This window comes from Salmo salar, unplaced genomic scaffold (assembly GCF_905237065.1).
Source record: "Salmo salar unplaced genomic scaffold, Ssal_v3.1, whole genome shotgun sequence".
Classification (NCBI taxonomy): Eukaryota; Metazoa; Chordata; class Actinopteri; order Salmoniformes; family Salmonidae; genus Salmo; species Salmo salar.
The window spans coordinates 186,668-330,846 of NW_025547485.1; the positions used below are offsets into that span (position 1 = coordinate 186,668).

At 43.7% G+C, this 144,179-nt stretch overlaps 2 protein-coding genes, 1 long non-coding RNA gene and 3 pseudogenes across 5 annotated transcripts; 4 read left to right on the forward strand and 2 right to left on the reverse strand.

The window, feature by feature from the left end:
- Positions 1-9,524: 9,524 nt before the first annotated feature.
- LOC123731902 (prickle-like protein 1) lies at positions 9,525-33,579 on the forward strand (annotated as a pseudogene).
- Positions 33,580-35,838: 2,259 nt separating this feature from the next.
- On the reverse strand, positions 35,839-70,969 carry LOC123724014 (periphilin-1-like). The gene is made up of 8 exons (XM_045711295.1): positions 70,952-70,969; positions 65,369-65,587; positions 61,816-61,892; positions 58,486-58,623; positions 52,629-52,762; positions 49,411-49,472; positions 43,721-43,852; positions 35,839-36,651 (listed from the first exon to the last, which is right to left on the reverse strand). The coding sequence occupies exons 3-8, from the start codon at positions 61,824-61,826 to the stop codon at positions 36,448-36,450; spliced, it is 681 nt and encodes a 226-aa protein (XP_045567251.1). The 5' UTR covers positions 61,827-61,892; positions 65,369-65,587; positions 70,952-70,969; the 3' UTR covers positions 35,839-36,447.
- Positions 70,970-70,974: 5 nt separating this feature from the next.
- LOC123731904 (uncharacterized) lies at positions 70,975-72,694 on the reverse strand. Its single transcript, XR_006762903.1, has 4 exons — positions 72,578-72,694; positions 72,196-72,325; positions 71,534-71,604; positions 70,975-71,015 (listed from the first exon to the last, which is right to left on the reverse strand). It is a non-coding gene; the product is annotated as an uncharacterized lncRNA (long non-coding RNA).
- On the forward strand, positions 72,266-74,964 carry LOC106593547 (zinc finger CCHC-type and RNA-binding motif-containing protein 1). The gene is made up of 8 exons (XM_014184894.2): positions 72,266-72,439; positions 72,595-72,708; positions 73,037-73,065; positions 73,317-73,428; positions 73,520-73,627; positions 73,745-73,854; positions 74,057-74,129; positions 74,265-74,964. The coding sequence occupies exons 2-8, from the start codon at positions 72,625-72,627 to the stop codon at positions 74,412-74,414; spliced, it is 666 nt and encodes a 221-aa protein (XP_014040369.1). The 5' UTR covers positions 72,266-72,439; positions 72,595-72,624; the 3' UTR covers positions 74,415-74,964.
- A 940-nt stretch (positions 74,965-75,904) lies between these two features.
- On the forward strand, positions 75,905-103,308 carry LOC123731903 (YY1-associated factor 2-like; annotated as a pseudogene). The gene is made up of 4 exons (XR_006762902.1): positions 75,905-76,077; positions 76,453-76,578; positions 92,338-92,493; positions 100,942-103,308. The product of XR_006762902.1 is annotated as a YY1-associated factor 2-like (transcript).
- LOC123723926 (glucoside xylosyltransferase 1-like) lies at positions 103,158-113,200 on the forward strand (annotated as a pseudogene). The gene is made up of 8 exons (XR_006762901.1): positions 103,158-103,445; positions 104,687-104,822; positions 106,140-106,326; positions 107,567-107,698; positions 107,928-108,177; positions 108,382-108,505; positions 110,126-110,298; positions 112,261-113,200. The product of XR_006762901.1 is annotated as a glucoside xylosyltransferase 1-like (transcript).
- Positions 113,201-144,179: the final 30,979 nt, after the last annotated feature.

Consider the following 144,179-nt stretch of genomic DNA (forward strand, 5'->3'; position numbering starts at 1 on the left):
TTTATTGGGTTTTATTGTTGTATTGGGTTTTGTTTAGTTGTATTGGGTTTTATTAAGTTGTATTGGGTTTTATTAAGTTGTATTGGGTTGTATTAGTTGAATTGGGTTTTGTTAAGTTGTATTGGGTTTTATTAAGTTGTACTGGGTTTTATTAAGTTGTATTGGGTTCTGTTAGTTGTATTGGGTTTTATGAAGTTGTATTGTTTTTAAAGTTGTATTGGGTTTTGTTAGGTTGTATTGGGGTTTTGTTGTTGTATTGGGATTAATTACGTTGTGTTGGGTTTTATTAGTTGTATTGGGTTATGTTTAGTTGTATTGGGTTTTATTAAGTTGTATTGGGTTTTGTAAAGTTTTATTGGGTTTTATTAAGTTGTATTGGGTTTTGTTTAGTTGTATTGGGTTTTATTAAGTTGTATTGGGTTTTATTAAGTTGTATTGGGTTGTATTAAGTTGAATTGGGTTTTGTTAAGTTGTATTGGGTTTTATTAAGTTGTACTGGGTTTTATTAAGTTGTATTGGGTTTTATTGTGGTTTCTGTTGACGTGGAGGTGTTGACAGGGACTGTGTCCACCGTTGACAGGGACTATTAAGTCTTGGCACACAGCTCTCTGCTTTACGATCAGAGGTGTGTGCTTTGAGTCTTCTGTTAGCACTGAACTGGGGAGGTGTGCTGTGTGGTGTGTGTGTGTGTGTGGGGCGTGTGTGTGTGTGTGTGAGATGTGATAGGGCTTGATATGAAATGGTGTGTGTGTGTGTGTGTGTGTGTGCTTGTGTGCGTGCGTGCGTGCGTGCATGCGTGTATGTGTGTGTGTGTGTGTGTGTGTGTGTGTTGTGTGTGTGTGTGTGTGTGAACTGTGTGAACTCCTGAGGAGGACCTTGACAATGCAGGGAAAGTGAATGACAAGTCAATCTGCATTCCAATGGAGGAGGAAGACCCAGACAGGGCTAAATAGTAGGATCACTAGCCAGGGGACAGGTTAGGTTAGGAGGCTGAGGAGGCTGTTATGGTTACAGTCAGACAGGGGACAGGTTAGGTTAGGGGGGCTGAGGAGGCTGTTATGGTTACAGTCAGACAGGGGACAGGTTAGGTTAGGGGGCTGAGGGAGGCTGTTATGGTTACAGTCAGACAGGGGACAGGTTAGGTTAGGGGGCTGAGGAGGCTGTTATGGTTACAGTCAGACAGGGGACAGGTTAGGTTAGGGGGCTGAGGAGGCTGTTATGGTTACAGTCAGACAGGGGACAGGTTAGGTTAGGGGGCTGAGGAGGCTGTTATGGTTACAGTCAGACAGGGGACAGGTTAGGTTAGGGGCTGAGGAGGCTGTTATGGTTACAGTCAGACAGGGGACAGGTTAGGTTAGGGGCTGAGGAGGCTGTTATGGTTACAGTCGGACAGGGGACAGGTTAGGTTAGGGGCTGAGGAGGCTGTTATGGTTACAGTCAGACAGGGACAGGTTAGGTTAGGGGGGCTGAGGAGGCTGTTATGGTTACAGTCCGACAGGGGACAGGTTAGGTTAGGGGGGCTGAGGAGGCTGTTATGGTTACAGTCAGACAGGGGACAGGTTAGGTTAGGAGGCTGAGGAGGCTATTATGGTTACAGTCAGACAGGGGACAGGTTAGGTTAGGGGGCTGAGGAGGCTGTTATGGTTACAGTCAGACAGGGGACAGGTTAGGTTAGGGGGCTGAGGAGGCTGTTATGGTTACAGTCAGACAGGGGACAGGTTAGGTTAGGGGGGCTGAGGGAGGCTGTTATGGTTACAGTCAGACAGGGGACAGGTTAGGTTAGGGGGCTGAGGAGGCTGTTATGGTTACAGTCAGACAGGGGACAGGTTAGGTTAGGGGGCTGAGGAGGCTGTTATGGTTACAGTCAGACAGGGGACAGGTTAGGTTAGGGGGCTCTTGGTTCTTAGTGTGTTTGTCTGGGCATGTTGAGCAGTGGTTTAGTTGTGCAGTGGTTCTGTGGGTTCTAGAATAGTTCAACTAGAAGTGAATTTTGGGTCATTCCAGATGTGACAAAGTCCAGATGAAATCTAGAGGGATGAAATCTAGAGGGGTGAAATCTATAGGGGGTATGCTAGGACATGTTGATTGTATAGAGGAGGATTGTAGTTCATGTTTTAGTTTGATAGTTCTATTGACCATTTTATCTCATCAAACTGAACTACAGAACATAATAATCTATATTTTATCTCACCAAACTGAACTACAGAACATAATAATCTATATTTTATCTCATCAAACTGAACTACAAAACATAATAATCTATATTTTATCTCACCAAACTGAACTACAGAACATAATAATTTATATTTTATCTCAGCAAACTGAACTACAGAACATAATAATCTATATTTTATCTCACCAAACTGAACTACAGAACATAATAATCTATATTTTATCTCACCAAACTGAACTACAGAACATAATAATCTATATTTTATCTCACCAAACTGAACTACAGAACATAATAATCTATATTTTATCTCACCAAACTGAACTACAGAACATAATAATCTATATTTTATCTCACCAAACTGAACTACAGAACATAATAATCTATATTCTATCTCACCAAACTGAACTACAGAACATAATAATCTATATTTTATCTCACCAAACTGAACTACAGAACATAATAATCTATATTTTATCTCACCAAACTGAACTACAGAACATAATAATCTATATTTTATCTCATCAAACTGAACTACAGAACATAATAATCTACATTTTCAGTGCAAAGGTTCTTGTATTAATAGGATGATGTTATATCCTAAGACATTAGGAGGGTGGGTGATTGGATGTGGTGGGTGATTGGATGTGGAATCACTAGTCACTTTAATAATGTTTACATGCTGCTTTACTCATTTCATATGTATATACTGTATTCTATTCTACTGTATTTTAGTCAATGCCACTCCGACATTGCTCGTCCAAATATTTATATATTTCTTAATTCCATTCTTTTACTTTAGATGTGTGTGTATTGTTGTGAATTGTTAGATATTACTGTACTGTTGGAGCTAGGAACAGAAGCATTTCACTACACCTGCAATAACATTTTCTAAATATGTGTATGTGACCAATAAAATGTGATTTGATTTGTCCTGTTTTACACATGTACCAGTGTGTATTAAAACGTGTTAATTAGAGATGTGTTTTATTCCAACACCCCTGAGACACCCTCTGAGAGCGGGGTCACGGCCAGTGTCCTGACTGATGAGCCATGGGACTTTATCCCCTATCTATCCTTAGTAGTGATCTGACCTGTGTGATGTGCAGAACACTGGTAGCTAAACGTCTCATTAGGAGCTAACTCCGGCTATCTCTACTGTGCTAATTCAAACACTTAACAACATGGTCGTCCATCTGAGCACATCAATGACCACATTAACACATCATCCCTCCTCTAATACACAGCTCTGATAGACACCAACAGTATGTGAATGATGTTATCCGGCACAGGAAAATAGACACCTCTTTGAATACAGGAAAATACACATGTCTGGGATAACACATCTTTGACTTGTAAACCTGTTTTGTCTAGGGGAGTCGAGGGACACTGCTTTCTGTTTTGTCTAGGGGAGTCGAGGGACACTGCTTTCTGTTTTATCTAGGGTAGTCGAGGGACACTGCTTTCTGTTTTGTCTAGGAGAGTCGAGGGACACTGCTTTCTGTTTTGTCTAGGAGAGTCGAGGGACACAGCTTTCTGTTTTGTCTAGGAGAGTCGAGGGACACTGCTTTCTGTTTTGTCTAGGGGAGTCGAGGACACTGCTTTCTGTTTTATCTAGGGTAGTCGAGGGACACAGCTTTCTGTTTTGTCTAGGGGAGTCGAGGGACACTGCTTTCTGTTTTGTCTAGGAGAGTCGAGGGACACTGCTTTCTGTTTTGTCTAGGGGGAGTCGAGGGACACTGCTTTCTGTTTTGTCTAGGAGAGTCGAGGGACACAGCTTTCTGTTTTGTCTAGGAGAGTCGAGGGACACTGCTTTCTGTTTTGTCTAGGGGAGTCGAGGGACACTGCTTTCTGTTTTGTCTAGGGGAGTCGAGGGACACTGCTTTCTGTTTTGTCTAGGGGAGTCGAGGGACACTGCTTTCTGTTTTGTCTAGGGGAGTCGAGGGACACTGCTTTCTGTTTTGTCTAGGGGAGTCGAGAGGACACAGCTTTCTGTTTTGTCTAGGGGAGTCGAGGGACACTGCTTTCTGTTTTGTCTAGGGTAGTCGAGGGACACTGCTTTCTGTTTTGTCTAGGAGAGTCGAGGGACACTGCTTTCTGTTTTGTCTAGGAGAGTCGAGGGACACAGCTTTCTGTTTTGTCTAGGAGAGTCGAGGGACACTGCTTTCTGTTTTGTCTAGGGAGTCGAGGGACACTGCTTTCTGTTTTATCTAGGGTAGTCGAGGACACAGCTTTCTGTTTTGTCTAGGGGAGTCGAGGGACACTGCTTTCTGTTTTGTCTAGGAGAGTCGAGGGACACTGCTTTCTGTTTTGTCTAGCGGAGTCGAGGGACACTGCTTTCTGTTTTGTCTAGGAGAGTCGAGGGACACAGCTTTCTGTTTTGTCTAGGAGAGTCGAGGGACACTGCTTTCTGTTTTGTCTAGGGGAGTCGAGGGACACTGCTTTCTGTTTTGTCTAGGGGAGTCGAGGGACACTGCTTTCTGTTTTGTCTAGGGGAGTCGAGGGACACTGCTTTCTGTTTTGTCTAGGGGAGTCGAGGGACAATGCTTTCTGTTTTGTCTAGGGGAGTCGAGGGACACAGCTTTCTGTTTTGTCTAGGGGAGTCGAGGGACACTGCTTTCTGTTTTGTCTAGGGGAGTCTAGGGACACTGCTTTCTGTTTTGTCTAGGGGAGTCGAGGGACACAGCTTTCTGTTTTGTCTAGGAGAGTCGAGGGACACAGCTTTCTGTTTTGTCTAGGGGAGTCGAGGGACACTGCTTTCTGTTTTGTCTAGGGGAGTCGAGGGACACAGCTTTCTGTTTTGTTTAGGAGAGTCGAGGGACACAGCTTTCTGTTTTGTCTAGGAGAGTCGAGGGACACTGCTTTCTGTTTTGTCTAGGGAGTCGAGGGACACAGCTTTCTGTTTTGTCTAGGGGAGTCGAGGACACAGCTTTCTGTTTTGTCTAGAGGAGTCGAGGGACACAGCTTTCTGTTTTGTCTAGGGAGTCGAGGGACACTGCTTTCTGTTTTGTCTAGGGGAGTTAAGGGACACAGCGTTCTGTTTTGTCTAGAGGAGTCGAGGGACACAGCTTTCTGTTTTGTCTAGGGGAGTGAGGGACACTGCTTTCTGTTTTGTCTAGGGGAGTCAAGGGACACTGCTTTCTGTTTTGTCTAGGAGTCGAGGGACACTGCTTTCTGTTTTGTCTAGGGGAGTTAAGGGACACAGGGCACTGTTTTGTCTAGGAGGCGAGGGACACTGCTTTCTGTTTTGTCTAGGAGGCGAGAGACACAGCTTTCTGTTTTGGGACTGTAGGTATATTAGTTTGGAATCTGACTGGGTCTCAGGTTTACTGACCATAGCCCTGACTGGTTAGAAGTTAGACTGGGTTGTGAATGGAGAGAGGCAATAGGGAGATGGCTGGATTGGATGACAGCGTGAGTGTGTGTTTGTGTCTGACAGTGGTATGTGTGACAGTGCCAAAGGTTACTGCATAAACCCTTCATTAGCTACATTGACTCGAAAGGCTGCGGACATCTGAATACCAGCCAAGGCATCATTCACTCAGAGCATGTCCGATGGCCTGGCACGGTGCTGAAATATCTCCATTATCCCCACAATGGCCACCCAGGGGAAGGCCAATGGGGTTTACAATGGGAAGGAAGGAAACTGGCAGGAAATACACCCTAGGTGTTTCGCTACATTACTTCCTCCTCTTGACTGAGAAAGCACTGAGGTATGTTTGGTTCTTCACTGTTTCACAGTGTGGATTGGGACCGACGGTTCTGCTATTCTGGACTGGAGGAAGCAGGAAAGGCTGGGATGGTGGGACATACACACACACCCTGTCCCAGGAAGCAGAGCAGACGACAAGGTCAACTGCCTCTTCTGTTTCTGAAGGGCTTTCTCTGAACAACCCCACGGTGGCTTCTGGCCACAAGCCCAGCCTACATCTGAATGGATAATATCTCCTTTATTGTCTGAAAGAAAGAGCCTCTATTCCTGGGAGTATTTGTTTCATCTTCAGGCATTTTGTGACCCTGTCATTGTCTATATTGTGAGAGGAAAAGTGGCTTTGGGGCTTTTTTGTTGGTGTCTTGGTCCAAAAAGTGACTCTTTGGTTCGGCCATTTTGATATGTTGGTCAAGCTAGGATTTGTTTTCTTACCTACCTTACTTTAACGTTTCCACCAGGAGTTTTACATGTTGATCCAGATAAATATCTTCCACTCAAAGCATGGTATTCTCTGAGCTAAGTTAAAGTGGCTTTTAGTTTGCTGTGCCAAGACCCTGGAAACCTGGAGAGTCTTTTCGCCTCTCGCTGAAAGGTATGCCAGAATTGCTCTTTGCTCTCTCTCTCACTGTCTCTGTATCTCTCTCCTTTTCTCTCTTTTCCTCCCTCCCTCCCTCACGAATCCTAAATCATAGTTATTCCTCATGTGTACCTGGTAATTTGGCATGTGACAAACTGTTTTGCTCCATTCTCCATAGACTGTGGCAGGGCGTCCTGGGGGAGGGTCCTTTGTCCCAGGCACAAAGATGGAAACACATTTGTCATTCAGCTCTTAAATGAAGCCATCAACCGCTCATGATGAGAAATGGTGTAGACCTGGTGCAAATAAAGCAAGGAAATGTCTCTCGCTTGTTTATGGACGGTCAAAATGTTGATCTCCGACCAGTAAACAACGTTCTGTCCTATATGGAATTGCGTTGAGGTTCTGGAACACATACATTTGTATCATTTAGCAGATGCTCGTTTCCAGAGCAACTGGGGATAAGTGAATTGCTCAAGCGCACGTCAACTGATTTGTCTCCTAGTTGATTGGGGATTCAAACCAGCGACCTTTCGGTAACTGGCCCAATGTGCTTAACCACTAGGCTGTCTGGTGGGAGTTCACTGCTGATGTGAAGTGTTCTGGGATCAATTGAGATGAGAGGTGACTCCTCAGTGACACTCATTCAGGCTGGGAGTAGGGGAGCTCAGTTTGGGGTTGTCTGTGGTGACATCCATATGAATAGATGAGGACATCCCTCTTCAGTTTGGGGTTGTCTGTGGTGACATCCATAGCAATAGATGAGGACATGCCTCTTCAGTTTGGGGTTGTCTGTGGTGACCTCCATATGAATAGATGAGGACATCCCTCTTCAGTTTGGGGTTGTCTGTGGTGACATCCATATGAATAGATGAGGACACACCTCTTCAGTTTGGGGTTGTCTGTGGTGATGTCCATATGAATAGATGAGGACACACCTCTTCAGTTTGGGGTTGTCTGTGGTGACATCCATATGAATAGATGAGGACATCCCTCTTCAGTTTGGGGTTGTCTGTGGTGACATCCATATGAATAGATGAGGACATCCCTCTTCAGTTTGGGGTTGTCTGTGGTGACATCCATATGAATGGATGAGGACATCTCTCTTCAGTTTGGGGTTGTCTGTGGTGATGTCCATATGAATAGATGAGGACACACCTCTTCAGTTTGGGGTTGTCTGTGGTGACATCCATATGAATAGATGAGGACATCCCTCTTCAGTTTGGGGTTGTCTGTGGTGACATCCATATGAATAGATGAGGACATCCCTCTTCAGTTTGGGGTTGTCTGTGGTGACATCCATATGAATAGATGAGGACATCCCTCTTCAGTTTGGGGTTGTCTGTGGTGACATCCATATGAATAGATGAGGACATCCCTCTTCAGTTTGGGGTTGTCTGTGGTGACATCCATATGAATAGATGAGGACACACCTCTTCAGTTTGGGGTTGTCTGTGGTGATGTCCATATGAATAGATGAGGACACACCTCTTCAGTTTGGGGTTGTCTGTGGTGACATCCATATGAATAGATGAGGACTCACCTCTTCAGTTTGGGGTTGTCTGTGGTGATGTCCATATGAATAGATGAGGACTCACCTCTTCAGTTTGGGGTTGTCTGTGGTGACATCCATATGAATAGATGAGGACTCTCACCATCTCAGCCTCTGCAGAATAAGTCATGGGAATATTTCATATGCTGATAAAAGATAGAAGTTCAAAGATAGATAAACGTAAAATATACAAAGATATGACGTAGATAGGAGATGGCTACAGTTTGTATCACTGTTTACGTGTCACTAGCCACTTTAATAATTACAATTGGATGTAAAAAATGTATCACTAGTCACTTTAAACAATGCCACTTTATATAATGTTTACATACCCTACATTACTCATCTCATATGTATATACTGTACTCTATATCATCTACTGCATCTTGCCATCTTGATGTAATGTATCACTAGCCACTTTATATAATGTTTACATACCCTACATTACTCATCTCATATGTATATACTGTACTCTATACCATCTACTGCATCTTGCCTATGCCGTTCGGCCATCGCTCATCCATATATTTATATGTACATATTCTTATTCATTCCTTTACACTTGTGTGTAAAGGGTAGTTGTTGTGAAATTGTTAGATTACTTGTTAGATATTACTGCATGGTCGGAACTAGAAGCACAAGCATTTCGCTACACTCACATTAACATCTGCTAACCTTGTGTATGTGACCAATAAAATCTGATTTGATTTGAAGACACTTCCAAAAGACACTTCCAAAACACTCAGCTTGCTTCCTGCAATAATTCTGAGGTCATCTATTTATTTAGCTGGAAGCAATAATGAAACAATATTTGATAAATAGCTCTTCCATTATTTCACATAATGGTTAGTGTTCTGTGTACTTGAGGTTTAAAGCTGGAACACCAGGACATCAGACTTCAACAAATGGTGCAACCGATTGAACCACAGATGTTTTCTCAACAGAGAGCCTCTGACATAACCCTGGATCTGTTCTCTGGTGAGGAGAAACCACTTGGTGATAGCAGAGGTTTGGAGAGAGAGAGAGAGAGGAGAGAGAGAGAGAGAGAGAGAGAGAGAGAGAGAGAGAGAAGCAGAGCGTTTGTGTCTGTAAGTTGTTGCCCACTTGAGAATGAGAACGTGTACGGCTGTGCAGCGATTGGGACGCCGGTCAGTGTGTGGAAATGTTGTGGACAGTCATCTGGTCAGAGGGATGTTAGAGAGAAGGAAGGTGAGGGGAAAGGAGGAGGGGAGAGGAGGAGGGGGTGAGGGGAAAGGTCAGGGGAGAGGGGTGAGGGGAACGGTGGGGAGCTTGGCTGTGGCTGTTGATTCTTGAAGTGTATTTAAAGTGCAGTGGGAGGGCTGGAGAGAGGGAGAAGGAGGAGGGGGAGGAGGAGGAGGAGGATGAGGGAGGGGGAGGAAGGAGGGGATGAGGAGGAGGGAGATGAGGAGGAGGGGTGGAGGGGGGAGGGAGGAGGGAGGGGAGGGAGGAGGGGGCGGGGGAGGGGCTGGCCTGAGTGCCAGAGCAGGGTGAGTACAGCTCACACACACACTCACTCAGACACTGGAGACAGAAACATCACCTCCATGTGTATATGTACTTTGTGAAACCTTTTCATTTTGGAACTAGACCAATTGATTATCCTTGGTCTAACACTGAGACAGCTTGGATAGACCAACGTTGGAGGAAATTGGAGGACCCTGTGGATAGATTAGACTCTGTGGGAGTAGTGTTGTGGGCATGCAGCCGGACCTCTAGCGCTGTTGCTGAGGCTGGGAGAGTCATCTTGTGACTGAGGGGTTTGAGAAGAGAGGAGAGGACCAATGCTTTTCATAGAGGTAAGAGTTGTGCCTCGGGCTCCTTCAGATGCAACAGAGAGCAATTCATACTTTTGGAAAGTGATTTAAAACCATTACAATGTAGAGGGAGTGGAAGCTCTGTGAATGTAGAGTTATAATTACTGGGTAGATTCAGATTTGTTATGGGTAGAGCTAACTGCTGTGAACGGATGAACGATGTGTTGGCAGAGTGAGAATGGTTAGGCTTCGTTCAGAAGTATGTGGAACGGGATGCGTGTGAGTGGTTGTTTGACGTCAACGGAGGGGAGGTGAGACAGATGAGGCTCTATATCGCTGTGTCTCTCTCTCTCCTCCCTGCCCGCTCCCACTGTCAGTGTTGTCAGCTGCCAGTATATGTATCAACAGCGAGGCAGGATGTGTATGTGCAGGTGGTCTCACTCAAACCGTGTTAGTCCCCTGTGCCACCCTATCCCTAGCCCTGACACCTATTTGGCCCTGGAATAACACTCTACATCAAGACAGGTTTTGAGGGACGACCTCTGCCTTTAGAGTCCCCTTTCCAACCATAATGATCTAGCTACATACTACATAGGGTTAGGGTTAGATATACTCCTATCTTTAGGGTTATGGTTAGAGAAACTCCTACATATGTGTGATTATATTAAGATCCTACATCTGTAGGAGTCAGTGACTCTTGTCTGCTTGACTGTTTTCACTATTTGCTCTGATTGTGTTTCTATTGTGTTCTGCCTATATGCAGGGATTCATCATATTCTTCAGTGTAAATCACTACAGCTGTAAATGCTATCTGGTAGTAATAACAAAAACATCTCCGTACACTGTATTTGATATGCCAGGATATTGCCATATGAAATCTGTTATAGGCATTCATTTTTAAACTAATGTAATAATTTGCATTAGATAAATAAAATATTATTTGCAGTCATTACGTAACATAATATTGAACTCAAAACACTAAAGAATAAGCAAAACATTTCAGCATTCACAATAAACTTAAAATGGAGATGACTGTGCAATGAATCTCACACTCATATTTTCTGTTCTCGTAAGTACCAATACTTTATATTTGGAGAACAATTTCATAGTCCTTGTACCTCCTGCCATCTATTGCTTAGGTTACTTGTGCAACCAATGCAAGTAAGCAGCTGTTTGACTGGTGTCGTCCGTCTTCTGACCGGGTGTTCCGTTCAAGGATTCAGACGGTGTCAGTGTCCTGCTAGTTTGTGTTGTTGTAGATGTTTTTCCCCTCTTACGTTTTCTGTCGCTTTTTTTTACCACCAAGCATTTCTGCGTGGAGGTCATCTTAGCCCAGAGACTGTATACATTTAAACTGCCATGTTATGTTATGATCAGGTAATTATTTTACTACAAAGCCTGACCTTCAGATGTTTCCCAAATGGCACCCTATTCCCATAGGGCTCTGGTCAAAAGTAGTGCACTATATAGGGTGCCATTTGAGATGCTACCCTTCATATGTTTATTTTATTGAAACTTTATTTAACTAGGCAAGTCAGTTAAGAACAAATTATTATTTACAGCCTACCAATGCTGGGCCAAATTGTGCACTGCCCTATGGGACTCCCAATCACTGCCAGTTGTGATACAGCCTGGAATCAAACCAGGGTCTGTAGTGTCTCTAGCACTGAGATGCAGTGCCTCAGACCACTGCGCCACTCAGAGGCCTTTAGTATGTGTCAGTATAGGAACAACAGGGCCATACCCTCCAGCTGGAGTGTGTTTACATAGTGTCGATGTTGGGACTTTTTAAATGCCTTTTTCAAAAACAAAAAAAGAAATGTCTTTCCCTCCGGTCGTCTCTCTTTGGCTTGGGTTTAAAGGAGCAGAGCAGGGTAGTAAGTTAGACGTTTTGTTTTTGATGAAGACACATTGTGTTATTGCCAACGGGTGACAAGGTGTAATGGGACTACCTGTGTATGTTGGCTCAGGAATCTGCTGGGGCTTTTTCCTGACTTTCCTTACTTGACTTTCTAAAAGCAGAGGTTGGGGTAAAGAGGATGGGGGATGGTGGGGTTAGGAATAAATTCACAGGAGAATTTCTTAGATTCTTTCACAGGGAAATCTTCTCTTGGTGTGGTCAGAACTGGGCTACACAAAATGTGTTATTTTTATCCCTTGTAATTAAATGTTTGGAGGACAACATATTTCACGTCTAGACGCTGTGCTAGCAGGCTATTCCCAGAAATCCATCACAGTTTTCTCTTGAGGACATGACCTAGACAATTATTGTAATGACAAGCCTTTAGCAAATGGCTCTCTATCTGTCCGTCCATCTCGTGACTCGGTTGCTTGGCCGTTGGATAATGTCTCAAGGGTACTTAGGGAAAGTGTTTTACCTCACGCAAGGAAAGGCATTGAGCACCTACTGTAGCAAGAAAGGGCATCTAAAATTGGGCTACTTTTTAGTGGATTGGGCAGGATATTGGCTCTGATTGAGCGGGAAAGAGTCAATAGAATCTGGCAACCATAGAAATCCATATAAAACATACAGTTATTGAATTATAGAACATATTGGGGTGGCAGGTTGCCTAGTGGTTAGAGCATTGGACCAGTAACCAAAAAGTTGCTGGATTGAATCCCTGAGGTGACAAGGTAAAATCTGTCGTTCTGCCCCTGAACAAGGCAGTTAACCCACTGTTCCCCGGTAGGCTGTCATTGTAAATAAGAATGTGTTCTTAACTGACTGGCCTAATTAAATATATATATATCTGTGCTGTCAACACTGAGTACTAATAATACCACAGAGACCTCAGGTTGTGTTAGATTAGAAGAACTAATGAGGGATATCTTTATCTGGTCCTACTTGGTAAAAACGCTGGCATAGCCACTAGGTTGTGTTCTGTGGGTGAAATGAGCACAGTTCCAGTTTTACAGCTTGAGCTTTTAGAACCCTTTTTGCATTTGTTGGTTAGAAGCTGCAGGGCTTGTTGTAACTGTATTCAATTTCAAACAAACTTTCCCCATTCATTTCTCCACAGTGATGTTGACTGGCTGAGTCAGAATGAGCATCTCTGTTTGAATGGGCTTTAGACTGGGATTAACTAATGTGAAGGCATTTAAATTACATCTCAGAATACATTAGTTGACATTAGTTTAGAGGATTTGATTTTGTGTAAATATTTTCCACAACTAGCAGGTTATTGACATGTTTTTGTTAAACTTCAAAATAAAAGAAATGAGACAGAAAGGTATTAGGCCTACATACTCAGACTCTCGGGACATTTGGTCTCTCTTGTGACAGTCCTTGTGAAGTACCTAATCTTTTAGAAGAAGGTCCCTGCTTGTGACTCAAGAGTGAACTTCCATTAAGTTTAGAGGGCGTCTGTGAAATTCAAACTTTCTCCCCAAACAAGGGTGCTTTTCTCAGGCTATTCTGGTCTTCATTTGCACGTCAAAGGAGCTCAAACAAAACAGAAGTGGGGTTTTTAACACCTCTAAGGCTTAAACCACGTTATCTGACAGCGACATAGTGTACATCCCAAATGGCACCCTATTCCCTATTTAGTGCACTACTTTTGACCAGGGCACATAGAGCCCCTTAGAGCTCTGATCAAAAGTAGTGCACTATATAGGGAATAGGGTGGCATTTGCGATGCAGATGGAGAGAGGGCTCTGAAGTAGGTGAACAGAGATAAGAGAGAAGAGAGTCTGAAGTGATAAACGTCTCTTGCTGTAAACCGCCACCTCCTTCTTATCAGGTCCTTTAAAATGCCTGCTTTGAAAGGTACCTAAAATGGCTGAGATTTTGTGAAAGAGTGATGTGTGCCTTAGACAATCACAGACACAAAGCCGTGTCATATAAGGAGATATCATGTCCTCGTACACGTGTACTGTGGTGTCGCCATGGACACAAGCCCCCTGTCTCCAATACAACCTCAACCTATGACCCAGCAGTGTTTCACTGTGACCAGTACAACAGGTCTCTGAATGTACTGCTCTGTGTCAGTCCCACAAGCCCCCTGTCCCCAATACAACCTCAACCTATGACCCAGCAGTGTTTCACTGTGACCAGTACAACAGGTCTCTGAATGTACTGCTCTGTGTCAGTCCCACAAGCCCCCTGTCCCCAATACAACCTCAACCTATGAACCAGCAGTGTTTCACTGTGACCAGTACAACAGGTCTCTGAATGTACCGCTCTGTGTCAGTCCCACAAGCCCCCTGTCCCCAATACAACCTCAACCTATGACCCAGCAGTGTTTCACTGTGACCAGTACAACAGGTCTCTGAATGTACTGCTCTGTGTCAGTCCCACAAGCCTCCTGTCCTTGAACAACCTGTAAACCACAGACCTAGTATAGGTATTAAATACTCAGCATTTTTTACACATGTACAGCTTTGGATGTGCCCGGTACAAAAGGTCTCTGATGTACAGTTCAGTGTCATGTGATGTTAGGGGATTTAATCAGGATTATAAAAGCAGATTCATTTAACAGTCAGGCTGTACTCCACTAACCTATCTAATATACTGCACAGGCTTAACTCTACAGTAAGGGCTGTGAGCATCCATCCAGCACACTGTTAAACCCTACTGACCCTACATTCAGGCCAGCAGTGTTGCTGAGTTGTAGGTATATGATCTGGTACAGTGGTACTTCATGTAGGGATTCAACTCTAGGATTATATTGGCACACTACATGATATAGGCACACTACAACCTGTCATCTACTGTAACTACAACCTGTCATCTACTGTAACTACAATCTGTCATCTACTGTAACTACAACCTGTCATCTACTGTAACTACAATCTGTCATCTACTGTAACTACAACCTGTCATCTACTGTAACTACAACCTGCCATCTACTGTAACTACAGTCTGTCATCTACTGTAACTACAACCTGTCATCCACTGTAACTACAACCTGTCATCTACTGTAACTCACAACCTGTCATCTACTGTAACTACAACCTGCCATCTACTGTAACTACAATCTGTCATCTACTGTAACTACAACCTGTCATCTACTGTAACTACAACCTGTCATCTACTGTAACTACAATCTGTCATCTACTGTAACTACAACCTGTCATCTACTGTAACTACAATCTGTCATCTACTGTAACTACAACCTGTCATCTACTGTAACTACAACCTGTCATCTACTGTAACTACAATCTGTCATCTACTGTAACTACAATCTGTCATCTACTGTAACTACAACCTGTCATCTACTGTAACTACAACCTGTCATCTACTGTAACTACAACCTGTCATCTACTGTAACTACAACCTGTCATCTACTGTAACTACAATCTGTCATCTACTGTAACTACAATCTGTCATCTACTGTAACTACAACCTGTCATCTACTGTAACTACAACCTGTCATCTACTGTAACTACAATCTGCCATTCAGATACTGATGTTTCTTTATTTAACCTTTATTTAACTAGGCAAGTCAGTTAAGAACAAATTCTTATTTACAATGACAGCCTACCAGGGAACTGTGGGTTAACTTCCTTGTTCATGGGCAGAACAACAGATTTTTACCTTGTCAGCTCGGGGATTCGATCCAGCAACCTTTCAGTTACTGGCCCAATGCTCTAACCACTAGGATCTAGGCTACCTGCCGCTCTGTTTCTATACGAGAGCAGACCAGTGTTTACAAAGTGTTTTCAGGAAAGCAGAAACAGACAACAACGTTTGATATAGAGATGTCTCTCCCGATATATAAAGCCTGAAGAACCACTGACTGAATGAGGAATTATTATAAACATTGAATTTGGGGACATTTGATAACACTTTCTCTCCTTTTGTGTCTCCCTCGGGCAGCGCCCGCGTGTGATGAACCTGGAGCGGCCTGTGGGTGTGGGTGTCCGGGGCCTGGATATGGAGCAGCGGACGGGGGGGAAGCTGGGGAAACTGACCCTGGGCTTCCAGAGGAGCTCTACGTCAGACGATGACTCAGGTTGTGCCCTGGAGGAATACGCCTGGGTACCGCCTGGACTCAGACCTGAACAGGTGAGCAGCACGGCATCATCTTCATCATCATCATCATCATCATCATATCCTCATTTGTCTGTTGAATAGTCAACCACAAGCTTTCTCCAGTAACTACGGTCACTAACAACGACCACCTCAATGGCATCACATAAAATCAGTAAATGAATGCATGTGTATATGTGTTTGGTGCCTGCTAAATCAAGATGACAATCAACAGCATCATCACCTTCAGTCAAATTAGATGGACATACATGACTGTAAATATAACGTGATGGAGATACATGACTGTAAATATAACATGATGGAGATACATGACTGTAAATATAACATGATGGAGATACATGACTGTAAATATAACGTGATGGAGATACATGACTGTAAATATAACGTGATGGAGATACATGACTGTAAATATAACATGATGGAGATACATGACTGAAATATAACATGATGGAGATACATGACTGTAAATATAACATGATGGAGATACATGACTGTAAATATAACATGATGGAGATACATGACTGTAAATATAACATGATGGAGATACATGACTGTAAATATAACATGATGGAGATACATGACTGTAAATATAACATGATGGAGATACATGACTGTAACTATAACATGATGGAGATACATGACTGTAAATATAACATGATGGAGATACATGACTGTAACATGATGGAGATACATGATTGTAAATATAACATGATGGAGATACATGACTGTAACATGATGGAGATACATGACTGTAACTATAACATGATGGAGATACATGACTGTAACTATAACATGATGGAGATACATGACTGTAACATGATGGAGATACATGACTGTAAATATAACATGATGGAGATACATGACTGTAAATATAACATGATGGAGATACATGACTGTAACATGATGGAGATACATGACTGTAAATATAACATGATGGAGATACATGACTGTAACTTTTAACATGATGGAGATACATGACTGTAAATATAACATGATGGAGATACATGACTGTAACATGATGGAGATACATGACTGTAAATATAACATGATGGAGTTACATGACTGTAAATATAACATGATGGAGATACATGACTGTAAATATAACGTGATGGAGAAACATGACTGTAAATATAACATGATGGAGATACATGACTGTAACATGACGGAGATACATGACTGTAAATATAACATGATGGAGATACATGACTGTAAATATAACATGATGGAGATACATGACTGTAACATGATGGAGATACATGACTGTAAATATAACATGATGGAGATACATGACTGTAACTTTAACATGATGGAGATACATGACTGTAAATATAACATGATGGAGATACATGACTGTAACATGACGGAGATACATGACTGTAAATATAACATGATGGAGATACATGACTGTAAATATAACATGATGGAGATACATGACTGTAACATGATGGAGATACATGACTGTAAATATAACATGATGGAGTTACATGACTGTAAATATAACATGATGGAGATACATGACTGTAAATATAACGTGATGGAGATACATGACTGTAAATATAACATGATGGAGATACATGACTGTAACATGATGGAGATACATGACTGTAAATATAACATGATGGAGATACATGACTGTAAATATAACATGATGGAGATACATGACTGTAACTATAACATGATGGAGATACATGACTGTAAATATAACGTGATGGAGATACATGACTGTAAATATAACATGATGGAGATACATGACTGTAAATATAACGTGATGGAGATACATGACTGTAACTTTAACATGATGGAGATACATGACTGTAACTATAACATGATGGAGATACATGACTGTAAATATAACATGATGGAGATACATGACTGTAACATGATGGAGATACATGACTGTAAATATAACATGATGGAGATACATGACTGTAAATATAACATGATGGAGATACATGACTGTAACTATAACATGATGGAGATACATGACTGTAAATATAACATGATGAGATACATGACTGTAAATATAACATGATGGAGATACATGACTGTAAATAACGTGATGGAGATACATGACTGTAACTATAACATGATGGAGATACATGACTGTAAATATAACGTGATGGAGATACATGACTGTAAATATAACATGATGGAGATACATGACTGTAAATATAACGTGATGGAGATACATGACTGTAACTATAACATGATGGAGATACATGACTGTAAATATAACATGATGGAGATACATGACTGTAAATATAACGTGATGGAGATACATGACTGTAAATATAACGTGATGGAGATACATGACTGTAAATATAACATGATGGAGATACATGACTGTAAATATAACATGATGGAGATACATGACTGTAAATATAACATGATGGAGATACATGACTGTAACTATAACATGATGGAGATACATGACTGTAACATGATGGAGATACATGACTGTAAATATAACATGATGGAGATACATGACTGTAACATGATGGAGATACATGACTGTAAATATAACATGATGGAGATACATGACTGTAACTATAACATGATGGAGATACATGACTGTAACATGATGGAGATACATGATTGTAAATATAACATGATGGAGATACATGACTGTAAATATAACATGATGGAGATACATGACTGTAACTATAACATGATGGAGATACATGACTGTAAATATAACATGATGGAGATACATGACTGTAAATATAACATGATGGAGATACATGACTGTAACATGATGGAGATACATGACTGTAAATATAACATGATGGAGATACATGACTGTAACTATAACATGATGGAGATACATGACTGTAACATGATGGAGATACATGACTGTAAATATAACATGATGGAGATACATGACTGTAAATATAACATGATGGAGATACATGACTGTAACTATAACATGATGGAGATACATGACTGTAAATATAACATGATGGACAATAGACAATACTGTATTGTCATCCATTGGGTTGAGTTGGATGGGTCCAGAGTTTTGGCTCGAGGTGGAAACAGAACATCTGGTAGGGCTGGTGTGACACTGGGATAGGCATCACACACACACACACACACACACACACACACACACACACACACACACACACACACACACACACACACACACACACACACACACACACACACACACACACACACACACACACACACACACACACACACACACACACACTTAAAGCCAAGTGACAGGATGTTGCCATCTTCCTGAGGTGAGGTTGAGATGCAGCGTTGAGTGTAGAACACAAGGGGCCAGTTCACCAAACCTCTGGACCTGGAACAGTTCATGACTCTCCTCCTGGGGAGAGGTAGCGGGAAGCTGTTCGTGACAGATCACATCACAGTGACCATTGGTTGTAACCCATATCTGAATGTCACAAAACACAGCAGGCAAACTGAATGTCCATCCACATAGATAGGCTAATAGTAGACCCCGACCTGCAGGAGGAATCAATCCACTCCTAATGTTAACTGTTGCAGATCAGGAGGAATCAATCCACTCCTAATGTTAACTGTTGCAGATCAGGAGGAATCAATCCACTCCTAATGTTAACTGTTGCAGATCAGGAGGAATCAATCCACTCCTAATGTTAACTGTTGCAGATCAGGAGGAATCAATCCACTCCTAATGTTAACTGTTGCAGATCAGGAGGAATCAATCCACTCCTAATGTTAACTGTTGCAGATCAGGAGGAATCAATCCACTCCTAATGTTAACTGTTGCAGATCAGGAGGAATCAATCCACTCCTAATGTTAACTGTTGCAGATCAGGAGGAATGCTGACATAAAAGGGCTTTATAAATCCATTTGATTTGATTTGTAAATCCCCTTGGTGGTGAGATGTAGAGTCACATTATTTGATTTGATTTGTAAATCCCCTTGGTGGTGAGATGTAGAGTCACATTATTTGATTTGATTTGTAAATCCCTTGGTGGTGAGATGTAGAGTCACATCATTTGATTTGATTTGTAAATCCCTTGGTGGTGAGATGTAGAGTCACATTATTTGATTTGATTTGTAAATCCCCTTGGTGGTGAGATGTAGAGTCACATTATTTGATTTGATTTGTAAATCCCCTTGGTGGTGAGATGTAGAGTCACATTATTTGATTTGATTTGTAAATCCCCTTGGTGGTGAGATGTAGAGTCACATTATTTGATTTGATTTGTAAATCCCTTGGTGGTGAGATGTAGAGTCACATTATTTGATTTGATTTGTAAATCCCTTGGTGGTGAGATGTAGAGTCACATTATTTGATTTGATTTGTAAATCCCTTGGTGGTGAGATGTAGAGTCACATTATTTGTCAGTTTCACAAACTGTGGACGTTACAGCACACAGAGAATAGCAGCAATAGGACTTTTCTCCAAACCTACTGAGTCTCCTGACAGATTTTATATCTCTCTCTGCCCCGATATTCTAACAACCCCTCACAGGCATAGAATTCCTGTGACACACACAGAACCACCCCTCCCACACCACCACACACACACACACACACACACACACACACACACACACACACACACACACACACACACACACACACACACACAGAACCCCCCTCAACACGCACACACTGCCTTCCACTGAGATCAGACTGAACACAGAAGTGAAGCCATCCGAGACAAATCCTCAAACAAGCTGCAGCCAGACTTCAGGCTTTAATGTTTAATGTCTGGAGTCTATAAATACAGACGTACTGACATGCCATTCGCCCCTCCCTGCAGAGTGCCTGTGATCTCCTGGAAATGTCCGTCTGGAGGAGTCGGGAGAAAGTAGGATAGAGTCAACACTGATCTATATGAATTAAGACAAATAATAATCATGGTAATACAGGTCATCATGTCAATGTTTTTCAGTGTTTTCCAAAAATGACAGTTCTGTTTCAGAGTGAGTCAGTCTAGGGCTAGGCTATACATCCCATGGTTTACAGTTCTGTTTCAGAGTGAGTGAGTCTAGGGCTAGGCTATACATCCCATGGTTTACAGTTCTGTTTCAGAGTGAGTGAGTCTAGGGCTAGGCTATACATCCCATGGTTTACAGTTCTGTTTCAGAGTGAGTCAGTCTAGGGCTAGGCTATACATCCCATGGTTTACAGTTCTGTTTCAGAGTGAGTCAGTCTAGGGCTAGGCTATACATCCCATGGTTTACAGTTCTGTTTCAGAGTGAGTGAGTCTAGGGCTAGGCTATACATCCCATGGTTTACAGTTCTGTTTCAGAGTGAGTCAGTCTAGGGCTAGGCTATACATCCCATGGTTTACAGTTCTGTTTCAGAGTGAGTGAGTCTAGGGCTAGGCTATACATCCCATGGTTTACAGTTCTGTTTCAGAGTGAGTGAGTCTAGGGCTAGGTTATACACCCCATGGTTTACAGTTCTGTTTCAGAGTGAGTCAGTCTAGGGCTAGGCTATACATCCCATGGTTTACAGTTCTGTTTCAGAGTGAGTCAGTCTAGGGCTAGGCTATACATCCCATGGTTTACAGTTCTGTTTCAGAGTGAGTGAGTCTAGGGCTAGGCTATACATCCCATGGTTTACAGTTCTGTTTCAGAGTGAGTCAGTCTAGGGCTAGGCTATACATCCCATGGTTTACAGTTCTGTTTCAGAGTGAGTCAGTCTAGGGCTAGGCTATACATCCCATGGTTTACAGTTCTGTTTCAGAGTGAGTGAGTCTAGGGCTAGGTTATACATCCCATGGTTTACAGTTCTGTTTCAGAGTGAGTCAGTCTAGGGCTAGGCTATACATCCCATGGTTTACAGTTCTGTTTCAGAGTGAGTCAGTCTAGGGCTAGGCTATACATCCCATGGTTTACAGTTCTGTTTCAGAGTGAGTCAGTCTAGGGCTAGGCTATACATCCCATGGTTTACAGTTCTGTTTCAGAGTGAGTCAGTCTAGGGCTAGGCTATACATCCCATGGTTTACAGTTCTGTTTCAGAGTGAGTCAGTCTAGGGCTAGGCTATACATCCCATGGTTTACAGTTCTGTTTCAGAGTGAGTGAGTCTAGGGCTAGGCTATACATCCCATGGTTTACAGTTCTGTTTCAGAGTGAGTGAGTCTAGGGCTAGGCTATACATCCCATGGTTTACAGTTCTGTTTCAGAGTGAGTGAGTCTAGGGCTAGGCTATACATCCCATGGTTTACAGTTCTGTTTCAGAGTGAGTGAGTCTAGGGCTAGGCTATACATCCCATGGTTTACAGTTCTGTTTCAGAGTGAGTCAGTCTAGGGCTAGGCTATACATCCCATGGTTTACAGTTCTGTTTCAGAGTGAGTGAGTCTAGGGCTAGGCTATACATCCCATGGTTTACAGTTCTGTTTCAGAGTGAGTGAGTCTAGGGCTAGGCTATACATCCCATGGTTTACAGTTCTGTTTCAGAGTGAGTCAGTCTAGGGCTAGGCTATACATCCCATGGTTTACAGTTCTGTTTCAGAGTGAGTGAGTCTAGGGCTAGGCTATACATCCCATGGTTTACAGTTCTGTTTCAGAGTGAGTCAGTCTAGGGCTAGGCTATACATCCCATGGTTTACAGTTCTGTTTCAGAGTGAGTGAGTCTAGGGCTAGGCTATACATCCCATGGTTTACAGTTCTGTTTCAGAGTGAGTGAGTCTAGGGCTAGGCTATACATCCCATGGTTTACAGTTCTGTTTCAGAGTGAGTGAGTCTAGGGCTAGGCTATACATCCCATGGTTTACAGTTCTGTTTCAGAGTGAGTCAGTCTAGGGCTAGGCTATACATCCCATGGTTTACAGTTCTGTTTCAGAGTGAGTGAGTCTAGGGCTAGGCTATACATCCCATGGTTTACAGTTCTGTTTCAGAGTGAGTGAGTCTAGGGCTAGGCTATACATCCCATGGTTTACAGTTCTGTTTCAGAGTGAGTGAGTCTAGGGCTAGGCTATACATCCCATGGTTTACAGTTCTGTTTCAGAGTGAGTGAGTCTAGGGCTAGGCTATACATCCCATGGTTTAGGGGTTCATAGTTCTATTTTTGGGTACTACCGTCATATTACCCCATGTTTTTGCTGGAATGTTGTTGAAATATATTTGTCTCAGTTGCTTCCTTCTATTTTCTCTGACTGTTAAAACCAGTCTACTATTAAGTCCCAATGTGGCATAAACTATACACTCTTACAAAAAAGGTTCCAAAACGGTTCTAGAGCTGTCCCCATAGGGAGAACCCTTTTTGGTTCCAGGTAAGTTCCATCCTTTGAAGAACCTTTTTCAGTTCCCGGTATAACCTTTTTGAGTTCCATGTAGAAGAGGGTTCTACATGGAACTCAAAAGGGTTCTACCTGGAACCAAAAAGAGTTCTTCAAAGGATCATCCTACGGGGACAGCCGAAGAAACCAAGGTGCTGTCTAGAACCTAAAAGGGTTCTAAGAGTGTACAAGCTATTATAAATATATGTTCACATCCTGTTTCAGTTAGTGCACTAACATGCAAACTCAGCAGATCGTTACTGTGGCCTGTTAGCCTGTGGGGCTAGAGTGGTTGAGAGTGTTTTATGCCTCCTTCCTAGTGATACTGACTGTGTGGCCGTAGCATCATTAAGACTGGCTGCTTTCTTTACAGTTCAGCTCTGACTGCAAACAGGTCTGGCCTCTGACTCCAGGCTATGTGGCACTTTCCCAAAGCTCTCTCTCTCTTTCCCAAAAGCTCTTCTCTCTCTCTCTCTCTCTCTCTCTCTCTCTCTCTTCTATCTCTCCCCCACCCTCTCATTAACCATGAGCACACATGGAAGTAATGAAGGTCTGAAATCAACAGGAGGCCTCCCAAGCCAAATACCTTGTTTTTGTAACCTTACTCCCCCACCCAGTCCCCCTTGTTTCCCAGCCCTTCACTCTCTACACCTCTAGAATGTGTGGAGGCCTCATAGATAGTCATGAACTCATGGTGGAGAGATGGAAACATTAATCAAGAACATGTAGTTGGTTGGTGGGATAACTATTGTAAAAATGGTCAATCAGTCAACAGAAGCACCAGTCTTGTATGAACTGTGACCTGAGTGATTTTCCACTGACTGACTGTGACTGACTGACTGACCCTGGCCATTGTTGGCATATCATGGTGGATCTGTCCCGAACAAAGCTCTTTAAGCAGCTGGGATTGTGCTCTTGTCATGGAGCCCAGTGGGGTATTTATGATGCAGGGCAGTACAGATCCTGGAGGTATGCCTGGCCTTTTTAGGGTGAGCATCACCCTCCAACTGAACTACTAAACCATTAAGACCAACCAGGAACCTGTGTGATTGAAGGTGGATTTGCAGAATGACAGAACTAAGACTGTTTTAACCATTCCTCCCATCCCTCTGTCCCTGCGTTCCCAGGTACAGCAGTATTTCTCCTGTCTTCCAGAGGACAAGGTCCCCTACGTCAACAGTCCTGGAGAGAAACACAGGATCAGACAGCTGCTCTACCAGCTGCCGCCTCATGACAATGAGGTAAGAACTGAACCCAGGACAGAGAGTTAATCTACTGGGTCTGCTCTACCAGCTGTCCCCTCATGACAATGAGGTAAGAACTGAACCCAGGACAGAGAGTTAATCTACTGGGTCTGCTCTACCAGCTGTCCCCTCATGACAATGAGGTAAGAACTGAACCCAGGACAGAGAGTTAATCTACTGGGTCTGAACCCTCATGACAATGAGGTAAGAACTGAACCCAGGACAGAGAGTTAATCTACTGGGTCTGCTCTACCAGCTGCCCCCTCATGACAATGAGGTAAGAACTGAACCCAGGACAGAGAGTTAATCTACTGGGTCTGTATTCAAATAGTCATGGTTAACCCAGAACTCAGCTGCTCGATTAGGTTCTGGGTCCATACGTGTTAAGAGAAGGAATTAAGAGATGCTAGAACGAGGAACGGAACCGGAACGAGGAGCTTGACCCTCTCTCTGTGCAAGTTCACGGGCTGAATGTCCCCTCCCCTTCCAAATTCGAAAGATGCTAACACCTGGAAAATGGTGATTTGTGTGAATCACCTGCGAAACACCTACTGCTGCTGGTTATCCCACAGATCACATTCCAATTCCAACAGATGCTACGGTACCACTTCAATTTACATACATCTGTCCATGAGAGATTAGTATTCACAAACCTGATCCTAGACACTCTTTGTGAATACAGGCCCTGGTCCCAGATCTGAATGTGCTTCACCCAGACAGTGATAGTCAGCGGAGATGACTTTAACCACACAGATCTGGGATCAGGCCAGGTTAATGCTGACTAAAGAATGTCACCTCGTCACAGTGGAGGTATTCTAGTAAAGACAAACCACTCACATCGCCCACTACAATCGCCATAGTAACATATGGTGCATTACTGCATTTAAACACAACCGGATCCTTGTTCTGTCTTTCTAGATTGTAAACCAGCACTCCTTGGACCACATTGTAACCCACCCCTTTAGTCAGCACAGTTTACACTGGGAGATCTGCCCAGGGGCTATGTGGGGCTATCACAGAGGGCTCTGCTCCAGTCCTGTAGGTGGGCAGGAGTTTGTTCCATGGAACAATAAAGCGTCTGACTGAGTGACTTTATGATGTTTGCTGCCAGGCTCAGAGCAGAGCGGCATTCTGCATCAGGGGAGAAGGGGAGATTCCAGGCATAGCTGTGGTTTACAAGGCCTCCTTAAAGTAGGGCACACACACAGCCACACGGGCGCGGGAGCACACACGCACACACACACACACACACACACACACACACACACACACACACACACACACACACACACACACACACACACACACACACACACACACACACACACACACACACACACACACACACACACACACACACACACACACACACCGGAGAACGTTTAGAGAGCGACGCTCCGAGGGATCTCGTTGTGTACCAGCGTTGTTTGCTGTTGTTAGGGAACCACAAGGCCCATTGTTGGTTGTTAGTCTTCCGCTCGTTTTTATTTATCTGTGTGGTAATTGTCTGCTCTAAACATCAGGCTTGATGTGTGTACATTCATGCCATCCTTGGGGTGAGCCTCGAGGGGAACAACATGTGTTCTTCCATAACATAACCATAAAATACATCTGTGGTGGAAGCAGTGAGGGTTTTCAATGTGAAGGTTTTATCTGTTGGATAAAAACTGAGTTGGTGTTTTCTCTCTCTCTCTCTCTCTCTCTCTCTCTCTCTCCTCTCTCTCTCTCTCTCTCTCTCTCTCTCTCTCTCTCTCTCTCTCTCTCTCTCTCTCTCTCTCTCTCTCTCTCTCTCCTCTCTCTCTCTCTCTCTCTCTCTCTCTCTCTCCTCCCCCCTCCCTCCCTCCTCTTCCCCCTGCCAGGTGCGGTATTGCCACTCTCTCAGTGAGGAGGAGAAGAGGGAGCTCCACATGTTCAGTGTCCAGAGAAAGAGAGGCTCTGGGGAGAGGAACCCCCAGGATGCTCCCTCGAGCCCTGCAACACACCCTCTGTGAACATGTACGTTCACATACACACACACACACGTTCGCACACATGCGCACCCACCCACACTGCGAGAACAAACTGTATTGCTATCTTATAAAACATTTCGATACAAGTCTGGGGAGCGAGTAATAAAATCTCTCCCAAATTACGTTAAAACCAGTAAATATGTCTCTCCCTTCCTCATTACATGTCAATCCCATAAAGAGCTGCTTCTCCCTCCTGAAGCTCTTCCTGCTAGGCAGAGCAGCAATCCCATAAAGAGCTGCTTCTCCCTCCTGAAGCTCTTCCTGCTAGGCAGAGCAGCAATCCCATAAAGAGCTGCTTCTCCCTCCTGAAGCTCTTCCTGCTAGGCAGAGCAGCAATCCCATAAAGAGCTGCTTCTCCCCTCCTGAAGCTCTTCCTGCTAGGCAGAGCAGCAATCCTATAAAGAGCTGCTTCTCCCTCCTGAAGCTCTTCCTGCTAGGCAGAGCAGCAATCCTATAAAGAGCTGCTTCTCCCTCCTGAAGCTCTCCCTGCTAGGCAGAGCAGGAAACGACAACAAGCTAACGACACTGGGCAATACGCTAGTTGTTTATTTAAAGACTTACCGACCCCCTTTGGCCTCGCTCTGTTCTATTCTAAATGTGCGTCCCAAATGGCATCCTATTCACTACATAGTGTACTACTTTTGACCAGGGCCCAGAGGAAGTAGTGCACAATGTAGGGAATAGGGTGCCATTTGGGACGAAGCCTAAAGCGCCAGTGATAATGTGAGGATTTAATCAAGGGCAGAGTCTGTCTCATTAACAACTAACCCACTCAGAGGGAGCAGAGAGGAGGAAGTGTGGACATTAGGAGCTCATGCTCAACCCGAGCGTGGAAGTTATTCCAGCAAAATCAATGGGCCCAATTTCCTGCAGTCAAAAATAAATGTTAACAGGGTGTTGCGTTCATTTCAACTGTACCACTGGTCAGTAGGCAGCAATTAACCCAGTGCTCTACAGACTACAATAAACACTCTCTCTTTCTCGCTCTCTCTCTCTCTCTCTCTTTCTCTTTCTCTCTCTCTCTCTTTCTCTCTCTCTCTCTCTCTCTCAATTCAATTCAAAGGGCTTTTTTGGCATGGGAAACACATGTTTATATTGCCAAAGCTTGTGAATAGAATTGATTACAGTTTGGCTTGTTGAAAGCCTTCAAATCCTGTTTAAAAAGACTTAGTGATGTACAATAGATTTTGTTCCAGCTTGTGAAATGTAATAGTCATAGTTTGGCATGTTAAAGGGCCTTAAAAATGGATTTAAAAGGCACATACCACAAGTCCTTTCTGATCACTGTGGACTAGTGACCACATCCTATTAGACTAGTGACCACATCCTATTAGACTAGTGACCACATCCTATTAGACTAGTGACCACATCCTATTAGACTAGTGACCACATCCTATTAGACTAGTGACCACATCCTATTAGACTAGTGACCACATCCTATTAGACTAGTGACCACATCCTATTAGACTAGTGACCACATTCTATTAGACTAGTGACCACATCCTATTAGACTAGTGACCACATTCTATGAGACTAGTGACCACATCCTATTAGACTAGTGACCACATCCTATTAGACTAGTGACCACATCCTATTAGACTAGTGACCACATTCTATTAGACTAGTGACCACATCCTATTAGACTAGTGACCACATCCTATTAGACTAGTGACCACATTCTATGAGACTAGTGACCACATCCTATTAGACTAGTGACCACATCCTATTAGACTAGTGACCACATCCTATTAGACTAGTGACCACATCCTATGAGACTAGTGACCACATCCTATTAGACTAGTGACCACATCCTATTAGACTAGTGACCACATCCTATTAGACTAGTGACCACATCCTATTAAACTAGTGATCACATCCTATTAGACTAGTGACCACATCCTATGAGACTAGTGACCACATCCTATGAGACTAGTGACCACATCCTATGAGACTAGTGACCACATCCTATTAGACTAGTGACCACATCCTATGAGACTAGTGACCACATCCTATTAGACTAGTGACCACATCCTATGAGACTAGTGACCACATCCTATGAGACTAGTGACCGCATCCTATTAGACTAGTGACCGCATCCTATTAGACTAGTGACCGCATCCTATTAGACTAGTGACAACATCCTATTAGACTAGTGACCACATCCTATTAGACTAGTGACAACATCCTATTAGACTAGTGACCACATCCTATTAGACTAGTGACCACATCCTATTAGACTAGTGACCACATCCTATTAGACTAGTGACCACATCCTATTAGACTAGTGACCACATCCTATGAGACTAGTGACCACATCCTATGAGACTAGTGACTGGCATGTTGTAAAGGCATGGCTGGTTTGAGTGACTGAATACTGGCATGTTGTTATACCACCCGTACAGACAGAGAGACAGAGAGAGAGACATAGACAGAGAGAGAGATAGAAAGAGAGAGAGAGACATAGACATAGACAGAGAGAGACATAGACAGAGCGAGAGATAGAAATAGAGAGAGAGAGAGAGACACAAAGTGGCGTGGCTTTGCCTATAGCTGTAGTTTTGATTGCCGTACCTTCAGGGGACACACGACACCCCGGTTTCCAAGGCCGATGGTGGCTTGGTAATAATGGACAACAGCTGTGAGCGGTGTCCTGTGGCCCTAGTGCTCAGACCTGGGTTCAAATAGTATTTGAGATCATTTCAAATACTTTAGCCTGGCTTGATTGAGCTAGCCTAGCGCAATGGGACCACTGCCCATCTGTCACTCTAGGCTGGTTAAAGCAAGCAATTAAAGTATTTGAAAGACTTGTAATAGTATTTGAACCCAGGTCTGGCAGTGGTTATTTAAAGACTGATGACTGTATGTTCAGACATGCTCTGGTGAGCTGGAGGGATGAGGCTATAGTATAGTGTTTGGTTTTACTTAAACATGTACAGAACAAAACAACACAGACACAAGGACACAAACACCATAACAATTTGCTCATTCCTTGGTGTTTTATGTGGACTGAAACATCACTTGACATGACTCAGGGATCCGTTCTGTTTTGCTGGTAACTTAATTAAGCAATACATTAAGCAACGCGCTTGTTGATATCTTTTGCACGTCACATGGTCCCAGATCAGTTTGTGCTGTCTTGCCAACTCTTAGGATCGTTGTCACATGACTGGCACAGACAGATCTGGGAACAGGCTATGTATACCCTGCTTCTTCAACGATACCCCATCCTTCTCCATATGAACATGATGTGATGTTGTTTCATCCCCAGTGTGGTGAGGGCATCAGTGGAGGAGAGATGGCCATCTTTGCATCGCGGGCGGGTCCGGGGCCGTGCTGGCATCCAGCATGCTTTGCGTGCGCCACGTGTCAGGAGCTGCTGGTAGACCTTATCTACTTCCACCAGGACGGAAAGATCCACTGTGGACGACACCACGCTGAGCTGCTGAAACCACGATGCTCAGCCTGTGATGAGGTGAGATCACTGTGTGTGTGATCAATAACCTGTGATGAGGTGAGATCACTGTGTGTGTGATCAATAACCTGTGATGAGATCACTGTGTGTGTGTGTGTGTGTGTGTGTGTGTGAGATCAATAACCTGTGATGAGGTGAGATCACTGTGTGTGTGTGTGTGTGTGTGTGATCAATAACCTGTGATGAGGTTAACTCATTGCAAACATGAAACATTGAAGTGTTGGCTTGAAACAATGGCAGACTTTTTTTCAACATACAGTACAGTAGTTAGGCTTTAGTCAGTCTGCTCATTAAACACTGGAGATAGACAGTAGCCTACTGAAGCGATGTGACCAATAAGCTTACTGCACAATTAGGAACTGAAGTTGAGTTCATCTTGTGTTTGTCTGTTTCCTAATTATTCTATAAGTAGCAGAGTATTTAAACATGTTTATCCCCCCTCAGATAATTTTTTCTGATGAGTGCACGGAGGCCGAGGGGCGTCACTGGCACATGAAGCACTTTGCCTGTTTCGAGTGTGAGACGGTGCTCGGCGGTCAGCGATACATCATGAAAGATGGCCGCCCCTACTGCTGCGGCTGCTTCGAGTCTCTGTACGCGGAGTACTGTGAAGCCTGCGGGGAGAATATAGGTGAGTCAATATCTCTGGTTCATATGTGGTCAATCTATGCCTGATTACTGGAATAAATAAAGAGTTGTTGACATAATGTGTAGCCTGTTGCTGAAGCCTTTTAGAGATGTCGCTCTACATTCACCACCTCTCCCTCTCTTCCCTCCATTCATCTCTCCCTCCCTTCTTGCCTCCACCAGGAGTGGACCACGCCCAGATGACCTACGAGGGTGTCCACTGGCACGCTACAGACACGTGTTTCTGCTGTGCCCAGTGTAAGAGCTCCCTGCTGGGCTGTCCCTTCCTGCCCAAGCAGGGCCGTATCTACTGCTCCAAGGCCTGCAGCCTGGGAGAGGACGTCTCACGCCTCAGACTCCTCCGACTCGGTCTTCCAGTCCGCCGGCTCTCGTGAATCCCGCCAGAGCCACATGGGTAAGAGTAGCCAGCCGGTGGCTGAACAGTGGAGGCAGTCCCAGCTCTTCAACCCGGTTGCAGTGGCTGACTATAACAAGACTCCTAGTCTATATGGAGATAGAGAGGACAGAGATATGGATATTGTGGGGCAAAAGCTGTCCCACATGGGCATCACTGAGGTGCACACCTGGAGGGACCGAGAGGACGCTCCGGAGGATCCAGAGGAGTGGGCCGAACACGAGGACTACATGACACAGCTCCTGCTGAAGTTCGGGGACCGCGCCGGGGTGTTCCAGACGCAGCCTTCAGAGGAACCCAGTACCAGTAGGTCAGCCGAACCCTGGCTGAAGCCTGAGACTAAACCCGCCTCCACCTCCACCAGTCCCACGAACCAGAGCCACAGTCACCTGCCTGAGATGTACTGGGCCCAGTCCCAGGATGGGCTGGTCAGTAAGAAGCACCTGCCTGAGATGTACTGGGCACAGTCCCAAGACGGGCTTGGGGACTCGGCTTACGGAAGCCACCCGGGCCCTGCTAGTGCCAGAAAGATCCATGATCTGGATCTGGACCAGGGGCTGATGGACCAGAGGGTTAGCGCTGGGGAGCAGGGTTATGGATGCTGGACCCCAGGCAGTGGTGTGAAGACTCTCTGGAGTGTATCACAGACGAGCTGAGGAAGACTGAGCACAGTGTCGGAGACTCCATGGACTCTCTAGCCCTCTCTAACATCACTGGTAAGAGTTAATATCACATGCGCTTCTTTGTTTACTGTAAAACAGTGTTTGGTGAACTTCTGGTGAAAGTAGTCTGGTAAAGGTCGTCGGCGATCAGTTCTTAATTCCAGTGTAATAATGGAGATGTAAATGGAACAGGAAAAGATAGTATAAAAAGCCATGAAACAAAATAGCTACAGTAATTAGATACAGTAAAGAACTCTTGTTTTCCTGCTTCTTTCTCGAGTAACACAACTTTATATTGTCCTGTCCTCCCAGGTGCGTCAGCGGATGGAGACAGTAAGGAGGGTCAGATCCTCTACTCCCTCCACAACCTGCTGGACCCAGAAGATTGTGAGAAGATGAGCATCATGGGCACCCTCAACTCCTCCATGCTCCACCGCAGCGCCAACTCTCTCGATCACCAGGAGGGGGCAGCAGACCAGGAAGAAGAGGAGGTGTTGAGGGGGGTGCAGAGGGTACAGGGGCCGGTGTCTTTGCCCCTCCCACCCCTCCCTCCTAAACAGGAGGTGCCACCACCTCACCTTCAGCTGCCAGTGTTGAGGAGGAGCAGGTCCCAGTCCACACGGCCACCTGGCCAGCAGATGGTCAAGTTCTCTGAGGACACGGTGGATAACGGGTCTTACCAGAACCTGGCGGTGCGTCAGCCTCCTCAGAGTGAGAGGACGCGTCGGAGGGTGTACCACCACGAGGACCCCGAAAGGCCACGCCGGCACCACCACAGCCGCCACCACAACCGCAGAGCCCGCTCGGACAACGCTCTTAACCTGCTGCCTAAGGAACGGGTGCAGAGGCCCTACGAGGGACATGGTCTGAGTTCCCTTCAGGAACACCACGCGGCCCTCTTCAACCAACCTGGCCCTGGTGCTCACAGGCCGCCACCCTATCCCCACACCACTTCGGACTACTCCCTCCAGGCTCGGGGCGACCGGGATCGTGACCGCTTCTTAGGCGGCCTATACGCTGACGAGGAAGACTGGTGCTCCACCTGCTCCTCTTCTTCCTCAGACTCTGAGGAGGAAGGTTACTTCCTGGGGCAGCTCATTCCCCAGCCCAGGGTTACTAGCAGGTATCAATACTACACTGAGGACTTCCCAACACGCGTTACGGCCATGTCGCCCAACGACTCACGGACTAAATCCAGAAAGAAGGGTCACAGAGGAAAGAACTGCATCATTTCATAATCTAGATGTACATTCTCTGTTTTACTTCCAGCAGTAATCATTTGTGGACAGGTGAGACCAGTTCTTTGTAGTTTGACTTGCTGGACAAAACATTGTCCATATTATTGGACTTCTTATTATGGGTCATGTCTAACACTCAAACCATGCCAGGAGACCTAAAAAAAGACATTTTCTTTTCCTTTTATAAAATTCACCAAAAAACACATTTGTTTTTTTTTACAACATTGTATGATGAACCATTGGAAGTATTCCAGCAATACCATTGTGTGCATTAAATGGCAATTAATGCACTATTGTTATTGCTGACAGGGAGAGGAATAGTTAGTAAAGTAGACTTCTAGAGAGAAACCAACATAATTATTTAATAGTACAAAATATGAATGTATATATATTAAGTTAAAATGTTAATACTGGTATTTTTATATCCCCAAGTTTTAACTGAGATTTTTCTGGTTTTGATGTAAACAAAGTTGGCGTAGGGAGGCAGGACAAGCTGTTGTCGTAGTAACAAGCAGAGCTATTTTGCACGCATCACTTGTCAATCAATCAAGGCTTTACAAAAACAAACCAACTGTTGCCAGGATACAAACCATGTGCTTACTCAAATCAAAGTGCCATAATATCTGGTTTCTGGTAGGCTAACAATTAACATGAAGTTGCTCTTAAACCTCTCAACATCAATGTAAAGTGATACCCTGAGTCTTTCCTGTATTCCAATGTTTATTCTCTAACACGCTTGTCCCTCAGGGTGTAAAATACAATGTAAAAGCAACCTGTGGAGATTCATTTACATTAGAGGTCTTCTCCATACATGCCCTTTATACAGCGCAGGTCATTATACCATGAATACTTAACTGTTGTGATGTAAAGAAGCTTTAAATAAATATTCTTACCCAATGTTTCAGAAAATGTTTGTTTCTCGTATATACTAGAATAATTGATTTGATAGCATTTTTGGACAAAGTAAATATTAAAATATACAATGCAAATAACTTGGTGTTCAAGCAGTGCACCTAAACCAAACACTGACCCACAAAGTACCATCGGAGGCACCAAACCTGATATGTGAATGGTAGATACTACATTGTCTACAAACCAATTACATAATAAAAACATCTTTATTATTGTTATACTCAAAAATCATTTAAATCACAAATCAAAGACGAGTCAGTTCCACATACAGAAAGTTGAGTTGAGCATCTGACGTTTAGAAAGTGTTCTTTCTTCTCCCTCTTCCCCCCCCAGAGAAAATTAGCACTGGTGGTGAATACAATAATCTGTCAAAAAACACAAAATGTAAATCACACATAGCAGGCCAGTGCCATACTGGCTGAAGTAGGTCATAGTCAGATTAACACATTTTCCATACAAACGAAAAGAGAGAACGTGTATATTCTCAGACCATACAAGACTTTACACAAGTAGCACAATCCTACTCCCAGGCAGTAGCACCAAAAGTCTTGCTTCAGCTGCTGCAATCTCAAATCAAATGTACCTAGCAGGAAGAGTTCATAAAACAAGACTTTGCTTTTTAACTGGATCCTTACAGTACCAGTCAAAAGTTTGGACACACCTACTCATCCCAGGGATTTTCTTTATTTTTGCTATTTTCTACATTGTAGAATAATAGCGAAGACATCAAAACTATGAAATAACACATGAAATCATGTATTAAATCAATATATATTTTATATTTGCAATTCTTCAAAGTAGCCACCCTTTGCCTTGATGACAGCTTTGCACACTCTTGGCATTCTCTCAACCAGCTTCATGAGGTAGTCACCTGGACTGCATTTCAATTAACAGATGTGCCTTTGTTAAAAGTACATTTGTGTAATTTCTTTCCTTAATGCGTTTGAGCCAATCATTTGTGTTGTGACAAGGTAGGGGTGGTATACAGAAGATACATTTACATTTTAGTCATTTAGCAGACGCTCTTATCCAGAGCGACTTACAGTAGTGAATGCATACATTTCATTTCATGCATTTAAAAAATATAAATTGTACTGGCCCCCGTGGGAATCGAACCCACAACCCTGGCGTTGCACACACCATGCTGGCGTTGCAAACACCATGCTCTACCAACTGAGCCACAGGGAAGCCTGTGCATGTGACAAGATAGACCTATTTGGTAAAATACCAAGTACATACTATGCCGAGAACAGCTCAAATAAGCAAAGAGAAACGACAGTCAGTCAATCCGGAAAACGTCAAGAACTTTTAAAGTTTGTTCAAGTGCAGTCGCAAAAACCATCAAGCACTATGATGAAACTGGCTCTAATTAGGACCACCACAGGACAGGAAGACCCAGAGGTACCTCTGCTGCAGAGGATAAGTTCATTAGAGTTACCAGCCTAAGAAATTGCAGCCCAAATAAATGCTGCACAGTGTTCAAGTAACAGACACATCTCAACATCAACTGTTCAGAGCAGACTGCATGAAAGCAGGCCTTTATGGTCGAATTGCTGCAAAGAAACCACTACTAAAAGACACCAATAAGAAGAAGAGACTTGCTTGTGCCAAGAAACACGAGCAATGGACATGAGACCGGTGGAAATCCTTCCTTTGGTCTGATGAGTCCATTTTTGCTTTTTGGTTCCAACCGCGGTGTCTTTGAGATGCAAAATAGGTGAACGGATGATCTCCGCATGTGTGGTTCCCACCGTGAAGCATGGAGGAGGTGGTGTGGGGGTGCTTTGCTGGTGACACGGTCTGTGATTTAAAAAAAAAATTATAGGCACACTTAACCAGCATGGCTACCACAGCATTCTGAAGCGATACGCCATCCCATCTGGTTAGTGCTTAGTGGGACTATCATTTGTTTTTCAACAGGACAATAACCCAACACACCTCCAGGCTGTGTAAGGGCTATTTGACCAAGAAGGAGAGTGATGGAGTGCTGCATCAGATGACCTGACCTCCACAATCACCCGACCCTCAATCCAATTGAGATGGTTTGGGATGAGTACGACCGCAGAGTGAAGGAAAAGCAGCCAACAAGTGATCAGCATATGTGGGAACTCCTTCAAGACTGTTGGAAAAGCATTCCAGGTGAAGAGAATGCCAAGAGTGTGCAAAGATGTCATCAAGGCAAAGGGTGGTTACTTTGAAGTATCTCAAATATAAAATATATTTGTATTTGTTTAACACTTTTTGGTTGCTACATGATTTGTTATTTCATAGTTTTGATGTCTTCACTATTATTCTACAATGCAGAAAATAGTAAAAATAAAGAAAAACCCTTGACTGGTACTGTACTTGCAGAGCATTGTTTGTGGTACCAGTGGATAATGACCTATAACACACATCATCATTAGATTACCAGTTCAGTAAAAAACACTGATGACCGTTCCCTATGGTTACACTGGTTAACAACAGTTTTAAAATCACTAAATCCCAGATGAACTATTAGCCTAAATTGACATACCAGTTCTACTAGTTAAGGACATTGTAGAACCAATACCCTCATCGGGTGGTGAGGAAGTAGCTGAACAGGACTTTGAACACTGTTTTTGACAACATTGACTAATTACTGCTGGACATTATCAGTACATATGGGTTACCTGGGTGTGGTGCATGTCTGGCCTGAAACCCAGAAAGATGGGAAAACATGGGGCCAATACCGCTCAAGATATCCATAGTCTTAACACATGGCAGACCCCTGGGAGTCCTGCCCTCACTGTATGCCCAAACTGGAGGCCCAACAAAAAGACTGGACCTGATTGGCTCCCTTACAGTAAGATGGGACGCGATTGGCTGTCTGTCTCAGATGGAGGGTTCCGGTTGCTGTACGACCTCAATCACCTGATCCAGATCGGAGATGAAGTGCTTGAGGTCGTCAAGGCAACGCTCCCTGATCTCTCCCAGGTTCTCTCGGAGTGGAATCTGCAGCTGCTTCTCCAGACTGGCGTCCTTAGCAACCAGCATCTTCACTACCATGCCAAACGTCTCACAGTCCTGCCGGTACACCTGGAAAACACCACATCATCAGAAACAGGAGCCAATAACACTTCATTTTGGTCAATTAGCAGATGCTCTTATCCACAAGGAATTTCAGTCAGAGCAATCTAATACAACATGATCAACAAGTAATGAACATCAACTACAGAACTAGAACAAATGAACAGTACTAGCTCTTCAGAGACTAGGAACATCAGCACCCTCCTTGGAATATGAGGGTCTGGTTTTAGAAACTATTTCCTGATGAGCCCAGAGCAAGCTCACGTCTACATGCTCGTTCAATAGCCCTGCTAAAGGAGAAGAGAACACTGGTGTGAACAACACACACTTCATTGTGTTAACACATAGACCCAGTTCTCCTGTCAGCACACAAGCCTTCTTATTGGCTAGCCTGGCCCCAGAGCCAATAAACACCCAGTAAAGTAGAGGAGTTGAGGCTCTAGGGCTTGTAACAGGTGTGAGGGGAACAATGAGAGGAGAGGTGTTAAAACCTTGATGAGAGCTGCTGACCCACACCTAGTCTTCAATGGCTCACACAGACCAAACAGCAAATATACTGCTGATGTCATACAAGGTCAGACCTAGTACACAGTCTAATGATTTGATCAGAGGAGGATTGGTCTAGCTTATCAAAAATTAATTCAATCCAACAGCAACATTTTGATTACAAGAGCTAAATAAAAGGTCTTAAATCTGTAATCTTTCCCATCACGATAAATCACAAATTGAAACATGCACTGACAAGGAAAGATTGAAATAACAGAGGGAAAACACCAAGAGAAGACACTGTTGAACTGTCATTGAGATGAAAAACAGTCCACCCCATTGCCCCAGGGTGACACCTGGAAAAGGTTCTCACCATAAACATGCAGAAGGAGAGAGAAAAGTGGCCTGTTTACAATTGTGACCTTCTACAGACCAACATGGGAGCAGAGAATACATGCAGGCAAGATCATTATGGACATTCCAACATGGTCCACTCACTAGCCCTTGGTTACCACACCCTGACAGCTCTCCACTGCATACTTTGAGCTGTCTCAGACAGCACGGGGCTGTGCCGTCCAGAATAGTTTAGCTTCCAGCTACAGTCCGTTTCCCAGGGCCTCAGTCTCTGAGTCTGCAGCTATAAGAGGTGAGTCACTGTCAGGCCTTTAGGACAGTAACACAGACCTGTCACTATCTTCCCTTTCTCCCCTACCCACCCTCTTATCTTGCTCTCTTTTTCTGTCTCCCTCTCAATTCAATTCAAGGCCTTTATTGGCATGGGAAACATGTTTACATTGCCAAAGCAAGCGAAATAGATAATAAACAAAAGTGGAATAAACAAAAAATGTACAGTAAACATTACACTCACAAAAGTTCCAAAAGACATAAAATGTCATATTATGTGCAAATAGTTAAAGTACTAGGAAAATAAATAAACATAAATATGGGTTGTATTTACAAGGGTGTTTGTTCTTCACTTGTTGCCATTTTCTTGTGGAAACGGGTCACAAATCTTGCTGCTGTGATGTCACACTGTGGTATTTCACCCAGTAGATATGGGAGTTGATTTAAAAAAATAAATAAATAATAATAATTAAATTCTTTGTGGATCTGTGTAATCATCTCTCTCCCCTACTGGATCCTGTCCTGTGTGAACAGTGAGGTGAACTATCACTAATCTTCTCTCCCTACTGGATCCTGTCCTGTGTGAACAGTGAGGTGAACTATCACTAATCTTCTCTCCCCTACTGGATCCTGTCCTGTGTGAACAGTGAGGTGAACTATCACTAATCTTCTCTCCCTACTGGATCCTGTCCTGTGTGAACAGTGAGGTGAACTATCACTAATCTTCTCTCCCTACTGGATCCTGTCCTGTGTGAACAGTGAGGTGAACTATCACTAATCTTCTCTCCCCTACTGGATCCTGTCCTGTGTGAACAGTGAGGTGAACTATCACTAATCTTCTCTCCCTACTGGATCCTGTCCTGTGTGAACAGTGAGGTGAACTATCACTAATCTTCTCTCCCTACTGGATCCTGTCCTGTGTGAACAGTGAGGTGAACTATCACTAATCTTCTCTCCCTACTGGATCCTGTCCTGTGTGAACAGTGAGGTGAACTATCACTAATCTTCTCTCCCTACTGGATCCTGTCCTGTGTGAACAGTGAGGTGAACTATCACTAATCTTCTCTCCCTACTGGATCCTGTCCTGTGTGAACAGTGAGGTGAACTATCACTTATCTTCTCTCCCTACTGGATCCTGTCCTGTGTGAACAGTGAGGTGAACTATCACTAATCTTCTCTCCCTACTGGATCCTGTCCTGTGTGAACAGTGAGGTGAACTATCACTAATCTTCTCTCCCTACTGGATCCTGTCCTGTGTGAACAGTGAGGTGAACTATCACTAATCTTCTCTCCCTACTGGATCCTGTCCTGTGTGAACAGTGAGGTGAACTATCACTAATCTTCTCTCCCTACTGGATCCTGTCCTGTGTGAACAGTGAGGTGAACTATCACTAATCTTCTCTCCCTACTGGATCCTGTCCTGTGTGAACAGTGAGGTGAACTATCACTAATCTTCTCTCCCCTACTGGATCCTGTCCTGTGTGAACAGTGAGGTGAACTATCACTAATCTTCTCTCCCTACTGGATCCTGTCCTGTGTGAACAGTGAGGTGAACTATCCCTAATCTTCTCTTAGTGCTACACTGGGTTCAAATGCCTTCGATTTCATTTTTCTAGATGTAGATCTTTTACTGCTCTAGTGATGTAAGTATTGTTTGGATAACCTTATTAACTATTTATTATGGATTGATTTAGCATTTTATTTGTTTCACTCTTGATGTGATGTGCACTGCAGAGAACACCGGAAGAAGAATTATCACAGCAAAGTATTATAATGTTTGTTTATGTGACAATTATTCATAAGGGACGGGTTTCCAACTGGCGATTTGACAGTTAAATAAAATGTCATTCATTCACTCAGTAATGCTCATTAGACCAAGCAGAAAGTCATCAGGACACAAGGTTGAGCTTAGGTCAAATATAGATTTAGTCCAATTTAAACTAGATGATTAATTATCTGGATTCTCGGGCTCGATACGCCAGGCCGATACAGGAAGCTAACAGGCCTGGGGGAGTGAGTGGGTGCGTGCTGGAGTTGAAGACGAACCACAGCTGAGTTTGGCTGGGCAGGAATGTGAAGGTTGGGGTGGGGGGGCCAGATGAGGACATCTAAGCCGGGTTACAGTCAGGCAGCATCCCAAATGGCACCCTATCCAGTGCACTACTTTAGACCAGGACTCATAGGGCCATGTAGGGAACAGGGTGCCATTTGGGACACAGCCTCAGTCCTCCACCTAACCCAACCCCATTAACAGTTGCTACTGTACTGCTAGGCATTTTCATTTCCAGGCTATTTTTAGCCAATCACAATGTTGCTGGTTGTGGACTAGAGCCAGGCTATGTAAGGTAGGCAGAGGCCATGATAATGAAATCACATGAAACCTCTAATGGCTATGATATCATATGTATGTTAATCAAGAGCCCTACCCATTCACACACATACATAAATGACTGTGTTAATCAGCACTGCATTGTGTTAAGGCTGTATTGTTAGTTCTATAGTAACTGAGATGGTCAGGCAACATAGTGACTGTATTTCCAACCTCAACTCCTTAGTTACTACACCATGAGCGGTTTAGATTCATAGGTAGGCTATACCGAATGTGTACGGAATTAAGTTGTTAATAACAGGAGGAACCAATAAGTCCAAAGCAGGAAGTGCAATGTTCCAACTCCTAACAACGCTTACAATGCATTTCATAGATCACACTGTACTTTCACATACTTCCTGTGTGACCCTTGATCCCACTACCCAATCAGGGAGGAAGTTGCTCTTGACCACTGGAGGTGTGGGTGGGTGTGGGTTTGGGTCCTGTTGTTGAGCCTATGGCTTTGAGCATGGAGGCGTCGACTGGTGGGAGTGCAGGGTCTGATCTCAGGGTTGTGGATCAGAGAGATACTGCATACCGGAAGGACAGGGAGGGGACCCAGCCGGGACACGGAGACAGGGGCCACAGCCCCTCTCTGATTAGAGCCTGGGGGCTGAGGAGGAGGAGAGGCCACACAGTGTGGCTCTGGAGCTTAAAGGGTTGCTATTGAATCAAAACATGCTACCAGCTTTCCAGGTTATGAGGGGTATGGCCTACCTCAAACCAGTGTTCCAAATGGCACCCTATTCCCTACATAGCTCCCTGGTCTAAAGTAGTGCACTATAAAGGGAATAGGGCCCTAGTCTGGTGCCACATTCCAGACGATGATGAATAGGCCCTATAGAAGCTGGATGCCACCCATGCCTTTCTGCCTTTTAACCACTCCATGGAAGTGAGCTAAGCTGGTAGCTCTGCCAAAGTCAGCGCCATTCATATGCCTCATCTTCCTCCTCCTCTACAGTGAGAAGACCATGGAGGTGGAATTTAGTCCAATTTCACTTTGCTACACAAACACAGTAGGCTATATGGGATGACAGGTGATATGTGAAAAGCGTAGAGGGAGCCAGTGTAGGCTAAGTGTACAATGGATGAGATGGCTAGACCAGATTGTGGAGGGAAAATAAACATCTCGCTCTCTCTGTGTGTGTGTGTGTGTGTGTGTGTGGTTGGCATCTGGTTGACACTTGTTGAGCGGCTAACCATTACTGCAGTGGAGAGCCCCACTTTACAGACCTTTCTAATGTGAAATAAGGGGGTTGTTCCTTGAAAGGCTTCCATGCTGGGTCACTTAACTATGCATGATCTGAGGACCTAAACACACACTTCAATCACTTGATGTGGAAAGAGCAGCCAGGTGAAACCTCAGAGGAAATCAACAGATGTTGTTGAGGGAGGCCTAGTGCTCTCAGGAATAGTTTCTCTGAAGCAATGCTTCTTTATGCAGATAGAAACAGGTTCGAACAATTGGCTTTGAAGTACTGGTTTGGGATGTGTCTTTAGTGTTATCTGACAGCTTAGGCCATCACATCACATACAAGCCTACGCTTCAAACACACAAAAATTAGCTTTCTATTGAAATCTCACTGTCACTTTGCAGTGAGGACAAGACATATTACGCTTCAATAATCAACTTGACAAAGATATTGCTTTCAACATAAACGTAAAATCGTATTATTAATTTAATGCTAGATGTGTTCAGACTAGACCTAGAGGAGAGCTGACCAGATGTGTTCAGACTAGAACTAGAGGAGAGCTGACCAGATGTGTTCAGACTAGACCTAGAGGAGAGCTGACCAGATGTGTTCCCAGACTAGACCTAGAGGAGAGCTGACCAGATGTGTTCCCAGACTAGACCTAGAGGAGAGCTGACCAGATGTGTTCCCAGACTAGACCTAGAGGAGAGCTGACCAGATGTGTTCCCAGACTAGACCTAGAGGAGAGCTGACCAGATGTGTTCCCAGACTAGACCTAGAGGAGAGCTGACCAGATGTGTTCCCAGACTAGACCTAGAGGAGAGCTGACCAGATGTGTTCCCAGACTAGACCTAGAGGAGAGCTGACCAGATGTGTTCCCAGACTAGACCTAGAGGAGAGCTATGTTTAACGACAGGATCCTTAATATGGTCCCCTCAAACATGCCTTTTTTCTCTGAGGGAAGAGGGCATCAAATAGCTGTTGTAAGGGTCATGCTCTGAGGTGCAGCTCCACAGAAGGGCTCTGTGTGTGTGTTAGGTCTCTACCCCAGGAGGACACTCAGATTTAATGAGCTCAGTAAAACAGCAGAGATGCCCTTAATTAGCTCACTGGGAGCATAGGACCCCACACACACACACACACACACACACACACACACACACACACACACACACACACACACACACACACACACACACACACACACACACACACACACACACACACACACACACACACACACACACACACACACACACACACACACACACACACACACACACACACACACACACACACACACGTAGCCTAGTGGTTAGAGCGTTGGGCCACTAACCGAAAGGTTGCTAGATCGAATCCCAAAGCTGACAAGGTAAAAATCTGTTGATCTGCCCCTGAACAACGGCCAGTAACTGTTACTAGACCGTCATTGTAAATAATCATTTGTTCTTAACTGACTTGTCTGGTTAAACAAAGGTTCAATAAATAAATACAAAACACACGCCTCAGGTGCTTTCTATCCCACCCCTTCTAGGCTGGGTGGGGGTGGTATATACACCGGGGCTGAACTAGGCTGGCGGTATATAAACCGGGGCTGAACTAGGCTGGGTGGGGGTGGTATATAAACCTGGGCTGAACTAGACTGGTGGTATATTAACCTGGGTAGAACTAGGCTGGGTGGGGGTGGTATATAAACCTGGGCTGAACTAGGCTTGGTGGGGGTGGTATATAAACCTGGGCTGAACTAGGCTTGGTGGGGGTGGTATATAAACCTGGGCTGAACTAGGCTTGGTGGGGGTGGTATATAAACCTGGGCTGAACTAGGCTGGGTGGGGTGGTATATAAACCTGGGCTGAACTAGACTGGTGGTATATTAACCTGGGTAGAACTAGGCTGGGTGGGGGTGGTATATAAACCTGGGAAGCACTAGGCCGGGTGGGGGTGGTATATAAACCTGGGTAGCACTAGGCCGGGTGGGGGTGGTATATAAACCTGGGTAGCACTAGGCCGGGTGGGGGTGGTATATAAACCTGGGTAGCACTAGGCCGGGTGGGGTGGTATATAAACCTGGGTAGCACTAGGCCGGGTGGGGGTGGTATATAAACCTGGTATGAATGGGCATCTGGCTGTTTGCAGTAATACAGGAGGGAACCAGGGTACTAGCTACAGAAACACACCGATGAAACCATGACTCGGCCCAGGAGTTTCTCCTGCTTCAGATGACAGGATAAGGAAAAACTCCAGGCCCTAATTCCACTAATGTTTTTCAAGCTTTTCCTGACCACATGACCTGTTTTATGCAAAGTCTCTTATGAGACAGCATGTCACTGTATTATTCTACATATGATAAATAAACGGAAGTGTGTATGTGGGCTAACCACGCCAGAGACATGGCTGTGTTGGGTACCTTCTCTATTTCCTGGGCCTTGGCTCCGATGGCCTGCGCTCGGCGCTCCTGGAAGTCATCCTGGGTCTTGGGGGTCTCATCGATGGGGGGCAGGCCCTCCTCACGGTCCCACTCTAGGATATGAGCCTCCTCCTGGGGAGAGAGATAGAAAGAGGGTGGCCTGGTCACTCCGCTGTCTGAAAGAAGGATTTCTGAATACCGATTCATCCCAAGCTTTTATATTCATTATTTCATTATTATCCAAGTGTCTATTTAAGACAAAAACCTAAACTTTTTTAAGTATAAAGTCCTTCTGCATTGTCCACTCTGCTATGAATGCCAGTGAATCGATATGGGTGATCCCCTCAAACAGTGTGGTCATGTTCAGAGAGTCCAAAACACACAGTGCTCTGGTCAGCATCTAAGTGGAGCGTTCCCTCCTTTTAGGGCTCAGCTAGACTCTGCATGTGCATCATGGGAAAAGTTCAAATAAACCCCAAAACAAAATGAGATGTTAACACTGCATTAAGTACGGTGATCAAATCACATAGCAGAGCTCCAATTAACCCTCTATAGTAGAGAGAGATCAGCCAGCCAACAGTATTATCCCTCCCCCATTGGGTATAACAGTCTGGCCCCCAGCGCTGGCCCCAGCCCCATGTGTCAGAGACTAAGACAGGGAGAAACGAGGAGAAAACGAGGCCAACTTAGATCATCGCTTCTATACTGCTGGATCTCTCTCTCTACCCCTCTCCGTCTCTCTCTCGCTCTACCCCTCGATCTCTCCGTCTCTCTCTTTCTACCCCTCTCCCTCTGGATCTCTCCGTCTCTGTCTTTCTACCCCTCTCCCTCTGGATCTCTTCGTCTCTGTCTTTCTACCCCTCTCCCTCTGGATCTCTCCGTCTCTGTCTTTCTACCCCTCTCCCTCTGGATCTCTCCGTCTCTGTCTTTCTACCCCTCTCCCTCTGGATCTCTCCGTCTCTGTCTTTCTACCCCTCTCCCTCTGGATCTCTCCGTCTCTGTCTTTCTACCCCTCTCCTCTGGATCTCTCCGTCTCTGTCTTTCTACCCCTCTCCCTCTGGATCTCTCCGTCTCTGTCTTTCTACCCCTCTCCCTCTGGATCTCTCCGTCTCTGTCTTTCTACCCCTCTCCCTCTGGATCTCTCCGTCTCTGTCTTTCTACCCCTCTCCTCTGGATCTCTCCGTCTCTGTCTTTCTACCCCTCTCCCTCTGGATCTCTCCGTCTCTGTCTTTCTACCCCTCTCCCTCTGGATCTCTCCGTCTCTGTCTTTCTACCCCTCTCCCTCTGGATCTCTCCGTCTCTGTCTTTCTACCCCTCTCCCTCTGGATCTCTCCGTCTCTGTCTTTCTACCCCTCTCCCTCTGGATCTCTCCGTCTCTGTCTTTCTACCCCTCTCCCTCTGGATCTCTCCGTCTCTGTCTTTCTACCCCTCTCCCTCTGGATCTCTCCGTCTCTGTCTTTCTACCCCTCTCCCTCTGGATCTCTCCGTCTCTGTCTTTCTACCCCTCTCCTCTGGATCTCTCCGTCTCTGTCTTTCTACCCCTCTCCCTCTGGATCTCTCCGTCTCTGTCTTTCTACCCCTCTCCCTCTGGATCTCTCCGTCTCTGTCTTTCTACCCCTCTCCCTCTGGATCTCTCCGTCTCTGTCTTTCTACCCCTCTCCCTCTGGATCTCTCCGTCTCTGTCTTTCTACCCCTCTCCCTCTGGATCTCTCCGTCTCTGTCTTTCTACCCCTCTCCCTCTGGATCTCTCCGTCTCTGTCTTTCTACCCCTCTCCCTCTGGATCTCTCCGTCTCTGTCTTTCTACCCCTCTCCCTCTGGATCTCTCCGTCTCTGTCTTTCTACCCCTCTCCCTCTGGATCTCTCCGTCTCTGTCTTTCTACCCCTCTCCCTCTGGATCTCTCCGTCTCTGTCTTTCTACCCCTCTCCCTCTGGATCTCTCCGTCTCTGTCTTTCTACCCCTCTCCCTCTGGATCTCTCCGTCTCTGTCTTTCTACCCCTCTCCCTCTGGATCTCTCCGTCTCTGTCTTTCTACCCCTCTCCCTCTGGATCTCTCCGTCTCTGTCTTTCTACCCCTCTCCCTCTGGATCTCTCCGTCTCTGTCTTTCTACCCCTCTCCCTCTGGATCTCTCCGTCTCTGTCTTTCTACCCCTCTCCCTCTGGATCTCTCCGTCTCTGTCTTTCTACCCCTCTCCCTCTGGATCTCTCCGTCTCTGTCTTTCTACCCCTCTCCCTCTGGATCTCTCCGTCTCTGTCTTTCTACCCCTCTCCCTCTGGATCTCTCCGTCTCTGTCTTTCTACCCCTCTCCCTCTGGATCTCTCCGTCTCTGTCTTTCTACCCCTCTCCTCTGGATCTCTCCGTCTCTGTCTTTCTACCCCTCTCCCTCTGGTCTCTCCGTCTCTGTCTTTCTACCCCTCTCCCTCTGGATCTCTCCGTCTCTGTCTTTCTACCCCTCTCCCTCTGGATCTCTCCGTCTCTGTCTTTCTACCCCTCTCCTCTGGATCTCTCCGTCTCTGTCTTTCTACCCCTCTCCCTCTGGATCTCTCCGTCTCTGTCTTTCTACCCCTCTCCCTCTGGATCTCTCCGTCTCTGTCTTTCTACCCCTCTCCGTCTCTCTCTCTACCCCTCTCCGTCTCTCAGTCTCTCTCTTTCTACCCCTCTCCGTCTCTCTCTCGACCCCTCTCCGTCTCTCTCTCTCCCCCCGTCTCTCTCTTTCTACCCCTCTCCCTCTGCATCGCTCAGTCCTCATTTCCTATTGTCCTTTAAGGGGCTAGCTAGGGGACTGGGGATGCAGAGAGCTGGCTACGCTTGATTAAACATTCTGGAGAGAGGAAGCAAGTTAGAGTCAAGTCGCATTAGTGACCCTAAATCATTCAAAAATAAGACAAATATATGAAAACGGGGATCACAGAGTCAAGCGTGTAGGGGGGAGGCGGGGCAACCAGGAGAGAGTGGGGCTCTAAAAAAATACCAATTAGTGGAAAAAATATCAGAATTGGGCTGCCTGTGTAAGCACAGTCAGACTCTCTTTCTCTCCCAGTCCCACTTCAATGTCTAGCCTTTAAGAATACATCATGAAGACACCCTAAACATCCCAGATCTGTGTAAGCCTGAGCAGTTACCCAGGGAGACATGGTGCCTGTGTGTGTCTGTGTTCTCCTAAGGATAACTCCCAAAAGCAAGAGTGTTTGTTGAACCTACACGGTCTCCCATTAAAATGAGTTTACTAATGGCAGAGCTCTTTGATCTTGGCTAAGGTTCTGGGTTCTAAACCAGGGAGAGAGTGGAGGAGGGGAACACAGCGCCTGCCTGCCTGTCGTGACCAGATCAAACAGAGGGTTGGAGGGGTGGAGAGGGAGGGATGGAGGGGGGGTCGCGGGACTCTCACTAAAAAAATACTTTCATCACAGAGGGTTTATTGGCACACACACACACACACACACACACACACACACACACACACACACACACACACACACACACACACACACACACACACACGCAGGATCTCCAAGGGAGGTACCGTGCGCCTTCCGATCTCTCGGAGGATAAAGTATCAGAAAGTGTCTGGCTAGGTTCAAACGGTTGTCTAAATGTCAACCCAAATCAAAAGGATGATTCTACCCAGAGTATACAGCAAATATTTACTAACACACCTGGCATCAGATGATTCACAGCACTTTAACAGTTCTAAGATGTTCCAGAATAATTTGTCAGGAGGTTTGTTTGTTAGAGATGATATGATGAAACAGAGACCATAGTTAATGTAGCGTCACTAGCGTGCCAGGCAGCTCTGTGTATTCACTATGGTGGAGCATCAGGCAGCTCTGTGTATTCAGTATGGTGGAGCATCAGGCAGCTCTGTGTATTCAGTATGGTGGAGCATCAGGCAGCTCTGTGTATTCAGTATGGTGGAGCATCAGGCAGCTCTGTGTATTCAGTATGGTGGAGCATCAGACAGCTCTGTGTATTCACTATGGTGGAGCATCAGACAGCTCTGTGTATTCACTATGGTGGAGCATCAGGCAGCTCTGTGTATTCAGTATGGTGGAGCATCAGGCAGCTCTGTGTACTCAGTATGGTGGAGCACCAGACAGCTCTGTGTATTCAGTATGGTGGAGCATCAGGCAGCTCTGTGTATTCACTATGGTGGAGCATCAGACAGCTCTGTGTATTCACTATGGTGGAGCATCAGGCAGCTCTGTGTATTCACTATGGTGGAGCATCAGGCAGCTCTGTGTATTCACTATGGTGGAGCATCAGACAGCTCTGTGTATTCACTATGGTGGAGCATCAGGCAGCTCTGTGTATTCAGTATGGTGGAGCACCAGGCAGCTCTGTGTATTCACTATGGTGGAGCACCAGGCAGCTCTGTGTATTCAGTATGGTGGAGCACCAGGCAGCTCTGTGTATTCACTATGGTGGAGCACCAGGCAGCTCTGTGTATTCACTATGGTGGAGCACCAGGCAGCTCTGTGTATTCACTATGGTGGAGCACCAGGCAGCTCTGTGTATTCACTATGGTGGAGCACCAGGCAGCTCTGTGTATTCACTATGGTGGAGCACCAGGCAGCTCTGTGTATTCACTATGGTGGAGCACCAGGCAGCTCTGTGTACTCAGTATGGTGGAGCACCAGGCAGCTCTGTGTATTCAGTATGGTGGAGCACCAGGCAGCTCTGTGTATTCAGTATGGTGGAGCACCAGGCAGCTCTGTGTATTCAGTATGGTGGAGCATCAGGCAGCTCTGTGTATTCAGTATGGTGGAGCATCAGGCAGCTCTGTGTATTCAGTATGGTGGAGCATCAGGCAGCTCTGTGTATTCAGTATGGTGGAGCATCAGGCAGCTCTGTGTATTCAGTATGGTGGAGCATCAGGCAGCTCTGTGTACTCAGTATGGTGGAGCATCGGGCAGCTCTGTGTATTCAGTATGGTGGAGCATCGGGCAGCTCTGTGTATTCAGTATGGTGGAGCATCGGGCAGCTCTGTGTATTCAGTATGGTGGAGCATCGGGCAGCTCTGTGTATTCACTATGGTGGAGCATCGGGCAGCTCTGTGTATTCAGTATGGTGGAGCATCAGGCAGCTCTGTGTATTCAGTATGGTGGAGCATCGGGCAGCTCTGTGTATTCAGTATGGTGGAGCATCAGGCAGCTCTGTGTATTCACTATGGTGGAGCATCAGACAGCTCTGTGTATTCACTATGGTGGAGCACCAGGCAGCTCTGTGTATTCAGTATGGTGGAGCATCAGGCAGCTCTGTGTATTCAGTATGGTGGAGCATCAGGCAGCTCTGTGTATTCAGTATGGTGGAGCATCAGGCAGCTCTGTGTATTTAGTATGGTGGAGCATCGCACATTCACTATCCCATATCCCCATGGGGAGTCTAGTTACACTCAGTCAGTACCACTTCAGTCATCAAGAGAAAGGCAGAGGAAACAGCCAGCCAGCCAGCCAGCCTCTCTCTCCGTCTCTCCTCCCAGTTTTTAAAAAGCAATAAGCAATCCGCGTTGTGTCGTGCATAAGAATAGCCCTTAGCCATGGTATATTGGCCATATACCACACCCCCTTGGGCCTTATTGCTTAAATAAACCACACACTGACCTGAATTAAAGCATGAACAGTTAAATATAGTGGTGACTCTTCCTTTTGTCCAAGTTTTTAATGTGTAAAACACTTCATCAGCAGGACTCACCTTAGTGGACGCTGTGCTCTGAGGTGACCCGTCCTGAGAATGACCAGGGGGCCTGTCTTTGTCTGGAAAGGGAGAGAGAAAGAAAAGAACACAGAGCCTGAGGGATGGAGGAGGGATTCATTCAGAACAACACACCTCGAGCCAGTACAATGAAAAAGACCACTCAGTGTATAGTGTGATCTTATTGGGGGTTATAAAGGTGTCTGACATGTTCTGACACCGCCAGGTAGGTTCCTGTGGGGGTGACAGGGGATACACCACACCTGGTCTACACCGCCAGACAGTCTCCAGCCGGCACGCCGCCAGAGAGTCTCCCTCCGGCACGCCGCCAGAGAGTCTCCCTCCGGCACGCCGCCAGAGAGTCTCCCTCCGACACGCCGCCAGACAGTCTCCCCTCCGACACGCCGCCAGACAGTCTCCCTCCGACACGCCGCCAGAGAGTCTCCCTCCGACACGCCGCCAGAGAGTCTCCCTCCGACACGCCGCCAGACAGTCTCCAGCCGCCAGACAGTCTCCATCCGACACGCCGCCAGACAGTCTCCCTCCGACACGCCCGCCAGAGAGTTCTCCCTCCGACACGCCGCCAGAGAGTCTCCCTCCGACACGCCGCCAGACAGTCTCCTCGAACAGACAGTCTCCATCGAACAGACAGTCTCCCCTCCGACACGCCGCCAGACAGTCTCCATCCGACACGCCGCCAGACAGTCTCCATCCGACACGCCGCCAGAGAGTCTCCCTCTGACACGCCGCCAGAAGTCTCCCTCCGACACGCCGCCAGAGAGTCTCCACACGCCGCCAGACAGTCTCCATCCGACACGCCGCCAGAGTCTCCCTCCGACACGCCGCCAGACAGTCTCCATCCGACACGCCGCCAGACAGTCTCCATCCGACACGCCGCCAGACAGTCTCCATCCACCATTGCATTGGATGTTTGTCCAGCTCCTGTTATTATTTGGGGAAGTGTTTAAGCCTCTGTACTCCTCTCCATCCAGGCTTGTCCCCTCCTATCCCCTCTGCACTGATCAGATCCTGTGGATGGCTGCATAATAAGGGAGAACTGCATTAGGAGACACCCTGCAGGCTAGTCAGACTGAATTGCAGGCCCTCATTCGTCCGTTGGCACTCTCCTCTTTCCGTCTCTCGCTCTCTCTGACCTGTGTTGCCAGAGGCTTGATGCCCAAGCAGCATCGATGCTCAGTGGGCACCACTGCAGGCGCCATGGTCAATTACCCATTAGGCCCATGTCTGTCACTTCAGACACCATGCTCAGACACTCCCAGGAGAAATTCAAATGATGTGCTGGTTCCATATTTTATTAAGAGGGTCCCTTCTCCCTGCACCATATACCATTACATTATTCAGATACACTGCTGAACTCAATTCTGATGGAGGATAAGTTCTGAATGACATTTTTAGTGGAGAGATGTGTGACTGTGTCAAATCCGTTGGCCGACTTTGTGGGTTGAACAGAATTAATTTCCATGATATCAAAAACACTCCATAACTGAATGTGAAAGTGGGATTGAGAGTGAGAAAGACCAGAGAGAGAGAGAACTTACGGGTGGAGGATATTAGTATTGTCTTGCCCCTGGAAAAGGGTTGACAGAGCCAACATGGTGGCCAGTAACATCTATCTCCCACACTAACATGTCGCCCCACACAGCAGTTATATCCATTAGAGAGAGTAGACACCCTACTCCTTCCTCTATGTCTCTACACAAACAAACTGACAGCGTTTTTATGATCCATAACAAAGTGGCAGAGAGAGCGTGAAAACGGCAGGCCAGCCGACCAATTAGCAACGCTCTCTCAGGTTACCTCAGCTGAAACAGACCGAGCAGTATAAAGACCTTCACAGAAACTCTCTCTCATATTACCTCAGCCGAAACAGACCCAGCAGTATAAAGACCTTCACAGAAAACTCTCTCTCAGGTTACCTCAGCCAAAACAGACCCAGCAGTATAAAGACCTTCACAGAAAACTCTCTCTCAGGTTACCTCAGCTGAAACAGACCCAGCAGTATAAAGACCTTCACAGAAAACTCTCTCTCAGGTTACCTCAGCTGAAACAGACTCAGCAGGACAAAGACCTTCACAGAAAACTCTCTCTCAGGTTACCTCAGCTGAAACAGACTCAGCAGGACAAAGACCTTCACAGAAAACTCTCTCTCAGGTTACCTCAGCCGAAACAGACCCAGCAGTATAAAGACCTTCACAGAAAACTCTCTCTCAGGTTACCTCAGCTGAAACAGACTCAGCAGGACAAAGACCTTCACAGAAAACTTCAACCCTAGATCTCTTTTATTATGGGCGGAGCTGGACGTAGGGTGGGAATGTTGGTTCACGGTTAAACCTCATTCTATATCTCAATTCAACATTGAGGTTCAACCTTGTGGGAGTTGGTGTTTAACCAAGGAGCTAAAGAGCCATTTCTCCATACTACGTCCTTGGTTAGAATGATAGTGTGTCATTAAAAACACAGGATAGAAGTCTTATGATGAAATAACAGTAATCCAGCATTGATTCGGCAGACCCATTTCTGTTGATGATATTATCTACAGTAACTGTTTATTCCCTACACTAAAACACACACTATAGTCTCTAGAACCCATCCTAGTTTCCCCTCTTCCCTGTACTTACCAGACATCCTGCTCAGACAAAACTCTTCACACCCTGAGAGACCATGGAGAAGAGAACATGGACGTCACTAAGACTATAATCACACAGGCCGCCAGCCAGCTGGGAACGGCTCCTGTTGACCAATGAGCTACTATAGATGATCATTATGGCTGTTAGAACCAATACATGGAGGACGAGGAGCAGAATCCACATGCTCAGCTTTCTTTCAGCAGAGACAATCACATCTATGGCTGATTCACACTAACACAGCACAGTGCACCACTGACCCATGGGTACTTGTCCACGGGCCTGTTTGGGGAACAGCCACCCACCCCAGGGCTGCTCAGCCACAGGGGTACCAGAGAGCACCTAAAAGCACGCCATGGCATCATCAGATGGGGACGACAAGATTAAACTACAGAGGCTGAGGATTCCCCCCTGGTTCCAATAATGTAGTGGGGTCAAAATGTCAATTCACAGGGCTTCATCTGTCTATTGGACAAGTTAAGCTGGAATCCCAGCTCCTCATAAGCTGCTGAACTGAATGCAACCCAAGAGGAACATGATTGGTGGGGAGTGAGTGGTGGGGGAGGTACTTACTTTTCTGCTGGGCGGGTTGGGGGAGACCCTTGCCTCTGTCAGGAGAGTAGCTCTTGCTACTGACGGTGGAGCCGGACCGGCTGTGGGGGGAGGGGGGGACGTCTGTTCTCAGGGGAGGCAAGGGACCTTTCCTTCTGTAGGTGAGAGACAAGGGGATTTTAGTGCTCTTAGGGTGACTTAGAATCAGTACATTCAACTAAAGATGGTAAAGGGTCAAATAAAGGAAAAAAGATAGAAGACAGAGAGAGAGAGAGAGAGAGAGAGAGAGAGAGATCAGCTTCTTCACATATGTAGAGTCTGAGCGGTACCAATGCATCAAGTCTGACACCAACAGGCTCCTGAACAGCTTCTATCCCCATGCCATAAGACTGCTAAATGGCTAACTAAATAGCTAGCTAAATGGCTACACAGACTGAGTTGACCCTTGTAATTTTATTCTTATTTCTGTCTCTATACACACTCCCAGGGCCCTACACACACACTGACACACCAACACTCCCAGGGCCACACACACTGACACACACACACTCCCAGGGCCCTACACACACACTGACACACCAACACTCCCAGGGCCACACACACTGACACACCGACACTCCCAGGGCCCTACACACACACTGACACACCAACACCCCAGGGCACACACACTGAACACACACACTCCCAGGGCCCTGAAACAACACTGACACACCAACACTCCCAGGGCCACACACACTGACACACCGACACTCCCAGGGCCCTACACACACACTGACACACCAACACTCCCAGGGCCACACACACTGACACACCAACACTCCCAGGGCCCTACACACACTGACACACCAACACACACTCACAGGGCCCTACACACACTGACACACCAACACACACTCACAGGGCCCTACACACACTGACACACCAACACACACTCACAGAGCCCTACACACACTGACACACACTCACAGGGCCGTACACACTACAGACACTCCAACACACATCAACTTCTCATAAACATATAACATGCACATTCATTTATACTGACTAAACACAACCACTCAGATACAATCATCATATACGCTGCTGTTACTCTATTTATCATATATCCTGATGCCTCGTCACCTTACCCCTATACATATCTACCTCCATCACTCCAGTATCCCTGTCACCTTACCCCTATACATATCTACCTCTATCACTCCAGTATCCCTGTCACCTTACCCCTATACATATCTACCTCCATCACTCCAGTATCCCTGCACATTGTAATATGCTATTGAACTACCCTGTATATAATACCTTACCCCTATACATATCTACCTCCATCACTCCAGTATCCCTGTCACCTTACCCCTATACATATCTACCTCCATCACTCCAGTATCCCTGCACATTGTAAATATGCTATTGGAACTGACCCTGTATATAATACCTTACCCCTATACATATCTACCTCCATCACTCCAGTATCCCTGCATATTGTAAATATGCTACTGGAACTGACCCTGTATATAGTACCTTACCCCTATACATATCTACCTCCATCACTCCAGTATCCCTGCACATTGTAAATATGCTACTGGAACTGATCCTGTATATAGTACCTTACCCCTATACATATCTACCTCCATCACTCCAGTATCCCTGCATATTGTAAATATGCTACTGGAACTGACCCTGTATATAGTACCTTACCCCTATACATATCTACCTCCATCACTCCAGTATCCCTGCACATTGTAAATATGCTACTGGAACTGATCCTGTATATAGTACCTTACCCCTATACATATCTACCTCCATCACTCCAGTATCCCTGCACATATGTAAATATGCTACTGGAACTGATCCTGTATATAGTCACCTTACCCCTATACATATCTACCTCCATCACTCCAGTATCCCTGTCACATTGTAAATATGCTACTGGAACTGATCCTGTATATAGTACCTTACCCCTATACATATCTACCTCCATCACTCCAGTATCCCTGCACATTGTAAATATGCTACTGGAACTGATCCTGTATATAGTACCTTACCCCTATACATATCTACCTCCATCACTCCAGTATCCCTGCACATTGTAATATCTATTAACTGATCCTGTATATAGTACCTTACCCCTATACATATCTACCTCCATCACTCCAGTATCCCTGCACATTGTAAATATGCTACTGGAACTGATCCTGTATATAGTACCTTACCCCTATACATATCTACCTCCATCACTCCAGTATCCCTGCACATTGTAAATATGCTACTGGAACTGACCCTGTATATAGTACCTTACCCCTATACATATCTACCTCCATCACTCCAGTATCCCTGCACATTGTAAATATGCTACTGGAACTGACCCTGTATATAGTACCTTACCCCTATACATATCTACCTCTATCACTCCAGTATCCCTGAATGTAAATATGCTATTGGAACTGATCCTGTATATAGTACCTTACCCCTATACATATCTACCTCCATCACTCCAGTATCCCTGACATGTAAGCATTGGAACTGATCCTGATATAGTACCTTACCCCTATACATATCTACCTCTATCACTCCAGTATCCCTGCACATTGTAAATATGCTATTGGAACTGATCCTGTATATAGTACCTTAGCCCTATACATATCTACCTCCATCACTCCAGTATCCCTGCACATTGTAAATATGCTACTGGAACTGATCCTGTATATAGTACCTTACCCCTATACATATCTACCTCCATCACTCCAGTATCCCTGTGTATATCCTGTATATAGTACCTTACCCCTATACATATCTACCTCCATCACTCCAGTATCCCTGCACATTGTAAATATGCTACTGGAACTGATCCTGTATATAGTACCTTACCCCTATACATATCTACCTCCATCACTCCAGTATCCCTGCACATTGTAAATATGCTACTGGAACTGACCCTGTATATAGTACCTTACCCCTATACATATCTACCTCCATCACTCCAGTATCCCTGCACATTGTAAATATGCTACTGGAACTGACCCTGTATATAGTACCTTACCCCTATACATATCTACCTCCATCACTCCAGTATCCCTGTCACCTCACCCCTATACATATCTACCTCCATCACTCCAGTATCCCTGCACATTGTAAATATGCTATTGGAACTGATCCTGTATATAGAAACCTTACTTATTTCTTTACTGTTTTTGTTCTACCTCATGTTTTTAGTAATAGATTGTTATTGATTACTGCATTGTTGGGGTTAGAGCCACAAGAAAGGCATTCACTGTACTTGTGTATGTGACATTAAAACATTAAACTGAAACACTATATATCCAACTGAATAAGTTAGTAATGGATAGTAGTAGTAGTACCAGACAGATACATACACTCTGTCCAGTTAGTAATGGATAGTAGTAGTAGTACCAGACAGATACATACCCTCTGTCCAGTTAGTAATGGATAGTAGTAGTAGTACCAGACAGATACATACCCTCTGTCCAGTTAGTAATGAATAGTAGTAGTAGTACCAGACAGATACATACCCTCTGTCCAGTTAGTAATGGATAGTAGTAGTAGTAGTACCAGACAGATACATACCCTCTGTCCAGTTAGTAATGGATAGTAGTAGTAGTACCAGACAGATACATACCCTCTGTCCAGTTAGTAATGGATAGTAGTAGTACCAGACAGATACATACCCTCTGTCCAGTTAGTAATGAATAGTAGTAGTAGTAGTAGTACCAGACAGATACATACCCTCTGTCCAGTTAGTAATGGATAGTAGTAGTAGCAGTAGTAGTAGTACCAGACAGATACATACCCTCTGTCCTGTTAGTAATGGATAGTAGTAGTACCAGACAGATACATACCCTCTGTCCAGTTAGTAATGGATAGTAGTAGTACCAGACAGATACATACCCTCTGTCCAGTTAGTAATGGATAGTAGTAGTAGTACCAGACAGATACATACCCTCTGTCCAGTTAGTAATGGATAGTAGTAGTAGTACCAGACAGATACATACCCTCTGTCCAGTTAGTAATGGATAGTAGTAGTAGTAGTACCAGACAGATACATACCCTCTGTCCAGTTAGTAATGGATAGTAGTAGTAGTACCAGACAGATACATACCCTCTGTCTAGTTAGTAATGGATAGTAGTAGTAGTACCAGACAGATACATACCCTCTGTCCAGTTAGTAATGGATAGTAGTAGTACCAGACATATACATGCCCTCTGTCCAGTTAGTAATGGATAGTAGTAGTACCAGACAGATACATACCCTCTGTCTAGTTAGTAATGGATAGTAGTAGTAGTACCAGACAGATACATACCCTCTGTCCAGTTAGTAGTAGTGTAGTAGTAGTAGTAGTACCAGACAGATACATACCCTCTGTCCAGTTAGTAATGGATAGTAGTAGTAGTACCAGACAGATACATACCCTCTGTCCAGTTAGTAATGGATAGTAGTAGTAGTACCAGACAGATACATACCCTCTGTCTAGTTAGTAATGGATAGTAGTAGTAGTACCAGACAGATACATACCCTCTGTTCAGTTAGTAATGGATAGTAGTAGTAGTACCAGACAGATACATACCCTCTGTCCAGTTAGTAATGGATAGTAGTAGTAGTACCAGACAGATACATACCCTCTGTCTAGTTAGTAATGGATAGTAGTAGTAGTACCAGACAGATACATACCCTCTGTCCAGTTAGTAATGGATAGTAGTAGTAGTAGTAGTACCAGACAGATACATACCCTCTGTCCAGTTAGTAATGGATAGTAGTAGTACCAGACAGATACATACCCTCTGTCTAGTTAGTAATGGATAGTAGTAGTAGTACCAGACAGATACATACCCTCTGTCCAGTTAGTAATGGATAGTAGTAGTAGTAGTACAGACAGATACATACCCTCTGTCTAGTTAGTAATGGAAGTAGTAGTAGTAGTACCAGACAGATACATACCCTCTGTCCAGTTAGTAATGGATAGTAGTAGTAGTACCAGACAGATACATACCCTCTGTCCAGTTAGTAATGGATAGTAGTAGTAGTAGTACCAGACAGATACATACCCTCTGTCCAGTTAGTAATGGATAGTAGTAGTAGTAGTACCAGACAGATACATACCCTCTGTCCAGTTAGTAATGGATAGTAGTAGTAGTACCAGACAGATACATACCCTCTGTCCAGTTAGTAATGGATAGTAGTAGTAGTACCAGACAGATACATACCCTCTGTCCAGTTAGTAATGAATAGTAGTAGTACCAGACAGATACATACCCTCTGTCCAGTTAGTAATGGATAGTAGTAGTACCAGACAGATACATACCCTCTGTCCAGTTAGTAATGGATAGTAGTAGTAGTACCAGACAGATACATACCCTCTGTCCAGTTAGTAATGGATAGTAGTAGTAGTACCAGACAGATACATACCCTCTGTCCAGTTAGTAATGGATAGTAGTAGTAGTACCAGACAGATACATACCCTCTGTCCAGTTAGTAATGGATAGTAGTAGTAGTACCAGACAGATACATACCCTCTGTCCAGTTAGTAATGGATAGTAGTAGTAGTACCAGACAGATACATACCCTCTGTCCAGTTAGTAATGGATAGTAGTAGTACCAGACAGATACATACCCTCTGTCCAGTTAGTAATGGATAGTAATAGTAGCAGACAGATACATACCCTCTGTCTAGTTAGTAATGGATAGTAGTAGTAGTACCAGACAGATACATACCCTCTGTCCAGTTAGTAATGGATAGTAGTAGTAGTACCAGACAGATACATACCCTCTGTCCAGTTAGTAATGGATAGTAGTAGTAGTACCAGACAGATACATACCCTCTGTCTAGTTAGTAATGGATAGTAGTAGTACCAGACAGATACATACCCTCTGTCCAGGTTGAGGATGGCCTGCATCAGGGTGTCATCACCCCCCTCTGGGACCACAGCAGACAGGGAGCGGGGTGCAGGGTACATCCCCTGAGCCCTGACGCTAGGGGGAGGGGGTGCTGCACGGCCACTGCTTCTGGGTGGAAAGACAATCACACATCAAGGACCACATCTCATCAGCAGACTGTACACATCAGCTTTAATACTGGAGGTACTTGGCAATTAAAGGACTAAGGTAAACTAAGAGATTAAAAAACCAGTACATCGGTGGAAGCAGTAGACTATATCTTAACCAAAGGTCACCACCACTTTGCATCCGGGTATATAAAAAGGTAGGAGGGGAATGTCTTGGAGTCTTGGTCACTAGCCTACATCTGCTGTTCGTCAAAGCTTTCCATCTGCACTGTGTCAGAGCGATTAGGCCTGACTTTAGAGGGACTGCTTCAACAAGACTGCTTCAACAAGACTGCTTCAACTGTCATTTGACGGCGGTCACTGAGCACTAAGTATCCAGTAGTCCCACCCCACTCAGAGAAACCATTGACCTTCTCTGTTGATCTCCATCTTCTGCTACATCTGGGTTAAGAAGGTGTCGTCCCTAGACGCAAGACACTCCTGTCAAGATGTTGAAGGGTTTATTTAGATAACTCCTCCCCTGGCCACGGTGGATCAGCACTGGAGCCTGTAGTGCTGCCAGGACAGACACGGACAGGGGGGAGAGAGGGGTGACCCCGTGGTCGTAGGGGTGAAGGTCGGAGACCAGTGAGACAGGCTCCTAGACAGGGGAGCGCCGGGCTGAGGTAGATGGTATACAGATGAGGTACCGTAGAGACTACATAGCACCACAGCAACAGAACACCACCCTGGTCACAATCTGAGCACCAAACCTTAAGAATCTTTACATTTCCTCTCATGTCTGACATTGTAAAATGAGGAAAAGTACTGCTACAGATTAGGACTGAAAATCCACAAGTACACCACGAATCAATGCTTTTCCCAAAATGTACTGGGACAGAAACCTAACCAACTACATATTTATCTAAATATCTTTAGGCTAAATGGTATTTCTAAGTGGTTTTAATGACTCTGTTAAAACTGGACCGTTGCGCTCTGTGCAAAGGCTAAGCCCTAGTAGTTCTACCTTCCTAAACACACATCTGTGTTCGCAGCAGTAAAACCAGGAACGTTAGTTTACCCTGCAGCCCTCTCTCTCCTCTCCTGTTGGGACGGTTGATCCTCTCTGGTTTGTTGCCCTCGCTGATTATGTGCCTCCTATACGACAGGCAGTAGAATGACCCAGCCAGGCAGGCAGGCAGGCCAAGGGGCAGGAGGGGGTATAAACAAATGAAAGGCACCTGGTCTCAGTGACCCCAGCCTGAACCTCATCATCTCCCCCCGTCCTCCAACCAACCAACCAGCAGCTTGGATTGACCGACCTCACAAAACTTTAATGACCCAGGGGATGCATCCCAAATGGCCCCCCTATTCCCTACATAGTGCACTGTGGGCTCTGGTTAAGTGATGCACTATACAGGGGAATGGGTACCATTTGGAACGCAGACAGGGTGTTGTTTGAAGGGTACCTGACCTCGTCTGACCCCATCTGTGCTCAAAGCAAATGGCCACATGTGTCTTTACTGCCGATATCACCCCTAAATATTACCCTACTACTTCCACCTCCCTCTTCTGAACTGGAACTGTGGCCCCTGGCTGTTTAACAGTGGGCTCTAACTGACCTAACTGACCAACGGGGTCAAATCAAAAGCCTAGGTGTTGAATTAGAGACGGTTGTTCAAGTAGAACATATTTAGTTAAATTGCTGCTGTGTTGATTAAGTAAGGAGGTTGCTCTCACTCTCAAACCTACGGTTACTGTATTCTATATATATACACCTGTAGAATGCCTGAATGGACTTCAAAATTACTACTTAAATGTACATTATCAGTGATCACTAAAAGGAGAACTCAATCTAATGACTTTAGTCCTGGTGATTACAGTTCAGGTCAAGAGTGCAACTGTATGAGAAATACAGTTTGAACATCAGTCAACTTCAGGTTGAATCAGACTAAGTAATCTCTGTCTCTTTATGCGCCCTTACCTTTACACTGTCACGACAGGTAAATATGCCAAGTCACGACAGGTAAATATGCCAAGACAAATAACAACGGCCAGACCTAACCTAACTAACCGGATTGCATGGGGCCTCGGGCGTGTGTGACTATCATAACCTCTCAACGTTAACTTGATTTATCACAGTAATTACTTTCTGTATTATTTCACCTGAGGAACTGAAGGTGTGAGAAGAAAGAACCTACAGCCTTGAACACCTGGCCCTTAAAATAACAGGTGAGTTCTGCTGCTGCATGTACCTCTCCTGACCCTGGGACAGTCACAGAACCCTGCTCTGTCACACTCTGACCATCACATTACAACGTTGTAGTGTAGTGACTGCCTTACACAGAAAAGACCTATGTCCTGTTATGACTCCTGTCATATTGATGGTGCTGTCCGGAGGGTGACTCAGTAGACGCCATTGTTATCCCTGTACCTTCCTTCACCTCTATCATGTCAGGTTACACCAGACAGACAGACAGATAGATAGGGTTTTAAAGACTAGTATGCGACCCCGGGCTGCCACAAGGAATGGTACGCTCATCGCTGTGCAGACCTGGGTTCAAATACCACTTGAAATCTTTTCAGTTTTTGCTCTAGTCTGCCTGGAGTGTCAGATGGGCGGGGTTTTCTGTTTTGGGACTATTTTATGGAGCCATTCAGACAAGGCAAAGCTCAATCAAGCCCAGATAAAATATTTGAAATGAATTCAAATACCATTTGAACCCAGGTGTGGCGCTGTGAAAGCAGAGCGGCAGCAGTAGACCCTGAGGTGTTTGTGTGTTTCTCTCCCAGTCCCAGGAGAGAGCTATGTGAGCAGAGAGGTGGACGGGGGGCCGACGTGGCCCAGACCTGATGCCTATGTGATTATTCTCTTGTACTATGAAAACATTTCACACAGAATGAGACACACAGATACGCAAATCAGTACAGACATGACATGGGCTTCAGTCTACAGGGCTGATTGGGGAGGCTGTGTCAAAAAGACTGGTTGTCATGGTAAACAAGTGGTGCAACAATGCCATCTTCTGGTCACTTACATAATGACAGTGCATCATTTTATCTGGGAGGGGGGTTCAGGAGAGCTACTTGTAGTGAAACAGAATGGTGATCAGTTTGGTTACACAAGGTTAGACTACTTGAAGATTAAACTCCAATTCTCCTGATGAAAGTTTCAAAACAAATATCCAGCAGTGTGTGAGACAGTTGTGCCTACCTGAAGTCCATCTGGCGTGTTGTGTGGGGGTCCTCTCTAGGAGGTGGTCTAGAGGGGTAGGGGTACGGCTCCTCCGGCTAGAACACAGACACAGGGAATGACTTTTATTGTTTAAAATTAACCTGTTCTACATGGGGGGCTGGCAGTACTGAACAACATATCTACAGGTGTCCCATCCTGAGAAACACACTGTGATGCTGCTGTTGATTAGACAGCACTGAACAACATATCTACAGGTGTCCCATCCTGAGAAACACACTGTGATGCTGCTGTTGATTAGACAGTACTGAACAACATATCTACAGGTGTCCCATCCTGAGAAACACACTGTGATGCTGCTGTTGATTAGACAGTACTGAACAACATATCTACAGGTGTCCCATCCTGAGAAACACACCGTGATGCTGCTGTTGATTAGACAGTACTGAACAACATATCTACAGGTGTCCCATCCTGAGAAACACACTGTGATGCTGCTGTTGATTAGACAGTACTGAACAACATATCTACAGGTGTCCCATCCTGAGAAACACACTGTGATGCTGCTGTTGATTAGACAGTACTGAACAACATATCTACAGGTGTCCCATCCTGAGAAACACACTGTGATGCTGCTGTTGATTAGACAGTACTGAACAACATATCTACAGGTGTCCCATCCTGAGAAACACACTGTGATGCTGCTGTTGATTAGACAGTACTGAACAACATATCTACAGGTGTCCCATCCTGAGAAACACACTGTGATGCTGCTGTTGATTAGACAGTACTGAACAACATATCTACAGGTGTCCCATCCTGAGAAACACACTGTGATGCTGCTGTTGATTAGACAGCACTGAACAACATATCTACAGGTGTCCCATCCTGAGAAACACACTGTGATGCTGCTGTTGATTAGACAGCACTGAACAACATATCTACAGGTGTCCCATCCTGAGAAACACACTGTGATGCTGCTGTTGATTAGACAGTACTGAACAACATATCTACAGGTGTCCCATCCTGAGAAACACACTGTGATGCTGCTGTTGATTAGACAGTACTGAACAACATATCTACAGGTGTCCCATCCTGAGAAACACACTGTGATGCTGCTGTTGATTAGACAGTACTGAACAACATATCTACAGGTGTCCCATCCTGAGAAACACACTGTGATGCTGCTGTTGATTAGACAGCACTGAACAACACACAGTTGAAGTCAGAAGTTTACATTTACCTTAGCCAAATACATTTAAAAACTCAGTTTTTCACATTTCCTGACATTTAATCCTAGTAAAAGTCCCTGTCTTAGGTCAGTTAGGATCACCACTTTATTTTAAGAATGTGAAATGTCAGAATAATAGTAGAGAAAATTATTCATTTCAGCTTTTATTTATATTGTCACATTCCCAGTGGGTCAGAAGTTTACATACACTCAATTAGTATTTGGTAGCATTGCCTTTAAATTGTTTAACTTGGGTCAAATGTTTCTGGTAGCCTTCCACAAGCTTCCCACAATAAGTGGGATGAATTTTGGCCCATAGCTCTGACAGAGCTGCTTTAACTGAGTCAGGTCTGTAGGCCTCCTTGCACGCACACGCTTTTTCAGTTCTGCCGACACATTTTCTATAAAATTGTGGTCAGGGCTTTGTGATGGCCACTCCAATACCTTGACTTTGTTGTCCTTAAGTAATTTTTCCACAACTTTGGAAGTATGCTTGGGGTCATTGTCCATTTGGAAGACCCATTTGTGACCAAGCTTTAACTTCCTGACTGATGTCTTGAGATGTTGCTTCAATATATCCACATAATTTTCCTCCCCTCATGATGCCATTTATTTTGAGAAGTGCACGAGTCCCTCCTGCAGCAAAGCACCCCCACAACATGATGCTGCCACCCCGTGCTTCATGGTTGGGATGGTGTTCTTCGGCTTGCAAGCCTCCCCCTTTTTCCTCCAAACATAACGATGGTCATTATGGTCAAACAGTTCTAATTGTTGTTTCATCAGACCAGAGGACATTTCTCCAAAAGTACGATCTTTGTCCCCATGTGCAGTTGCAAACCGTAGTCTGGCTTTCTTAATGGCGGTTTTGGAGCAGTGGCTTCTTCCTTGCTGAGCGGCCTTTCAGGTTAGATCAATATAGGACTTGTTTTACTGCGAATATAGATACTTTTGTACCCGTTTCCTCCAGCCTCTTCACAAGATCCTTTGCTGTTGTTCTGGGATTGATTTGCACTTTTCGCACCAAAGTACGTTCATCTCTAGGAGACAGAACCTGAGCGGTATGACGGCTGTGTGGTCCCATGGTGTTTATATTTGCGTACTATTGTTTGTACAGATGAACGTGGTACCTTCAGGTGTTTGAAATTGCTCCCAAGGATGAACCAGATTTGTGGAGGTCTACAATTATTTTTCTGAGGTCTTGGCTGATTTCTTTTGATTTTCCCATGATGTCAAGCAAAGAGGCACTGAGTTTGAAGGTAGGTATTGAAATACACCCACAGGTGCACCTCCAATTGACTCAAATGATGTCAACTAGCCTATCAGAAGCTTCTAAAGCTATGACATCAGCCATGACATCATTCCAAGCTGTTTAAAGGCACAGTCAACTTAGTGCATGTCAACTTCTGACCCACTGGAATTGTGATACAGCGAATTATCGGTCTGTAAACAATTGTTGGAAAAATTACATGTCATGCACAAAGTAGATGTCCTAACCGACTTGCCAAAACTATAGTTTGTTAACAAGAAATTTGTGGAGTGGTTGAAAAACAAGTTTTAATGACTCCAACCTAAGTGTATGTAAACTTCTGACTTCAACTGTATCTACAGGTGTCCCATCCTGAGAAACAACACAATGGTGCTGCTGTTGATTAGACAGTATTTTCTAAAATATTATTTTCCAATCTTCTGTATTTGGTATTTTATTAGGATCCCCATTAGCTGTTGCAAAAGCAGCAGCTACTCTTCCTGGGGTCCACAGCTACTCTTCCTGGGGTCCATGCACCAATCAAAGTGATTGACAGAGCATCTTCGACTCAACATGTAATTCTTTATCTGAACACCAAGTGGCGTCAGAGGTTGAAATAAACTCCTCCTCATACAGTTGGCGGTGTATATAATGGATTTCTAGCTGTACTATAATCATATACCCTATAACTGTAGCATTGACTGTACTCTGACCTAAATTAAGTACTTCAATCAAATGCATTTATACAGATGTTTTTATATCAGCAGATATCACAAAGTGCTTATACAGAAATAGAAAACAAAAGAATAGAAAAACCCTGTATGTTAATATTATTATCTCCCGCCTAAAACCCCAAAGAGCAAGCAATGCAGATGTAGAAGCACTTCCATTGTGGTGTTCACATTCTACTCTGTCAGAGAAATATTTCTTGCAGCTTCTCAAATCATACTAATGCAATCGATATGGGGCACATTGTTTTGTGCTTGTAAACCCAGCATGTACAGTAGATTGATGGGCAGATATTATGCTTCCTTGGCATAAGGCTTCAATTGTGCATATACAATAATGGTTTATTCATTGTCTGACAACCCACTTACTCTCCGGGAAGGTGGAATACCTCTGCGCTCGTTAGGAAAATGAAGGCTGTCGCCAAGGTAGCCTCTTTGATCCTCGCCATGGTAACCTCGAGGGCCTCCATTTGGATAAAAGCGAGGCCCGTCGTACTCAAATCCTCGATTGTACTCCTCGTCTGGCCTTCCGAAACCAGCCGGCCTCCTCTCTACAGGCCCTGCTCCAGCTGATCTGGGATATGGGGCCTACAATTAATTACATTTCCATGTGAAAGAAGAGAAAGAGAAACAAGATTAGGGTTATGTCCTCTAGAAAGCTATTTACTATTTTTATTTCTAGATGAAAAGGTTTATTTTTGAAAAATCATGTAATTGTAATTCTCAGTGAATCATAGAATTCATGTAATTTTCAGGATAGAAACAAGGCACAGTTGTTCTGTGGAGCTCAGGAACGCTCAACTCTTTTCTCTTATATCAAGTAGAGGTTGACCGATTAATTAGGGCCGATTTCAAGTTTTCATAACAATTGGTAATCTGCCTTTTTGGACGCCGATTATGGCCGATTACATTGCAATCCATGAGGAAATTGCGTGGCAGGCTGACCACCTGTTACACGAGTGCAGCGTCAAAAGGACCTTGTGGCTGCAATGAGCCAATGTAAGGTGCTAGCTAGCATTAAACTTATCTTATAAAAAAACTATCAATCTTTACATAATCACTAACTACACATGGTTGATGATATTACTAGGTTAACTAGCATGCCCTGCGTTGCATATAATTAATGCGGTGCCTGTTCATTTATCATCAAACTGCTGCTCGATCATCCTATTTTTCCAACTTAATTGAGGAAAATAAGAACAATCCGAAATTTCTTTTTGATACTGTCGCAAAGCTAACTAAAAAGCAGCCTTCGCAAATGGAGGATGGCTTTCACTTCAGCAGTAATAAATTTATGAACTTCTTTGAGGAAAAGATCATGATCATTAGAAAGCAAATTACAGACTCCTCTTTAAATCTGGGTATTCCTCCAAAGCTCCATTGTCCTGAGTCTGCACAACTCTGCCAGGACCTAGGATCAAGGGAGATACTAAAGTGTTTTAGTACTATATCTCTTGACGCAATGATGAAAATAATCATGGCCTCCAAACCCTCAAGCTGCATACTGGACCCTATTCCAACTAAACTACTGAAAGAGCTGCTTCCTGTGCTTGGCCCTCCTATGTTGAACATAATAAACGGCTCTCTATCCACCGGATGTGTACCAAGCTCACTAAAAGTGGCAGTAATAAAGCCTCTCTTGAAAAAGCCGAATCTTGATCCAGAAATTATAAAAAACTATCGGCCTATATCGAATCTTCCATTCCTCTCAAAAATTTTAGAAAAAGCTGTTGCACAGCAACTCACTGCCTTCCTGAAGACAAACAATGTATACGAAACGCTTCAGTCTGGTTTTAGACCCCATCATAGCACTGAGACTGCACTTGTGAAGGTGGTAAATGACCTTTTAATGACGTCAGACCGAGGCTCTGCATCTGTCCGCGTGCTCCTAGATCTTAGTGCTGCTTTTGATACCATCGATCACCACATTCTTTTGGAGAGATTGGAAACCCAAATTGGTCTACATGGACAAGTTCTGGCCTGGTTTAGATCTTATCTGTCGGAAAGATATCAGTTTGTCTCTGTGAATGGTTTGTCCTCTGACAAATCAATTGTAAATTTCGGTGTTCCTCAAGGTTCCGTTTTAGGACCACTATTGTTTTCACTATATATTTTACCTCTTGGGGATGTCATTCGAAAACATAATGTTAAATTTCACTGCTATGCGGACGACACACAGCTGTACATTTCAATGAAACATGGTGAAGCCCCAAAATTGCCCTCGCTAGAAGCCTGTGTTTCAGACATAAAGAAGTGGATGGCTGCAAACTTTCGACTTTTAAACTCGGACAAAACAGAGATGCTTGTTCTAGGTCCCAAGAAACAAAGAGATCTTCTGTTGAATCTGACAATTAATCTGGATGGTTGTACAGTCGTCTCAAATAAAACTGTGAAGGACCTCGGCGTTACTCTGGACCCTGATCTCTCTTTTGAAGAACATATCAAGACTGTTTCAAGGACAGCTTTTTCCATCTACGTAACATTGCAAAAATCAGAAATTTTCTGTCCAAAAATGACGCAGAAAAATTAATCCATGCTTTTGTTACTTCTAGGCTGGACTACTGCAATGCTCTACTTTCCGGCTACCCGGATAAAGCACTAAATAAACTTCAGTTAGTGCTAAATACGGCTGCTAGAATCCTGACTAGAACCAAAAAATTTGATCATATTACTCCAGTGCTAGCCTCCCTACACTGGCTTCCTGTTAAGGCAAGGGCTGATTTCAAGGTTTTACTGCTAACCTACAAAGCATTACATGGGCTTGCTCCTACCTATCTTTCCGATTTGGTCCTGCCGTACATACCTACACGTACGCTACGGTCACAAGCACGAGGCCTCCTAATTGTCCCTAGAATTTCTAAGCAAACGGCTGGAGGTAGGGCTTTCTCCTATAGAGCTCCATTTTTATGGAATGGTCTGCCTACCAATGTGAGAGACGCAGACTCAGTCTCAACCTTTAAGTCTTTACTGAAGACTTATCTCTTCAGTAGGTCCTATGATTAAGTATAGTCTGGCCCAGGAGTGTGAAGGTGAACGGAAAGGCTGGAGCAACGAACCGCCCTTGCTGTCTCTGCCTTGCCGGTTCCCCTCTTTCCACTGGGATTCTCTGCCTCTAACCCTTTTACAGGGGCTGAGTCACTGGCCTACTGGTGTTCTTCCATGCCGTCCATGGGAGGGGTGCGTCACTTGACTGGGTTGAGTCACTGACGTGGTCTTCCTGTCTGGGTTGGCGCCCCCCCTTGGGTTGTGCCATGGCGGAGATCGTTGTGGGCTATACTCGGCCTTGTCTTAGGACGGTAAGTTGGTGGTTGGAGACATCCCTCTAGTGGTGTGGGGGCTGTGCTTTGGCAAAGTGGGTGGGGTTATATCCTGCCTGTTTGGCCCTGTCCGGGGGTATCATCGGATGGGGCCACAGTGTCTTCTGATCCCTCCTGTCTCAGCCTCCAGTATTAATGCTGCAGTAGTTTGTGTCGGGGGGCTAGGGTCAGTCTGTTACATCTGGAGCATTTCTCTTGTCTTATCCGGTGTCCTGTGTGAATTTAAATATGCTCTCTCTAATTTCTCTTTCTCTCTTTCTGTCTTTCTCTCGGAGGACCTGAGCCCTAGGACCATGCCTCAGGACTACCTGGTATGATGACTCCTTGCTGTCCCCAGTCCACCTGGCCGTGCTGCTGCTCCAGTTTCAACTGTTCTGCCTGCGGCTATGGAACCCTGACCTGTTCACCGGACGTGCTTGTTGCACCCTCGACAACTACTATGATTATTATTATTTGACCATGCTGGTCATTTATGAACATTTTAACATTTTGACCATGTTCTGTTATAATATCCACCCTGCACAGCCAGAAGAGGACTGGCCACCCCTCATAGCCTGGTTCCTCTCTAGGTTTCTTCCTAGGTTTTTGGCCTTTCTAGGAAGTTTTTCCTAGGGAGTTTTTCCTAGCCACCGTGCTTCTTTCACATGCTTTGCTTGGTGTTTGGGGTTTTAGGCTGGGTTTCTGTACAGCACTTTGAGAATATCAGCTGATGTACGAAGGGCTATATAAAAATAAATTTGATTTGATTTGATTGATCAAATCACAGCCTACTTCAACTTTGCCAAACGGGTGATGATTTAACAAAAGAGCATTCGCGTAAAAAAGCACATTCGTTGCACAAATGTACATAACCATAAATACCAATGCCTTTCTTAAACTCAATACACACATATTTCTTAAACCTGCATATTTAGTTAAAATAAATGTATGTTAGCAGGCAATATTAAATAGGGAAATTGTGCCACTTCTCTTGCGTTCAGTGCAAGCAGAGTCAGGGTATATGCAACAGTTTGGGCCGCCTGGCTCGTTGCGAACTGTGTTTCTTCCTAACAAAGACTGTAATTAATTTGCCAGAATTTTACATAATTATGACGTAACATTGAAGGTTGTGCAATGTAACAGCAATATTTAGACTTAGGGTTGCCACCAGTTCGACAAAATACGTAAATGGTTCCGTATTTCACGGAAAGAATAAACGTGTTGTTTTCGAAATGATCGTTTCTGGATTTGACCATATTAATGACCAAAGGCTCGTATTTCTGTGTGTTTATTATAATTAAGTCTATGATTTGATAGAGCAGTCTGACTGAGCGGTGGTAGGCAGCAGCATTACATTTTACATTTTAGTCATTTAGCAGACGCTCTTATCCACAGCGACTTACAGTAGTGAATGCATACATTTCATGCATTTTTGTACTGGCCCCCGTGGGAATCGAACCCACAACCCTGCCGTTGCACACACCATGCTCTACCAACTGAGCCACAGGGACGGCCTGTGGCTCATTCGCAGGCTCGTAAGCATTCATTCAAACAGCACTTTCCTACGTTTGCTAGCAGCTGTTGCTGTTAACAGCGCTGTTTATGCCTTCAAGCCTATCAACTCCCGAGATTAGGCTGGCAATACTAAAGTGCCTATAAGAACATCCAATAGTCAAAGGTATATGAAATACAAATGGTATAGAGAGAAAGTCATAATTCCTATAATAACTACAACCTAAAACTTATTAACTGGGAATATTGAACCACCATATGTTCTCATGTTCTGAGCAAGGAACTTAAACGTTAGCTTTTTTACATGGCACATATTGGACTTTTACTTTCTTCTCCAAAGCTGTGTTTTTGCATTAAACCAAATTGAACATGTTTCATTATTTATTTGAGACCAAATAGATTTTATGCATTATATTAGGGTTAAAACAAAAGGGTTCATTGTTCATTCAGTATTGTTGTAATTGTCATTACATATATATATATATATATATAATAAAAATAATAAAATAATAATAATAATGCCACTTAATCGGTATTGGCTTTTTTTGGTCCACCAAGAATCGGTATCGGCGTTGAAAAATCATAATGGTTGACCTCTAATATCAAGGCGGAGTTGAGTATTGATAACTAGTCACATGATTTGCTAGCAACGACATTCAGTCACCATCAGTTGATACTTGCACAAATGTTCATTCTGAAAACTCTTACCTGTACAACTGCAGGTGCTGAAGTTCATACTTTTAATAAAACCTATTATTGAATACAACCACTGACTTTTTCCTAATTTGTGTTGACCAACTTTTGTGCCAATTGAATCTCAACTGACGTAGTACGTCAAGGCCACTAGAACCCAAATGAGGAAAAAGTCACTGGTTGTATTTTTATTAACAGTTTGAATTTCAGCACCCCACAGAAGGAACGGTAAGTGTTTACAGAAATATTCACAAGTATCGACTGACGGCGAGACAATGTGGTTGCTAGAAAATCGTGCGACCAGTTACCAATACTCACCTCCACCTCGATACAAGAGAACGGAGTTGAGCGTTCCTCAGCTAAGTTCTGTTAAGTATTATAATGGAAAGTAAATTAGTACAATTATAAATATATAAACCCAACAACATTTTCCACAGACAGAAACACTCACCGGTCTGTCTGGTAGGAAGCGTTCTCATAGACATCCCTTATGTTTCGGTCTCTCCTGTAAGCCACTGCAAAGTAGACAGCAGGGGAGGTTTAGGGTGGGTATAATTTGTGGAACGTTTCAACAGGAATCTGTTCCAAAAACGTTGTAAAGTACAAGGATGCCAACAAACAAAGTATACAAAGTAGCATGATCAATTCACCTAGCTAACTAGCTGCCGAAAAAGCATCAACTCACCACGTAGCTTATTCTTAATGTTTGTCCATGGGCTATCAGAGTGAGGACAGACATTTTTCAGAATAAACGTGGTGACTGAAACTTAATGAAATAGCCCACCCCCTACCCGGTATCTTATTGTGCAACTATACAACTTTGTATGCGTTGTTTGTTGGCAACCTTGTTATTTACGAAGTTTTTGGAACAGATTCCTGTTGGAACGTTCCACAAATTATACCCACCCAGGTTTACACAGTTAATGACAATCAAAGTTGTGGTAGGTGTTCATGAATATGCCTACATGTGGAATTGTTCAGTACGCATAACTGGAAACCTTTTTTGGAGGAAAGCAAGATATTTTCCACTTACTTGTTTTGTCTGGACAAGTCTATGTAGTAGTATTGGGAGTGGGTAATGCCAATAGAGACAGTCAATACTAACTGGGGAAAAGAGAAGATGTTACGTATTAGTTTGACAATACTGCATGTTGTGCGCATTAGCTATTAACAATGTAGGTTAGGTAATCCCAAGCGTAGAGATATGTCAAATCAGTATGTGTGATAGTATGGAAACTACTGTAGCTAATAGCTAGCTCTGATCCAGAAGTACTGGCAGGATGTTAGCGCGCATTCCTCTGAGGCTCAGCCATAATCTTTGGCTCAGCGTTAGAAAGCCGCACTAACTCCTCGCTAGTAGCTAACTAATGTTACTCTTCTTTATAACAAACCTTCAACCATTGAGATTAGTGATATGAAAACACCTCTTTCTACTGGCTTGCTAATTAGCTACCGTATTTAGTACATAACGTTGTTCTAATATATATTTCGCAGGTTGTGTGGATTTAACTGCTAGCTACGTATGCTTACGTTAGCTAGCTACATGCTCAAGCTAGTCCACAGTCCATGCTGAGTTAATTCGCTCAAAACGAAGACAGTATTTAGAAAAAATACATATTTACTAACACAAACATGTAGATACGCACGTTGGAGAAAATAAAGACGTATTCAGAAAAGATATGACAACAAGCTCACCATTACCTACTTCTCACCTTCTTCCGGTTGGCGCATGTACACACTGAATTTTGATTGGATTGACAAAAAGTCAGTCACGTGAAACGTCATATTCCTGTGACGACGAACAGTTCTCCTTTGTTTTTGGCAGCTAAATAGCAAACACATGTTACTGAGATTGAATAACTAATAAAAAGCAACATATTTACCAGTTTTTTTGCCCACACTACTTAATAACTACAAATCACCAATGTTGTCTCTCTAGGTAAGTGATTTATTCGATTCCTTGAATGTGTATTTCCAGGTAATACACATCTGATTCGAGCTAGCATCACTGCTAGATTGCATATCGCTCAATGAAATAGATAACTAGCTAACTAACTTCAATCTGAATATTCATCACCATGAATCTGTTTTCAGTGTCTGTCTCACTCTGATGGTGAAGTCAAGATGAGTGGTGGTTTGGCTCCCAGTAGAAGCACAGTCTATGTGTCCAACCTGCCCTTCTCTCTAACCAACAGTGATCTACACAAGGTTTAAAAAAAAATGTTATCTTTGTTTAACTAGTCAGTTAAGAACAAATTCTTATTTTCAATGACGACCTAGGAAAAGTGGGTTAACTTGTTCAGGGGCAGAACGACAGATTTTTACCTTGTCAGCTCAGGGATTTGAGCTTGCGACCTTTCGGTTACTAGTCCAACACGCTAACCACTAGGCTACCTGCCATAATGTCTCCGTATGTAGAGTAATGGGATAGAACGACTTAACCCCTCCCTACCACTATTTCACAAGTTCATGATCCTGCTGTTTATGCCATTTGTAAAAATGACCTCAAATAATGTCTTGGATCTTTTCATTTCAGCTTTTCAGCAAATATGGAAAAGTTGTGAAGTAAGTTACTGGTATCAAAATAATGAGCTATACAAAGCTCAAATACAAACCAAAAAATTGTCACATGCTTTGTAAACTAACAGTGAACTTCCTAGTTACTGGTCTGTTTCCAATAATGCAGAGTTAAAGACAAAGATTTTTTTTTAAAATAGTGACACGATGAATAAATACACAGTGAATAACTAAAAATCTATAGCACTATGTTGGTATTGTGGTGATCAGAGAAGATAATGATGGTCTCATGCTTTCAGGGTGACAATAGTCAAAGATAAAGAAACACGCAAAAGTAAAGGTGTGGCTTTTGTGCTCTTCCTGGACAAAGAGTCTGCGCAGAGCTGCTTTAGATCACTCAACAATAAACAGGTGGGCATTTTTCCTCTCCCTGTTTTCATAAAAAGTCACATATCTGATGTGTTGTTTTTGCGTTAAAGTCCCCCTCGTTTTCGCCCCGCAGTTGTTTGGAAGAACAGTGAAAGCGAGCATTGCAATAGACAACGGGCGAGCAACTGAATTTATCAGGAGGCGAAACTACACAGACAAGTCCAAATGTTATGAATGTGGGGTATGTTGATACTCTCTGCCTAGATAAGCCATCTCCATTTCCCTCTTCATCCATCCGGACGGTGTATCCGGATGTTAGTGCTATTTATACAATATTTCTGTCCTTTTCACTTCATAGGATACAGGGCACTTAAGCTATGCATGCCCAAAAAACTTGCTTGGTGAACGAGAACCCCCGAAGAAGAAAGAAAAGAAGAAGAAGAAAAAGGTTGAAGAGCCTGATGAAGTGTAAGTATCTTATCAGGACATTGATGCCATTCTCTCGTGTTCATAAACGGCTATGATCGTGGTCAACAGTAACTGTTCTATTTCAGATGGACTTTAGTTCAGAGATTCTTTGTTTGATTGTGATGTCATATTTCTCATTGTTTGTGAAGTCCTCTGTGTTTTGTTTCTATGACTTTTCTACTTTTTCCTCTGTCGTTGACAGAGAAGAGGAGGAAAGTGAGGAAGAAGGAGAGGACCCTGCTCTTGACAGCTTAAGTCAAGCCATAGCTTTCCAGGTAAGTGCACAAATGTACTTCAAGTTGGGGGGAAGTTAGTAGGCTATTGTATTACTTGAAACCCTCTATTTACTTGGTATTTGTCCTTATCTGACCCCTCTTTTACAATCACACATGGGATCATGTGTTCTACAGCAAGCACGACTTGAGGAGGAGCAGCATAGGCGACAGCAGACGGCCTTCGTGGCTGAGGAGGCCGGTCAGGCTTCTACATCAGACGACTCCAAGAAACCCAGGATCAAAAAGAGTGTCTACTTCAGTGACGAGGAAGAACTGAGCGACTGAGGGGATTTCACAGATATAATTCAGACTCTTGAGTAGCAAATATTTGAAAATGAACGGGACATTCTGTTTGTCAAGATCTGCAAGGGCATCATCGACCTGAGAAAAGACGAAGCATGTGTTTGATGAAAAGGGTTACAGTGTACCATTGTTTAGTTTAGGTCCTCAACTGTTTCTGTATCAGTATTTGTTCTGATCCTTAGTGTCCTTTATAATGAGGACTCAGCCACTGTTCTTTGCAGGCATTGGGACAATGTGAATGGAGATTAACTGTGTTTCTGCTCTTTTCTTTTCAACAGCTGTGTAAATATACCATAGTTGTTTTACTGTCTTTTTTCACCCTTCCTATGTATGTCAATATTAGGGGAAATACAACTATTCTGTTTCAAGATGGCCTACCACATCCCCATCTTTATGTGAATGCACAATTTATTTGAAAATGGTATTGAAACATCAGTGAAAGAGTAGAACACCACAGATAGCATGTGGTTTTTCACAATAATGAACCACACTTTTGCTAATAAATAGGAATAAAGAACATTCAAGTCATGAACATTCCTTCCTGTATTTCAATATCGATCACAACTCCCCATCCACCAGCTGCTAACCAGAGACAAGGTGCAGTAAGGTGTGTGTACTGTAGTGTTGCCCTAATGTGTGCACCAGTCTTCTCTCCATGTTTTCTAGCAAGGCAATATTCCTTCCTGTATTTCATTATTAATCTTCCATTCTGTGGGGGCTACTCTTCCCCTCCAACAGCCGTTGACAGTACAGTAAGGTGGATGTTGTCCTGATGAGCGCAGTGTGCACCTCTCACATACGATGTGTTCCCTATCAGAGAGCAAGAGCTCCATGTGATGGAGTGTCCTGACAGGAAGCCAGGCGATATAGGCTGCAGCTCAGCCCTGGCACATTCTGATTTATACCTGCAAGGCCACGTCTGTCTGTTAGGCAGGTCATCTTCAAGAGCTACCTTTTAAAGCGATGGGATGGGAGGAGAGCCACTGAAGTTACGTTATACAGATTTATGGTTTAGAAATGTATGACAACTAAATACAAGGTGAAATGCATGATTCACTTTTCAGTTCTGTCATGCATTTTTCTAACCCGTTATTAACTATGTATATAATCTGTAGCCTCTCCATCACAGTAGGAAACATGAATAGGGCTTAACATTCAACTATGCAATAATGTTAATGTCATTTACACTATGTCTATTGCGCTAAATGTCAGATCATCATAAATCAAAAGGATGGAATCTAATTTTCTCCACCCCTGCAATGATTGGGAATTCACCCGTCGAAGACATTGAACAATCTCAAGAAGTTTATGATAAAATGTCAAAAGACACCTCATTAGACCCTAATAATGCATAATTACGGTTACATTAGCGTATGTGTTACAAAGACGAGTGTTATTACAAATGTATCCATTTGAATCAGGAATGTGTGTTCCTGTCTGCGCTATATCCTCAGGAAATGGCTTCAAATGTGATTGGACAAGCCGCGTCATGTGACCATCCTCCAACTGGAGTTTCCACGACAGCTGGGAGCCGTGCGATACCTCCTCGCGTATTGCTTTCTTAAAGAATACGTAGGGACTGTCCTTATTTCAACATCCGCAAACAAACTTTTGGCGGCATGGGAGACAAGAAGAGTCCAACCAGGTAATGTCTGACTCATTCATTGCGCTGGTGTCATTGATGCTTGAAGTGGACACCATGACACATAATTGAAACACTCTTGTGTATGTGGTGTGGTGTGTGTGTGGTTGGTGTGTGGTGTGTGGTGTGTGTGTGTGTGTGTGTGTGTGTGTGTGTGTGGTAGCCGCGGTGTAACAACCATGGCGGACTGTCTGTTTTATTGCAGTGTCAAATCATAGCGCGAGCTCGTAAAACAGAACAATTTCGGAACACTGAATGGATCATCTTCCCAGATGTTTGACAACGCGAGCATATAGCCTACACATGATGCACACGCAGCACCCTGAACTGGGGATGTGAAACTGACGTGCTTTATGTCCTTTTTTGTTTTGTTCGAAGGCCGAAGCGTCAACCAAAGCCTTCGGCGGAAGAGGGAAATTGGGACTGTAGCGTTTGCACATACAAGAACACCGCGGAGGCTTTCAAGTGCATGATGTGCGATGTAAGGAAAGGGACGTCAACACGGTAAGTGGATACGATACATTTTGCTCGATGATAAATGCTATTATGGTCGTGCAAATGGATGGTCGACACGCGTATTTGTAAGTATTGTTGTATCAGGTTGTGTCCATTAATTTTAGTTTATGAAATGATGCATGTAAACATGAGAAATCTGGACGTCTTTATGCTGCGGTAGCCTGCTGATCAGCTGTACAGTGTGCGATTTTCTAGTAACCTGATTTGTATTGTGTTCCATGGAACAGCATGGATGCTGGTTATGAAATGGAGTGCATCTAAGAACACATGGAGTATCCTTAAAAAACATGGTAATCACTATCATCTATTGTAGTTAGAAAAACAACCTCTATTTGTACGCATGGTCAAGCACAATGAAAAAACATGTTTTAAATGAATTTGGCCTAGTTGATACTAACTCTATGTAGGCCAATTCTGTCGACAATCGGCAATAATAAGTGTATGTGTTTATCTACAATAGAGAGGTGAAGTGACATGACCAGCTATTATGCAATCATTATAGAGTAGTTACCAGGTCTCTCTTGAAAGAGATGTTATCTCAATGAGACTACCTGAATAAATAAAGATCAAGTCGCAGTAGGCTACTGAGTCCTTCCCCTGAAACTAGGCTACCCTTGCCTTGAAACTAATCTATGAAAAATGGCTCTGTAATCACGTGTCATCGTTGTTTGAAGAAGGATGTGGAGCCAGGTTCGATGTGTTAATTGAAAAAAGGTTACATGTAGTTTTAGTTTCACTCTGATTCATAGCTTCCATTGAAAACTTGAACTGCAACTTTCCTTCCTTCCAGACTAGAAAGGCAAGGCATGGTGGTGTCCCAAATGGCACCTTATTCCCGAGGTAGTGCACTAGTTTAGACCAGGGCCCTGTTTAAATGTAGTGCACTACATGGAATATTCTAACATGACAGGCACAAAACCTGAGCTGTTCCATCCTTGTTATTCCAACCCCCAATAACTGTGAGCATAAGAGACATAGATGGGTCATGAACTGGAGCTAGTTGATATGGTCATATCCTGTCTGGGGTTAACACCTCATCTGAGTGGAGAGAGAACATTTGTCTTCTAGAGCAGCACGCTGCGCACACACACTTACACACACACTGCAGCACACACACACACACACACTGCAGCCCCCACACACACACACACACACACACACACACACACACACACTGCAGACACACACACACACACACACACACACACACTGGGGCGGCAGGTAGCTTAGTGGTTAGAGAGTTGGACTTTTAACCGAAAGGTTGCAAGATTGAATCCTTGAGCTGACAAGGTAAAAGTCTGTTGTTCTGCCCCTGAACAAGGCAGTTAACCCACTAGACCATCATTGAAAATAAGAATTTGTTCTTAACTGACCTGCCTAGTTAAACAAAGGTAAAAAGACACGCGCACACACACACTGCAGGCACACACACACACACTGCAGGCACACACACACACACTGCAGGCACCCACACACACTGCAGGCACCCACACACACTGCAGGCACCCACACACAATGCAGGCACCCACACACACTGCAGGCACACACACACACTGCAGGCACACACACACACACACACTGCAGGCGCACACACACACACTGCAGGCGCACACACACACTGCAGGCACACACACACATGCTTTGACAAGGCTGGCGGTGTTGATGAACTCAGTGGGAAGGGGAAGTGGAGGGCAGGAGGCAGGTCGGTATTTAATCATCACGGCTCTCATCATCCATCTTATGTCATGGTAGGTAAGGATCTTCAGGTCCAGGGGACATCATCCATCTTATGTCATGGTGGTAGAGGATCTTCAGGTCCAGGGGACATCATCCATCTTATGTCATGGTGGTAGAGGATCTTCAGGTCCAGGGGACATCATCCATCTTATGTCATGGTGGTAGAGGATCTTGTGGTCCAGGGGACATCATCCATCTTATGTCATGGTGGTAGAGGATGTTGTGGTCCAGGGGACATCATCCATCTTATGTCATGGTGGTAGAGGATGTTGTGGTCCAGGGGACATCATCCATCTTATGTCATGGTGGTAGAGGATGTTGAGGTCCAGGGGACATCATCCATCTTATGTCATGGTGGGTAAGGATCTTGTGGTCCAGGGGACATCATCCATCTCATGTCATGGTGGTAGAGGATGTTGTGGTCCAGGGGACATCATCCATCTTATGTCATGGTGGTAGAGGATGTTGTGGTCCAGGGGACATCATCCATCTTATGTCATGGTGGTAGAGGATCTTCAGGTCCAGGGGACATCATCCATCTTATGTCATGGTGGGTAAGGATCTTGTGGTCCAGGGGACATCATCCATCTCATGTCATGGTGGTAGAGGATGTTGTGGTCCAGGGGACATCATCCATCTTATGTCATGGTGGTAGAGGATGTTGTGGTCCAGGGGACATCATCCATCTTATGTCATGGTGGGTAAGGATCTTGAGGTCCAGGGGACATCATCCATCTTATGTCATGGTGGTAGAGGATCTTCAGGTCCAGGGGTCATCATCCATCTTATGTCATGGTGGTAGAGGATCTTGTGGTCCAGGGGACGTCGTCCATCTTATGTCATGGTGGGTAAGGATCTTCAGGTGCAGGGGACATCATCCATCTTATGTCATGGTGGTAGAGGATCTTGTGGTCCAGGGTACATCATCCATCTTATGTCATGGTGGGTAAGGATCTTCAGGTCCAGGGGACATCATCCATCTTATGTCATGGTGGTAGAGGATCTTCAGGTCCAGGGGACATCATCCATCTTATGTCATGGTGGTAGAGGATCTTCAGGTCCAGGGGACATCATCCATCTTATGTCATGGTGGGTAAGGATCTTCAGGTCCAGGGGACATCATCCATCTCATTTCATGGTGGTAGAGGATCTTCAGGTCCAGGGAACATCATCCATCTTATGTCATGGTGGTAGAGGATCTTGTGGTCCAGGGGACATCATCCATCTTATGTCATGGTGGTAGAGGATGTTGTGGTCCAGGGAACATCATCCATCTTATGTCATGGTGGTAGAGGATCTTCAGGTGCAGAGGACATCATCCATCTTATGTCATGGTGGTAGAGGATGTTGTGATCCAGGGGACATCATCCATCTTATGTCATGGTGGTAGAGGATCTTCAGGTCCAGGGGACATCATCCATCTTATGTCATGGTGGGTAAGGATCTTGTGGTCCAGGGGACATCATCCATCTCATGTCATGGTGGTAGAGGATGTTGTGGTCCAGGGGACATCATCCATCTTATGTCATGGTGGTAGAGGATCTTGTGGTCCAGGGTACATCATCCATCTTATGTCATGGTGGGTAAGGATCTTCAGGTCCAGGGGACATCATCCATCTTATGTCATGGTGGGTAGAGGATCTTCAGGTCCAGGGGACATCATCCATCTTATGTCATGGTGGTAGAGGATCTTGTGGTCCAGGGGACGTCGTCCATCTTATGTCATGGTGGGTAAGGATCTTCAGGTGCAGGGGACATCATCCATCTTATGTCATGGTGGTAGAGGATCTTGTGGTCCAGGGTACATCATCCATCTTATGTCATGGTGGGTAAGGATCTTCAGGTCCAGGGGACATCATCCATCTTATGTCATGGTGGGTAAGGATCTTCAGGTCCAGGGGACATCATCCATCTTATGTCATGGTGGTAGAGGATGTTGTGGTCCAGGGAACATCATCCATCTTATGTAGGGATGCACCAATATTACATTTTTGGCCGATACCAATATCCGATATTTTCCTTGCCCCAAAAAATTATACAGATAACCAACATTTAACATTTAAGTGGACTTTTAAGCATTCTCGTACAGTTAAATAGTTAACACACACACACACATGGACACAGCAGTCTAAGGCACTGCATCTCAGTGCAAGAGGTGTCACTACAGTCCCTGGTTCGAATCCAGGCAGTATGACATCCGGCCGTGATTGGGAGTCCCATAGGGCCCAGTGTTGTCCGGGTTCGGCCGTCATTGTAGATAAGAATTTGTTCTTAACTGACTTGCATAGTTATATAAAGGTTACACACATACCACACTGACAAAAAAGTTATTTTGTTGGCATTTATATATGTCCCCATTACCATTAAAAACCTAAAATCCATCATCAAAACCTATTTCTTTCACTTACTTGCTGTGCTGTTTCATTGTTCATTTGTTCAGTCTCAACCAGGATTTCATCATACATGTCAAGCAGTGAAGTTTCAGCTCTATCTGTCCTTGGCTTCTCTTCCTCGGTGCGCACTGTCACTGTGTCCGTTTCCATCTTGTCCAGCTGTGTATGTAACATTTCACGTAAACCCCGTTTTTTCTGTTCTGCATCATAGTAGCGGTCCTTGTACCTAGTATCGAGCACGGTGGCAGTAAAGAGGCTCAGAGAGAATGCCACAGAATCACTTGTTCACAGCCTTGAGTACTTTTGTAAGTTTTAACCCCACGGTCTGTGTGGGCAGTTTTGTTGAGCAGGCGCTTCAATGCCATGACAGAGGGTATCACGTCTGCTGCAGACGCAGTTGATGAGCTTATTTCTCCAGTCAGTTGTTCAAATGGTGCTAGGAGAGTGTTCATGTTTCCTAGTTTCAAACATGTTCTCAAATGCCATTAAAGTGGCAGCAGCGGTATGAAAACCAGCACATTCTTGAGCATGCAATACGGCTTTCCTCAGTACGAAGTCCTTGTCGATCCACTGTGCTGTCACACTCAGCATGCTCATGGGGTTGACATCGCTGGTGCAAATGTCAGTCGTGAAGCTAATAGCAGTGACGCCCATAGCAAGTAGCTCATAGATGTGCATTTCAACAATACTGTGTAACTCCGGTAGGGCAACATCTGAAAAATAGTGCCTACTTGGTAGTGTGTACCAGGGCTCAAGATGCTCGACCAGTCGCGAAAGCCAACATCATCCACGACAGAGAATGCTTGATTGTCAAGGACAATGAATTCCATTATTTTGATATTCATGGTTTTCGCCTTTGAGTTGTCTCGCAGATTTTTTTTTTTACTCTTTACTCTTTCAAATGACTGCTCGACTTGAACTTGTTTAGTTGTTGGAAGTGTGCACTTAGTATTTTTCTGTGTTTGTTCTGTGTAGCGCTGTATTTTTAGTGCCGTCTTTAAGTCATCTACCTACGTTATATAGGTATGCACGTCAGCTTTGACATCGGTTTTGCACATCGGCGTTAAACTAGACATCAGGTCGATGTTGGCATTTTTAGCTAATATCGTCTGATTCCGATATATCGTGCATCCCTAATCTTATGTCATGGTGGGTAAGGATGTCCAGGGGACATCTGCCAAAGCTTAGCTGACTGTGAATGTACAGTACCAATCAAATGTTTGGACACACCTACTCATTGAAGGGGTTTTCTTAATTTTTACTATTTTCTACATTGTAGAATAATAGTGAAGACATCAAAACTATGAAATAACACATATGGAATCATGTAGTAACCAAAAAGTGTTAAACAATCAAAATATATTTTATATTCTTCAAAATAGCCACCTTTTGTCTTGATGATCGCTTTGCACACATTTCAATTAACAGGTGTGCCTTGTTAAAATTACATTTTTTGTTATTTCTTTCCTTCTTAATGCGTTTGAGCCAATTAGTTGTGTTGTGGCAAGGTAGGGGTGGTATACAGAAGATAGCCCTATTTGGTAAAAGAACAAATCCATATTATGTCAAGAACAGTTCAAATAAGCAAAGAGAAACGACAGTCAGTCAATCCGGAACAGTTCAAGGACTTTTAAAGTTTGTTCAAGTGCAGTCGCAAAAACCATCAAGCGCTAAGATGAAACTGGCTCTAATTAGGACCACCACAGGAAAGGAAGACCCAGAGGTACCTCTGCTGCAGAGGATAAATTCATTAGTTACCAGCCTCAGAAATTGCAGCCCAAATAAATGCTTCACAGTGTTCAAGTAACAGACACATCTCAACATCAACTGTTCAGAGGAGACTGCGTGAATCAGGCCTTCATGGTCAAATTGCTGCAAAGAAACCACTACTAAAAGACACCAATAAGAAGAAGAGACTTGCTTGGGCCAAGAAACACAACCGATGGACATTAGACTGGTGGAAATCTGTCATTTTGGTCTGATGAGTCCAAATTGTAAGATTTTTAGTTCCAACCGCTGTGTCTCTATGAGACGCAGAATAGGTGAACGGATGATCTCCACATGTGTGGTTCCCACCGTGAAGCATGGAGGAGGGGGTGTGGGGGTGCTTTGCTGGTGACACGGTCTGTGATTTATTTTTAGAATTCAAGGCACACTTAACCAGCATGGCTATCACAGCATTCTGAAGCGATACGCCATCCCATCTGGTTTGCGCTTAGTGGGACTATCATTTGTTTTTCAACAGGACAATAACCCAACACACCTCCAGGCTGTGTAAGCGCTATTTGACCAAGAAGGAGAGTGATGCAGTGCTGCATCAGATGACCTGGCCTCCACAATCACCCGGCCTCTACCCAATTGAGATGGTTTGGGATGAGTACGACCGCAGAGTGAAGGAAAAGCGGCCAACAAGTGCTCGGCATAATTGGGAACTCCTTCAAGACGGTTGGAAAAGCATTCCTCACGAAGCTGGTTGACAGAATGCCAAGAGTGTGCAAAGCTGTCATCAAGGCAAAGGGTGGCTACTTTGAAGAATATCAAATATATTTTTATTTGTTTAACAGTTTTTGGGTAACTACATGATTCCATATGTGTTATTTGATAGTGTTGATGTCTTCACTATTATTCTACAATGTAGAAAATAGTAAAAATAAAGAAAAACCCTTCAATGAGTAAGTGTGTCCACATCCCAAATGGTACCTATTCCCTATATAGTGCACTACTTTTGACCAGAGCCTGGCACCATGACGTCGGTGTTATTGAGTCACAGTCACCCTGGTGTTGTCCCTGAGTGACATCTTGCTTTCATGGACAACAAGAGAAACAAAGCCATGCAAGAATAGCTAGCTCTCTCTCTCTCTCTGTCGCTCCGTCTCTCTCTCTGTCTCTGTGTGTGTGTGTGTGGTTTTATTACCAAAGGTTGAACATTATCCTTCTCCTTCATGCAAAACCAATTATCCTGGTTTAAAGAGCAGTTTTCAAATGAGCCAGCTAACAGTGTGGAGGCAGACCCAATTGTCTCCATTGCCTCTGTGACTGGAATGTTGTGTGTACACGGGTCTGTGCACGTGTATTTGTGTGTATGTCATTTGTTTGTGTGTGTGTGTGAGTTTTGGGGGGCCTGGGTGTGTGTGTGTGTGTGTGTGTGTGTGTCTAGTCTCTGAAATGAGGCTGCTACAGCAGCTGCCAGACAACCAGAGCTAGGCTCATTAGTATGCTAGGGCTTAATCAGTGTGATGTCATCAGTGGAACAGAGATTTTCATCAGGACAACACTCTTAAAGCAGCCAGGGGTCACCACCATTACAAACAACTCAACCACCGCTGCACACACAGGAAGATAGCAGAGGGAGAAGAAAGAGAGAGACATCAAATTCCCTCCACACACAGAAGACAAGGGGCTAAGAGAGAGAGAGTCTGAGAGGGACCTCTGCTCCAGAAGGGCCAAGCACTTGCCATCTGCCCAGAGCAGCAACACAGTTCACGTTTGCCAGCCGATGGTACTTAGCATCTCTGAACAAAGTGCCGACCGTAATTTGCCAACCGAGTGCGAACCGATTTTACGTGTAGAAATGGGACGAAAATGCCGGCACTCAGACACCTACCGGCGTGTGGTCCTTCAAAAAAACAAACGGTAGACTATCATTCACTGAGATGTATTCTCAAGAGGGACAGGAAGAGATCTCAGTGCTGTCCTCCCTTCCTTTCCTCTCATCTTTTCCTCTCTTCCTTTCCTCTCCTCTCAGAGAGACGGTCTACTTCATCAAGGCCAAGCGCTAACCCTCTGCCCTCTACAGCAACAACAACACAGCTCCTACCAGAGGTGATGCTAGCAAGATGGCCAACAAAGGAGGTCGCGGTAGTTAATGAAGGGCCAATAGCAACATGACTCGACCTGCGTCACCCACCCGTCCACACACAGCACACTCCAGGGGGTTGGCTGTCTCTTCTAGGGAGGGAGGGAGGGAGGGAGGGCTCTTCCAGTGGGGGAAAGAGCCAGACAGCTGGTGTACTAAGTCTAATGTAGGACATGGATTATGGAGGATATTAATATGACCTTTCTATTTCCCTCTGGCTTTATTTAGCTTGAGATATTATATATATCTCAAAGATTATTTTGTGGTCACTAATTTTAGCTTGAACAATAATGTAGACCCTATGTAAGATCATTGCATGGTCACTGACTTTTGTAATCCGGTTTTAATATGGAATTAGTTACATAGGTCAAAAGTTACCCGTATCTGTGTCAAACAGGCCTAACTTTACTCCCAGATGGATGAGTTGGTACTGAGCTCATTTGGGGTAAAAGAGGGGAGGAGAGAGATGGAGGTAGAAAGAGAGATGGAGGTAGAAAGAGAGATGGAGAGACACGGGAGAGAGAGAGACGGGAGAGAGAGAGAGAGAACGGGGGGAGAGAGAGAGAGACAGGGGAGAGAGAGAGACGGGGGAGAGAGAGGGGGAGAGAGAGAGAGAGGGGAGAGAGAGAGAGACACAGGGAGAGAGAGAGCACCGGGAGAGAGAGAGCACGGGGAGAGAGAGAGACCCGGGAGAGAGAGAGAGACACACGGGGAGAGAGGGAGACACACGGGAGAGAGAGAGAGCGAGAGAGAGACACGGGGAGAGAGAGAGAGACACGGGGAGAGAGAGAGAGACACGCGGGGAGAGAGAGAGACACGCGGGGAGAGAGAGAGAGACACACGGGGAGAGAGAGAGGCACGGGGAGAGAGAGAGACACGCGGGAGAGAGGGAGACACAAGGGGAGAGAGGGAGAGACACGGGACAGAGAGACACACTGGGAGAGAGAGAGACACACTGGGAGAGAGAGAGACACACGGGGAGAGAGAGAGACACACTGGGAGAGAGAGAGACAGACACACGGGGAGAGAGAGAGAGACACACGGGAGAGAGAGAGAGACACACGGGGAGAGAGAGAGACACACGGGGAGAGAGAGAGACACACGGGGAGAGAGAGAGAGACACGGGAGAGAGAGAGAGACACGGGGGAGAGAGAGACACGGGGAGAGAGAGACACACGGGGAGAGAGAGACACACGGGGAGAGAGAGGGACAGAGAGACACGGGAGAGAGAGACACACGGGGAGAGAGAGACACACGGGAGAGAGAGACACGGGGAGAGAGAGAGACAGAGAGACACGGGAGACAGAGAGACACGGGGAGAGAGAGAGACACGGGGAGAGAGAGAGACACGGGGAGAGAGAGACACACGGGGAGAGAGAGACACACGGGGAGAGAGAGGGACAGAGAGACACTGGGAGAGAGAGAGACACGGGGGAGAGAGAGAGACACGGGGAGAGAGAGACACACGGGGAGAGAGAGAGACAGAGAGACACAGGAGAGAGAGAGACACGGGAGAGAGAGACACGGGGAGAGAGAGAGACACGGGAGAGAGAGAGACACACGGGAGAGAGAGAGACACACGGGGAGAGAGAGAGACACACGGGGAGAGAGAGACACACGGGGAGAGAGAGAGACATGGGGAGAGAGAGAGACGGGAAGAGAGAGCCAGAGAGAGAGACGGGGGGAGAGGGAGACGGGGAGAGAGAGCCAGAGAGAGAGACACGCGGGGAGAGAGGGAGACACAAGGGGAGAGAGGGAGAGACACGGGACAGAGAGACACACTGGGAGAGAGAGAGACACACTGGGAGAGAGAGAGACACACGGGGAGAGAGAGAGAGACACACGGGAGAGAGAGAGACAGACACACGGGGAGAGAGAGAGAGACACACGGGGAGAGAGAGAGAGACACACGGGGAGAGAGAGAGACACACGGGGAGAGAGAGAGACACACGGGGAGAGAGAGAGAGACACGGGGGAGAGAGAGAGAGACACGGGGGAGAGAGACACACGGGAGAGAGAGAGAGACACGGGGAGAGAGAGACACACGGGGAGAGAGAGACACACGGGGAGAGAGAGGGACAGAGAGACACGGGAGAGAGAGAGACACGGGAGAGAGAGACACACGGGGAGAGAGAGACACCGGGAGAGAGAGAGACAGAGACACGGGAGACATAGAGACACGGGAGGGAGAGAGAGACACGGGAGAGAGAGAGACACACGGGAGAGAGAGACACACGGGGAGAGAGAGGGACAGAGAGACACTGGGAGAGAGAGAGACACGGGGGAGAGAGAGAGACACGGGGAGAGAGAGACACACGGGAGAGAGAGAGACAGAGAGACACAGGGAGAGAGAGAGAGACACGGGAGAGAGAGAGACACGGGGAGAGAGAGAGACACACGGGGAGAGAGAGAGACACACGGGGAGAGAGAGAGACACACGGGGAGAGAGAGACACACGGGGGAGAGAGAGAGACATGGGGAGAGAGAGAGCGGGAAGAGAGAGCCAGAGAGAGAGACGGGGGGAGAGGGAGACGGGAGAGAGCCAGAGAGAGAGACGGGGAGAGGGAGACGGGGAGAGAGAGAGAGACACGGGGAGAAAGGGACAGAGAGAGACGGGGAGAGAGAGGGAGACACGAGGAGAAAGGGACAGAGAGACCCGGGAGAGAGAGAGACACACGGGAGAGAGAGAGACACAGGGAGAGAGAGAGACACGAGAGAGAGAGAGAGACACACGGGAGAGAGAGACACGGGAGAGAGAGAGACACGGGAGAGAGAGAGACACGGGGGAGAGAGAGACACGGGGGAGAGGGAGAGGCACACGGGGAGAGAGAGAGACACGGGGAGAGAGGGAGACGGTTGGGTTGTGTGCAGCCAGCAGTTAGATTAAGATGAATGTTTTACAAAGCTGAGGTTTAGCAGAGCAGCTCTCTCTGATGCTGCTGAGAAGATAGAACCAGAATTGAAAGCATGTTGTCAACGAGGCTGTAATGTCTCCAGGATGGGAGGATGGCAACAGACGCCAGGGAGGAAGAAAGGAGTGTAGAGGGAGGAGGAGGAGGGACAGAGGGAAGAGAGAAGAAACGAGGGGGTAACCAAAACGAACATGACAAAAGAGCTTGTGACGTGCAGTTGGATTGGCACGGCAGTAAACACTAGGCCACGCGTTATTGCCAGGCCATTAAAGACACGCCATTAGCCACAATAGGAGGTGAATACAGGAAGGCAAATTACACGCCATTCTTTTAATGATTATCCCTCTCTGTTCAGGTATTTTACAGCCATTGGAGAGGAGACACCACGTTATTCCAGTGCTCTCACTGCTCTGGCTTCTAGTCATTAGAAAACAATAAAACACTCTTCATGAAAGGGTGATTTAACTGCTGCTAGACAACTGTTAGAAACGGCGCGTTCCAAACATTAGCCGTCCTGCTAGCAGTCTAATAACTGGGTGTGTGAAGACCTAATTGTATTTGACCTTTCAACCCACCAGCTGTCCACTAATGAGTTCTCTGACACTTTCAGCCCAAGGGAAGGAACAGTCAGGATTTTACTGTAGCCAGTATTATGCTAGTATATTTCCACAAGTTCACACGGATATTTACTGAACTTCACCTGAGGGCTCGTATGACAGCTTGAATGATGGGGGAACTGCTCAAGTGTGTGAGCAGTGAACACACACACACACCCTCCATGTAGTCCTTTGCAGGACCTCTGGAGAAAAGGTCTGTTGAACTGAAAATCCAGTTGTCATGTCGGTACTGTTTACCTATGCCTATTTCAGACTTTCAGCAGTGAATGTTATATTATGTAAATTGTACAGTACACTGCGTGGGCATCTCCCTCCACCAATCACGGGGCATACTTACAAATATTCTCTACACAGTGCATGTAAGCTGTCTTTTTATCCCTACACCTACACCATACTAAACTGTACAGTACGCTGTGATGCAACATAGAATAGAATGCAAATGTACGTGTGTGTATATAAATATCACCTGAGAAAATGACTCTATAGGACTTCCAGAGTAGGGGGGGGGTCTAGGGCGTAGTGGGCTAAATGCTGTGGAGGTGCCATAAACTATAGGAAGCAGAGAGCAATCTCTCTCACACACACACACACACACACACACACACACACACACACACACACAGCTCCAATGGAGAGCAGCATAGCAGTAGCATGTTCTGGCAGGGAGAGACATTAATCATGTCACTGGATCCCAGGAGGAGGTGTAACACACACACACACACACACACACACAGCGACCTGCTGAAAGGGAGATGTGACAGAACACTGAGCCTGTAGGTTGACTGATCTGTGGGAGGACAGAGGACTCCTGCTCTGCTCTGATTAACACTGTATTATTCAGCTTACACTGGGCTGATCCCAGATCTGTATCGTTGTCTATGGCATGACAATGATAGTCAGGTGACCAAAGCATCTGGGGCTAATCTTTCATTAGTCTTCAATTGAATGACTTGCACTATGTTGTCTAAGGGGAACTGGTGTTTTTTGTGGACTGTGTTAAAGAAAGAGCGAAGACTACATCAAATGATTTCAGGTTGACCTCATGAAACATACTGCAGCAGTACAACACATTGAGAGCTGACAGTTTCAGCCAGCTGTGGTCTAACAGCAGCCATGAAACATACTGCAGCAGTACAACACATTGAGAGCTGACAGTTTCAGCCAGCTGTGGTCTAACAGCAGCCATGAAACATACTGCAGCAGTACAACACATTGAGAGCTGACAGTTTCAGCCAGCTGTGGTCTAACAGCAGCCATGAAACATACTGCAGCAGTACAACACATTGAGAGCTGACAGTTTCAGCCAGCTGTGGTCTAACAGCCGCCATGAAACATACTGCAGCAGTACAACACATTGAGAGCTGACAGTTTCAGCCAGCTGGGGTCTAACAGCAGCCATGAAACATACTGCAGCAGTACAACACATTGAGAGCTGACAGTTTCAGCCAGCTGTGGTCTAACAGCAGCCATGAAACATACTGCAGCAGTACAACACATTGAGAGCTGACAGTTTCAGCCAGCTGTGGTCTAACAGCAGCCATGAAACATACTGCAGCAGTACAACACATTGAGAGCTGACAGTTTCAGCCAGCTGTGGTCTAACAGCAGCCATGAAACATACTGCAGCAGTACAACACATTGAGAGCTGACAGTTTCAGCCAGCTGTGGTCTAACAGCAGCCATGAAACATACTGCAGCAGTACAACACATTGAGAGCTGACAGTTTCAGCCAGCTGGGGTCTAACAGCAGCCATGGAGACACCAGTGTTATGCCTGGGTCAATGAGTCATCAGGACCCCTGGTGTCTCTCTGTTTTAACATTACTGTATAACACAACACCATCACTAGAGAGGCTGACAGACAGGGGGAGGGAAGAGTGGGAAGAAGGGTGACAGGATGTGCAGTCATCCAGAGAGAGAGAGAGAGCCTTGCTATTGAGAAAGGCCGCCGTAGGCAGACCTGGCTCTCAAGAGAAGACAGGCTATGTGCACACTGCCCACAAAATGAGGTGGAAACTGAGCTGCACTTCCTAACCTCCTGCCAAATGTATGACCATATTAGAGACTCATATTTCCCTCAGATTACACAGATCCACAAAGAATGTGAAAATAACTCCCATATCTATTGGGTGAAATACCCTACGAGAGAGAGAGACAGATTTAGGCTACTTCTGTTCGTTAGTCATTTCAATGAAATATATACCAGTTGATTGTTGAATAATGTAAAGTGTCAGGGCAGTGTAGAGACTAGAGACAGTGATGTAAGATCTAAAGGCACCTCATCATTATTTATCTAGCTGGCTGAAAGGAAATCCACTCTGTCTGGCTGCTGTTTGGTGCCTTTATTTAAACCCCTCCTTGATGTCCTACTTTCATAGTGGCAGACTCCATTAGCCATTCTAGAACAGATTCTGGGAGTGGGCTATTGATTGAAAATCACACTCCCACACAGGGGTTCCAACACACAGTATTAATGTCAGAACATAGGCTAGGCGCAGAGCCAGACACTGAGGAAAGTCATCCTATTGGAATCCCTGTCCCAGCCCAGCCTGATGTGGTGTGTAAATGCTAGGCCAATACTGGACACACACACACACACACACACACACACTGGCGACCTATAGTAGGTGCTTTCATAATGACCTCTGATTGGGTTAACTGCTGTGCTCTGTTAACCACTCCACCTCTGTACAACATGACAGCATCAGTCCTGGCAGCAGTCTCCTCTATCACCTTGCAGCAATTGACTCAGTCTGAAAACCAAGCGCTCCCATCATCCATCCCAATGTGTTTGGGGAGTCGGGACAGAGATGATTTTCAACACACACAACAACATGAATTATGTTATTACTGAGAGATTGTTCTCCGGCTGATTAAAGTTGTCAGCATTGGTTAGTTCCATGGTGGGCTGTGCTGCGACTCCCCTCTCTCTCTCTCTCCCTCCATCTCTGTGTCTCTGGCAGTATATAGGCCATGTGAAACATGTCCACGCTGGCTGGTCTTGATGCAGTTACTGTAAGGGGATTTTCAGAACAACACTTGAATGTAGCTTTTTCAGGCTGTAGGTTTATAATTGAGGCCATTATGGTCATCTAAACTAAACAACGCCTTCCTCTTCCCTTAGCGACTCGTCCAGCTGTAGTTGTCATGGTTTCCGTGTGTCAGAAAGTCAAGTACTGTTCTATTTGAGAGTATCACAGATAAGCATACTGATAAGTAGCACTGCAGAAACAAGGCTAAACTGTTTCTCCATCTTACTACAGCGTGATTGGAACTGACTAGAGACAAGCTGATGACAATTACTCTCATGGTGGTGAATTTCGTACTAAATGTGCTGGTCGGGTTTCTGCATGCCTCCAGGGCTCATCTGTGAAATGTCAGCGTGTGTGTTTTGTTCTAGACGGAACCACTGAAAGGAAAGATCACTCTGCAGTCAGTACAGAGACTGTATGGTGTAGTAATCTCACCATGGCAGAAAAAAAAACACACACACACACACACACACACACACACACACACACACACACACACACTGACTGTATGGTGTAGTAATCTCACCATGGCAGAACACAACACACACACACACACACACACACACACACACACACACTGACTGTATGGTGTAGTAATCTCACCATGGCAGAACACAACACACACAACACACACACACACTGACTGTATGGTGTAGTAATCTCACCATGGCAGAACAGCAGATGGGTCTGTCAGCACTGTGGGCTGGGCTGGCATTCACACTAGTTATTTGTCCGTCCCTAAAGAAGCAACATACAGGACCTGGCAGCTCATGCATACAGTGCTACTGGAATAATTGCATAATGCATGTTGTTGTGAAGCATTTGGACAGAGGAGGATGACATGGGGTAGCTGCTTCTTCAGAGAGGAGCTTTGGCTACACCCACTGATTGCATTCAATGCTGTATGTTCTTTTAAGTATTAAGCTGGGTGGTTAGTCACTGCTTTGGCCTTTTCACTTGTTATGTTGGCGAACTTCTGTTTTTCCCATAAGTGACGTCATTGCGCAACATTGAGATCAATGTTGATTGCTGTATCCAAGTTTCCAGCTTTTTCAACCGTTATTGTTGACACTTTACATTAAGGTATACTTTATAAATGGCTTAGAAACTGCTAATTACTAGATAGGTTGTAAATATAACACATTGGTTTTGCTCGCTAAACGCTTCCCTGTCTCACTAATGGTACGGTGTGCTCCTACAGGAAGCCTCGTCCTGTCTCCCAGCTGGTTGCTCAGCGGGTAGCGCCGCAGTTCGCCTCGCCCACGCTGCTGCCCAAGAAGGACAAGAAGGACAGAACGGACCAGGAGAAGAATGACAAAGAGCCCACAGTGAAGAAGAACAGCCACAAGAAGATGAGGTAAACATTCACAGATAAACAACTGTTTATCATGAACCTGTTGCATTTAACCTGTAGTAGTAGTATGATAGTGTGAGTAGTAGTATGATAGTGTGATTAGTAGTATGATAGTGTGTAGTAGTAGTATGATAGTGTGAGTAGTAGTATGATAGTGTGAGTAGTAGTATGATAGTGTGAGTAGTAGTATGATAGTGTGAGTAGTAGTATGATAGTGTGAGTAGTAGTATGATAGTGTGAGTAGTAGTATGATGGTGTGATTAGTAGTATGATAGTGTGAGTAGTAGTATGATAGTGTGATTAGTAGTATGATAGTGTGAGTAGTAGTATGATAGTGTGAGTAGTAGTATGATAGTGTGAGTAGTAGTATGATAGTGTGAGTAGTAGTATGATAGTGTGAGTAGTAGTATGATAGTGTGAGTAGTAGTATGATAGTGTGAAGTAGTAGTATGATAGTGTGACAGTAGTAGTATGATAGTGTGAGTAGTAGTATGATAGTGTGAGTAGTAGTATGATAGTGTGACAGTAGTAGTATGATAGTGTGACTAGTAGTAGTATGATAGTGTGACTAGTAGTAGTATGATAGTGTGACTAGTAGTAGTATGATAGTGTGATTAGTAGTAGTATCAGTATGTTAGTGTGATTAGTAGTAGTAGTATGATAGTGTGATTAGTAGTAGTAGTATGATAGTGTGATTAGTAGTAGTATGGTGTGAGTAGTAGTAGTATGATAGTGTGTTTAGTAGTAGTAGTAGTATGATAGTGGGATTAGTAGTAGTAGTATGATAGTGTGAGTAGTAGTATGGTGTGATTAGTAGTAGTAGTAGTATGATGGTGTGATTAGTAGTATGATAGTGTGAGTAGTAGTAGTATGGTAGTGTGATGTAGTAGTATGATGGTGTGATTAGTAGTATGATGGTGTGATTAGTAGTATGATAGTGTGAGTAGTAGTATGATAGTGTGATTAGTAGTATGATAGTGTGAGTAGTAGTATGATGGTGTGATTAGTAGTATGATGGTGTGATTAGTAGTATGATGGTGTGAGTAGTAGTATGATAGTGTGATTAGTAGTATGATGGTGTGATTAGTAGTATGATGGTGTGAGTAGTAGTATGATAGTGTGAGTAGTAGTATGATGGTGTGAGTAGTAGTAGTATGGTAGTGTGATTAGTAGTATGATAGTGTGAGTAGTAGTATGATAGTGTGATTAGTAGTATGATGGTGTGAGTAGTAGTATGATAGTGTGAGTAGTAGTATGGTGGTGTGATTAGTAGTAGTAGTAGTAGTAGTAGTAGTAGGATGGTGTGATTAGTAGTATGATAGTGTGAGTAGTAGTATGATAGTGTGATTAGTAGTATGAGTGTGATTAGTAGTATGAGTATGATAGTGTGATTAGTAGTAGTGTGATTAGTAGTAGTGTGATTAGTAGATGTGTGATTAGTAGTAGTATGATAGTGTGATTAGTAGTAGTATGATAGTGTGATTAGTAGTAGTAGTATGATAGTGTGATTAGTAGTAGTAGTATGATAGTGTGATTAGTAGTAGTAGTATGATAGTGTGTAGTTAGTAGTATGATAGTGTGATTAGTAGTAGTAGTATGATGGTGTGATTAGTAGAAGTATGATAGTAGTAGTAGTAGTAGTATGATAGTGTGATTAGTAGTATGGTGGTGTGATTAGTAGTATGATGGTGTGATTAGTAGTATGATAGTGTGAGTAGTAGTATGATGGTGTGATTAGTAGTAGTATGATGGTGTGATTAGTAGTAGTAGTAGTAGTAGGATAGTGTGATTAGTAGTATGATAGTGTGATTAGTAGTAGTATGATTAGTAGTAGTGTGATTAGTAGTAGTATGATTAGTAGTAGTATGATAGTGTGATTAGTAGTAGTAGTATGATAGTGTGATTAGTAGTATGATAGTGTGATTAGTAGTAGTAGTATGATAGTGTGATTAGTAGTATGATAGTGTGATTAGTAGTAGTAGTATGATAGTGTGATTAGTAGTAGTAGTATGATAGTGTGATTAGTAGTAGTAGTATGATAGTGTGATTAGTAGTAGTAGTATGATAGTGTGATTAGTAGTAGTAGTATGATAGTGTGATTAGTAGAAGTAGTAGTATGATAGTGTGATTAGTAGAAGTAGTAGTATGGTGGTGTGATTAGTACAGTATGATAGTAGTGAGTAGTAGTAGTATAGTGTGAGTGGTAGTAGTGTATGATGGTGTGATTAGTAGTAGTAGTATGATGGTGTGATTAGTAGTAGTAGTATGATAGTGTGATTAGTAGTAGTAGTATGATAGTGTGATTAGTAGTATGATAGTGATAGTATGATAGTGTGATTAGTAGTATGATAGTGATTAGTAGTAGTAGTATGATAGTGTGATTAGTAGTAGTAGTATTGTAGTGTGATTAGTAGAAGTAGTATTGTGGTGTGATTAGTAAGTAGTAGTATGGTAGTGGAGTAGTGAGTAGTAGTATGGTGGTGTGATTAGTAGTATGATGGTGTGAGTAGTAGTATGATAGTGTGATTAGTAGTAGTAGTATGAAGTGTGATTAGTAAGTAGTAGTATGATGGTGTGAGTAGTAGTATGATGGTGTGATTAGTAGTATGATAGTGTGATTAGTAGTAGTATGATAGTGTGATTAGTAGTAGTAGTGTGATTAGTAGTAGTAGTAGTAGTATGATGGTGTGATTAGTTGTAGTATGATGGTGTGATTAGTAGTATGATGGTGTGATTAGTAGTATGATGGTGTGATTAGTAGTATGATAGTGTGATTAGTAGTAGTATGATAGTGTGATTAGTAGTAGTATGATAGTGTGATTAGTAGTAGTATGATAGTGTGAGTAGTAGTAGTATGATGGTGTGATTAGTAGTAGTATGATGGTGTGATTAGTAGTATGATAGTGTGATTAGTAGTAGTATGATAGTGTGATTAGATTAGTAGTATGATGGTGTGATTAGTAGTTATTGAGTAGTATGATAGTGTGATTAGTAGTATGGGTGTGTAGTAGTATGATGGTGTGATTAGTAGTATGATAGTGTGATTAGTAGTATGATTATAGTGTGATTAGTATTAGTATGATAGTGTGAGTAGTAGTATGATGTATGATTAGTATCAGTGTGATTAGTATGATGGTGTGATTAGTAGTATGATGGTGTGATTAGTAGTGTAGTATGATAGTGTGATTAGTAGTATGATGTGTGATTAGTAGTAGTATGATGGTGTGATTAGTAGTAGTATGATGGTGTGATTAGTAGTATGATAGTGTGATTAGTAGTAGTATGATAGTGTGATTAGTAGTAGTATGATGGTGTGATTAGTAGTATGATGGTGTGATTAGTATCGGTGTGATTAGTATCAGTGTGATTAGTATCAGTATGATAGTGTGATTAGTATCAGTGTGATTAGTTAGTGTGATTAGTATCAGTATGATGGTGTGATTAGTATCAGTATGATGGTGTGATTAGTAGTATGATTAGTAGTAGTAGTAGTAGTATGATGGTGTGATTAGTAAGTATGATGGTGTGATTAGTACAGTGTGATTAGTATCAGTGTGATTAGTATAGTATGATGGTAGTAGTATGATAGTGTGATTAGTAGTGTGATAGTAGTAGTAGGTATGATGGTGTGATTAGTATCAGTATGATGGTGTGATTAGTATAGTGTGATTAGTATAGTGTGATTAGTAAGTATGATGGTGTGATTAGTATCAGTGTGATTAGTAGCAGTATGATAGTGTGATTAGTATAGTATGATAGTGTGATTAGTATAGTATGATGGTGTGATTAGTATAGTGTGATGGTGTGATTAGTAAGTGTGATGGTGTGATTAGTAGTATGATGGTGTGATTAGTAGTATGATGGTGTGATTAGTAGTAGTATGATGGTGTGATTAGTGGTAGTATGATAGTGTGATTAGTAGTATGATAGTGTGATTAGTAGTATGATGGTGTGATTAGTAGTATGATAGTGTGATTAGTAGTATGATAGTGTGATTAGTAGTAGTATGATAGTGTGATTAGTAGTAGTATGATAGTGTGATTAGTAGTAGTATGATGGTGTGATTAGTAGTATCAGTGTGATAGTGTGATTAGTAGTAGTATGATGGTGTGATTAGTAGTATGATGGTGTGATTAGTATCAGTATGATGGTGTGATTAGTAGTAGTAGTATGATGGTGTGATTAGTAGTAGTATGATGGTGTGATTAGTAGTATGATGGTGTGATTAGTAGTATGATAGTGTGATTAGTAGTATGATAGTATGATTAGTAATAGTAGTATGATAGTGTGATTAGTGGTAGTAGTAGTAGTAGTATGATAGTGTGATTAGTATCAGTATGATAGTGTGATTAGTAGTAGTATGATAGTGTGATAGTGTGATTAGTAGTAGTATGATAGTATGATTAGTATCAGTGTGATTAGTATCAGTATGATAGTGTGATTAGTAGTGGTAGTATGATAGTGTGATTAGTAGCAGTATGATAGTGTGATTAGTAGTAGTGTGATAGTGTGATTAGTAGTAGTATGATGGTGTGATTAGTACAGAGATAGTGTGATTAGTATCAGTATGATAGTGTGATTAGTAGTAGTATAGTGTGATTGGTAGTAGTGATTGTATGATAGTGTGATTAGTAAGTGTGATTAGTAGTAGTATGATAGTGTGATTAGTAGGTAGTGTGATTAGTGAGATAGTAGTGTGAGTAGTAGTATGATGGTGTGATTAGTATGATGGTGTGATTAGTGGTAGTATGATAGTGTGATTAGTAGTAGTATGATAGTGTGATTAGTAAGTATGATGGTGTGATTAGTAGTAGTATGTGGTGTGATGTAGTAGTATGATGGTGTGATTAGTAGTATGATAGTGTGATTAGTGATCAGGTATGATGTGTGAGTAGTAGTGTGGAGTAGTAGTATGATGGTGTGATTAGTAGTATGATGGTGTGATTAGTAGTATGATAGTGTGATTAGTAGTAGTATGATAGTGTGATAGTGTGATTAGTAGTATGATGGTGTGATTAGTATCAGTATGATGGTGTGATTAGTATCAGTATGATGGTGTGATTAGTAGTATGATGGTGTGATTAGTAGTATGATGGTGTGATTAGTAGTAGTATGATGGTGTGATTAGTATCAGTATGATGGTGTGATTAGTCAGTATGATAGTGTGAGTAGTAGTAGTAGTATGATGGTGTGATTAGTAGTATGATGGTGTGATTAGTAGTATGATGGTGTGATTAGTAGTATGATAGTGTGATTAGTAGTATGATAGTGTGATTAGTAGTATGATAGTATGATTAGTAATAGTAGTATGATAGTGTGATTAGTGGTAGTAGTAGTAGTAGTATGATAGTGTGATTAGTATCAGTATGATAGTGTGATTAGTAGTAGTATGATAGTGTGATAGTGTGATTAGTAGTAGTATGATAGTGTGATTAGTATCAGTGTGATTAGTATCAGTATGATAGTGTGATTAGTATCAGTATGATAGTGTGATTAGTATCAGTATGATAGTGTGATTAGTATCAGTATGATAGTGTGATTAGTAGTAGTATGATAGTGTGATAGTGTGATTAGTAGTAGTATGATAGTGTGATAGTGTGATTAGTAGTAGTATGATAGTGTGATTAGTATCAGTGTGATTAGTATCAGTGTGATTAGTATCAGTGTGATTAGTATCAGTATGATTAGTATCAGTGTGATTAGTATCAGTGTGATTAGTATCAGTATGATAGTGTGATTAGTAGTAGTATGATAGTGTGATAGTGTGATTAGTAGTAGTATGATAGTGTGATTAGTATCAGTGTGATTAGTATCAGTGTGATAGTGTGATTAGTATCAGTGTGATTAGTATCAGTATGATTGGTATCAGTGTGATTAGTATCAGTATGATAGTGTGATTAGTAGTATGATAGTGTGATTAGTAGTATGATAGTGTGATTAGTAGTATGATAGTGTGATTAGTAATAGTAGTATGATAGTGTGATTAGTGGTAGTAGTAGTATGATAGTGTGATTAGTATCAGTATGATAGTGTGATTAGTAGTAGTATGATAGTGTGATAGTGTGATTAGTAGTAGTATGATAGTATGATTAGTATCAGTGTGATTAGTATCAGTATGATAGTGTGATTAGTATCAGTATGATAGTGTGATTAGTATCAGTATGATAGTGTGATTAGTATCAGTATGATAGTGTGATTAGTAGTAGTATGATAGTGTGATAGTGTGATTAGTAGTAGTATGATAGTGTGATTAGTATCAGTGTGATTAGTATCAGTGTGATTAGTATCAGTGTGATTAGTATCAGTATGATTAGTATCAGTGTGATTAGTATCAGTGTGATTAGTATCAGTATGATAGTGTGATTAGTAGTAGTATGATAGTGTGATAGTGTGATTAGTAGTAGTATGATAGTGTGATTAGTATCAGTGTGATTAGTATCAGTGTGATAGTGTGATTAGTATCAGTGTGATTAGTATCAGTATGATTAGTATCAGTGTGATTAGTATCAGTATGATAGTGTGATTAGTAGTATGATAGTGTGATTAGTAGTGTGAGTAGTAGTAGTATGATAGTGTGATTAGTAGTATGATGGTGTGATTAGTACTATGATAGTGTGAGTAGTAGTAGTAGTATGATGGTGTGATTAGTATCAGCATGATAGTGTTTATTATTAGTATGATAGTGGGAGTATTACTAGTATTATTAGTGTCAGTGTGGCAGTATCAAAGTAGTATGATAGTAGAAAGGTACAGTTGAAGTCGGAAGTTTACGTACACTTAGGTTGGAGTCATTAAAACTCAATCCACAAATTTCTTGTTAACGAACTATAGTTTTGGCAAGTCGGTTAGGACATCTACTTTGTGCATGACACAATTAATTTGTACAAAAATTGTTTAGACAGATTCTTTCACTTATAATTCACTGTATCACAATTCCAGTGGGTCAAAAGTTTACATACACTAAACTGACTGTGCCTTTAAACAGCTTGGAAAATTCCAGAAAATGATGTCATGGCTTTAGAAGCTTCTGATAGGCTAATTTACATCATTTGAGTCAATTGGAGGTGTACCTGTGGATGTATTTCAAGGCCTACCTTCAAACTCAGTGCCTCTTTGCTTGACATCATGGGATAATCAAAATAAATCAGCCAAGACCTCAGAAAAGAAATTGTAGACCTCCACAAGTCTGGTTCATCCTTGTGAGCAATTTCCAAACGCCTGAAGGCACCACGTTCATCTGTACAAACAATAGTACACAAGTATTAACACCATGGGACCACGCAGCCGTCATACCGCTCAGGAAGGAGACGCGTTCTGTCTCCTAGAGATGAACGTACTTTGGTGCGAAAAGGGCAAATCAATCCCAGAACAACAGCAAGACCTTGTGAAGATGCTGGAGGAAACAGGTACAAAAGTATCTATATCCACAGTAAAACAAGTCCTATATCGACATAACCTGAAAGGCCGCTCTGCAAGGAAGAAGCCACTGCTCCAAACCCGCAATAAAAAAAGCCAGACTACGGTTTGCAACTGCACATGAGGACAAAGATCATACTTTTGGAGAAATGTCCTCTGGTCTGATGAAACAAAAATAGAAGTGTTTGGCCATAATGACCATCGTTATGTTTGTAGGAAAAAGGGTGAGGCTTGCAAGATGAAGAACGTCATCCCAACTGTGAAGCACGGGGTGGCAGCATCATGTTGTGGGGGTGCTTTGCTGCAGAAGGGACTGGTGCACTTCACAAAATAGATAGCATCATGAGGGAGGAAAATGATGTGGATATATTGAAGCAACATCTCAAGACATCAGTCAGGAAGTTAAAGCTTGATTGCAAATGGGTCTTCCAAATGGACAATGACCCCAAGCATACTTGCAAAATGGCTTAAGGACAACAAAGTCAAGGTATTGGAGTGGCCAACATAAAGCCCTTACCTCAATCCCATAGAAAATTTGTGGGCAGAACTGAAAAAGCATGTGCGAGCAAGGAGGCCTACAAACCTGACTCAGTTACACCAGCTCTGTCAGGAGGAATGGGCCAAAATTCACCCAACATATTGGAAGGCTACCCGAAACGTTTGACCCAAGTTAAACAATGCTACCAAATACTAATTGAGTGTATGTAAACTTCTGACCCACTGGGAATGTGATGAAAGAAATGAAAGCTAAAATAAATCATTTTCTCCACTATTATTCTGACATTTCACATTCTTAAAATAAAGTGGTGATCCTAACTGACCTAAGACAGGGAATTTTTACAAGGATTAAATGTCAGGAATTGTGAAAACTGAGTTTAAATGTACTTGGCTAAGGTGTATGTAAACTTCTGACTTGAACTTTATATGGTTTCCACATATTTCATAAGCGCTCCAGTTTGTGTGGTTTACCCCATCCTCTCTCTCTCTCTCTGTCAAAGGCTTATAACATCCACCTGTCTCCTCTCCCTCCATCAGGCCCAGGTTAAAAAAATATTGACAGGAGCAGCGCTCAGCACCTAGAGGTCACGGTTGGAGACCTGACTGTCATCATCACAGACTTTAAGGAGAAAACCAAACCTCCCCCCTCCTCCACCAGCACCACCACACCCCCCTCCTCTACCACCCCCTCCAGCACTGTGTCTGTGTCTGCAGAACACCACAGTGGCTCCAGCTCAGACAACAACACTGAGAGAGGGGTCTCACGGTCAACTTCACCCCGAGGAGAGGGCTTCTTAGTCGGGACAGAGTCCCATTAGACCACCCCCCTTGGAGCCCCAGACCGCCCCCCCAAGTTGGAGGCCCTGGACCAAACTCCTAGCCCAACAGACCCTCAGACCGCCAACCCCTAGACCTTGGCCTGGATTCCCGACCCCTAGATCTTGGCCTGGACCCCCTTGGCCTGGACCTCCAACCCCTAGACCTTGGCCTTGATCCCCAACCCCTAGATCTTGACCTGGATCCCCAACCCCTAGATCTTGACCTGGATCCCCAACCCCTAGATCTTGATCTGGATCCCCAACCCCTAGACCTTGATCTGGATCCCCGACCCCTAGATCTTGGCCTGGACCCCACTTGGCCTGGACCCCCAACCCCTAGACCTTGGCCTGGATCCCCAACCCCTAGATCTTGATCTGGATCCCCAACCCCTAGACCTTGATCTGGATCCCCAACCCCTAGACCTTGATCTGGATCCCCAACCCCTAGACCTTGATCTGGATCCCCAACCCCTAGATCTTGACCTGGATCCCCAACACCTAGACCTTGACCTGGATCCCCAACCCCTAGACCTTGACCTGGATCCCCAACCCCTGGACCTTGGCCTGGACACCCGACTCCTGGACCTTGCCCTGGATCCCCGACCCCTAGACCTTGGCCTGGATCCCCGACCCCTAGACCTTGGCCTGGATCCCCGACCCCTAGACCTTGGCCTGGATCCCCTAGACCTTGGCCTGGACCCCTGACCCCTAGACCCTGGATATGACTACTCATGGCTTAACATAGGCCACTCTAACCTCACTCCTCTGTCCTCAACTCGGATATGTAATGTTATCTCTGGACTTGCACATTTACTGTAGTACTAGCTACAGGTTATAGCTAGATCAACACATTTAGCAGCTACAGGTTATAGCTAGATCAACACATTTAGCAGCTACAGGTTATAGCTAGATCAACACATTTAGCAGCTACAGGTTACAGCTAGATCAACACATTTAGCAGCTACAGGTTATAGCTAGATCAACACATTTAGCAGCTACAGGTTTCAGCTAGATCAACACATTTAGCAGCTACAGGTTACTGCTAGATCAACACATTTAGCAGCTACAGGTTATAGTTAGATCAACACATTTAGCAGCTACAGGTTTCAGCTAGATCAACACATTTAGCAGCTACAGGTTACTGCTAGATCAACACATTTAGAAGCTACAGGTTATAGTTAGATCAACACATTTAGCAGCTACAGGTTATAGCTAGATCAACACATTTAGCAGCTACAGGTTACAGCTAGATCAACACATTTAGCAGCTACAGGTTATAGCTAGATCAACACATTTAGCAGCTACAGGTTTCAGCTAGATCAACACATTTAGCAGCTACAGGTTACAGCTAGATCAACACATTTAGCAGCTACAGGTTATAGCTAGCACTACTACTACCAACCTTGAGTTGTGGTTTGCTTTTGGACAAAAAAACACCACAATCTGAAGTCTTGTTTTAATGAAATTTCTCTGATTAACTTTAGGTCAATTTAACTGACTTTTAAAAACTATTTTTTGAAACCTGTGTTCTAAACATGAAGTAATGTCATTACATTTAGCTGATCTTAGCCTATTGTACAGCTCTGTTTTAATGTGTTATAACATCACGTCAGTGTTAGTATCCATGTCAACATCGGGACATTCAACCTCCTGTCCAATGAGAACTGTCGTGACATGATGATTATGGTTCAGAGTTCTTCAGTTTGTGTTGCATTATGGAAGAAAACATGAGGTACATGCGGAGAGGATTGAAAACCTATGGGTTCTCTTTTGGTACTTGTCTCTCAGTTGTAAAGTGTCATTTATTGATTGAATGTGTTGGAGACTGAATTGTATTGTCATTGACTCACATCAGCCGGGACCTGGTGTGGTTTTATCATTCATGAGAAAATATTCTTCAAAACAACGTCTGTTTTTGAATTGTGTCCGTTTTAACACCACCTCAAATGGTACTGTATCACAACATTCACTGTTACATTTTCTATAATTTGTTTTGTTTCTACCAAGCTTTGCTGTTTAGAAATGTATGGACAACTTGGTTGATTACATGGTTCAATGTCTATAAAGAAAGATATAAATAATGGCATTATGTATTGGAAAAGAGTTCTGCTTTCTGTCTGTTGTCCATGTTTCTATAACAACAGGGTTCTAGACTTTAACGGCTTGTCCTGGATATGAACCAGGGTTCTAGGGAACGTATGTTTGGATGGTGACCAATAATGGGTAAGTAGTGAAAGCAATTCTAGCCACAGTGTTTAACTGACACAATTGGCATGTACAGTATTCACACACCTTGACTTTTTCCTCATTTTGTTACAAAGTGGGATTAAAATGGATGAAATTGTATTTTTTTTTGTCAATGATCTAGATAAGTATTCAATCCCCTGAGTCAGTACATGTTAGAATCACCTTCCTTCCTCTCTGGCAACTGAGTTAGGAAGGACGCCTACATCTTTGTAGTGACTAGGTGTATTGATACACCATCCAAAGTGTAATTAATAACTTCATCATGCTCAAAGGGATATTACATTTCTGTTTTTTTATTTTATTTTTACCCATCTACCAATAGGTGCCCTTCTTTGTGAGGCATTGGAAAACCTCCCTAAACTTTATGGTTGAATCTGTGTTTGAAATTCACTGCTCGACTGAGGGACCTTTCAGATAATTGTTTGTGTGGGGTTCAGAAATGAGGTAGTCATTCAAAAGTCATGTTAAACATTGTTATTGCACACAGAGTGAGTCCATGCAACTTATTATGTGACTTGTTAAATACATTTTTACTCCTGAACTTATTTAGGCTTGCCATAACAGGGTGGTTGAATACTTATTGACTCAAGACATTTTAGCATACATTTTTTAAATTCTACTTTGACATTGTGGGGTATTGTGTGTAGGCCAGTGACACAAAATCTACATTTAATCAATTTTAAATTCAGGTTGTAACACAACAAAATGTGGAAAAGGTGGTGTGAATACTTTCTGAAGGCGCGGTAGGTAGAGTAGACCTATCCTTTGTCTGGCCCACTCCGGCGGCTATCAAGGATGAAAAGCCAGCGTTTTTACCTACCGATAGCGTCATCTAGTGGATAACCTCTAACCCACATCAAATACAATAACGTTTCGTTTATTATAGGCCTACAATTAAAACATAAAAGTAATATCAGAAGGATGCTCTGATATTTCCTCATGAATGTGGTTTTGAAAAGCATATTTATTGTGTAGCCTACTTCTCAGAGTCACACACAGACCGGGGAAGGGATTCACTGTTATTTACACTCCTCCCTTCCCCAATGGTTCTCACAGAACGGTGTGAATGGTGGTAGCCAGCTTCGTTCTGTGCCATGACTGACTTTTGAAAGCGCTTTTACTTTTAATAATGCGGCGTTACATTCGTGCATTCCTCGTGTGCATGTTGTTTGCCGTGTTCTCGGCCTTGTACGTCTATAGTAAACTATTTTATTCAGATCTGTCGGTCGGAGGAGGACTGGGTCGGAAGACTTTCCTCCATCGAGCCGCGGCCTCTCAGCGAAGCGACATTGGACAAGAAACCAGGCGAGGGCCGGACGAAACAGGCCCAGGCGATCAACACTGGTACACTAGGTAATAGTTACACTGCTTATTATATAGCTAGATTGTAATACACTTCAAAAGGCTTGAAACAAAATGAATGCATAACTTTCTTGGTGGAAAAATAATTTCCTCTGCAAGTAATGTATTGGAATGTGCACCGTTGACAGATGTCTTCTCCACGATAGTATCAGATGAACGGGTTTTTCATCAAGTTGCCTCTTTGTGAAACAAATATACAGTGACAAGACAAATTGTAACAATTCCTCTAACTTCTTGCATCCTTCCCACTTTCACTATGGTCATGGACACTGTACTTCAGTTCCAGCCCAAACAACTACATTAGGATCAAAGGATTAGGATCAAAGACTCGCAAATACATGTAAATATAGCAAAACAAGCTCAATATAGCATGGATGAACCTGTAATAAAGAAAATACGGGGGTTTTTTTGCGGGAAAGTTGACTGGTCGAATTAGGTTCAATAACATATATTTCTTCGTGACTTGACTTTTGAGAGATTTCCACAACATAAAGAGTGACACCTCTTTATTTTCATAGCTGATTGGTTGTCCGTCACCCTTTCGACCAACCCGTTGGGGTGGTGCTGGCTGACCTACTAGTAAATACGAATGTATTCTTAACTGACTTGCCTAGTTACATAAATACTAGTTACAGATGTCTTGACAACACATGTGGGCATCAGTCAGTAGTCTACACCAGAAAGCACGGAATAATAATAATCGGAAAACAGATTGCAGTTGTTGAAATGGAAGTTAAATCTCTGTTGGCCAACTTCAGTGGTCTCTGCTGGATCGCTAAGCAACAGGATGTGCAATTTAACGGGCGCTTATGGCCTTTAACAGTTTGTTACAGTCAACAAACTAGTGTGAATGACAAACAAGAGAATCAGGTTGCCTAGATGAACACACCCCCTTCTCTTCTGTCCTACAACAACTTTTAAATGCTAACCTTACTGCTTTCTCTCTTCAGTCAAGCAAGGGATCTCTATCAGCTATTAGGTTTAGCTGGTGGTGACGGGCATCTGGTTTGCTGTGTGATGAGAGAAGAAGAATAGCCTTTTCAAATCCTCTCTGGCCCTGTCAAATATTGACTTTAGATATGAGACTTGGAAGTTGGGAGAGAGAAGGGGAATGACAGGGCAAAGAGCTGTTCGACTGGCAAGAGAAGTCTACAAGCATGCCCCCCTCCAGGTTTGGAAGAGCAGAACAGCGTTCAGCGACGTGTCTGAACCAGTTGGTGAACCTGGCACAAATCATTGACAAAGGTTTTAACCTTTTAAATGAAACAAACTTTGATTTAACTCTAGCATACTTCTGTTTATTTGCAGGTACATCATGAGGGAAGCAGAGGGCCGTGTTTGGACAGCTGCACCCATGCACCTGGCTGTAGTGGCCTGCGGACAGAGACTAGAGGAGACTCTCACCATGCTGAAGTCTGCTGTTATGCTCAGCATCAAACCACTGTGCCTACACATCTTCGCTGAAGACCAGCTGCACGCCAGCTTTATAGAAGCTGTGAGTTGGACTGGATGCACTACTAGTCCTAAAGCCTGTGATTGGAGGCATAATAATGTGGTAGTAATGAGGTGTGATTGTGACAATGACGTTGTAATATCACATGCCCTAATATGATAATGTAATAGCATCTACATCACAACTCTAGAATATAGGCTTCAATAAAGTCCCATTTGGTCCGGTGTACATGATACACACAGAGTAGGAAACACTATGAACACTGCTCTTTCCATGACATAGACTGACCAGGTGAATCCAGGTGAAATCTATGATCCCTTGTTGGTGTCACCTGTTAAAGCTATGATCCCTTGTTGGTGTCACCTGTTAAAGCTATGATCCCTTGTTGGTGTCACCTGTTAAAGCTTATGATCCCTTGTTGGTGTCACCTGTTAAAGCTATGATCCCTTGTTGGTGTCACCTGTTAAAGCTATGATCCCTTGTTGATGTCACCTGTTAAAGCTTATGATCCCTTGTTGATGTCACCTGTTAAAGCTATGATCCCTTGTTGGTGTCACCTGTTAAAGCTTATGATCCCTTGTTGATGTCACCTGTTAAAGCTATGATCCCTTGTTGATGTCACCTGTTAAAGCTATGATCCCTTGTTGATGTCACCTGTTAAAGCTATGATCCCTTGTTGATGTCACCTGTTAAAGCTATGATCCCTTGTTGATGTCACCTGTTAAAGCTATGATCCCATGTTGATGTCACCTGTTAAAGCTATGATCCCTTGTTGATGTCACCTGTTAAAGCTATGATCCCTTGTTGATGTCACCTGTTAAAGCTATGATCCCTTGTTGGTGTCACCTGTTAAAGCTATGATCCCTTGTTGATGTCACCTGTTAAAGCTATGATCCCATGTTGATGTCACCTGTTAAAGCTATGATCCCTTGTTGGTGCAACTCAATATTCTGAATGTGTTCCTAATGTTTGGTATAGTCCATGTATAACCTAGACCCGGGGCGTAAAACTAATTCCATGGAGGTCCCAGCTCTTGCAGGTTTTTTCCTTTCAAATAAGCTCTAGACAACCAGCTGAGGGGAGTTCCTTACTAATTAGTGACCTTAATTCATCAGTCAAGTACAAGGGAGGAGGGAGAACCTGCAGCCACTCAGCCCTCCGTGGAATGAGTTTAACACGTGGCCTAGAGGTTATCTATCTTGTCTATAAACTTTTGAGTTTTTACCTCTTTTTAAAACCTCTGTGAAATAACACTTGTCTGTTTGCTTTGTTCTGTGTTTAGTTAGAGTCGTGGCCAAGTTCGTTCCGCTCCAGGTTTAACTACACTCTGTACCCCATCACCTTTCCCCATGAGAATGCTGGAGAGTGGAAGAAGCTCTTCAAACCATGTGCTTCTCAGAGACTCTTCCTACCTGTGAGTTTCATAGCTGGAGAAATTCTATTTAGTTTAATTAAATATTAGCATGATGATGGTTTCCAGTGCCTCAAAATAATATCTTGGAGTGACTGTAAAAGTGTTACTATAAATATGTACACTAACTGGATTGTCTGTTTTCTGATTCTCTCTTGTCTTCAGTTGATCCTAAAGGAGGTGGACTCAGACATCTTGTTCTTGGCCTCTGACCTCTGTTTCTGTCCCCCAGCTCATCCTAAAGGAGGTGGATTCTCTAGTCTACGTGGACTCGGACATCTTGTTCCTCCAGCCTGTCGACGCTCTGTGGTCCCTGCTAGCTCACTTCAACGCTAGCCAGCTGGCCGCCATGGCGCCGGAGCACGAGGAGCCACGCATCGCCTGGTACAGCCGCCGCCCGCCACCCCTACTATGGCAGGACGGGCATCAACTCTGGAGTCATGCTCATGAACATGACACGCATCAGGGCCACACACTTCAAGGTAATATAAACTTCTACCAGCAGAGGTCACCATTGCAATACAGTCAGCTATAATGTCATCCAGAGATGGGAGAATCGAGATTTTCCACAATAATTGTATCCCTGTTGAATGAATGACAAACAAAACTCATAAAGATGTTTGCGCAGGCTCTTCGATTTTCCACTTCCACAATGTAACACACTCTGTCCTGTTCTGTGTGATCAGAATGACATGACGTCAGTGGGTCTGAGGTGGGAGGAGCTGCTGATGCCCCTACTGCAGAAATATAAACTAAACATGACCTGGGGAGACCAGGACCTGCTCAACATCATCTTCCATCACAACCCTGGTGAGACTCACAGCTCAGTACCTTCCTTATTACACCACATGATGAGTCACATGACATATAGACAGTGTATATGGTTGTTATAGTAGAAACGTCTTCCATCACAACCCTGGTGAGACTCACAGCTCAGTACCTTCCTTATTACACCACATGATGAGTCACATGACATATAGACAGTGTATATGGTTGTTATAGTAGAAACGTCTTCCATCACAACCCTGGTGAGACTCTCAGCTCAGTACCTTCCTTATTACACCACATGATGAGTCACATGACATATAGACAGTGTATATGGTTGTTATAGTAGAAACGTCTTCCATCACAACCCTGGTGAGACTCTCAGCTCAGTACCTTCCTTATTACACCACATGATGAGTCACATGACATATAGACAGTGTATATGGTTGTTATAGTAGAAACGTCTTCCATCACAACCCTGGTGAGACTCACAGCTCAGTACCTTCCTTATTACACCACATGATGAGTCACATGACATATAGACAGTGTATATGGTTGTTATAGTAGAAACGTCTTCCATCACAACCCTGGTGAGACTCTCAGCTCAGTACCTTCCTTATTACACCACATGATGAGTCACATGACATATAGACAGTGTATATGGTTGTTATAGTAGAAACGTCTTCCATCACAACCCTGGTGAGACTCTCAGCTCAGTACCTTCCTTATTACACCACATGATGAGTCACATGACATATAGACAGTGTATATGGTTGTTATAGTAGAAACGTCTTCCATCACAACCCTGGTGAGACTCTCAGCTCAGTACCTTCCTTATTACACCACATGATGAGTCACATGACATATAGACAGTGTATATGGTTGTTAAAGTAGAAACGTCTTCCATCACAACCCTGGTGAGACTCACAGCTCAGTACCTTCCTTATTACACCACATGATGAGTCACATGACATATAGACAGTGTATATGGTTGTTATAGTAGAAACGTCTTCCATCACAACCCTGGTGAGACTCACAGCTCAGTACCTTCCTTATTACACCACATGATGAGTCACATGACATATAGACAGTGTATATGGTTGTTATAGTAGAAACGTCTTCCATCACAACCCTGGTGAGACTCTCAGCTCAGTACCTTCCTTATTACACCACATGATGAGTCACATGACATATAGACAGTGTATATGGTTGTTATAGTAGAAACGTCTTCCATCACAACCCTGGTGAGACTCAACTCTCAACACATAGCTGTTTAACACACCATTCAATATGATTTTACTGCTGCAGTTGAATTATTTGTCACTTTTATTTTCTATTTTTTACTTAACACTTTTTTTAATGCATTGTTGGTTATATGCTTGTAAGTAAGCTTCTTTTTTTTTCACTGTAAGGTCTACACCTGTTGTACTCGGCATGTGACAAATAAAATTAGATTTGATTAGAAACATGAACCTTTTAAATGTAATAGTTGTGGCAGGTATCCCAGTTTCAGCCCTGCAGGGCAGCAGTGTATTGTCTTGCCTTATTGTTTACCTGGGTAATAAGGTGTGTGTCGAGATAATCAACTAAGCTCCAGGGCGATAAGACAACCAGAAGTATTGGATTGGTGCCCCTCTAAACTAGCCTTTGTCTCTCCCCCTCCAGAGTGTCTGTTGGAAGTTCCCTGCCACTGGAACTACCGTCCAGACCACTGTATCTACGGCAGTAACTGTGGCTCCGCGGAGGAGGAGGGTATCTTTATCCTGCACGGGAACAGAGGAGTGTACCATGACCTCAAACAGCCTGCCTTCAGGGCCGTCTACGACGCCATACGACAGGTAAACTAAACGATCAAAGATCTACGACGCCATACGACAGGTAAACTAAACGATCACAGATCTACGACGCCATACGACAGGTAAACTAAACGATCACAGATCTACGACGCCATACGACAGGTAAACTAAACGATCAAAGATCTACGACGCCATACGACAGGTAAACTAAACGATCAAAGATCTACGACGCCATACGACAGGTAAACTAAACGATCAAAGGTCTACGACGCCATACGACAGGTAAACTAAACGATCAAAGATCTACGACGCCATCAACGACAGGTAAACTAAACGATCAAAGATCTACGACGCCATACGACAGGTAAACTAAACGATCACAGATCTACGACGCCACTACGACAGGTAAACTAAATGATCACAGATCTACAACGCCATACGACAGGTAAACTAAACGATCAAAGATCTACGACGCCATACGACAGGTAAACTAAACGATCAAAGATCTACGACGCCATACGACAGGTAAACTAAACGATCAAAGATCTACGACGCCATACGACAGGTAAACTAAACGATCAAAGATCTACGACGCCATACGACAGGTAAACTAAACGATCAAAGATCTACGACGCCATACGACAGGTAAACTAAACGATCAAAGATCTCACGACGCCATACGACAGGTAAACTAAACGATCAAAGATCTACGACGCCATACGACAGGTAAACTAAACGATCAAAGATCTACGACGCCATACGACAGGTAAACTAAACGATCAAAGATCTACGACGCCATACGACAGGTAAACTAAACGATCAAAGGTCTACGACGCCATATATCAGGTTGGCTAAACGATCACAGATCTCGACGCTAAACGACAGGTAGACTAAACGATCACAGATCAGTGTGGTCTACGACGCCGTACGACAGGTAGGCTAAACAATCACAGAGCAATATTTCAGCCCGCCTTCTGGGCCGTCTACGATGCCATACGACAGGTAAACTAAACGATCACAGATCAGGGTTTCCAGATGGGAAAACAACTTGTTTTTCATTGATTGTGTATTAGGTGTGTAAGGAAATGGTTGTTTGTGCATCCAGACCACTTCTATGCAGATCTCCACAAGTTTCAGTGTTGAGTGAAACAGATTTCCTCATAAGGATGTGTTCTAACTGATCACAGTTGTTTTAATGATATCGACTACACTGGGCATTTGTTTAATGACATCAGCAATGTCCAGGTTTGTATTGCTTTCCTATAACTAAGGATCGAGCGTCCATCAGAAAGATGCCTGGTCAATATTGCGTCCTTGCCTCTTAGTACATCTGACACACACACACACCTCATACATAATATCTGAGAGTATTAAAGCCACAGTTAAACCAAGGCCCAGGAAAGAGCAGTAAAGTTTTAGTGCTGATGGTACATGTAGAGGCTGTCTCCACTGGCACAGTGCTCCGTCATCCTCATAAAAACAACACACACATTGGAAATGGAGCTTTATGACCGGTGGGGAGGGCTTAACTTTTAGTAACCCAATATCAGGGACTAAACCAAACGAGAGGACGTAAAATAGTAATCCCCTTTGATTTCCTGTGAGTGCTGTAAAGGTACTTCCATTATTGGGAAGAGGAGAAGACTGATTGTGTAATCTGTAGTTGGACTGAGGAGGATAATAAGGTGGGATTTAACCATGTTGAGGCTTTTATCTCTCTACATCACCTCAGCAGCTTCATGGACATTTATTCCACTGAAAAGAAAGGTTGGCCGTTTCTTAGGCTTCATACAACTATTAAAACATGTTTCACTACCCGTCTATTTGATCACACATTAAAAGCATGCAATGATGTGAATTGTACTGATTGTAAGTTGCTCTGTATAAGAGCTTCTGCCAAATGACTAAAATGTAATGAATTTCTGGCCACAGCTGTAGTAGATATCTAGAACTGTGGACTTCACATGTAGTGCCTGTTTGGTAACAGAATGTTCTATTTCTCAGTACTCATTTAGGGAGGATCCTGTGAGCTCTCTGCTGGTCCCACTGGAAGAAGAGCTGTTGAAGACTACCCGTTCATACTGTGGTAAATCACATGTTCTGTTTACTAAGAGACTGGCTCACAGCCTGGCCAACGTCAACAGAGATGCTCAGCGTCCACATGGACGGTAGTCTGATGTCCTGGGCCTCTATGCTGTCCTATAGTGTTGTCATGGTCAGAGATGGTAGCCTGGGTACTGTTCATTAGAGCACACTGTAGCAAAACCTTTTGCAACGGAAAACTAAAATGGGTGTTTCTTATTGGACAAGTTGAGCTAGTGCCTACTCTGTTTCATTTCGTCGTCTTCTGTTTCATGACTACTTGGCACCTACAGTGTCTACAGCTACATGGTGGAAGGAATTTATTTTTATATTTTTATTTAACTAGGCAAGTCAATTAAGAACAAATTCTTATTTTACAATGACTGCCTACCCCGGCCCAACCCTCCCCTAACCCGGACGACGCTGGGCCAGTTGCGGGCCACCCTATGGGACTCCTGATCACGGCCGGTTGTGATACAGCCCGGGATCAAACCAGGGTCTGTAGTGACGCCTCTAGCATCGAGATGCAGTGTCTTAGACCGCTGCGCCACTCGGGAGGAAGAGACTACATGGACGTTGGTGACTTCATATGCTGGAGATACATGCTGTGTGTGAAGAATGACACCGCTGTCATCACTACAGACCCCATATCCTGTTCAGCGTTTCTCTGGTCATAGTCATCTGTATAGTAGGCTATATGGCATTTCCAATGCTGATGAGGCTCTTCTTTAATAGTGCTGTCTGCTGTATTCAAGAGGCCTTGCTATCCATATTGGAGAATTTGCCACAATGGTCTTATCCGGCCTGCAGAACATGACTAAACTCAATCAGCCTTTCTAAGCTAAATGGTACCTCTCCTATTGACAAAGAGCTACTCTGAGCCTTCTGCCATAATGTGAACAGCATAGTGCCATGGGAGAAGAAGAAGGCACAGACCGGAAGCTATTTTGGAGTTTGCTTTATCAAAAATGCACTTTTTTTAATGCCAGTCTTTCCCCTTTATATATTAAGATAAGTGGAACAAGATGCGTATTAATGTGAGTTCTGGATGTTTGTATGCATTCTTTAGTTTTTGTGTCAATTTGTTTACTTCAGAAATAGTTACAACCAGTACTTCTCTTTGTATGTTATATTCTTTGTGAAATTTTTATTAGATGTGGTATGGAAGAAGCCGTCCATACTTTCTGCACTGATCTGTTTCATACATATTTTTCATACATTTCTTAAAGTCTTTATTACTTTGGTGGTTTGGGCAATTCCATCCTTAAAACATGCTGGGACGTTGTCTTTGAAGAAGCACTTTGTTCTGCAGTCAGTCAGTTTTCATTTATTGTTCAGACGACAAATTGTACATTATTTTGCGTTGTGTTTATAGCTAATACCAAAGTTTTTTGCACTGTTGAACGTATATTGGAAACATTGACCGTCAAAACAAATAACTTCCTTCTGTCTGTCATAAAATGATCTTGAAAATGTTTAGTCATTTTTACAATACATGTCTTCCTAATGTTTACTTTATGTATAAACAGGTAAATGCAGTATATTTTGTACCAGAAAGGTAGCACGCACCTTTTTGTATATGTCTGTCACTGTATCTTAACCAACAGTAATGTATTCTGTTAAATTAAATCCAGTAGTACACAATTTGATAGCTTGCCACCAGATGGCAGCATTTCTGCATCATGAACAGCAGTTAGCTGGACTAGAGGAGAGACTGTCGGGTTCACCAATTACATTGAGGGGGATTCATGACTAAATGTGGAACAAATATACACAGTTTACAAAATGTATGCCATCAAAATATCTATGCAGCAATAATGTTATGTGGTGCTGCCTGTGCAGTTTAGATGGGAGTCAATCTGTCAATAAATCAAGTATAAATACTTTATGATTGTCCCTACAGTTAACAGCTACGTAGTGGAGGTAGTATTTTACAACTATTCACTATGTCAATATTAATATTCCCTGCCTGATATTCCCTGCCATCGCCCTAATAACTCTTGTGAACTTGTGCTTGGCATGCGGCTTGGCTATTGTCTCCGTTGATTGTGTCATATCACCTCAACTTCAAGCAAACCATGGAACAAACTCCTAACCTCCCGCACCGTTCCTTATTAGATGATCAGATTTCCACCGATACTCAGCATCTTTTTCATTTATTCTGCGAAGGTCAGGGACTTAGATTGATGGCATGTTTCTGTAGCTGCTCCTCACAGATCAATATAACAGTAAATACCCTATGACCTGGCCATCTGGGGCCCTGGTGTCTGTCTCTGCTTTGAGCTGCTCATAAAGTGGAACTGATGGACCGTTAACATAACGCTGTAGGGCCCGTCTCTACTGCCATGGCATTGGCAATATTGAATGGTGTTATAGTGTAATGCACCTTCCCATCTATATATTCATGGGTCCATCCCAAATGCCACCCTATTCCCTATGTAGTGCACTACTTTTGAGCAAGTTCCTATGGGCTGTGCTATGGGCCCTGGCGAATGGTAGTGAGGTGAATTGAAGTGCACTAAATGGGGAATAGAAAGGGAAGGGAAAGGGGTGTACCCTGCATTCAACTGAAATGTGTCTTCCTCATTTAACCCAACCCCTCTGAATCAGAGAGGTGAGGAGGGCTGCCTTAATCAACATCCAGGTCTTCGGCAACTGGGGAATACTGCCTTGTTCAGGGGAACAGGGTTAAGGGAACAGTGGGTTAACTGTGTCAGGGAACAGTGGGTTAACTGCCTTGTTCAGGGGAACAGTGGGTTAACTGCCTTGTTGGGGAACAGTGGGTTAACTGCCTTGTTCAGGGGAACAGTGGGTTAACTGCCTTGTTCAGGGGAACAGTGGGTTAACTGCTTGCTCAGGGAAACAGTGGGTTAACTGCCTTGTTCAGGGGAACAGACTGCTTGTTCAGGGGAACAGTGGGTTAACTGCCTTGTTCAGGGGAACAGTGGGTTAACTGCCTTGTTCAGGGGAACAGTGGTAACTGCCTTGTTCAGGGGAACAGTGGGTTAACTGCCTTGTTCAGGGGAAACACTGGGTTAACTGCCTTGTTCAGGGGAAGGGAAGCGGGAACAGTGGGTTAACTGCCTTGCTCAGGGGCAGAACGACAGATTTTTACCTTGTCAGCTCAGGGATTTGATCCAGAAACCTTTCGGTTACTATTCCAACCCTCTAACCAGGCAGTGCCATTTTGTATGTAACCCATCCCTTTACTGCTGTGGTGTTAGTCTGATTCATAACGTGACAGAGCTTCATTTATCACTTCATCTATAAGAGCTTATCAATGACTTTGATTGACCTTTGTGGTCAAACGTACCAAGTAACTTCCTCGTTCCCAGGGGATGAAGACAATGGGAGGGGCTTCAGCACAATGTTAGAAATTCAATATTTTCTATCAGCTCGTTTTTACTTCCCTGAAAGTCTCAAGTTTTATATCCTCATAAATAACTCTGATTTCATTTCTGGCCAGGGGTTAGGGATGGAGCTGGTTCAGATAAATTCATGACCTCAAGCAGTCAGTACCGCTGGTCAATGTTCTAGTAGAGGGAAGTACGTGTGTGTGTTATTATCCATCCAAAATAAACCTATTTCTTTTCAATGGTTGACAAGGTAACGAGTTTGTCCTGTGGAAGCCTTGGTTATCTCAACAAGAGGTTGTCTATTATTCTGCAGCTTGAGAGTTATATAGAGATGAAGGGATGAGAAAAGAAGGTGAAGAATACAGAGGGATGGAGAGACCATGAGGTGGAAAATAGAACAGCAGGAAAGGACAAGGCTGTGATACTTAAATCTTCTAAAACATTACCAACCTTGTTAACACTTTACATGAAGTTTCCCCTATTACTATGTCGCTAACACAGTAATAACTTAATGACATGGTAAAACCTATGGAACTACTGTCATTACACGGTCATAGGGTTGTTATGGAATCACTTATTCCACAATTGGAATAAGGAATGTGTAATTACACATTCACTTGCTGAAGGTTATTCCACATGTGTAACTACTGATGTTATTGTTCCTGTTCCACAATGTAAGTAATGTTTTGTAATCACACGTTTGAAAGTAATCCGTGAATTACCATGATAATAACTTAAACCTAAATCTGACCTTGTTACATATAACTGCATGTAAGGTTCCATTACCATTGAATCCACATGTAATACCATGTTGATAAATAGACTAGGACCTGGTAACAACAATTGTAACAACAATTGTAACAATGCACTGTCATCATCTAACCCTGTCATCAGCTAACCCTGTCATCAGCTTACCCTGTCATCAGCTTACCCTGTCATCAGCTAACCCTGTCATCAGCTTACCCTGTCATCATCTAACCCTGTCATCAGCTAACCCTGTCATCAGCTTACCCTGTCATCAGCTTACCCTGTCATCAGCTAACCCTGTCATCAGCTAACCGTGTCGTCATCTAACCCTGTCATCAGCTAACCCTGTCATCATCTAACCCTGTCATCAGCTAACCGTGTCGTCATCTAACCGTGTCGTCATCTAACCGTGTCGTCATCTAACCCTGTCGTCATCTAACCCTGTCGTCATCTAACCCTGTCGTCATCTAACCCTGTCGTCATCGAACCCCGTCGTCATCGAACCCCGTCGTCATCTAACCCCGTCGTCATCTAACCCCGTCGTCATCTAACCCCGTCGTCATCTAACCCCGTCGTCATCTAACCCCGTCGTCAGCTCACCCTGTCGTCATCAGCTAACCCTGTCGTCAGCCAACCCTGTCGTCAGCCAACCCTGTCATCATCTAACCCTGTCATCAGCTTACCCTGTCATCAGCTTACCCCGTCATCATCTCATCTAACCCTGTCATCAGCTTATCCTGTCATCATCTAACCCATCATCATCTTACCCTGTCATCAGCTAACCTGTCATGTTTGTTTCTATGACCTGGCTCAAAGGCTATAATGAATCAAGTGTAATGTCTGAACAATGTAGTTGCATAGGATGTATTGTAATTAGGAACAAGCAACTTCATGTAAAATGAAACCCTGTAGAGTGTAACCTTTATAATTACTATACAACCTTTGTAGACAATAGGCTACCAGGATAAATTAGGAAATCAATACAAAAAAATGTAAGAGAAAATTTACATTTGTTACATTGTACTTACAATCTGTAAAAGGATCCAAATCTAACTGCCTGTAGCTCAGGCCCTGAAGCAAGGATATGCATATTATTGACGCCATTTGAAAGGATGAACTTTGAAGTTTGTGGAAATGTGAAAGGAATATAGAAGAATAAAGCACATTAGATCTGGTTAAAGCTAATACAAAGAAAAAAACAACCATTTTTTAAATATTTTTTGTGCCATCTTTGAAATGCAAGAGAAAGGCCATTATGTATTATTCCAGCCCAGGTGCAATTTGGATTTTGGCCACTAGATGGCAGCAGTGTATGTGCAAAGTTGTAGACTGATCCAATGAACCATTGCATTTATGTTACAAATTTTGTGTCAAGACTGGCCAAATGTGCCTTTTCAAGTTCAAAACTGTGCACTCTCCTCAAACAATAGCATGCTATTATTTCACTGTAATAGCTACTGTAAATTGGACTGTGCAGTTAGATTAACAACAATTTAAGCTTTCTGCCAATATCAGATATGTCTTTGTCCTGGGAAATGTTACTTACAACCTCATGCTAATCACATTAGACTACGTTAGCTCAACCGTCCCGTGGGGTGGACACCGATCCTGAAGTTAACAACTAAATCTGTAATTACAATGTTGATAAAAGGGATATACATGTACCTACCCAGGAGCATATGCTATGATTAGATGCCAAGTGTCTAATCAGAGTAGGCTGTCAGAAAGGCTTAAAGACAGGATTAATATGAATGAAGTCAGAGGGACATTTTGTCAATATTTGTCAATTGATCATTGAGGACAGAGGCTCATGAAGAGGACAGGCTACCAGCTTCCCTTCTTCTGTCCCTCCATGCCAACTCCCTCCTTCCCTCCCTACCTCCCTCTGTCCCTCCCTCCATGCCAACCCCCCCCTCTCATCCTTCCCACCCTACTCGACTCCCTTGGCTGTGAAGTAAATGTAACATATTTTATAGGATGACTTCCGCACATAGCATTTTAAGTACTTGTCATATGCCATCTCTAGATGTACGTGAGGAAATGGATTCTACATGTCCCAGCTATTAGGGACAGGGGATTAGAGATGGAGATAAAACTAACGAAGGGAGAGAGAGAGTTTCCTTCATAGATACATGTAAGTCCCAAATTGCACCCTATTCCCTATGTGCATGTACTTTTGACCAGAGGCATATGCGCCCTCGTCTAAAGTAGTGCAGTATATAGGGAATAGGGTGCCATTTGGGACACACTGTATCTGTTGCTTATTTCCATGTCGGTTGATGGCTTGGTCTTCAACTAGATGGTGATGTCAGCTTCCTCCTGATATTGAGACTGGTACTGTAATCAACGGGGCCTCATTAACGCCACTCTGATTATGTTGTCATTGCGTTCAGTGATTATAGTGGCAACATGCTTTTACATCTAACAGTGTTACTGCCTCTTTCCCCATCATTCAGCCTATGGCTCCCGTGACTCACATAACTTTGTTAATGAAGTCGTCAAGTATTTTCACAATATTTAAAGATTCCGGTGCCTGTTACAAATCAAAAAAGCGAGTAAGACATCTGTCTTTCCAGAGAGGACAATTATTATAAAATGTCTTGCCTCAAACATTAAATGGAACCAGCTTGAGTCTGCGGTAGTTAAATATGCTAGCCTTGGGAAATATCTTTCCTCTCGTTTGAACCAAGAACCACAGACGTCTGATACAAAGACAAACAGAAGTAAAAATGGCACCTGACTATGAGCGGTAGAATTACACCCAAGGACAAAGGGAGAATAAGCTCTCACGTCCTTGTTTCAAAGCTTTCAACTTTCTTCAAAAGCTCCAAACTTTCAGCCAAATAGGGCTTTTCAATGTTTTTAGTCTTCAAGGTAGTTTGTGGATCTCTTTGTACAGTGAAAACACAAACCTACGAGAGTCAACAGAACCAATGTTCACATCTATACTCCTCTACATCTATGTTATAGAAGCCATCAGTTCTCCTCAGGTGCCGCTCAAAGCAGAATAGTTTATGTAGGACAGACATAGAATCAAATATAACAAGGCCTTTACAGAACACCAGCACAGAACGTTGCCGTACCGCTCTCCCTCCCCTCAAGGCAACTCAACATTCAGTTTGTGGAAACTGTGTGTGAGGGACAGACGGGGTATAGAATAAAAAAGGAGGAGCTCTTTAAAGAAGACTGTGACAGCCTCTCTCCATATCTCTCTCCATCCGACTCAATAGGGCCCTCGTCAAGTGAACACAACAGAAGTGTTGTGGTGACAAAGAGCAGTGACATCAGAAATGGAGTGACCCCACGCCTCTTTTGTGTTTCACTCTTCCGTGACCATCCTCATCGTTTAACAACACATTTGTCATTACAATCCCCATCTCCATTCATCCCACGCTCCATCCCTCCTCAACAATGTTTACCTCTGTCGTGATCGGAGTTAAGAGGAGGAGGGGTGGTGGTTCTGGATCAACAGAGAAGCAGCCTATGCTCTTCTCCATCCAGCGACCTTATCGCTCTCTCTCTCCTCCACGCTCCCTCTCTCTCCCACCGTCTCCCGTGTGTCTCCCTCTGTCTCGCCTGTGAGCTTTTCAATTAGGTAATTACATGGCTCTTGGAAAGGAGGCAGCCTGGACACTGGGGTTCTATTGTGAGAGCACCTGTCCCCCCACAGACTGCAATTACCTGCCATACTAGTGGGAGAAGAGAGGAGGAGGAGGGGAGGGGAGGAGGGGGGAGAGAGAGAGAGCGGGAGGGGAGACGGGAAGAGGAGAGGGAGGGAGGGAGGGAGCGGGAAGAGGAGAGGAGGGAGAGAGAGAGCAGGATGGGAGACTGGAAGAGGAGAGGAGGGAGATGGAAGGAGGGAGAGAGAGAGAGCAGGAGGAGAGACTGGAAGAGGAGAGGAGGGAGAATGGAGGGAGGGAGAGAGCAGGAGGGGAGACTGGAAGAGGAGAGAGAGGAGGGAGGGAGAGAGCGGGAGGGGAGACAGGAAGAGGAGAGGTGAGGAAAGAGGTTAGGGAGAGGAGAGGACAGGGGGAGAGAGAGAAGATAAGAACATTGTGTTGTGTCCTCCGTGCTGCCAGCGACCCAGCCAGCGTCCAGGGAGAGGCGCATTCAGCAGGCCTGGCCTTCCATCAATAGCCCTGGGAGGAAGGGACGGATAGATGGAGGGATGAATGAAGGGACGGAGGAGAAGAGGCAGGGGAAGAAACGGGGATATCCACTGTGGAGGGAAGTGGTTCTGGGTTGTAGAAGAGTATGGTAACACAGAGACATGACAACAGGGTTTTTTCATCTGTTTGTTTGCTTGTTGACATGTTTTCATGCAGCCTGTTTCTAATCTCTTATCTATCTAGAAGACATTCATCTATACAGACATGGTATAGTGATGACGACTACAACGTAGCTGTAGCATGCAGGGCAAACAATCCATTTAACAACCATGTTTGATTCATTGAATGTGATCCTCAGCTATTTCTGTGGGGCATTCACTTCACATCTCGTTCAACTCAAACAAATGATAGTCTATATCTTAAAACACACATTATTCAGTGTGTTAGACTAAGTAATAGTAAATGATCCCCTCTGACAGTGAGAGTACACGGTTCTCTGATTCCCTAGTGTGCTAATTTACACCTGGGTTCACTTTATTGTGCACTAGCTATTGATTTTCCTTGGACACACCTGTAACGTTCTAAAGCTCTGTAAAGTCAATGCAGATGTCTGCCTGCTAGGGAGAGATTGGAGGTAGAGATCTGTGTGTGTGTGTGTGTGTGCATGCTTGTGTGAGTGAGAATTCCCACATAAATGAGCGTCGGGCCTCGAGGGTGGCAAAACATGTCAATACGGCTGCCATGACTGTTCCCATGGCGATAAGGATCTACCTCCATCAATTAAACCGCTTGGACTTCCTAGTTGCAGACAGTGATGGACAGGTTCAATCTGACACATCACCATTAGGTTTTACTCCACATCCATGGGCTTGTCTCATATTACACCATATCCCCTGGTGGTTAAGAGCGTTGGGCCAGTAACCAAAAAGTAACTGGTTCGAATCCCTGTGCCGGCAAGGTGGAACAATCTGCCGTTCTCCCCTTGAGCAAGGCAGTTAACTCCCAACAACATCTGATCCCCGGGCGTCGATGACGTGGATGTCGATTAAGGCAGCCCCCCAGCACCTCTCTGATTCACAGGGGTTGGGTTAAATGAGGAAGACATATTTCAGTTGAATACATTCAGTTGTACAGATGACTAGGTATCCCCCTTTCCCTTCTATAACATCACCTCCACACTGTTGACTACTGAGTGCTCCATTGTCTTTCAGGTTCAAGGTGAATGGTGATGTTTGTCAAACAGGCTCAAGCGGTATGGCTTTAAGAGGAGGTGCTTGTACATCATAACCATGCATCCCTGATCATGCAAATGAGCTAAATGATGTCAATGGTTAAATGCATTCTAGATGGCATGTTTGGCACTGTGCCAAGCCCCTGTGTATAATCCAATGCACTCACCAGCGATATCAGTGATGTTATCATGTTTCCACATTGTAATGTTCAGGATGTGATATCGGTCAGATTAATCAGTATCAGCAGCGTCGTATGACATTGAGGACTAACGAGGTTCTTAACGAGGGGAAACTGGGAAATGGAACGGGCATAATTAGGATAGACCCAATTATCGTCCACATAGAGATTCTGTTTTTAGGGGACTTAGGTCAGCAATGTACAGGTCCTTTTGACTTCTTGAGGGAGGGAGACAGACAGACAACGAGAGAGGAAGAAAGGTGTCTACAGAAGGACAGAATTGAAGTGTTGGGTTGGTACACTAATGACTGGATCCTATATCCACCTACTGTAGGTAAAGTTAGTGAGGACACATCAGTACTTCAGTTAGTGTTTGAGGTCTCCTCAGTACTTCAGTTAGTGTTTGAGGTTTCCTCAGTACTTCAGTTAGTGTTTGATGTCCCCTCAGTACTTCAGTTAGTGTTTGAGGTCCCCTCAGTACTTCAGTTAGTGTTTGAGGTCCCCTCAGTACTTCAGTTAAAGTGTTTGAGGTTTCCTCAGTACTTCAGTTAGTGTTTGAGGTCCCCTCAGTACTTCAGTTAAAGTGTTTGAGGTCCCCTCAGTACTTCAGTTAGTGTTTGAGGTTTCCTCAGTACTTCAGTTAGTGTTTGAGGTCCCCTCAGTACTTCAGTTAAAGTGTTTGAGGTCCCCTCAGTACTTCAGTTAAGTGTTTGAGGTCTCCTCAGTACTTCAGTTAGTGTTTGAGGTCTCCTCAGTACTTCAGTTAGTGTTTGAGGTCCCCTCAGTACTTCAGTTAGTGTTTGAGGTCCCCTCAGTACTTCAGTTAGTGTTTGAGGTCTCCTCAGTACTTCAGGGCGATCTGTGCTCTTTGATCTGGGAGGCCTTTGAATCTCCCGTCACCCTGACACGTTATGTAAGATAGCAGCACATACAGACACACACACACACACACACAAACATACTCCCAGCTCTTCAGAACACAGCGTCTTGACAAGAGGAAGAATAACTTTTTGAAGAAGAGTAGAGACAGTCAGACTGACATAAAGTAAAAGATGGGAGACGGAGAGAGGAGACAGACACTGAGTGGCACACTGAAAGGGCTGCCTGTACCTAACCCAAGATCATAGTTAAAAATGGAAAAGGAACACAGAGACAAAGCTGAAGGATGTCAAATATAACTGTGATGTTCCAAGGTCATAATCAGACGGTTGCCATCTTCCTGTATCTCAGCTCTGATGCTGATGGACCCCTCAGGACTCGGGAAGAAAGTGAGAGAGACAGAGAGAAAGGAGGGAGAGAGAGAGAGGGAGAGAGAGCGAGAGAGAGAAAGGGGGGAGAGCGAGAGAGAGCGAGAGAGAGAAAGGGGGAGAGCGAGAGAAAGGGAGAGGAGGAGGAGAGGAAAGAAGAGGCTTAAAGAAAAAGAGAGAGATACAGACAGAGAGAGAGAGATCACTATACTGTATGGTCCAGGGAAGGTGTTCCTCCCACACTAGGATCATTTGGTTAATTCATGGCTCAACCAGGGTCTTGGCTGAGGAAATGTGGGAGGGGATCTTAATGGAAGAATTACTTCCCTATGGCTGCTTCCCCAATGGCACCCTATCCCCTATATAGTGCACTACATACAGAATAGGGTGCCATTTGGGACACAGACATATAGCCTCTGGCCAAAAGTAGTACACTACATAGGGAATAGGTTGCCATTTGGGACAGCCGATATAAGCCACCTACTTAGTGTTCTTCTTCAAAGCCAAGATGAATAAAATCCAGCACGGCATCACACTCCATTTCTGCTAAACCTAATCATAGAAATTGCAGTTGGCTTTTTTTTCATGGCTCGACCCAAATTATATAATTTAATTAACATTTAGGAGGCCAGAAAGCTCCTCTCATATCTTAAATGCCACAGCTGGCAAGATGTATTCATGATGTTTGATATGAGGAGATGGGAAATAAAAGGCAGTAAAACTAAGACTTATAATTTGTCTAAGATCAGGACTTCCATGTTATTGTATTGATTAGAAGGGAGTTATCTACTACTGTAACTCTTCAGCTGGAGAAATAACAATATCCAGAGTATTTTAAGATCCCAGGGACATAACTCTCAATTCTTGTAAGATCCCATGGACATACAGTGCATTCAGAAAGTATTCAGACCACTTGACTTTTCCCACATTTTGTTACGTTACAGTCTTATTCTAAAAAGTATTGAATCATTTTTTCCTCATCGATCTACACACAATACCCCATAATGACAAAGCGAAAACAGGTTTTTAGAAATTTGTGCACATCTATTACAAATAAAAAACTGAAATACCTTATTGACATAAGTATTCAGATCCTTTGCTATGAGACTCGAAATTGAGCTCAGATGCATCCTGTTTCCATGAATCATCCTTGAGATGTTTCTACAACTTGATTGGAGTCCACCTGTGCTAAATTTAATTGATTGGTCACTCAACTGTCTATATAAGGTCCCACAGTTGACAGTCATTGTCAAAGCAAAAACCATGCCATGAGGTCGAGTGGATTGTCTGTAGAGCTCCGAGACAGGATTGTGTCGAGGCACAGATCTGGGAAAGGGTACCAAAAAATATCTGTAGCATTGAAGGTCCCCAAGAACACAGTGGCCTCCATCATTCTAAAGCTGGCCGCCCGGCCAAATTGAGCAATTGGGGGAGAAGGGCCTTTGTCAGGGGGGTGACCAAGAACCCTCACAGTTCCTCTGTGGAGATGGTAGACAACCATCTCTGCAGCACTCCACCAATCAGGTTTTTATGGTAGAGTGGCCAGACCGAAGCCATTCCTCAGTAAAAGCCACATGACAGCCTGCTTGGAGTTTGCCAAAAGGCACCTAAAGGACTCTCAGACCATGAGAAACAAGATTCTCTGGTCTGATGAAATCAAGATTGAACTCTTTGTCCTGAATGACAAGCATCACTTCAGGAGGAAACCTGGCACAATCCTTACGGTGAAGCATGGTGGTGGCAGCAAATCAAATCAAACTTTATTTGTCACATGCGCCGAATACAAATGTAGACCTTACCATGAAATGCTTACTTACAAGCCCTTAACCAACTGTGCAGTTCAAGAAGAGTTAAGCAAATATTTACCAAATAAACTAAAGTAAAAAATAACACAAAATAACAGTAACGAGGCTAAATACAGCGGGTACCGGTACCGAGTCAGTGTGCAGGGTGACAGGTTAGTTGAGGTAGTTTGTTCATGTAGGTCGGGGTGAAGTAACTATGCATAGATAATAAACAGTGAGGAGTCAGCAGTGTACAAAACAAATGGGCAGAGGGGGGTGTCAATGTATATAGTCCAGTGGCCATTTGATTAATTGTTCAGTAGTCTTATGGCTTGGGGGTAGAAGCTGTTACGGAGCCTTTTGGTCCACAGCATAATGCTGTGCGGATGTTTTTCAGTGGCAGGGACTGGGAGACTAGTCAGGATCGAGGGAAAGATGAATGGGGCAAAGTACGAACAGATTCTTGATGAAAACCTGCGCGAGAGCGCTTAGGACCCTCAGACTTGGGTGAAGGTTCACCTTCCGACAGGACAACGACCCTAAGCACACAGCCATGACAACGCAGGAGTGGCTTCGGGACAAGTCTCTGAATGTCTTTGAGAGGCCCGGACTTGAACCTGATGGAATATCTTTGGAGAGACCTGAAAATAGCTGTGCAGCGACCCTCCCCATCCAACCTGACAGAGCTTGAGAGGATCTGCAGAGAAGAATGGGAGAAACTCCCCAAGCTTGTAGCATCCTACCCAAGAAGACTCGAGGCTGTAATTGCTGCCAAATGTCATTCAACAATGTACTGAGTAAAGGATCTGAATACCTTTGTGAATGTTATATTTCCGTTTTTTATTTTTAATACATTTCCAAAAATGTAAAAAAAACGGTTTTTCCTTTGTCATTATGGGGTATTGTGTGTATATTGGTGAGGGGGGAAAAAACGATTTAATTGGTTTTAGAATAAGCATGAAACTCAACGAAATGTGAAAATAGTGGAGGAGTCTGAATACTTTCCAAATGCACTGTAACTCTCAGTGATTTAACATCACCAGGGACATAACTCTCAGTGATTTAACATCACCAGGGACATAACTCTCAGTGATTTAACATCACCAGGGACATAACTCTCAGTGATTTAACATCACCAGGGACATAACTCTCAGTGATTTAACATCACCAGGGACATAACTCTCTGTGATTTAACATCACCAGGGACATAACTCTCAGTGATTTAACATCACCAGGGACATAACTCTCAGTGATTTAACAACACCAGGGACATAACTCTCAGTGATTTAACATCACCAGGCAGTGAATAAATCTCAGTGATGGTTAACAATCATGTTCATCCCCATCACAGTGATTTAACATCACAGGACTAATTGATTTAACATACAGGGACATAACTCCAGTGTACACACCAGACACCACACACACACCGACACACACACACACACACAACACACACAACACACACACACACACACACACACACACACACACACACACTGTAAAGTGGTGATTATAAATGGATCCAGTATGAGATAGTGGTGTTCAACAGTATATGTCAGTTAATCATCACTAGATGTACAGCGCAGGCTGGAGAATAATTACATTGTTTAATTGTTGTCCAAGAAGTCATGGTAATTATGCTAACCTAAACCCCATGGGTCTCAACATGGCATCAGAAATAAACTATGACAGATTATAGCTGGATTCAAAAAATTAACTACTGTGCCCTGCATCCCTGCATCCCTATTCCCTATGTAGTGCGCTACTTTAGACCAGGGACCTGGTTAAAAGTTGTGGACTCTGGGGAATAGGGTGCCATTTCGGAAGCAAACTATAAGAGCCTAATGTAGTGGGATATAAATCATGTTTCTAAGATCTCTACATTTCATGTTCATCATTTCATGTTCATTTTTTTGTGTTTATCCATTAATTAACTTCTGATTGGACTTAATATCCATGGAGTTTACATTTCTCCATTAATTAGTGATGCTGTTGCAGTCGGCGTTCAACATTTATTTAACATTAAACATTTAACTTTATCATTCAACGTTTATTTAACATTAGACATTTAACTGTATTTATCATTCAACATTACCATTTATCATTCATCATTTCACTTTATTCATCATCAAACATGCAACTTTATCATTCAGCATTTTACTTTATTTATCATTAAACATTTAACTTCATCATTCAATATTTAACTTCATCAATGAACATTAAACTTAATTTTCATTCAAAATGTAACTTTATTTAACATTTAACTTCATTTATCATTCAACATTTAACTTTATCATTCAACATTAACAAGTCCCACTCAGCTCTGTCCCAGTTAGGTGATGAAGTCCCACTCAGCTCTGTCCCAGTTAGGTGATGAAGTCCCACTCAGCTCTGTCCCAGTTAGGTGATGAAGTCCCACTCAGCTCTGTCCCAGTTAGGTGATGAAATCCCACTCAGCTCTGTCCCAGTTAGGTGATGAAGTCCCACTCAGCTCTGTCCCAGTTAGGTGATGAAGTCCCACTCAGCTCTGTCCCAGTTAGGTGATGAAGTCCCACTCAGCTCTGTCCCAGTTAGGTGATGAAGTCCCACTCAGCTCTGTCCCAGTTAGGTGATGAAGTCCCACTCCACTCTGTCCCAGTTAGGTGAGGAGCTTGTAGTGGTTATAGTGTAGTCTGTACAGGTGAAGGATCTTAATTTGAGCCAGTTAGCTACAGCAGGATAACAATCCTGCAGCAACAGGAAATTTGAATTATTATGTGGATTATAATTAATGGACCTTATTTGTTGGGGCTGCACATTTTGTTGTTAGGGCAAATCAAGTCTGACAATTTAAAGTGGAAATTACAAACTTTAGAAGCCTTTCTAAACCTTGAATACACTACAAGTTTGCATTTCCTGCTGTGCAGGAAAATGTCTTTGCAACAAAATGAGTGATCAAATTAAAATCCCACAGCTGTAGTTTCTAACCTGGTGTTTATAGTGTACATACTGGATGTGGGTTGTGTCAATTCTGTGTTTATATATCTTGTCTGTATGTTCTGTGTTTATATATCTTGTCTGTATATTCTGTGTTTATATATCTTGTCGATCTGTGTTTATATATCTTGTCTGTATGTTCTGTGTTTATATATCTTGTCTGTATATTCTGTGTTTATATATCTTGTCTGTATATTCTGTGTTTATATATCTTGTCTGTATGTTCTGTGTTTATATATCTTGTCTGTATTCGTGTTTATATATCTTGTCTGTATATTCTGTGTTTATATATCTTGTCTGTATATTCTCTGTTTATATATCTTGTCTGTATGTTCTGTGTTTATATATCTTGTCTGTATATTCTGTGTTTATATATCTTGTCTGTATATTCTCTGTTTGTATATCTTGTCTGTATGTTCTGTGTTTATATATCATGTCTGTATATTCTCTGTTTGTATATCTTGCCTGCATGTTCTGTGTTTATATATCTTGTCTGTATGTTCTGTGTTTATATATCATGTCTGTATATTCTCAGTTTGTATATCTTGTCTGTATGTTCTGTGTTTATATATATCTTGTCTGTATATTCTGTGTTTATATATCTTGTCTGTATATTCTCTGTTTGTATATCTTGTCTGTATGTTCTGTGTTTATATATCTTGTCTGTATGTTCTGTGTTTGTATATCTTGCCTGTATGCTCTGTGTTTATATATCTTGTCTGTATGTTCTGTGTTTATATATCTTGTCTGTATGTTCTGTGTTTATATATCTTGTCTGTATGTTCTGTGTTTATATATCATGTCTGTATGTTCTGTGTTTATATATCTTGTCTGTATGTTCTGTGTTTATATATCGTGTCTGTATATTCTCAGTTTGTATATCTTGTCTGTATATTCTGTGTTTATATATCTTGTCTGTATGTTCTGTGTTTATATATCGTGTCTGTATATTCTCAGTTTGTATATCTTGTCTGTATATTCTGTGTTTATATATCTTGTCTGTATGTTCTGTGTTTATATATCTTGTCTGTATATTCCATTTGTTTATCGTCTGTGTATTCTGTTTATTGTTCCGGCATCATTTCACTGAGTCAAATTCCTCTACAGTACATGCAAATGTGTTTGGTGTATAAAGGTGATTGTGAGTGCCTTGAAGGAGGAGGAGTGATTGTAGTGCCATCCGACTCACAAGGCACAGGGTGGCGAGTACCTGTCAGGTGAGCCGGCAGCGATGACCCCATCGTATTACAGATAGTATATTATATTCTGTTCTATACTTCTAGGATAGTAGAATTTATGTCTAAACCTTGAACTCTGTGAGTGACTCCTATTTGTCAGTATGCAGACATTATTATTTATGCCACTCCTATGGCCTACAATGCAACACAGTATAAATCAAGCAGCATGAAACGGCCATTGCCTCAGAGACATGTGTACATATATCTTAATCTATGGCTCAGTGTTTCTCCGTTTTACTCCCACCTCTTTATAAGCCCACAGATGACAACAGGCCTTTTGTTTATCTGTTGTGATGTTCAATGCTGTTTGTCTATAATATTCATGACTTCCGTTCTCCTAGGCAGCGATGCCAAACACACACAAAGCACTGTCTTCCAGCCTTTTGTTTTCCTCTGCCGGTTGTGCCGATGGATGTCTTTGTCCACGTTTAATTATGGATGAATGGGAAACAATAGCAAGGTAATTGATAGCAGTTCCTCTTCGTGGTCCTCCCCTCTCACTTTATCAGCCTCACAGCACAGGTTGTCACAATGGCTTCCTTCTTACGCCTTCACCCTTTCTACCGCATTTATTTACCAAAATAACAATTGTTCTGGTTCCGGACAGATAAGCGGTTTAATTCTGTTAACTTCTGTTATCTCATCAGTGGCAGAGGGAAATTGAAAGAGAACGGTGAAATTTCCTAATTAGTGATTTTGATGTATTGTCCCCTTGGATGTGTGAGATTGGCAAACAGATTGCGCCCACAATGATCATTTGTAATTGGAAAATTGGGATTCAGAAAATATCCTTTAGATTTCTACAGGCTTTACGTTCTCTCACGTCCACTTTGTCTCGCGTCCACTTTAACTCTACCTACATATATATACTGCTCAAAAAATAAAGGGAACACTTAAACAACACAATGTAGCTCCAAGTCAATCACACTTCTGTGAAATCAAACTTTCCACTTAGGAAGCAACACTGATTGACAATAAATTTCACATGCTGTTGTGCAAATGGAATAGACAACAGGTGGAAATTATAGGCAATAAGCAAGACACCCCCAATAAAGGAGTGGTTCTGCAGGTGGTGACCATAGACCACTTCTCAGTTCCTATGCTTCCTGGCTGATCTTTTGGTCACTTTTGAATGCTGGCGGTGCTTTCACTCTAGTGGTAGCATGAGACGGAGTCTACAACCCACACAAGTGGCTCAGGTAGTGCAGCTCATCCAGGATGGCACATCAATGCGAGCTGTGGCAAGAAGGTTTGCTGTGTCTGTCAGCGTAGTGTCCAGAGCATGGAGGCGCTACCAGGAGACAGGCCAGTACATCAGGAGACGTGGAGGAGGCCGTAGGAGGGCAGCAACCCAGCAGCAGGACCGCTACCTCCGCCTTTGTGCAAGGAGGAGCAGGAGGAGCACTGCCAGAGCCCTGCAAAATGACCTCCAGCAGGCCACAAATGTGCATGTGTCTGCTCAAACGGTCAGAAACAGACTCCATGAGGGTGGTACGAGGGCCCGACGTCCACAGGTGGGGGTTGTGCTTACAGCCCAACACCGTGCAGGACGTTTGGCATTTGCCAGAGAACACCATGATTGGCAAATTCGCCACTGGCGCCCTGTGCTCTTCACAGATGAAAGCAGGTTCACACTGAGCACGTGACAGACGTGACAGAGTCTGGAGACGCCATGGAGAACGTTCTGCTGCCTGCAACATCCTCCAGCATGACCGATTTGGCGGTGGGTCAGTCATGGTGTGGGGTGGCATTTCTTTGGGGGGCCGCACAGCCCTCCATGTGCTCGCCAGACTGCCATTAGGTACCGAGATGAGATCCTCAGACCCCTTGTGAGACCATATGCTGGTGCGGTTGGCCCTGGGTTCCTCCTAATGCAAGACAATGCTAGACCTCATGTGGCTGGAGTGTGTCAGCAGTTCCTGCAAGAGGAAGGCATTGATGCTATGGACTGGCCCGCCCGTTCCCCAGACCTGAATCCAATTGAGCACATCTGGGACATCATGTCTCGCTCCATCCACCAACGCTACGTTGCACCACAGACTGCCCAGGAGTTGGCGGATGCTTTAGTCCAGGTCTGGGAAGAGATCCCTCAGGAGACCATCCGCCACCTCATCAGGAGCATGCCCAGGCGTTGTAGGGAGGTCATACAGGCACGTGGAGGCCACACACACTACTGAGCCTCATTTTGACTTGTTTTAAGGACATTACATCAAAGTTGGATCAGCCTGTAGTGTGGTTTTCCACTTTAATTTTGAGTGTGACTCCAAATCCAGACCTCCATGGGTTGATAAATTGGATTTCCATTGATTATTTTTGTGTGATTTTGTTGTCAACACATTCAACTATGTAAAGAAAATAGTATTTAATAAGATTATTTCTTTCATTCAGATCTAGGATGTGTTGTTTAAGTGTTCCCTTTATTTTTTTGAGCAGTGTATATTACCTCAATTACCTCGACTAACCGGTGCCCTCCGCACATTGACTCTGTACCGGTACCCCCTGTATATAGCCTCGCTATTGTTTTTTTACTGCTACTCTTTGATTATTTGTTACTGTTATTTTTTACTTATTTATTTTTTACTTAACACTTATTTTTTTCTTCTTAAAACTGCATTTTTGGTTAAGGGCTTGTAAGCATTTCACTGTAAGGTCTACCTACAACTGTTGTGTTCGGCTCATGTGACAAATAAAATTTGATTTGATTTGAAAAGGAAACGGCTAACCTTTCTAGCATTACCTCAGGTAGTTAGGATGAATGCTAATCAGAGGCTTCAATTTGATAACTGTACTGTACATAAAATATTCACCCAGTGTTCATTAGTCTATAGTGCAGCTGTAGTAAGAGATGAGAAGGCGAGGGAGAGAGAGCGATAGAGAGCGATAGCGAGAGAAAAAAGGAAAGGGAAAGGGGGATACCTAGTCAGTTGTACAACTGAATGCCTTCAACTGAAATGTGTCTTCTGCATTAAACCCAACCCTTCTGATTCAGAGAGAGAGAGAGAGAAAAAATGAAGAGAGAGAGAGAGAAAATGAAGAGAGAGAGAGAGAGGAGAGAGAAAATGAAGAGAGAGAGAGAGAAGACAGTTAAAAACAGCAGCTCAGTTTTTACCCAACAGATAAAACCTTCACATTGAGAAGAGAGAGAGAGGAATCATCTGGACCATTCTACTTGACAGTTGTTCCCTGTCATCTGTAGCCTCTCATCTGAGGCAGAGAAGCAGTCCTTCAAAACCATCTGCCTGCTTCCACTGCTACTAATTGATATGTCCTTGAATGTGTGTGTGGGGGAATATACATACTGACAGATGCTCGGGGTGGAATGTGTACGATACACAGGAAAGGGGTTGGGCCCGATCTAGAAGATGTGGTACCACGAAACGAAGGAATCTTCATGATGCTTTAGTATGATTCGGTTGTTGAAACAATGGATAGCTTACTGCAACATTCCACACATTCCAGAAGTGTGTTTTCAGTGGCTTTCCACTATATTAGATTCACATTGTCTATCTCTCAGCCTCACTGCAAAACAGTTCTATTATCACATATCTACAGGGAATCAACACAATAAAACACATCTTAACAACAGTGTGCAATGCAGTGAGGCTGTCTTTCAGAACCTCTCCTCCTCCCTCCTCCCAGCTTGAGCACCAGTGAGTTGACTTTCACCATATCAATAGCCTGAGCCCTCCAGCATTGAAATACACAACTGATGTTTTTTTACACAAACCTCCCAACGTCTAACCTTCAAGTTTGTACTGAGGAGCGTAACAGAAATAATGAAGTGAGTCAAATTATTCTGAGAGAAAACGGCTGCCAACCTGTCTCTGTAGTTAGTTCAAGCCTCAACGGGGACTTTTCTCTTCTGCTCTCTCTCTCTCTCTCTCTCTCTCTCTCTCTCTCTCTCTCTCTCTCTCTCTCTCTCTCTTCTCCTTACGAAACCATTAACAATGTAAAGCCCAAAGACAGTCATGGTTACAGTATACCAGTATAACTGCTTGAAAGTAGATAGAACAGAAACTTTCAAAGTGGAACTTGGCCAGTGCTGAGGCACAACACTAGATGTTAATGATCTTCCTAGATCGTCCACTCTCAAAGGGGATTCTGTTGAAGGAGAACGAGATAGTAAAGTTATTAATCACAAGAACAGACAAGAACATGTAGTTCAAGAGGGAACCACATTGTATAATCCATCATTGTCAAGCTATATTTGGAAAGAATATAGATGATATCAAATATATATATGGGTGTAGAATGCATGCTGCTGTCCAGTTAAACAACATACATTTACATAAGCATCAAGCTGTGTGTATTTGAAGGTACATATTCTATATTCAAGCAGCAGTTTAGATTTGATATTATATGAAACACTGAGGCTTCTACAGCAGGTCGTCGCCCTGATAATTATCTGAGTTTAGGAGTTGCCCTTTCCCCCCACTGTCTTGGTATCAGAGGAGACCTATTCACCACAGATGTGTGAATAATTGCCCTGGTTCTTGATATGAGCTATAGCTGCTGTATTCCCTATAGTGGCAGAATGGAACGGTAAAAACAGCTATTGTATTGGCGTCGCAAAAGGTCAAATGTCTACATCGACCTAAAAGTGGTGTAATTAACTCTTTACCAACGTGTTGACAGAATAATGAGCAGTAAATGAATGAACACTAATTTGTTAAGATTATTGCTTTGAATAGTAGAAAGGCTACATGAATCCAGTAATGTATAGAAATGCATATGACTATACTGTGTGCATGTAATCAATAAACAGTATAGTCTACTACAAGATATAGGATTATATAGATTACAAAAGTACTGTAGTGTCATATTTATAAATACTTTATAAATACTAATATAGAAGCACACAAACACACCAAAACTATGCTATATAATATACTATACTCCAGATATCCTGGACATGGAGCCTCTCATCTACAACCACTACTATAGATATCCTGGACATGTAGCCTCTCGTCTACAACCACTACTAAAGATATCCTGGACATGGAGCCTCTCATCAACAACCACTACAATAGATATCCTGGACATGGAGCCTCATCTGCAACCACTACTATAGATATCCTGGACATGGAGCCTCATCTGCAACCACTACTATAGATATCCTGGACATGGAGCCTCATCTACAACCACTACTATAGATATCCTGGACATGGAGCCTCATCTGCAACCACTACTATAGATATCCTGGACATGGAGCCTCATCTACAACCACTACAATAGATATCCTGGACATGGAGCCTCATCTACAACCACTACTATAGATATCCTGGACATGGAGCCTCTCATCAACAACCACTACTATAGATATCCTGGACATGGAGCCTCATCTACAACCACTACAATAGATATCCTGGACATGGAGCCTCATCTACAACCACTACTATAGATATCCTGGACATGGAGCCTCATCTACAACCACTACAATAGATATCCTGGACATGGAGCCTCATCTACAACCACTACTATAGATATCCTGGACATGGAGCCTCATCTGCAACCACTACTATAGATATCCTGGACATGGAGCCTCTCATCAACAACCACTACTATAGATATCCTGGACATGGAGCCTCATCTACAACCACTACAATAGATATCCTGGACATGGAGCCTCATCTACAACCACTACTATAGATATCCTGGACATGGAGCCTCATCTACAACCACTACAATAGATATCCTGGACATGGAGCCTCATCTACAACCACTACTATAGATATCCTGGACATGGAGCCTCATCTACAACCACTACAATAGATATCCTGGACATGGAGCCTCATCTACAACCACTACTATAGATATCCTGGACATGGAGCCTCATCTGCAACCACTACTATAGATATCCTGGACATGGAGCCTCTCATCAACAACCACTACTATAGATATCCTGGACATGGAGCCTCATCTACAACCACTACAATAGATATCCTGGACATGGAGCCTCATCTACAACCACTACTATAGATATCCTGGACATGGAGCCTCTCATCAACAACCACTACTATATACAGTGGGGCAAAAAAGTATTTAGTCAGCCACCAATTGTGCAAGTTCTCCCACTTAAAAAGATGAGAGAGGCCTGTAATTTTCATCATAGGTACACGTCAACTATGACAGACAAAATGAGAAAGAAAATTCCAGAAAATCACATTGTAGGATTTTTTATGAATTTATTTGCAAATTATGGTGGAAAATAAGTATTTGGTCACCTACAAACAAGCAAGATTTCTGGCTCTCACAGACCTGGAAATTCTTCTTTAAGAGGCTCCTCTGTCCTCCACTCGTTACCTGTATTAATGGCACCTGTTTGAACTTGTTATCAGTATAAAAGACACCTGTCCACAACCTCAAACAGTCACACTCCAAACTCCACTATGGCCAAGACCAAAGAGCTGTCAAAGGACACCAGAAACAAAATTGTAGACCTGCACCAGGCTGGGAAGACTGCATCTGCAATAGGTAAGCAGCTTGGTTTGAAGAAATCAACTGTGGGAGCAATTATTAGGAAATGGAAGACATACAAGACCACTGATAATCACCCTCGATCTGGGGCTCCACGCAAGATCTCACCCTGTGGGGTCAAAATGATCACAAGAACGGTGAGCAAAAATCCCAGAACCACACGGGGGGACCTAGTGAATGACCTGCAGAGAGCTGGGACCAAAGTAACAAAGCCTACAATCAGTAACACACTACGCCGCCAGGGACTCAAATCCTGCAGTGCCAGACGTGTCCCCCTGCTTAAGACAGTACATGTCCAGGCCCGTCTGAAGTTTGCTAGAGAGCATTTGGATGATCCAGAAGAGGATTGGGAGAATGTCATATGGTCAGATGAAACCAAAATATAACTTTTTGGTAAAAACTCAACTCGTCGTGTTTGGAGGACAAAGAATGCTGAGTTGCATCCAAAGAACACCATACCTACTGTGAAGCATGGGGGTGGAAACATCATGCTTTGGGGCTGTTTTTCTGCAAAGGGACCAGGACGACTGATCCGTGTAAAGGAAAGAATGAATGGGGCCATGTATCGTGAGATTTTGAGTGAAAACCTCCTTCCATCAGCAAGGGCATTGAAGATGAAACGTGGCTGGGTCTTTCAGCATGACAATGATCCCAAACACACCGCTCGGGCAAAGAAGGAGTGGCTTTGTAAGAAGCATTTCAAGGTCCTGGAGTGGCCTAGCCAGTCTCCAGATCTCAACCCCATAGAAAATCTTTGGAGGGAGTTGAAAGTCTGTGTTGCCCAGCGACAGCCCCAAAACATCACTGCTCGAGAGGAGATCTGCATGGAGGAATGGGCCAAAATACCAGCAATAGTGTGTGAAAACCTTGTGAAGACTTACAGAAAACGTTTGACCTGTGTCACTGCCAACAAAGGGTATATAACAAAGTATTGAAATAAACTTTTGTTATTGACCAAATACTTATTTTCCACCATAATTTGCAAATAAATTCATTAAAAATCCTACAATGTGATTTTCTGGATTTTTTTTCTCATTTTGTCTGTCATAGTTGAAGTGTACCTATGATGAAAATTACAGGCCTCTCTCATCTTTTTAAGTGGGAGAACTTGCACAATTGGTGGCTGACTAAATACTTTTTTGCCCCACTGTATATCCTGGACATGGAGCCTCATCTACAACCATGGAGCTCAAACAAGCTCCTCATGGCTTCTACAACACCCACATCACACCATGGCATAGCAGTATCTGCGGGCAGGGAGATGAGAGAAACTTGAGGTCTTAATTGTATAGCCCCAGCGTGGTATTGGTGTCCCTATAACCTAATGACCCTGAGATATCCAGTGGGAGATGTGTTGGCCAGGGGTAGAGAGGGGATGAAGGTAGAGGATGATGAACTATTTGCATTTAGATTGTGTTGACACATATCATGGTCATATATGGGATTGGGCCAATGCTATAGAGAGGAGGTCCAATAGGTATACATGAAGTGGTCTGCTGGTAATGGTGATGTCTGTTTCTACTTTGGTTATTTTACCTCTAGACACTGGGTTGGGAGATATGGATGGGGTTGGACCACCAGAGACACTGGGCTGGGAGATATGGATGGGGATGGACCACCAGATAGTGGGTTGGGAGATATGGATGGGGTTGGACCACCAGAGACACTGGGTTGGGAGATATGGATGGGGTTGGACCACCAGATAGTGGGTTGGGAGATATGGATGGGGTTGGACCACCAGAGACACTGGGTTGGGAGATATGGATGGGGTTGGACCACCAGATAGTGGGTTGGGAGATATGGATGGGGTTGGACCACCAGAGACACTGGGTTGGGAGATATGGATGGGGTTGGACCACCAGATAGTGGGTTGGGAGATATGGATGGGGAAGGACCACCAGATAGTGGGTTTGGAGATATGGATGGGGTTGGACCACCAGAGACACTGGGTTGGGAGATATGGATGGGGTTGGACCACCAGATAGTGGGTTGGGAGATATGGATGGGGTTGGACCACCAGATAGTGGGTTGGGAGATATGGATGGGGATGGACCACCAAATAGTGGTGGTCGTGCTGCACCTCGCTCCGCGGGTAATATTACATTTCATTACATTACATTACATTACATTGGAACGATTTGATTAGTGTATTGTTAGCTAGCTACATAGTTGTATCTGCTGTCTTTGTATCAAGGATAAAGGTGTAGCTCTGAGGAACTAACAAGGTTAGCTAGCCAGCTGTATTCATTCGTTCGCGCCGTTTTCGAAACAGCGTCAACACCATAACACCACAGCTAGCTAGCCAACTTACATTACATTTCATTACATTACATTACATTGGAACGATTTGATTAGTGCATTGTTAGCTAGCTACATAGTTGTATCTGCTGTCTTTGTATCAAGATAAATGCGTAGTACAGAGTAACTATCGAGGTTAGCTAGCCAGCTACATTCTCTAACATAGTCAACAACGCGCCCACTGCTAGCTAGCTAACCCTACCAGCTAGCTGTATCATGTTTAGTCAATAAGATTTTTGCAACGTTAGCTTAACTTTCTGAACATTCGAGATGTGTAGTCCACTTGTGTAGCTAGCAGGACTGACTTTGTGTTAGCTAGCCAACGTTTAATTACTTCTGCGTTATGAACTAGACACGGACACGAATGATCCATTGGTGTCCGGGAAAAAAACCTGGTGTTGACTGATCAGATCAAATGATTGAGATAAAGAGCCGTTGTATTGAACACTGCGATGTTTAACAGTGAGAACGGCAGAATGGTGAACTTACTAAATGAAATGAGAGTTTGACTGTGTGATAATAGGTTGCTTCTTGTGTAAATATTTTCTGTCTGGATTTTAATGATTTGTATGTGTATTGATAGGTTGCTTCTTGTGTAAATATTTTCTGTCTGGATTTTAATGATTTGTATGTGGGTTGGGAGATATGGATGGGGTTGGACCACCAGAGACACTGGGTTGGGAGATATGGATGGGGTTGGACCACCAGATAGTGGGTTGGGAGATATGGATGGGGTTGGACCACCAGAGACACTGGGTTGGGAGATATGGATGGGGTTGGACCACCAGATAGTGGGTTGGGAGATATGGATGGGGTTGGACCACCAGAGACACTGGGTTGGGAGATATGGATACTTTGAAATAGGTAGCATTTGTGTTAAAAAAAGGTGACCCATTTTTCCCGTGTCCAAGGGCATTGAAATATTTGATATTGATTTATACACTTTGTTCTGTTGGAATTTAGAATTCCCAAATCAAAGCTTTTGATTTGGTGTTACCAAGTATTGGTGCTAACCTTGTGTTATAGGATGCTAGCATGCTAGTTAGCTAGTTAGCTACGGCGTCATAGGACACGGTGCACTAGGTGGGTTTTCACGGAAGAATACTGTACCAAGTTATCTAGCGGAATAAACTAAGTTTGAGCCTATTCCTGGAAACATTGAACCACTGTAGTTTACATCAATTTTAATTTCTAGTGGTAGCTAGAAAAGTTATATTTTAGCGTGTTACTGTTTCAGTGAATTGTTAGTGAGGGAGGCCCTGCTCTCTCGCTTCCCCATTCGTTTAGTTAATTTTCATGCCAATCTCCTTTGCATTAGCGTAGCCTCTCCTGTAGCCTATCAACTATGTGTCGGTCTATCCCTGTTCTCTCCTCTCTGCACAGGCCATACAAACGCTTCACATCGTGTGGCCGCTGCCACTCTAACCTGGTGGTCCCAGCGCGCACGACCCACGTGGAGTTCCCAGGTCTCCGGCAGCCTCTGGAACTGCCGGTCTGCAGCCAACAAGGCAGAGTTCATCTCAGCCTATGCTACCCCTCCAGTCCCTCGACTTCTTTGCGCTGACGGAAACATGGATTACCACAGAAAACACTGCTACTCCTACTGCTCTCTCCTCGTCTGACCACGTGTTCTCGCACACCCCAAGAGCATCTGGTCAGCGGGGTGGTGGCACTGGAATCCTCATCTCTCCCAAGTGGACATTCTCTCTTTCTCCCCTGACCCATCTGTCTATCTCCTTCTTTGAATTCCATGCTGTCACAATCACTAGCCCATTCAAGCTTAACATCCTTACCATTTATCGCCCTCCAGGTTCCCTTGGAGAGTTCATCAATGAGCTTGACGCCTTGATAAGTTCCTTTCCTGAGGATGGTTCACCCCTAACAGTTCTGGGTGACTTTAACCTCCCTACGTCTACCTTTGACTCATTTCTCTCTGCCTCCTTCTTTCCACTCCTCTCCTCTTTTGACCTCACCCTCTCACCGTCCCCCCCCTACTCACAAGGCAGGCAATACGCTTGACCTCATCTTCACTAGATGCTGTTCTTCTACTAATCTCACTGCAACTCCCCTCCAACTCCCCTGCTCTGGCACCCCAATGGTGGAACAAGCTCCCTCACGACGTCAGGACAGTGGAGTCAATCACCCCCCTTCCGTAGACACCTGAAACCCCACCTCTTTAAGGAATACCTGGGATAGGATATAGTAATCCTTCTAACCCCCCCAAAAAAAAAGATATAGATGTACTATTGTAAAGTGGTTGTTCTACTGGATATTATAAGGTGAATGCACCAATTTGTAAGTCGCTCTGGATAAGAGCATCTGCTAAATGACGTAAATGTAAAATGTAAATGTAGTGGGTTGGGAGATATGGATGGGGATGGACCACCAGATAGTGGGTTGGGAGATATGGATGGGGATGGACCACCAGATAGTGGGTTGGGAGATATGGATGGGGATGGACCACCAGATAGTGGGTTGGGAGATATGGATGGGGTTGGACCACCAGATAGTGGGTTGGGAGATATGAATGGGGATGGACCACCAGATAGTGGGTTGGGAGATATGGATGGGGAAGGACCACCAGATAGTGGTTTGGGAGATTTGGATGGGGATGGACCACCAGCTAGGCACCTTGCTTATGATGAGCCCCAAGGTCTGTGTGTGTGTATGTGTATGGTCCCCTGAGGACAGAACTGAGGTAAACATAAAGGGATTTAGGAAGGAAGGAAGGATCTATTGAATGGAAGGATTATATGATTATGAAGTGACCTAGAGGAACGGCTTTATCTGCTGATAGGGTTAGGTTACCCAATAAACTCTAGGAACTCCTGATGAATAGGACAGAAGAAGAAAAGACTCACCACCATTAGTCCACAGCCATGTACTGGTGTCCAGTGTTAGTCTGCAGTCGTGTACTGGTGTCCAGTGTTAGTCCTCAGCCATGTACTGGTGTCCAGTTTTAGTCCACAGCCATGTACTGGTGTCCAGTGTTAGTCCACAGCCGTGTACTGGTGTCCAGTGTTAGTCCTCAGCCATGTACTGGTGTCCAGTGTTAGTCCACAGCCATGTACTGGTGTCCAGTGTTAGTCCACAGCTGTGTACTGGTGTCCAGTGTTAGTCCACAGCCATGTACTGGTGTCCAGTGTTAGTCCACAGCCATGTACTGGTGTCCAGTGTTAGTCCACAGCCGTGTACTGGTGTCCAGTGTTAGTCCACAGGCATGTACTGGTGTCCAGTGTTAGTCCACAGCCGTGTACTGGTGTGAACAACATGTTGATAATGGTTAGGGTGTGCAGATGAGGTGGTTATAGGATTTGTATTTAGGTACAATACTTATGTATAAAAGTATTGTTTTACCCTAAAAATAAGAAACTGTTTTATCGAATGTGGCCATATATTAATTCAGCGTCTCATCCCGTCAGCGGGATCAAAATCCAGCGAAAAATCATATCGCCATTAGCATAACAACATTTAATAATTTGAAAAAACAAAAACAAACATTTTTTTTCGTTTTATAGATACACCTCTCCTGAATCGACCCACGTCGTCCGATTTCAAAAAGGTTTAACAGGAAAAGCAAATCATTAGATTATGTTAGAGGAGTCCATCGTAAAAAGCAGCAACATAGCCATTTTCCTAACAAACACATGCATCACAAATAACCAAAAAACAGCTAAATGCAGCACTAACCTTTTACAAACTTCATCAGATGACACACCTAGGACATCATGTTACACAATGCATGCATTCTTTTGTTCAATAAAGTTCATATTTATATATGAAAACAGCATTTTACATCGGCGTCTGACGTTAACTAACTATTTTCCGTCAAAAGCATCCGGTGAAACAGTGCTACAATTTACTGAATTACTATTCGAAAACATGTTTAAAATGTAATATTGTCATTCTAAGATTTATAGATGAATATCTCTTGAAAGCACCTGTCATACCAGATTTAAAAATAACTTTACTGGGTAATCACACTTAGCGATAAAAGGGGATGCGATACTCAGAAAATGAGCTAGTAAATACAGCTCGGCGCCATCTTGGAACAATCGCATATCACATCTAATGTTGTATAATATTGTCAATAATCCCTTACCTTTAGTTGTCTTCATCAGAAAGCACTTCCAGGAATCCCAGGTCCACAACATATGTATTTTCGGTCGAAAAAGTCCATCCTTTATGTTCCATTAGCTTGCTGTTGTTAGTGCGTCGGAAGGGCGTATCCAACTAATCTGCCTTGCGCGCCACAGTGGTTTCGAAATAATACTTTTTTTCAGATTTAGGTTCGTTCAAACATGTCAAACGTTGTATAACATAAATCTTCAGAGCCTGTTTCAACAAGAGAGCCAATAAGATTCGAGGGGGACGATTTCAATGTGTTTCAAAACGTTTCCAAAGGTGGGGGTAGACAGGGCCGCCGGCGTCATAATGGTGATGGCCCTCCGCTGTGACCAATTTCCAACGGCGTCTCATTCACTGAGTTTCGACAGTAGAAGGCTCAAAACACTTTGTAAAGACTGGCGACATCATGTGGAAGCAATAGGAAGTGCTCAATAAACGATATCTCACGGTGTGAATTATAGGCGACGACGTGAAGTTGAGTCCACAATTCAGAATTCCACTTCCTGGTTCAATCGGTCTCGGGGTTTTGACTGCCATATGAGTTCTGTTATACTCACAGACACCATTCAAACAGTTTTAGAAACTTTAGGGTGTTTTCTATCCACAGGTATTAATTATATGCATATCCTAGCTTCTGAGTCTGATTAGTAGGCCGTTGAAAATGGGCACGAATTTTTTCCAAAATGCGCTGTGGCGCCCCCTATCCTAGGGTAATATCAAGAGGTTTTAAGACATACAGTACATGAAATGATTCATATATGATAAGATATGTTGTTTTTAACAGCAAGGTGATGGAAGACAAATGTAACAGCTAACATGGATTTAGTTAGTCTATTGACTCTTTCAGCTGATATTTAGAGAGCAGCCTTTTGTATTACGTTAATTAGTTTAATCGATAGCTGTGCGTACAGCTCTTTGTCATCCTGTCAGATAATCTACTTTAGCCTAACACCGTGATATTGATATTCTTTAGTGTTTTCTCTTTTGGTTGTTGAACTATGGCTCACAGTGAATCACTCCTCAGATACATATTTGACAGATTTCTTCAGATATGATTGTGTCCCTCTGTTGCATCATGCATGTTCAATTATTCATTTGTTTTAGGTTCAGGTGCTGTTGTATGCATCATCCACAACCCAGAGTCAGAAAGATTCTCTATGCCAATGTAGCGTGGTTCGTTCTGCGTGTTGTGTATTTTTATTTAGGACACTGCCACAACTGGAATTCTGTTGGTAGAATCATTTTTATTCGACCTGCACACAAAGAGACAACACACAATATGTTAGCCCTCGGTGCAGTCACAGCTCTCGGGCACCTTGCTAGCTGAAGGTCCGGCAAAAGAGCGGGAACTGCATACATACATTCAGTGCCCACCAGCACACTATACAATTAAAATGATATACAACATATTCGGAACAAAATAAAAGACATACCTGCACACGAAGAGACAACACACAATATGTTAGCCCTCGGTGCAGTCACAGCTCTCGGGCACCTGCGTGAGCACATAGCAACTCACTCAAACACGGTCCCAAATACTCCCAAGTTACAATAGGTACCCTAATTAGCGAGCTTGGTGAAAGTTGTTAACATAAATCTTTATAATTGTTCACATTGTAACAAAACATATAATTGCGTAACAGCACTTTATGTAACTTTACCACAGTTTTATATTGCCAAATTACGGCGCCAAGGACAACATACCTTGCTAGCTGAAGGTCCGGCAAAAGAGAACGATAAAAGGGTCCGTAAGTACGGATAACCTGCGATGGACCAAACCAAAATATACAAACTTTTACAATTAGGTGTATTTACAATATAGATATCAAAAAATGTTTGTACACCGAAAAATAACATTAACTATGCTGCTGTAATTAAATAAAGAAAACACATTGAATTATTATTATTGTTATTAACTTATTAACATCCCCTCTTGACCAGGCCTACTTGAACTGACCTTGTGCGCAACTTGGTGCATAATCTAGGGTAACAACATCACTCTACTACACCAAGGGTGGGTCACAGGTCAGATGTCACACCAATTGCGAGATTGGCTCACTCAACTGCT

Bases quoted from the DNA above. Each gene is read 5' to 3' on its own strand.
- LOC123724014 (XM_045711295.1), bottom strand. The intron at 52,763-58,485 runs GTATGTATCTGT...TCTCACCTACAG, and splicing joins ATCCTCAACCTGGACAGAGG to AAGGAAAGGTCCCTTGCCTC. The intron at 49,473-52,628 runs GTAAGTACCTCC...CTCCCTTTCCAG, and splicing joins CCAACCCGCCCAGCAGAAAA to ACAAAGACAGGCCCCCTGGT.
- LOC106593547 (XM_014184894.2), top strand. From the start codon at position 72,625: ATGAGTGGTGGTTTGGCTCCCAGTAGAAGCACAGTCTATGTGTCCAAC. The intron at 73,429-73,519 runs GTGGGCATTTTT...TTCGCCCCGCAG, and splicing joins GATCACTCAACAATAAACAG to TTGTTTGGAAGAACAGTGAA. The intron at 74,130-74,264 runs GTAAGTGCACAA...TGTGTTCTACAG, and splicing joins GTCAAGCCATAGCTTTCCAG to CAAGCACGACTTGAGGAGGA.